This window comes from Falco punctatus (assembly GCF_963210335.1).
Source record: "Falco punctatus genome assembly, chromosome: 3".
Taxonomy (NCBI): domain Eukaryota; kingdom Metazoa; phylum Chordata; class Aves; order Falconiformes; family Falconidae; genus Falco; species Falco punctatus.
Window position 1 is genome coordinate 58057151 of NC_137582.1, and position 144179 is coordinate 58201329.

Below are 144179 nucleotides of genomic sequence, written 5' to 3' on the forward strand. Positions count from 1 at the left end.
AAGTAAATAGATATCTCCTTTTTTGTTCTGATCCTGCTACCTTCTTCTTTTATCCATCTTCCTCTTTCCTACAGAGGAGCTACAGCTCCAGGAGTTTGGCAGAAGAGAAAAGCAGCGTCAGATCTAAAATGAGGTGGGTCTGTCTGTTTTCTTATGCTGAACTAACCTACACAGAGGCACTATTTCTCTTTTTATGCCACTTTTTCATATAAAAATTTCCATTGGCCACTTCCTTACAAATAGGTGCATTTCTTACATGGTAAGATATGATTTGGGGATATATGACTGGGATATTTGGATTCTTCCTCTTAAAAACAGAAAGATAACATCTATGGTATCTTCCTCCTTGATGGCAGTGTAAGTCACGACTTGATAGTTCGGAAAGGCAAGAGTGTATCTGAGAGCCTCATGGCCTTGGAGTGAGCCTTTTAAGCCTGTTATGTCATGACATTGCTGCAATCCATGCCCATAGTTTGTGGACACTGGCATGTGAAGCTATACTTGCAGACCAGAAGGGGTAGAACTAAGACTGTAGATCATGCTGCTGTGATTAATGGATGGACAAAGTTGTGACTGGACCCCTCACAACTTGGCCCAAGAAGGGTCTCAAGAAATAACAGTTTTAGACTGCATCATGATTCATTGACTAGGAAGTCAGTAAGACATGTCTAAATACAAAGGAATAAGTTCTGTCTATTAGACTGCCAGGGCATGGTGGAAAACTGCCTGTACATCCAAGTTCACCACTGACTCCATCACCGAAGGGTTATTGCCAGACACCCAGATATCTTGCTCTTGGTGATAGCAGCAGCTGAATGGTAGCGATCACACAAAACAGGACTTGGATGTGCATCTAAAACAGTGTAAGCTTTGCTCTTTCTGTTTGCAGAAGAAAACAAGTTTTTTGTATTCTCTTTTGGCTGCAAACTCATTGGAAGCCTGAACTCCTGAGTAATTTAAAATTAAAACTGCATCTCCTTTACTGTAAGTCTTTCTCTTTGTGTACTTTATGACCCCACCCAGGATTAAGCCTGCTACATTCAAGAAATAAAATGAAACATAATAAAATAATGTAATTATCTCAAAAGCTTTAAAAATTAGAGTAACACGTAGTTACAGATTGCTTATAATTCCCTTGAAATTTTCTATAATCATTAAAAATTCACAGGTCTAACTTTATGGGTTTGAATTCTTCTTGAAACACAAGACTATTACAGTACGCATTGTTATCTATCATTAAACAATGCTCTCATGTTAAATAACACTTTCCTACTGCAATATATACAGAGCACGCTCCACTACTTCTGCTCCAAGGCACAAGCACGTACATAACCTTACCTTGTGGAGTTGTTGTGCTACTTTCAAGCTTTTCAAAATTAGAGTTATACCATAAAACATGTTTAAGTGTATCAGTCATCTTCTGTGACATCATGAAAAAGATCAGTTTCCGGACTATAAAAGACTTTCTGAAAAAAACATCCCACATATCTCATTAATTTTGAAGGGAATTAAGCACCTTTTTTTTTTTTTTTTTTTTAAATCCAGCTATGAGTCAGTCTTTCTTGAAAGTCATTGCTGAATACTTTCTGCAAATTGAAGTTGTTCTCAGATTCTTCACTTAGCTCATTTGCTCCTCATAGCCTCTGAGTGTTCATTTAAATCACAATAAGTTAATATATCAGAGAAATAATTACAAGCTTTCCAAGATCTGCAAACATCTTTGAGACCAAGATAGCGAGAAAGTGACCAATTGCAACTGCAAATACCGGGACTGTATATTTATCAGCAAAACAATTTATTTCATGAGCTGTTTTGACTGTCCCTTTTTTAAATAAACAAACATGGATACATAAGTGTATATTTACCCAAGATGTATACATACTAATAGAAATTCACACTTACTCTAGAATTCAAATTCACATTTAGATCAGTGAAGTTCTTCTCTTCTGTAAGGAAAATTCCACTGCTGTGAAAGTGATATTTAATATCTGTATTTGCTCTTGGGTTACCAACAGAATACAAAGTCACTGCTTCAAAATCATGGTTGAGGAGTCTTTTCTGAAAATGCTTTTCATTTTTTTCAGTAAAAAATGTCTTTCTTCCCACTGCCATCAATATAAGGCAATCTACTAGAAAGTAATTTTGACCATCCCAGACAGAAACCAGTTCAGGAGAGTCTTGGGTGAATAAGAAGAACAGAAAAGGCTGAAAATATATCTGATAGCTGAACACTGCTTGGATAATTGTTATTCTGATAGAATGTATATCCTTGGGGTACGTATTTTCATACAAATGAGGAATGTTAGTTTGCAGTGTTTACAGTATCAATGGATTACTCTTTCTCCTGATGCTTGGGTCATTTAATAGTTCAAATATTTTTGCTGATCATTAAGCCTAGTACTCCTGTGAGAATACTTTCCTGACAATTCAAAGTTATTAAAAAAATGCAAATACTGGGCCTCTTGATTTCATGTTCTGAGAAACCTGAGAAACTAACAAATCCAGTGGCGTCCCCCATTTTAAATGCAGAAGATAGGACAGACCAATGTATTCTCAAAGGAAAGATTTCAAAGAGTAACCATAGTGTAACTGAGGAGGTAGTAGTACACACTCTGTAACACTTTCTTGTTGTCAATATGGAGAGTATTTCTTGTACCCAGGACTGGTATTACGGATGGGAAGCAGGAAGGGTTATTCCACAGGATAAGCACAGAAATGAGAGCTCGCGTGGTTTCTTGTTTGAGGTTGCTCTCGTACAAGGAGAAGCTGTAAATGTTGCTGTGATATATTACTATTGCCACTACTGCCCAGGGGAAGAAGGTGGAGAATAATGAAAACTATTTAAAACTGCAGACTTTCTTCTCTCAAATAAAAAAGGGAAAAGGGGAGAGAATCTGAAACAAGTGAGCATCAGCAGGTCTCATCACCCCTTTCTCTGTTACAATCAAAACCTTGGATCTGGGGATCCTGACATTTCTGATGCACAACTGTCCTTAGAGCTGGTGAGGGGGGAAAACAGGTTGCCTCCACTTGAACTCATTGTCACGCAAAGGAATTGCTCCGTGCATGACACCACCACTGCTGTTTAATGCAGGTTGTAACTCTGTACTCTTAATGTGGTGGGTTTGAGCCTTTAAAGTAATAGGAGCAAATCTGATGTAAGGAAAACACTGCCACAGGCAAGGAGGGCAGTTTTCTGCAATGAGACATTCTGCATTCCTCTAACTACTGTGATTCCACATGGCCCCCTGAACACATAAATCAGGGGTCTTCCCCTCACTGTCAGGGGCAGAGTAGCAAGGGGAGGATTCACACAATACTCCAGTGCCTCCAGTGTGTGTGTGCGTGTGTCTGTGTGTGTATGCGTGTGGATGGGGTGGTTTCCTTTGCTGTCTCGAGAGAGAGCACAATTCTGCCAGCAGTGTGTTATGACATCTGTTTTTACAAACTCAATAATGTTCAGCATGCTGAGAAGCTGAGGCAGTTTTGATGGATGAACCCACTACAACAGCACGATAACATTCTGTGAGCATGCACAAGGGATTAAGCAAGACACCAGCCCACTTCAGCGAGGTCAGGCTGTGCTCAGAATCTGCAAGGATGTAATATTAATGCCTATCTAATTGGTGAATTTGTCAATGCAGTGTTGCCATTAAACAGCCAGCCATCTGGACCCCAAGGTTTATGTGATCACAGATGATTGTCAAAACAATGGCATTTCACTGACCTTAAGAAATTTAATTAAAATGTTGTATTGCTTTCCATGCAGTAAAGGTACACAAACTGTTAGCTAAGAATGAGGTTGCTGCTGGGGCTGCTCCTTCTCTTTTCCAAGTCTACAGTGTAAAATCGTTTTTGCATAGACATATATTCCTGGTAAATCTAAAATAACATGTGTAACTGCAGTGACACTTTGAGCAAGTCACATTTCCTTGCTGTGTATTCTAATGATTCAGCACAACCAGAAAAGATTTTTCCAGAAAATAGTACTCTGCAATTCCATTCATCTCTTTTTGACTTAATAGCTTATTTACTACGTTCACTGTTCAATTTACAGCTCAGAAGCTGTTGTAGTAGCCCTCTGTTTTGGAAGTAACCATTTCCAAGGGTAAAAGGAAATCTGAATACTGATATTGATTTGATGTATCGTCAGTTAATTAGTGAGAACCCTGACTATTCAGAGTGGCACAGTCTCAGAAGAACACCTCCACACAAAGACAAACTGGTAGTAGTGTGGGGGTTTATTGCTTGCTATGCCAATATTTCTTCCCATGTTCCTGGCCTCCAGCACAGCCATTACACCTTTCCCTAAATGGAGGGAAGAGTTACAAAGAGAAAAGTCTGTTGAAGACCTGCCACAGTACCCACCCCTGAGCTCAGAGCAGCCGCACTCCTCTGTAATAAGAACGTATTCCCAGTAGGGTAGGAAGAAATAGGAGATGCAGCAATGGTGTCTCCTCTCCTGGGTGCAAAGGGAGGGCTCTTCCAGCAACACCTGTATGCACAACTGAAATCAATGGCACCTTCTTGCCAGCCCTGTGGATATGTGTCTTGGGCTTCTCAGCCCCATGCCATGCTCTGTCCAGGTCAGTAACTTTTGCCCTTCTGTTATTTAAACCAGTATTTTAGAGGCCATGGTAAAAGCTGGAAGAAAAAGAGCTCTCCTTTTTCAGTCACAGACCTCTAGGAACATGGAAATATGGGACATAAAGGATTTCCTGGGTGATTGAGGTTCCCCCTCCATATTGCATCGCTCTTTTCATAAATGTGTCAAAACATCATTTTAAAACAAGTTAGTATTTCTCCTAGCCAGATTGAGTGGTTATTTGAGAACTGCACTGTTCTTGTGGTTATGATCCCCCCTCTAATTTCCATCTTAAATTTATTCATGGCCAGCTCATACCCATTTGTTCTTGTGCCAACATTGCCTTTTAGTTTAAACAGCTCTTCCCTAGTGTTTACCCTCCCCATGAATTTATAGAAAGCAATCACATTCTCTCTCAGCTTTCGTTGTGTTAGAATGAAACCCACTTTTTCAAATCTCTCATAAAATACACTCACTGTTCCCCTGAACACGTTTTCTCATCTGCTCCTTTTATACTGTGAGTTGCCTTTCTTGAATGGGGTAAGTAGGGATGCAAGCAGTATTCCAGACTATGTCTAGCAGATGCCCTAAAAAATGACAATGACACTACCTTTTTCTGCTAGAAATCTTCCACATAAGATGCTGTTTTCCTTCCTCATAGCAGCTTCACACAGGCATTTCCTCATCGTGCTGTGGGCAGCTGGAACACAAACACCTTCTGTGGTCCAGTTTGTTTCTATGGAGGAGCCTGAAGCTCTTAGCAGCTCTTAGCAGATCTCCAGTGCTTCACCTTGTTCTTTTTACAGTTGGATTTTCTTTATTCTAACCACGTAGACCCTTCTACACGATATACTGGTTTTCCTTTCTTTTTGCCAGTGACTTTCAGGTGTGGTCCTCACAAATTATATGAGCACATTCCCTCATTTTTGTGAAGGGCACTAATGGATAACGAGGAGCTCCTGTAGCCTTGTTACATCATGTCTCCATGCTACCTGTCCCCTCTTCCCCTCAAGAACTCTTCTTACACAACTAATAATTTTGCACACAATACCACATCAGTTGTTTTACTGAAGTTCAGATAAATAAGATATACTATGTCTTACATATAGAAAGTCAGGTTTTCAGTAAATGAAAGGGTTTGTTTATTAAGTTACAATTACAATTTATCTTTGTTAGTCTTTTTATTTGATTTTACCCCTAATTCTTCCATAATTATTTATTTCAAAATGTGTTTAAAAGCCTTATACAATACCGAAGTCAGAAGAGCAGATCACAGTGTCTCAGATCTTTTTTGGTTTGTTTTTTGGGGCTTTTGAGATAAAAATGATACAGGTACTATTCTGCTGTTACTGCAGTGTTACTGCTACAAACTTGATTATTATTTTTTTTAATATTGCATTATCTGGAATTTATTTCCTTCACATTGCTCTCTAATCTTTCAGAAGGCTTATAAGCTATTTCTTTTGAACTTACTCTATGCAATGAGTGCATACCAATGGGAAATGTTCATCCTATACAAGAACAAATACGTTGCATTGCTTCATCATTTTCTATTGTGCCAAGATAAGGTTAAATTAAGCTATAAGCAAGAGGTTGCTAAAGTAATTCAACTATAGACCACATCAAGATTTAATACAACAGCACTTAGGAACATGGAGGCGATACAGGAGTTTATAAAGTGTGTCATAAACATAACCTGCACTAACGTGTTGCTTTTGCTGTAGTGTATAAGATGGAGAGAATCATAGAATCATTTAGGTTGGAAAGGACCTTTAAGATCATTGAGTCCAACTGTTAACCCAGGAACTCCAAGCCTTTCAAACACTCACTGGGCATAGCCTGCATGGCACCTTATTGTTCTGTCACTTCTGAATAAAACACCAACTTCAACTTCTGGTGACATGTTTGTTTCACTGAAGTTGAACAAAATGCTTCTATTTTTAGAAGTAGAAGATGCCTCTGTAAAATGAAACTCCTATTCTGTAGTTGCTACTATATTACCACAATATCAGTTCTTGAATCTACTGCATGTACATGACCATATCTTTCTTCAAACTGTACCATGGGAAGTTGCTAAATGTATATACCCTGTTTGATGTGGCTAAATCATCTGCTAATTGCAAAGGACTGGCATTGTTTCAGTCTAGTGGATCAGTCCTGCACATTCGTAATGTCTCATAGGTAAAGTGTGACAAAACGATTTGAAATCAGGCACTGATTAAGATGCTTGATCACATACTGGGAATACTCTTAGCTAGAACAAAGTTTTTTCTACTGTGAATCCTTCCATAAAACTGACTGTCTTGAGGGTTAGTTGTAGTACATTTTTTTTACCTAGAGCCCACCAAAAATGAACTGCAGACACATTTCTCATCTGTGAATTAATTATCCTGTGGAGATCAGTCAGTGAGTGCTAGAACATGCTATTTAACAGCCTTTAGGGAATTGGATCCTTTTTCAAATTTACATTGGCTCTTTATTAACATAGAGCTTGGGGGTGGGAAGGGGGTTTGTGATAAAGGTCAGAGCTGCTCATTAGAAACCTAAATGAAATGTGGTAACACAGTTGATTACAGCTTATAAAAGTGAAAAAATATATATCTACATGGTAGTGGAAAAGGATGGCAGTTGTACAGCGTTGTAATTTTATGCTGCTCTCAAGTGAATATGTATCAAAATGGTCTGAAACAGGCCTTCTAGTAATACCTAATTACTTTATACCACAGGTAGAATCTATCCCTGTTTTTCTATTTTTCTCCCCCAAAGAAAGAGGATTCAGTCTAGGTGCTTAAGTCTGTGTAAACAGAAGGGAAGTTATACTTTCTGCTCACAGTGCCAGAAGCAGGAGATCATTTGCTCTGAAACTTGAGTGCAGGGCAAGAACAAGGCTGTAAAGAGTTGACAGGGGGTTATGTCACACAAACACTGGATTTCTCAGCCTCTGGGCTGTTGTAGCCCTGGAGGAAAGGCAGATGACAGCTGTCAGTGTCTTTAGCATTCGCAAAAATTAATATTCTTCTGTATTAAGTCAGTAGTCCATGAGGATCCAGGCCGAGCTGCTCTGTTTGCTTGCTGACTGACGATCTAGATACAAGTATCAGGTCTCTAATAAAGGCTTGACATGTACGGTGGAGCCTGGATGGCTGGCACAAGGGGGCTCAGACACTGCTCAGAAAAACCTAGTTTTGACACTAGATCTAATCTTCTCCTGATAAATATTGATGAAGAACACTTTTTGAAGCAGGAGACTTGATGGAGCACCATGCAAATGCTGCTGGGGAGTTGCCACCACTATGTTATTGCCATCTCATCCCTCCTCTATCAGAAGTACAAATACTCTAAGTAAATAAGAGTGAAGAAATATTAAAATGCTACATACATGGAAGATGGGCACACAGAAAGGCAAGGGATTTTCTACTTCATACGAGACAAAAACCCTGGAAACCCTAATGATGTGAGTAGGTCCTACCCAGAGGACTGATAGGGGAGAGTGCAGTAGAACTACTCTCTGAGGAAGATAATTTATGTGAGCTGTGAGAAGGAGTCCATTTTACAGGGCTAGTTCTAGCGCTATATACCAAGCCTTCACTGTCTACCCTCTCTAATTTGTATCAGCATTTGACAGCTTGTTGACAGCTCATTAGGAAAAAAAACCCCACATGTGACCAAAGCACTCGGTGCAAGCAGAGAGATCTCTCTAATTGTGAACTATGTTGAAATCTGAACCAGATGTGGAACTGCAGGTCAGAAACCAGCCCAATTAGCATGTTTATTAAAATATTTTTAAATGTATCTAAATTATTTACTAGTACAAAACATAACAGCGGTAGTTGATATTGTGGGAGTCTAAGTTGTCACAAGTGGCAAACCAGAGGAAACAGGACAGGCTTTTGGATTTACGTTTTCCTGAAAGAAGACAAGGTGCAATACCAATGACTTTAAACCATGTCAGCTGTGTCATTGGACAGGATCCATTTGAAGGCAGATGTCTCTGTTCTTATTCCAGACTGCCATCAGCACTGGATGTGAACGTAAGAGACTTATTGCACCTTCTCAGCAGCAAAGGCAGAGCTGTGGTAAGAACTGTAACATTCAACTACATTTGGCTTTTGGGATTTATTTTTTTTTACACTGGTTAAATTTAAATTAATATTTTGGGGTTATATTTCTGAGTTTCGATTGACAATTCTGTTCATTAATCTCTGTTCTCAAAGAGAATTCTTGAATTAAGGGTGTCATAGGTTTTCCTAATATAATGCAGAGACTGCAAATCAAATGTGTGGATTTGAAACTTCTCTGAGGAATTGCTGCATCCTTAATCTGAAGGATGTTTTTCTGAATTTCTTCGTGATATCTGATAACCAGGAAGCCAGGCAGCTCTTTATGCAAAGAAAACCTCTTCTTTTTGGTTATTGTACATTATTTTTGAACTCTTGACACACTTACTGAAGCATCAAAGCAAACATTCAGGCTGGGAGTGATTCAATACACACATGCAAATAAAGACATGTATCTTAGACTCATTAGGAAATATTTGTAACTTGTGCGGTGCAAAGATGACTGACTGAATGTTTAATGGACCCTTCTAGATGCTGTGTTTATGTCATGGAAACAGTAGTCACCCGGGCAAGCTGCAGCTACTCTTTTTCCAGCCCTGTACCCAACTTGCACAGGGATGAACTAAGTTACAACCTGTGCAGACCATGGTGTAGATGCATCTATGTATCTCCCTCACAAGCTTTCCCCAGAGTCCCAGTAATGGGTTGACCACTTATTTTTTAAAGTCTGTCTTTTAATTGCTGATTCAAATAGTTGGTGGAAGGCATGAGGATCCAGAATTTTCCATTTGAATAAACCTGGAAGAAAAAAGACTCCTGAGCATAACAGGTAGTGCTCCATCACAGTACAGTGAGCAAGGCCTTTAGGACCATAAAAGTGGGGAGTGAACAGTGTAGAAAGCAAGCTGTGCAGAACAAGATGAGAATAGAAGAACGGCTTTCACTATTAGGTTCATGAGAGTGATAACCTGAATAAGGTCACTCAGAACAGGTATGTCTAAATGAGATGCCATCAGGAGAAACACCTCACAATAAAATACAACATTTTTAACAAAACAGCTAACAGCTCTGTGCATGTACTATTAGTTCCCTGAACCCAAAATAGTAAATTTGAAATTGATATTAATGTCCTTCACACTTCATTCCTTCAATCTTATTACTAGTGCTTCAGCATTGTTTTCTTCTTGCTTATAGAATGACTGTAAATATTCTCATTTTGAGTTCTACAGCTAAACGTGCTATAAAAGCATAGTTGCTTCCTGAGTAATTGATTTGTATGATGCACCTATCATAGAATATTTACGTTTTTAAAAAATCCTGCAGCAAATGCATTTATGTGGCAGCCCATGCTGGTACTTCAGCTTCAGCTTTTTGTTCTGTAAATCTGTCCCTGACAGTCTGCCTGCAATGAGATTCAGTGTGTTTTTTCCCAGCAGCACACACTCAGAAGGTGTTTGAGCGTCTGGTACTCTGAAGCTGCTGGACTACTTGGGGGAAAAAAAAAACAAAAACAAAAAAAACCAAAGAAAGCAAATCTTCAGTACCCCTGGGTGATGAAAGGGAAACACGCATTACATTTCCCTGTCATAGAAATGCTTTCTCTTTGGACCCCTTGGAAACATGCCAAAGCCAAAAATTTAGGAATGACTCTGACACTCCTGCCATCACGAGAAGTTTTTGGAGTCTTTTGGTAAGCTTTGCAGGTTTCCTCATTCTCATTTCAGGACTGCCTGAGCTTTTTCTAGCCTTTGGAAAGACTTTTCTTTCCTTCAGGTACCACCTGCCTTTGATGACAGGTACACCTAGATGACATTGAAGTGTCTCTACTGTTAGCTGTGTGCAAATGCAAATGTGTAGCGGCATTTGTCTCATGCCTGCACATGATATGTCATCATTGCAACCTCAGAGGCAGCCACATCAGAAGTGATGAATTGCAAAAATTTGTCTAATTTAATTATTTTTTTTAAAAAAAATAAACAAACTGGTAAAAGACAGATTTCTGTTCCTTAAGAAGGATAGCTGAGGGAGGAATGTGGTGTCCTTTCTTGCTTTTAGGGATTCTCAGTTGCCAGATGATTGTGGTCAGTACCAGCTAGCTTTTTAAACAGAGCTCTTCATTGCTTTATTTCATCAGTTGTAATAACTGCCTCACTGTTGCTACCCAATTACTTTCTGTCGCTATGACATTGTTAGTTTTATATAAAGTTCTTAATTTAATGGCACCTTTGAGATGTGCTAAAATCATGTTTTTATCCAGATAGATCCTGTAAGTATTAGACATCTTCAGGAAGTTGACTTAATCTCCCGAGTTGAGCGCTTTTGGAAATGTGTTAAATGCTGTCAGCTCCATTTTATCAATTCCCATCTTTAGAACTGTATTTCTGGTTTTTTAACAAGATTCTGTTCATTTTACTATGATAAATTAATGGTCTTTTCCCACTATTTTGAATCTTAGCTTTCTAAAGTTTGTTGTATTATTTCTTGTGCACAGGTTTGCCCCCAAATCAACATGAAACATTTGAACAGTTCACTGTTTTGTAATCATACACATTAAGATAAGATGGATTAGTATGTAGTGGAATTTTAAGATTTCCAGGAATCACCCAAAGATTTGATGATTTTTCTGCTTGGCACCATAACATGACGGTCCTCTTAGGCTGTGACTAGCGCTCATGAGATGATGTCATAGCCCTGTGTCATTGCTCCTTTACTTCTTTTACACATCCATAACATTTTATGAAGGAATTTATACAGTGGTCCAGAGAAACAATATCACAATAATATTATGAAATATTTGTATTCACAAAGATGTTTGTATTCACAAGCAATATCATACATATATGTCCAAACATTGTCTTGATGAGCAACAGAATTAAGAAAAACTTAACTCAGCATGCTAAAAGCCACATGTAATATCTCCAGATGCACTAAATTAGAGGCCTGAAATATTCCTTGTAAAGAAAACTCTGCTAAGCTTTGGAAAAAACATGAATTCCCAAGGACTCTCTCTGCATATCCCAAACAGAAAGTAGAGCTGCAAGGAAGTTGCTTGAATTTACATTACGTGTGTTTCATAGCATCCTCAAAACATACCTCCTTCCAGCCAGACTGTTGAGGTTGCGCTGAGTTTTCTCCCTTTGAAGATCAGTGCTCCCACAGCTTTTTGGGATTTTCGTCTTTGCTGTATTCAATATCTTTTAACTAAATTGTGGTTGGTTTGTTATTTGGAGTTTTTTTCTTATCAGTAATGATAAATCAAACCACTCTATTTAGATTTTACCTAGGAGAAAAATAATACAAGAAATGGGATCTTCTGGGACTTGAACAAGCATGTTTGGAGCAAAGAGTGGAGGTGGAGCTGCTTGCAGCCAGCATCTTCTCTTTGAAATGTTCATGTTCAGGAACCACGTTCCAGACCATTTTAGCGACAGCGGGGGCGCTTTCACATTTCAGCATGTTCAAAAGTTCAATCAAGAACAGTTTTGAAATTTTAATTGAAACTGAAAATAGAAAGGAGCCCAACTGCCCTCTGTTGATCACAGCAACAGGGAGGATAAAAGAGAAGAATTGACACTATAAAACAAAAACAAGCAGTGCAGGAATTTTCACTGAGCATCTTGGTGGTGCTGCTGCTAAGTAATTTTTTTCAGTGATCTGTTGATATGGTCTAAAGTGGAGTTCTACACTGAAATTTCCCAGTACATCTTAGGGTTCCTCCCCCACCTTCAGACTGCAGTGCATGGATTTTTATTCAGTAAATAATATCTGGAGGTGAGCTTGCCCATGTGACCAGGATACTCAGAATGCTGTTGGAACCAGAAGGGTTGAAAACTAAATCCCGTGGAGTCATAAAGGGATACAACACTACCAGACTTCAGGGGCTACAGGGAAGGCAAATGCCACTTTATGAGTGCAGCCAGGCTTTGAGCTTGTAAATGACATTTTCATCTCTCATTACTCATTACAAGTTTTAGCTTTTTCTTTGCAAAGTAGTTTTGAAACTGCTGCTGGCAATCATAAAAATTAAAGGCCACTTGACTGGACTCCACTTCTGGAAAAGGATGCTATGGCCACAAACAGATGATCCACCACAAGCATGTACTTTTAAGTAAAGTAAGTCCATTAAGATGTATTTATACAAAAAAATCTGACTAGCTGCCCCCAAACTCTGTGTTGGATATGGTATTTTTGGCTCCTGTAAACATATTACTAAGAAATGACAATTATAAAGGGTTGGAAAGGAAGAGTCTTGTTTTTAACAGAATTTGTAAACTGAATGCAATGATTAAGAACATATGAAGTTTAATAAGTGGTGGAATATCATGTGTCAAAGATAAGTGTATATCAAAATGAGTGTTGATTGACAATATCAAGTTAGATATTTAATATAAATATATGCACATTGACTAACAGAAATAAACACCTTACTTGAGACTAATGCTAAGTTTAAATACAACACAGTCATCTCAATGCTCTGATCCCATCTGTTCCCAACAGCGAAATATAAATTATGAATGGCATTTTTTTCCCTTTTATTCACTGCTTTGGAAACCCAGCAGAAGTTTCATTGAAGACTTTTGTGCCTTTGGCAGGTAGGATCCCTGTGCATAACAATTATTTCACTTGTTTTTCTTCCATCTTGGAGAAGCAAAGCAAACTAAAGGCAAAACCCCTCTCATTCTTACTTAAAAAAATCAACAGATGTCACATAATACTTGTAAGTATGATGCTTCACTCTCTGGAGTAAAGAACAGATAATGTATTATACTTCCATTATGAAAGGCCACAATTCAACATAATCCGAGCACCACAAATAGGGAGGACAGAGACCAGTTTTGAATTTCCTTAATTTCTTTGCGTTCATAAGAAATCATGCCTGCAGCTCAATCCCCTTCCCCACAGGGATGTGACAGCAGCTTAACTAAGCCACATTCAAGCAAAAGAGAGGTCATCCGACTGAGGGGAGCACTAGCTGCCTGAATTGCTGTTTCCTCTCAGAGGGAAAAAAAAGGCAAAAGCTTGACAGAATTTGACATTCATCAAATAACAGCTGGTCATTCAACATTAAATGATGGATTGAGCAAAAAATACTGAAATATCTTAATACACGTCACTGCCTGCTGTACAGGGAGCAACTTCTTGATCACATTCACTGAAAGGGTGGTCAAGCACTGGAACAGGCTTCCCAGGAGGGTGGTGGAATCACCTTCCCTGAAAGTGTTTAAAAAACATGTAGATGTGGCACTTAGGGACGTGGTTTAGTGGTGGACTTGGCAGTGCTGGGTGAACAGTTGGACTTGACGGTCTCAAAGGTATGTTCCACTCCAATTGATTCTATGTTTAGCTGAAAAAGATATGCTTAGACCGGATTTGTTTTGAGAATACAGCTGCTTAGTTGTCACGTAAGTGATCTGGCCTTTTCTCAATTACCAGGTTACATTCATTTTCACGAATAGGCTAACACCCAAAACAAAACAATTTGCATGCGCCCTAATACATATCAACAAATCAAGAGGATTTCAGTATACCAGTTGCGTCATTCAGTGTTCTGTGCTGTTTGCCACCCAGTGAAAAAAAAAACAAAGTAGTATTTTTTTCCTTCTGACAGCTCATTTTACCAGTTCAGCCTCTTGGCTTTACTGGAAGAACAGCCCAAAACTTTCACATTCCATGGTTTTAAATTACTTTGGCTTTTCTCTCTCTTTGATTATTTTCACTGTGTGGGATCAATTTCTGACTGTGCCTTCTGTGCTGATGTGAGGTGTGCTGAAACAGTTTTCTGTCCCTTTCATCAGATCTGTTTGAGAAGAATGACAGCTGTAAACTGGCAGCCTCATTTTGTGGCAATTGAAAAACTTGTCATTCAACACGTCTTTACAGTCAACTCAATACCAGAAGTTTTTCTAGTCATTTATAGTTGCTATTAATTAACACATGTATAGTGTAATTGAAAAGGAGTATTTGTCTACCAGTGCAGAATCCAGCCCTGCCTACTGTATATCTGCCTTACCACATATACCTGAAAAGAAACAAAGATTTATTCCATACAGGAGACTTTGATAAAGTTTTATGACTCAGCCAAAACTGGAGGTGAAAGTTTTCCTGAACGACCCCTGAGGTAACAGGGAAGCTTCCAAACCCTGATCCATCAGCAACACAAAGCCTGACCCAAACACCTTTAGAATGAATAGAGGCTTTCCAGAACTTTCAACTCACTGAGAGTTAAGCCTGCAAACTGCAAGCTGTGCTCCAGGGGCATAGATACAAACTAAGGCAAGGCAGTGTAAATACAATGAGCCCATTTTCATATTTATTGAAACTCTACAATTTTAGCAATGTGCTTCACAATTTGAAGCCAAAGGAAAGTTTTGAACTATTTCTGCACAGTTTTTCTTTACAAAAACCAACAAATTCCCTTCCTGGTAATAAGACTAAGTAGTTCCACTGAGAATATTTACGAATGTTTCAACGTCTTTAAGCTTCATGAAGATAAAAAGCCAACACTGAATTATTTGGTGAAATATATTCTATGCTGTGGTTTTAATGGTTTTGTTATACAAATCTAGATGCCATGAAATGTCACTCATGGTGAATTTCTGAGACCAGGCAGCACTAGAAATAGCAGGATGCAGGACATGTTCCAGTAAATGTAATAACCTATGCTCTACAGATTACATATATGCAAGACACATAGTTCAGCTTAACTCATAAAAAAGAATTTCATAGTCTGATTTTGAACATGTAATTAGATAAGTCAACATTTCAATTTCTAACTGTTATCATGTTAAATTAAGTGAATAATTTTATTTTAAATAAAATGGATCAGAAACACTGTTTTCATAGGATACATTTTCAATATTTTGTATTTAATTTGTCCAAGGGAAAATTTAAATACTATTTCAAAAATCACAGGGATGTCTTCTTATGTTTAAATCTGTATTTCCTTTTAACAAATGTTGACGGTAAAGCTCAGGAATAAAAGGCCAAGTTACTGTTTTAATTCACACTGAAGATAGCAAAGGAATCTTGTTTTAGCTGTGGCAGTTTCTGTTACAGTGATTCATAAGAGACACCAGATCGGAGCAATTCAATTCGGGAGAGCATTACGCAGAAACATTATTATTAGCTTTTTTCATTTCTTTCTTTTTTTTCTTCTTCTCTGTGTATATAATCTATGTATCACATTTATCTACTTAATGTATGTTTTCTCTTCCACATTACCCGCTCATCCCGAATGTTTATTACGTTGCTTTGTGCTTCTGAAAGTGTTAGTCATATGAAATGGCATTAAAATAATTTTGCTTTTCCTGTCAAAGGAAATGAAAGCAAAAAGACAATTACTTTTCCAAGTTGTAAAATAGTATTGTTATTGACATGAAGCAAGCTAAAGCAATAACTCCTGATGATGTGCTAATAAATAATATATAAGTTTATATATATTGGGCCTCTCTTTTTATACCACTTCAAACCTGGAGTAACTTCACTATAGTCTCCATCTTTATAAATAAGCGAAGAATTTGAGCCGCTATATGGCTATGTATAATGTATTATTGGCAAGCAGAATTTTAAATTTTTGCATACATGTCTGCACTGATGGGTGTAAATGAATAATGATGAAATGTGAGAAGATGAGTAGATCTTTCTCTTAAAATAATGATAGGATATTGTCTGTGGCAGTCTGAAGTCTGATACAGTCAGATCCTCCGTTGTCCTGGACAGCGCTGAAGCCAGCAAAGTTTTAGCAGGTGTGCCAACCAAGGTTTCTCACTCATTTAAGGGATCTGCACAGCCTGGAAAAGTCTCTGAATATTATCTTTCCCCCAGTCCTTTCTCAAGCCAGGAAATTTATGACACAAGCATAGTTAAGGGTAGTATTATGACCAGATTCAAATCCTTTTAATTCCCTAGCCTGATGAAAAACATACCTAGATGTGTTGCCTAGGTTCACATTCAGAGTCAGGCTCAGACTTCCACTTCCAGATTCATGGAAAACACCTGAATTGTTCTGCAGGAGGAGCAAGTGCCTGACTCCTCAAATAGCTCTGGTTTTGATCATTCTTCCCTGGTCCCTCAAGAGAAATGGACCTGCTCCAAACTTCTTAGCAGGTAGACCTAAGTCTTGCCAACTATTATTGCTATCTAGAGAGAAACGATGCAAGACCATCACTGCAGGATGAGTCAGAGATGGTAGCTGCTGAAGGAAACGAGAAGAATGCTAGAGCTGAGGGCTGGTAATCCTGAGAACAGAATAGAACATGCCAAACTTGGAAAAAGCCTTGGCATGAGTACCAAAGTACTACCAGGTATGGTACTTGCCCCAGAGGGGCAGTGGGGGCAGTGATAACTTGATAAAATGATGAACTACAAATTTAGCTGCTCCTTCCTGGAGACAATCTATATCTCCAGGTAGATCTTTCAGGGTTTTTGTTTAATCTCAGATAATTAAAAACAGTAAGGAAGCATTGTATGAATCACAGTGCAAAAGAGCTATCTTTTCTTTAGACCAAATGGATTTGTAAGCAGAGTGGTAATGCAATGAATACAGTAATATTACGTAGTTCAAGTTCTGTACTTAAAATTTGTTTACATAAAAAAGTAATTTCTACTAAGGTAAAGTATGAATTGAAAATAGAGCTGCTGTTGCTGAGGCTCCCTTAAGAATATCTATACATGGGTTTATGGATAGATGGATAACTCCAGAGATACAAGTCAGAGTAGAGGGAAATCAAATGGAAAGAAAATTACTTTTTGTTTACTTGCCTTTTCAGTTTTGATCTTAAATAAATTAAATGTTATGTAATTACTTGAAAGTCAGACCTCTGATTAACTTTCTTGGTAGTGGAGCATAGCAAAGAATGTACCTGGCAGCCCATTATAAAATAGAAAGATTGCAGAATATTTTTAACTCTTAAATTTCCCAGTTGCTCAAGAGAGCTAACACATAACCTGATACTGTTTGAAATGTACCTATGACCACTGCAAGCTTATTCGTTGAACTAACATATTTTTGCAAGGAGACAGTTTTATCAGATTCCAGCTTGAGTTATGTGAACGTCAACCTGGGCTTACTCTACCATTTTGGAGGTACTCTAGATTTACGTACATTTACATGCATTTAGATTGCTGCTTCCCTGGTACAGATAATATGGGTAACATGGAAATGAGTGCAGACCCCCCCATGAATCTGCAGCAATATGTGGTGTTTTCTGTTGCTTGGATCAACAAGGTTTATGTTCATCTTGCCTCTGCTGCAGGCTACTTTTAAGACCTGCATTTTGGGGCTTGCTTCAACACTTCCTTCCTGTTTATGTACACTAGCTCACCCTGTGTGCCCCCTCAACAACACTGAACAATTTTTGTGGATTGCTATAAGAGGAAATGTGCCCTGGTAGTTAGGATGCTCATTGATTTACTTCTATATAACATGTAATTTTCCATAAGTTCCAGGATAACTGATTTGTTCCCCACATACAAATAAGTCTATTCAGAGCTGGTTTTATTACTACGAACTGGCACAAGAAAAAACTTTCCAAAGTACACAATGAGCATTTCATCAGTTTGGCATTTGCAATTCCTCACCAGCTTCTGTGAAACTCCACTTCCTGAATCCAATTAGGCAAATAAATATCGGGGGTGGGGGTGGGGGGGGAGAGGAACTTTATTTGTAACACGAAACATAAAACAGAATAGGCACTAGGTAATGCAGCATTTCCTCCTCTCAGATCTTGCTGAATATGAACTTGCAAGAATCAGTGTGGAAAAATGTGTTTGTTATGCATATAAATTTCACATTATTGATGTAAAGGGTTAGAAAAAATGTATAACTAGATTTTGGAGGTTTCCTAAGGGCAAGGTTGGAGAATCACTATGCGGCTGTTAATCCAACACAAGTCTTTACATAGCAGAGGCAGGATTTTATGTGTCTACTTAGGATCCAACACTATGATATCACTTAGTAAATACTAAGGAAAAGCTGTTTTTAGAATTTGGATTGAATTTTTAATCATGCCATAAGGCATGTTCAAGCAGCAATAAATAGCTCAGACAGACTGTTTTATACATATAAATCTCATGTGCCACAGACCATTTGACATACCTACCTGTCGACAGACAGAGGGTTTTACAGAGCTACAGGTAGGACTGTAATACAAATGCAGGGTCAATAGTAGTGCCCAAACAAGGATGTAAAACAGGTAAGATCCTGTGGTATGTTCATATAAACTTCCAGGCATGTGTTTTCCCTGACATACATTTTGAGACATGAAAAAATTTAGCACATGCTGTGACTGTTAGCTCTTGTGATATTGTAGCTGACACTCTTTGGTGCTTTTTCTTAAAGCCCACGCTCCTTGAATTATTTGATTATATGAAAGCTTCTGCTTATATCTCACAAAAAAACCAAACAGCTCTCTGTGGCTCTCTAGATCCTCTGTTGTAATGATAAATTTGCAAATATACTGGAATCAAATGCGTTTTACAGTCCTGGAAGCCAGAAAACAAAGGGAGGAGTAGCAGCAGTAGCAGAGGCAAAACTTTAAACTGAGAAACAAGAGGCAAGTTGAAAACAGTTTCTGACGCATGCAGATCCCGTTGCTTCCTCTGGCTTGAATCATGACTTCTGAAAGCTAGGAGCTGATGGCTTTGGGTGTTTTTTCTTTCATTTTTAAATGTGATCTGAGCTTGTGGGGTCTAAAAGCAACGTAACAGCTACACATGCTGTCACCAAGCAGGTGGAAAAGCATCATGAACTTCCCTGAGCCATGGGCAGGGCTGCTGCCCACTGTCGTGGGGACGGTCCCTGCATGGCAGGCGTGCAGGGGCACACGGGACCCTGCCCGGGACAAGGGCTGGCACCAAGGAGGCATTGCAGTGTCTGAGGAGGTAAAAAGAGAAAAGGGGGGTGTGTATGGGTGTGTGCCAATCCCTCTTCCCTAACCGCTAAAGCCGCTCCTACTTCATGTACAGAACAGTCATTTGTGCATGTGGTTTGGTTTTGTTTCTGTTTGATATCTCAAAAACTGCGGATAGAAAACACGCTCACCTTTCAGAATAAGGGAAGAAAAGCCCTCATGGGGATTTTGGCAGCCCCTTGCCCTTTAGGGCTGCCTCACAGGCTCAGAGTCACCCCAGGCAAGAGGTTTCAGAGATAAGCGAACTCCACAGAAACACCCAGACAGAAATTTCCTCCCAACTAATTTGGCCGGGAGGTCCCTGCTCACACCCAACCTGCACAGCAGCCCACCACCCACACCCTCTGCCCACCACCCTGAGCCCACCACCGGCCCCGGGTAAAGCCAAAAAGCCTTATTAAGTCTCCTTCTGCATTTTCCTCGGGCAGAGTTCGTTATCCCTCATGACTTAAAGAAACAGACTGCTGCAAGGGAGCTTGCAGGGTGGGCAATGAGGAATAATAGGTGAGGTGAGGTGAGGCTGCGAAGTTGCTACCAAAGGAGAGGCTTTTCCTTCTCCTCTTTTTCTAGCTTAGCATGTGAGAGCCACTCTCACCATGTTAGCGACCGGTGGGTTTGTTAGTAACCTTTTCCTGGTGGCTAACAGGAATCCTTCCCGATGTAATCAGAATTCAGAATCTGTAATTCAGAATATTCCTCTGGTGCTTCTTCAGCCACAGGCACACCCTGCCTCCACCAGATCAAACGGATCCTTAGAACAAATTGGGAGGGGGTGGGGGGTGGAGGGGTGTTTAAGGTAGGGCACAACTGTCAGGTTGACCTGATTTTTAATACAATGACAGTTTCAAGGATGCCTCATGTGATGCTTGAAAATCTTTAACTAGAGCTGATTGAGATTTTTCCGTTAAATGATTTTTTGAGCAAAAGTACAGATATTCATAAAAAATACTGACTTTCTGCTGGTAAACAATCTAGAAGGATTTTTGTTTAGCTGCTTTTCTTGTTGCTTTGTTAAGAATGGGACTGTTTCATTTTGTTGAATTTAAGTCAAACCATTTGAAGTTAAGTTTAATAATATATTGAAATATTTTATTTTGCCAGAGTAAAGCCTTGTAGGAATTCACTACCACCTCTGTTTGTAGCCAGTCTCTGCTGAGGGAGATATCTCCTAACACATCCCCGCTTTTCATCTGGTCAGACTATAATAGTGCAGCATAAAACATGCAGTTCAGTCAGGACACCTGACCACAGTGAGGAAAATAAGCCTCAGATCTCCGAGACGTGTGCTGATGCTTTTGATTAAGCTGTTACTGTTACCATGAGTCAATGTGTCATTTATGGAATGCAACAGTTCAACATTCAATACTCAATGATACTGAAATAAAATTTTTCATAATTCCAAAAGATTTATATATTCCTTTAAAGTAACATTTGATTTATTTATTTTTAATTACCCTTAGGAAATTAAAAGCACCCTGAGGTGAAAGGTATTTTGAGAAATACTCTATCCTGACTAGAGATCCTGTCTGGTACTATCCTAATATTCAGATCCTGGTTATCAGAAAAATATAAATTTCATATAGTTATTATTAATTACTGGCTCTATAAATTACAGGACACAGAATGGAGATAGTGTGTTTCTGATCTAAGTTCAGGTGTGACGACTCTTTGTGCATTTGAGCTGGCTAAGTTTGGTTTCTATGAGAATCATGGCTGCAGATGTGCTAAAAACATCCTGTTAAGATATGACATACCCTGAAATAAAAAGGTTCTTGCACTTTGCAGGATGCAATTAGCATGGATCAGTAAAGAAAGCAGTAATTGCTCAAAGCTTACTGTCATTTTCTAAGTTACTCATGGCTGAATGTCAGATACAGAGCAGAATGAAAGCAGAGCAATTCATTAAAAGAATTCTACTCTGGCTGCTAAAAACAAAATGCTCAAAACCTTTTGTTGATACAGAACTGTGAAAATATGGAAGAAAATTAGATGTAGCTGCTTCTGAAGCAGCAAAATTATACTATAGTGTTATCCAAAGCCATTCATATAAAGACTTGTTTATGATAGCAAATTAAATACTACTGTTTTCCAACATTTCCCCATAGCTAAAATGATACGTCTTGATAGGATTAAATAACCTTGTATTGCCAAAAGCATACTAGAACTTCTTTCAGCTGAGAAAACAATTAAAGGCTTGTTTGAAATGAGGATTTTTTCAAGCCATACAAACAGCAAAATATTTCTCACTGTTCTTAGTTGCTGTGCAGCTGAAGAGAGAATCATCTGTCATGTCCTTGAATTATTTTCAAGAAAGCAATGAAGTTGCTTTAGGAATATTTAAAAGTAAGCTACAGTGAAATTGTTTGAACTTTGAGAACATATCACCATTCCCTGCTAGCAGTAATGCTGTTAACATGAGTAAACAGTACAATATCCACATAGATATTTGCTTTATTAGTTAGCAAGTTCATATTCTTCACAATGTAGCAATATACACTAAAAGTTACCGGTTTATTCTGAAGACTGCAATATGAAAGTTTTCAATCCTTTTCTTCATCTACTGCAGAATTACAGGGGATATTTTGTCAGCTTCAAACAAATGGGAATGCCAAGGCATACTTGACACAACCATACTGCCCAGACTGACCCAGAAGGAATCTTTGACCATTCTTTAGCTATTAACAGATCCTTTGTATATTACGAATGGACTATCTAGATAAAAAGTTTTAAGTTCTTTAAGGCTGAGAATGGTGAAGACAACCATCTTTCAGTGACTGAATAGTATACCTATTTCACAATATGCTAAAAGACATTTATGACAGTTTTAAAATAGCAACTCATTTTGTATGAGGGGAAGTGTATGACATAAAGCCTTCACTGATGAATAAACTACAACAATGAATTGATCACAAATCATTTAGTCATAAATATGACTCTTATCTGAAAGCACACCTTGGCAAAGCAGAACAAACAGCGCTGTCATTCAGTGTGGTGTGCTTTGGTTCTCAGATACTGAAGTTTGCATTTCACGTCAGCGAACAATGTTTTAGCTTGATTCAGCCACTTCCCAATTAAAAGAAAAAAGAGAAACCTTTTCAGGAGTTCGTATGCCTTTCTAAAGAGAGGGAATTTGAGGAAAAAAATCTGAATATGGGCTACATAATATTGCACTTGGGGAATGATAGATTGAGCAGTGACTAAGCAGATATTTAAGAAGTTTGGTAAAGGGAATGATTTAATATTTTACTTCCAAACCCTAGGTTTTTTTCAGTATTTAGTTTTTGAAAATCAGTGCCCTATCTTGCATTCAAAACAACACTAAAAATAATGCTTTCTCTGTTCATGCAGGACACCTCTACAGTTTGGCAGGAATGTGCTAATTGCTGGTTCTGCTAGGGTTGGAACCCAAGTTAAAGTCAATTCCAGTTGTACATTTCAGGTTTTTTATGTGCTGAGCTAAAAACACTAAAGATACATGGAAATGTATGGAACCTGAACCATAAAAAGCACTTTTTTGAACAATAAATGTGAGCTAATGGCTTTTAATACTGTATTTGAGGGCAGAAAAAAAAATAAAGTTAAGTTTAAAATTGTTTTCTTTTCCTGTGGTGTTCTTTCTTCACAGACCATCCCCAGGCCAAAGTAGGTGGCTGTCAGAGACAGCAGCCTGCTAGGGCTCACAAAAGCCCTAACCTACTGCAATGTGCCCATAGCAAAGACAGGTAAGCCAGGTGTCTGATGTTTCTGATCAGGATAGGGTGAGGCAGAGTATCTTCCGGAAGCATTAGACCTGGATCTATCTCAGATCTATTCTTTTCTTCTCTCCCTTTCCTTCTTCTGATAGCAGTGGAGTCAGAGTTCAATTGTGCCCATTTTGTAGAGAAACCACTCCTTGCTTTTATACTTTCACTCCTTCATTCAAAGACTTCATAAGAACCATGGGTTATAATCTTATACCTTCCATGAAGTGGTATGGATCATGCAATGAACCACCCACCAATCTGAAGAGTCCATTCTGATGGCCTTACACTAGGAAGCAGAGAACTTAACAGTCCTTTTCTTTTACAAGCAGGGTAACTGGGAGTTTCAAAAATTCACTTAGGCAAAACCATTAATACAACTGTCTCTGATACTATCAGAGCTAGTGCCATGTGCAGAGCCACCATCTTTCAGATTGCATAACCCAAATGGGCTTGACACCATCAGGTCTTCTCCCCTCCAGAGTCAGTGAGGCTTGGGAATTCAGATTTCTAACCTTCTGCAGATAGTAAGGCTGTAAACTGGCAAAAGTGTTTCACTTTTCAGCAAATGGTTCACAGAGATGGTGTCTAACATTCTAGGTGTTAGAGTGCCCTCAGTCCCCTGTGTTTGGCAGCATCCTGAGTCCATGTAACAGACATACCGGGATCTGGACATGTATTTTCCCCCCTTCTACATTTAGTTTCTGCAGGAAGGCAAGGAGTATGTCCCCAGTCCACTCACAGCCCTCATCTGGATAGCTGGAAGCCTCCAGGAAGCACTGTAGTGCTAACATTTACACGCTGACATAGAACAGTTTCTGCTTTCTACCACATTAATTGTATAAAACTAGTACAAAACCTGTGCTCCGACCCTAGATATTATCATTAGTTTCTAATGTTAAGTTATTTTTCCCCCCCTACTTAGACTTTTGTATTTAAGTCTCTGGCTTAATCATTGTGAGAAGAAAGCTAGGGTTTCAAAGAAAAGCACTCCAGTGGTTGGAAACATAAAATTTAATGCTGTCTGCCTTGTGCATGTGCATTCTGATACAGTCTTTAATTATATAATCATTTGCCTCATGCAGTGCTCTAAATGAACAGCGAGAAGAAAGGAAGGACTGCAGGTAGGCTTGTTAAGTTGGTACTCAGGAGGTTTGAGGCTAAGAATCATTACACACTATTGTATAAACTCTGTATTAATTCATTCACCTTAAAAACCAAGTCTGGGTGGCAGGGGACATCTTCATGTAACATTTCCTAACTTTTATATCTTTGGTTTTGCCCAAGATTTAGGGGGTGTGGAGGTGGGGTGGAACAACGTATAATAAAAGTCTTTATTATATCTATTATGGTAGTGTGCAGGAGATCCATTGACCTGAGAAGTATACTAATCAAGTTTGTAGCAATCGGTTACCTTTATCTATTACACACAATGACAGAACTATAAAGTTAATACTTAATACTTTTCTTTTTAATTTTTTTCCCCTTTCCTTTTTTGTCACTATGTGCTTCCCTTAAAGCTTTATCACTTTTTTTTATTATTATTATTTTTTTATTTTACCAGATGCTTGGCTTTCATAGCAGATGACAAAGTTTCTTTGTAACTGGAATTACATTTCTTGTATGATCACAGCTATGTCTCTTAGCACTGGGGTACACTCTTTTAAAGTGAAACTACCTGTCTTATGTCCCCCTCGAGTGAAATTTATGACTGCAGCTATTGCATTTCTTGCCTGTCTCTATTTTAATCACTAGTCTGACTTCAAAGGATCATGCAGCTGGTTTGGTGGGGGGTTTTTTCTACAAGTCTCAATTTTCTACACTTTCTCAATTTTACTCTTTTACAACTAGCTAAAAGTGATCGTGTAATGTAAAGTCCAGAGTTCAAGATCATGCATAGGCCTTCCAAATATATCCCAATACTTCAACTACACCCATCACGTGCAACCCCACAAGCAGATTTAGGGTTAATTGCCTTGCCATTTTCCTTCTGAAAACATTTGGTCAAGGACACTTTTCGAGCAGGGGCTCTGGCTTACAAGGCCATGGCAGTCTCAGGACTCTAGTAATAAGTGGGCATCGATTTTATATTTGGGGACAGAAAAGAGGTAGAGAAATGACTGAATCTGTAAAGGGTCAATGATAATGTCCATGGTAATTGGTATCAGAGGGATAGCTTTGCAGCGGGGTAGGTGTCCCATGACACCTTTGCCTCATGCTTACTCCAGTCTCTGCTGATGGTCCCAGTCTCGGCATTTGAAAATGAGGGGTGGACTGCCTGCACTTAACCTGCTGCCATTTGGTTAGCTGGCACTTACAGACCTGAACTGCCTCCTATGGTCTGTAGGGCAAAGCATGAAAGAAGGAAAGCTGTCGCTGCACTTCAGCACAGCTGGTTCTACTGAACCTTTGATGAACTTGACTCTATTTTCAAAATGGGAATTTAGAGAATTTTATTATACACCATATTCATATTGTGGGATTACCAGTTATTTACAGACTGGAAAGGATGTACTGGGTAGTATTTAGTGTGAACCATTGCACATAGTAAATGGTACAGTAAATCCTTTACAGTCTTTAAAATAGCTGTCATTTGACATCATCCTCCTGGGTGCAGCAGTCCCAGCACTCTGCAGACCTCTCTCATGCCTGCTTTGCAGGGACAGCAACAGGGACAAGCCATCTTGTGTGTGCAGGAAGTGGCAAATGTCTTTAAAAGGCCGGACTCAGGACATCTGCTGCTTGTGTCAGTGAACCAAGAACGTCAAACAAACCATGGCATGCCCATATGGGCCCACACTCCTAAGACACACTCCCTGGCATCCTCTGATATAGCAAAGTTTATTACAGCAGTAACTTGGTCTCTTTTATATTACATTCAATGTATTGGTCAAGTTGGCACTGGGAAGGGAGCAATAATTTGACTCTAAATGGTGGGCTGAAGATCATTCATCCTGTACTTTTTCCATTGTCGAGACAGGAGACAGTCAAGTATGAGTAGAGTCATTGTTTTGCAGTAGAAGCCATTTCCCTGAGGGTTTTCAGTGTCAGGCTTTAATCCCCTGTTGGCACTCTATGAGATAATAGAAACCTCTTACATGACTACGTGATATACTTGAAAACCACAGAGAACGGCACGTTCTCCAATCAACAGGGTTTTAGCTTCACTCTTCTTGTCAGTTATAATGGGGTCCGTGCAGTCAAAAAATCCCATGCAATGAATGAGAATACTTCCCCACCTATTACCCTGTTCATGATAACTTCCAAGCTTAAGAAATAAGATGATACTGGTCACTGAGAATAACACAAAGGAAAAAGCAGTGATGGAAAATCTCTTCTACTCAATCTGATTTATCCAGCATGCATTCCATGTGGAAAATGTTGCTACGTTAACCTACACAGACAGCACATCAGCTCCACTATAATCTTAATATCAGCATAAAGTAATTCTGCACAAGCTCAGCATTGTTTTTCTTCCTATTTTAAAGTTTTATTAATTGTTCTAAAGGATGTAGCAAGCTCTGAAGCATGCTTTAAGCTTTACACAGTAATTTTCCTTGCAAATGCCTTGGTTTTGATGCACTACCCTTTAAACTGAGGTGTGGTAAAATGTAGTAGTGAGCAATTCGATGTCACAGAAAGCAGGAGGGTCGAGATGTCAGTGTGAAGTGGACTTTTGTGAGGTGGGAGGTGAGAAGCTCTGAACCACCAGATTTCCACTGTGAAAGCCGTGGCAAAAGGCTTTTTTGGACTCAATGGTCCTCATGGGCCTTCTGACTTCAGATATTCTCTATTCTTTGATTTTTAAAATCTTAACGGATATTTGCTGTCATTCATTGGCTTTGATTGCCATTGCTGGATTAGTTGCTGATAAAATCTTCTGCAGAAACAAGAGTTCAGGCATTTTACTCTCTATCCTGTACAGCCTCATGTGCTATTGGTTAATGTGAGGCAATAGTAAGCACATCTTTCTCAAAAATCACCCTGGTACACCAATTTCTTTAACTGCCCTACATAGCTTAAAGGAGCATCCTATTGTATTTTGAGCTGTTGGACACTGCTAGAATGATCCAATTCCAAGGTTTTAAGGTTATGTCACATCAGTAGAAATAAAATGTCATTATTTGACAATGATCTGTAACACCAGGGTAAGGTAGAAATAGACAGAAACACATGTCTTCACCTCAGGGAGCCATAAGCCCACATTATGAAGTTTTTCTTGGGAAGGTATACCTGTATGTTTACTTCTTTTCCCCATAGCCTTCCCTAGTCTTCTGGTTTTGATCTCTGTTCCTATCTGACTCTTCAGAAAGGATGGACAAAGAGACTTATTTTGGAGAAAAAATGCAAATAAATTACAAACATACCCCAGGATAGGGTGTAAGTTTGTGGAAACTTGTTTCAAAAACTGAGAAAAGATGAGGATCAAAAGGATCAAACATTTAAAATTACTATTTTAAAAATTTAAATGACGATGAAGAAGAACATCTTCTTAGATGTTTAATTTCTTTGAAGGTATGTACAGAGCGGACAGACTCTGCTCAGTGGTACTTTGCATTCACATGTGAATGTACAAAAGGCTGGGAAAAGCTGTCCTTGGAAAAATGCCTTTACAAAGCTTGCTCCTGCTATGGCTGTGAACAGCTAAATTCAGTAGGGCCAGAAAGATGAGGAGCAAGATGTCTCAACTACCCTATGGCCTTGGGTATAGACAAAAAGACATGAAGAGAAGTGCAGCCTGTGAGCTGATCTGGAAAAGCAGCATCAGCTGGAGCTTTTAGTGCACACCACTCCTGTTGCAGAAAGGACATACATCGGGGGAGCATATGCCGTAACACTCCATACCCACATCTCCCTGTGGGCTCTTCTTATCGTTAACGCAAATGGCCCACACCACTATGGCAGAATGGGGCTTGGCCCATTAGGATACCTTGCCCTGATGGGTTGGAAAGAGGTCCAGGATTATTTTGGCTAGACAAGAAAAAAGGTGCATTGTGCATGTCATTCAGAAAAGACTGTGGAGCAGAGATCTGGAAGAGGAGCACCATAAAATCCAGAAAGGGAACAGTACTGCCTTCCTACGGGCACTGCCTATGGGCCACTGTCAGTGCCAGGATACACACTAGGTGGGATACTTCCTCTGACCCAGTACAATGATTCTTAAGTTCTTATCCTAGGAAAATGGTGATACCCACACATACCTCCAAACATAAAGTCACAACAGCTTTAGAGACAATTCTGTGCAGAAATAAAATAAAATCAGTTATAACAACCCATGCTTACATCATGGGTTACATCAAGAACTCATGCTCCAAGAGGTTTCTCAGTTTCTGAATCAGTCGGTTCTCAGGCTGTCAGTCCTGTTCCCCAAGGGTGGGGACAAATTTCTGGTTCAAAGTCCTCAGGTTTGCCATCATGGAGGAAAATCTGGATTTATGTTCCCTTTCACAGCCAAGCTTCCCTGGTTGACTCTGTTCACACTTCTCCCTGCTCCTCTCTCCAAGATTTTCTTGACAATTACAGTAATCAGATTAGGCCACTGAATGTTGTCTTTCTCAGGTAATGTCAGCATTTTAGGTGCTGACTGAATAAAGTAATTTCCTACTCAAACTGAAAAATGATCCTGTTACAGACTGTGTCACAAGTTGAATAACTCCAAATAAATATAATCATATAATCACATACTTTGTAAGTGACTTCTGGAGGTCACTCATCTCACCTCCCCACTCAAAATGGAGATAATTTTGAAGTAAAATCCGACTTCAGTTAGACTACAGCCTTGTCTAATTGAACTTTAAATAACTCAACCTTTACATCACCTGTCTGAGCAACTTGTTGCAGTGTTTGACCACCCTAACTGTGACTTCTTTCCTGACAACTAATTTACAGTTTCTACCCAACGATTGGTATCTTCTGTCTCTTGTCTTTTTACTCCATTTTCTTTAGACTCTACGATTAAGTAGATGAGGACAGTTCAAGACAGTTCAAGACCCTCAGGTAGATTTTTTTCAGATTGCATAAACTTATTTCTCTCAGCCTTTCCTCATACATCCTGTTTTCTAGTCCCCTTAGCATCTTGGTGGCCCTCTGTTGGACTTGCTTCAACCTATCAGTATCTTTCCTACCAGGGTACCCAAAAATGGATACAGTACTCCAGAGGAGGTCTGATGGGTGCTGAACTGAGGTGAACAATAATTTCATTCAACCTGCCAGCTACACTCCTGATTCATATCCAGCCAATTGAGTATTAGGACTCCCAGGCTTCCTAGCCATCATGTCCTCTACCTGTCCTGTTGCATGAGGTTGTTCCACTCCTATTGGAAAACTTTGCATTTGTTTTTGCTGAATTTCTAGCTGCTCATTTCTCCAGCCTTTGGGAGGTAAAAGCTTCCTATTAAATGTATTTTCAGGTGCCATCATCCCCAGTACCAAGCCTGCTGTTATGAGACATGCTAATATCCAATCTCACACAGGTTTTTGGACTGGGATGATTTATAAACACCATAGAATATGTTTCTGGACATCAAAAGTATAACACCTACACTACAACGATCAAGCAGCTGGGTATGAAAAAGAGTGGACGTGACATTTAATATCTTAGAGCTTCTAGATACTGTGAGGACAAAAAACACATACTGGTCCCCTGTTTCTCACTAAAACTTCCCATGTACATGAGAAGGCACCATGTATATTATTTTAGTAGTTAAACTACAATGGAAAAAACAGCTGTTCTTTTCCCCTTCAGGTTCTCCAAATGGAAAAGGTCAGTATTGACTGCACACAAAATGATGATTGCTCTAAGTCGATATTTGAATCACCTCAGGATTTCCCTCTCTTCTTTTTGTTTGAATAGATGTCAAACAGAGCTTAAATTACAGAGATTTGGAGAATACAGTAAAACTAAACAATTATTTGAATAAATACAGCCAGTAACCCTTGAAACATTTGTTTAACAGCAACGTAAGAAGTGCACAGTAAGAAGTGAGGTCTTTTTCTGAGGCAGCTCATAGGGTAACACAACAGAAACAGCTAGTGGTTTCAACTTTTCTGCAGAGCACCAAAATGTATCTACACTGTTAGAAGCGATGGAACACCCAGCTCTGAGACTAAAAGCCTGTGAAACTTTTCCAGGTTGTATCCTTTTCTTCTCCCTCTCCCTTTCCCTTTCCCTTTCGTTCTAGAAAATAATAAAAAAAAAAGTCAATACATTGTAGTCAACAAAGACCCCACTTTTGCAATCCATGAATGACCAAGGGTCTTCATACTTCCTCAGAATACCTACAATATAGTCAGGAAGCATGATCACAGCACAGGGAGGAACACTAAATTAGATATAATCTGTCTGCTTTACACTTGTTTTTCGCTTTCCTAGGCATGCTACAAAGTCACATTTCTGACTGTTGTAAGCCTGTATCTTTTCATTCCTCAGTTCATTTATGTCTAGCTTCATATCTTTCCTTTTGCCTGAAACATTTCCTGTCCCAATTACCTTTTTTGCATCTCTTACTTTGTCTTTTCTTCTCCTTTATCTGCTGTGTCTTTCTTTCCCTTCATCTTTTCTCTCTCTCTCTCCTTTACCTCTGCTTACCAAACAGCATCATTATCTGCTGTCTGATATGACAATAACATTTCATTTAGTAGGAAAGACTGTATAGAAATAATTCTATGTACCACTCTGCAAAAAAGAAAAAAAAAATCACTTTCTTGGTAAAGTATTTTGTCTATCAAGTTTGTGATCTCAACTTTAAAAAAAAAAATCAGAATCAGTTCTGTTTTGCAAAATGTTTTTCCTCAAAAATCGAAGTAGTTCATTCTTTTTACATGCAGATTTTCAAAAGCCTGGACTGAAGTCATGTCTTGCGTTTGCAATTACCTGAATACTTAATGGGTCAAGTTCACTTCTGTCAAAAGATGTGTATCAGCCCACACACCCTAAAAAAAAAGACAGTCTTGAAGAATCTTCAAATTTAATGAGTCAGGTTTGGTTCTTGGTTTGTTATTTTTTTAATGGATTCTGTCGCATAAGCGACACATAGAAAGTCAGTTCTGGAGTCAGTTCTTCCCACAGAAGTCTGGTTCAAATGAACTTGGATCAGAGGAACCTGGAAGGCAACAGTGAATAAAATACCTTCATGTGGCCACTTCACACAAGCCACTGTGCTTTTCAGTGACATCTGAAATGAACTGCAGCACTGTAGATTAGCATAGCAAAAGGAAGAATAAGGTCAGCATCTGAGTGTGACAACAGGTCCCATGAGGCAAAGGCAGAAAGGGCATATTTGGGCACTGCTATAATGTAGGCTTCCTAGAATAATACCTGTGACCAAGACTTTGAGGTAAAGCAACTCTTTGAAACTCAACAGGCAAACACTTTCCACTGAGACCCAATCATGACTTGTCAAGCTCTCAGTCCCCACAGATTGTCTCAGCATTTCTGACAGCATGTGATAAGAAAGGCAGTTTGTATTTTTATATTAAATGTGAGATCAGGTTTTGTGGCGTTTCTCACTCTGGAATGCACCCTACACGTATTTTTTCATAGATGTTCTCCAAATCCTCAGTCACAAACTCATCCGGTTTAACAGCCACACGATCCCACACTGGCTTACAAATGCGTTCATGTGCAGAGGTGTGCAAAAAGTTACTGCTGCATCAAAAAAGGAAAAAACAGTCATGTCACAGGTTACAGAAGGTGGAAATGATTTCTAGCTTTCACAAAGCAAAAGGCAGTTTTCAAAGGTGGGAAAATATGATCTTCACATTCGAATAGTTTCAAAAAAGACCTTAAATTCTGGCATATTCCTGTTTCATACAGTTGATAACACTTTGCTACAATTACTGCAGTATCTGTGGATCCAGCATTCACACAATCTACCTACCACTGACTGAGTTTCACAAAGGTCTGAGTGTCTCCTGTGGTCTTCTGACATTATTATTGCTGATGTTGTTATGGCAGCTGTGGCAGCATCCTATAGCATTGTTCATGGTCCAGAGTCCTGAGGTGCACTGTGGTATATTTTGACACACAAAGCCAGCCACCTGCACTGTAACAAAGTTGTAATAGTGACTTTCCATCACTAAAATAATGTAATGCAATATTTAAGTACTTTGACCTAGAGCTGTTTGGGTCATTCCTTCTTCAAGATTATAACATTGGGATGACAACCTTGGCTATAACTCCTGACTTGTTTTCTCTCCCTTTACTTTCACCTCTGACATGGGTCTGCACATGAGGAGTAGACTTTCTCTTCTGAGATCTGATTAGAAATGGGCAGGACGCAGGCACAGTATTTTCATCTGTGCAAAATTAGTTTTGCTGTGGGTGTTCAAAGGCACTGTACTTCAGCTATGAGAAAAGGGAGGGTTCATGACACACACGCTTTGGTATCAGCTGGAACATAAAGGTTAAGTGCCATGGCATAGCCACTCCTCTGCTCCAGCCTGGAGTTACGACACCATGATCAGGTTCACAGGTGAACAAGGGTCAGCACCCTCTGCATGAGCAAGCTGTTGCGTTAGAATGTGAAGGAAAGAGTAGCAGCATAGGTGAGGAAGGGGTTGGATGGGGTGTCTGATCTTGTAAAATGCCCTGCTACCAGAACCATTTGAACAGGCCAAGAAGCCGTAGACATTCTCAGCCTCCCTGTCACACACAAACTTTTCATCAAGGCTGGAGAACCAAGGACTAACAGTAATGAAAAAACTCCAGTTAGAAAGTTTCTACACAACGGGATCAAAGACTGAGAAGTAGATTAATCTGCCTTCAGAATAAAATTAAAGCTGAAAAGTTGGCATTGTAGGAGCAAAATAAATTTTAATTAGGATTCACTAAAAAGATATTGATAGAAATTAATTCTGTGAATTATCAAATACAGAGTAAGACTTCAGCAAAATCTCAGGCAAAATGACACAGATGACATCTTTGTTGGCAATGTTTGCCACCCATAATCACCGTAAAGGGGAAAAGGATGAAAGATAAATGCAAAGCATAAATAATGTCTTTCAAATACATACCTTGTTTTACCAGCTGTATTTTCATCTGTACAAAGAAATGGCATTGACTTGCCAGCCTGCTGCTCCAATGCTGCTACTGGCAGAGTCTCAGCTGGTGTTTTTCCACAGAATGTCTGAATGAAAATCTGGGCTTCCTTTGTGCCAAGGAGAGCTCAATGTTCACAGCTGGCCGTGTGTGCTATGAGACAACTTCAGCCGACTTTGAGCTTCTTCCTACTGTACAGATATCCTGACAAAGACCAAAGGACTTGTTAGTCTCTTTGGTGGTTGTTAGGGCTGAGGTGAGGAAAGGTGAAAGAATGAAACTCAAAAGGAAAGACTTCCTAAGTCATCCCAAGTAGGCAATCCAGTTTCTATGTTGGGATCATTATATTACCTACAGTCTCCCTATGGAATATAACATTTCTGAATGACAACGCATCTGAGAAATTTGTTCTACCCAACAGTAATTTGGATTTTAACACCGCTGTGAACTAATTATCCAGACGAAGTAGTATTATATGCAACAAGAAGGTGGCTCTTTATCTTGCTGATAACTTCCAAGAAGAGAAAGATTACTTTTGGACTCCATATTTTCATCTGTGGGTTCACTTATAATCTTCATTTATGAACTTATGCTGAGGTATTCTTCAGAAAATGAGAGAAGATAACATACACTGGTCTTTTTAGTTTTCTCCTTTTATGTTTATGGATATAACTGAGAACCAATGAATCAGTTTGGAGGAGCAGTGGGACTTTTTCCTTTATTTGATCTTTTGGTAATGAAACAACTTATTAGACACCTTTATCACTGAAAATTATTGTTGAGTTTACTTTTTAACTGATCTGTGGTCTTGGATTTATTTTCCAGTATTTTTTTGAGATTTGTGCTATTTGTTATGTGGTAGTCATTGATTCAGTTGTATTTTTTATGTATCCCAGCCAACTTAATGACAAATCTTCCAGCTAAATCTTTCCTTTTGAATATTTGAACCTTAGATTTTAAAATCCTGCTCAAAGCTTGGGGGAAAATGAATGCAAAAAATTTGTGAAAACAGTTTGTAGTATGTTTACACCATTTGCTTAATTCTGTGCTTGGAATCACTATCTCTGTTCAAGAGAAACTGGCAAAATTAAGTCTTAAATGAAATGAAAATGTGTCTGTTAAATGAAATTTGTATAAAATAGTAAAAGGAAGTAAAATTTCTCTTCATGTATAACAGCAACCCCATCATCTTCTGCAGGTGCAGACACATCCTCATTGTGCCTCACCTTTCTTCAGGGGTATGCTTGTGAGATGTTTGTTGGGTAGCTATTCCCTAAGAGCATTGTGATAGACATATTACTCTGACCTGTGTTGATCCCCTTAGTCAAACACTGTTTAAGCCCTTCTCGGTACATCATAAAATGAAAATTACTGTGTTATTTTGAACAATTACCATTTGACATATGCTGAGGATCTTCCATGGGCAGTACTAAAACATTTCCTGGATTTCTTCAAGTTTCTGGATGAAAACTTTCAGCTTCAAAAGTTGTATTTGATGTTGTGGACTTTGTTATGACAGAGAAAAAGGAATTCATCAGAGATCTGAATAAATTATTGGTTACATTTATTACACCACAAACAGAATAAAGTGTCAACCAGCAACATACATGCTTAGTTCTTTAAGAATGGGGTTCACAACATTAAAAATAGTTATACTCTTAATCAGCTGGTATAAATAATGTAAGTAAACAAACAAAAAAGAAATGTGTCAGGAAAAACTGAAGAATGTTTTATTTAATGTTCAGAACAGTCTATTAATCCATGATCTAAATCAAGAAGCCAGAGGTGATGTTACACTGGTTGAAAACAAAAAACAAAACCAAAACTTCTTTTAGAGGAAAAGTGAAAGCAACTATGAAAATATATGTATACAGGATGTGGAACCAAAGACAAAGTTTTTAATATACTATAATTTAGATGCCAGGAAACTCTTAGAAACCAAGGAACACGTGGAAACCTACCTAACTGTCATAACGAAGACCATTCAAGGAGATCTTAGACATTTGGGACATTTCTTAGTTGTATTTTCTTGATCTTTCAAAGGTCAAGAAAGAAAAAAAATCTAGGATTGCAGTTCTTTGCACAGCTGAGCTCATTGCCCCTGGGAGATGGTACAGGTCCATTAGTACAAGAAAATTATAAAAGCAATCAATAATCATGCAGAAAAGACAGGAGTGTTCAGCAAATATTTCTCTTCTATATGTATGAAGGGCAAAGGTGATGACTTTAATGTCCCGGATCATAATGAGGAAATAAATTCCTTTTTAACAGTAACACATTAAAATGTGTCCTAGTTTCAGCTGGAATAGACTTATTTTTATTTCTTAATGTCTGATACAATGTTGTGTTTTGGGTTTAAGATGAGAATAATGTTGATAGCACATTGATGCTTTTAGCTGTTGTACCAAGTCATGGATTTTTCAGTTTCTCAGGCCCTGCCAGCAAGAAGGCTGGAGGGACACCAGAAATTGGGAGGGGACACAGCCAGGACAGCTGACACCAACTGGCCAAAGGGATATTCCATACCATAGAATAGCATGCTGAGTATACAAACTGGGGGGAATTGGCCAGGGGCTGCCGATCACTGCTCATGGACTGGCTGGGCATCAACCAGCAAGTGGTGAGCCACTGTACTGTGCATCACTTGTTTTTTCCCTTCCCTTTGGATTTTTATTCCTCTCCCCTTCTCTCTTTTCTTCTTCTTCTATTATTATTATTATTGTTGTTGTTGTTGTTAATCTTGCTATTGTTACTGTTATTTCTATTATTATTTCTACTATTTCTATTATTAAACCGTTCTTATCTCAACCCTCAAGTTTTAGACATTTTCCCAGTTCCCCTCCCCATCCTGCTGGGGGCAGGGAGGTGGGGGATTGGGTGAGTAAGCTGCTGTGTGGTATTCAGTTGCCAGCTGGGGTTAAACCACCACAAAATGTTAAATATGTTGTAAAACTACAATATTCTGAAGAGTTCTTGAATAGATGGGCAAAGTTAACTTGGAATCCTCTCTTTAAAATGTTGATCAAGCTCTCTGCTTGATTGGTCAATAATGTCAGTTTTCAAGGAGTCTTGGAAATCAGTGCAGAGTTCCAGAAAACTGCAAGAAAGAAAACATGAAAACATTTTCAAAAGGACAAATGGGATGATCTGTCCTGATGTTGATCACCAACTAATAATGCAACAACTGATTGAGGAGAGTTAATGGATGGTAATATAATTAATATCAATCAACATGGCTTATGGAAAATAAATCTTGTCATATTCACTTCTTTATTTTTAAATGAAATTAGGCAGTTGACCTAGCACTAGCTGACATTTGATGGGGAATAGAACACTCTGAATGGATTAAAATCTGTCTAACCACTCAGTCACAAAACATCTTTATAAACAAGCAATTATCCCTGAATGGCCATGTTGCCATTGGAGTCCAACAAGGATTCATCTAATCTAAATATGATTTACACTCTGGCATAGAAATTTTGTTCCTCCACTGCCTGGGTAGCACAGGCAAAACCCTACAGTCTCTCCTTACACTACTCCAGCAACCCACACATAGCAATTTGTTACTGTCCACAGGCTATACTATGTATATGCACCATGCACTAGACCGTGTGGCGATAGCAGTGTGTACCAGACCTAGCGGTGTCAGAAAGGGAGAACATGGAGACACACTTTTTTCAGCATTTCCAGAAGTGTATTCCAGCTTATAAATAAAATAAAACAAAACACTGTTTTATTTGACTAAAGAAAAAGGCCTGCACAGATAAAAAACATGGACTAGACAGTAATCAAGAAAGGAATAAACATCTGTTTGTTGCTTAGGTATATATGAACCATTTTAGAAGACAGTATACAAGCAAAGGCACAAGTAATATGGAAGAGAGACATTTGGATGTATGATATATGTAGCAGTTCAAGGCCATTGAACAGAGAATACATTATTCCCATCTATATGTGTGATTTTAGAGTATGTTGTAGGACTGCTATTCAAGCTTTCCCTCATGAACAGAGATTTCAGTCCTGAAAAGCTGGTTAGCCAGTGAGCACAGCATTTAGGCAGAACTGGAAAATACCATCCAAAAGGGCTTGTCTGCTAATTCTAAAACATTGAAGCATAGTGTAAAACTATTTTGAAAAAGCATTTTATAAATGAATGTTAAACTCCAAGGGGTTATCCGGGGAACTTTATATTACACTGACATTAACACCAAATGGGTTCATCTTGGTTAATGTTCTTACAGTGAATGCCAAAGCAATTCATCACGAGTGGCTACATATGGTAAAGTATTAACACATTTCATCAGGAAAACATCCTTTGAATGTCATCGTTCCAGCACTTGGGACCTGAAAGGAGTTCAAGATGTATGACACAAAGAACTATTACATTTTCAAATGCAATCTTACAAGTGAAAGATTAATCTGGTGTCTGTTAAGTAGATGCGCAAATAGTTGATTACTTGACAGAAGTTCCCAGTGTACTGAAAGTGATCAGTCATGTGAAAATTAAAGGTGAGAAAATTTTAATAAAAGACTTTTCTAAAACTGAAAAGACCATCTTTCCCCCAGAATTCACGTTTGGGAAGAAGTTTATTTACTCTCCACCCGATATTCTCAGACTGCGCAGATTTTAGCACTGTTGCCAAAAGTGAGAAGTAAACTCATTTCAGGAACAATAAATACAAAACTAAAACGGCCAGCTGCTGCTGTCTGACGCAGAAGCAAGGGGAAGATCGTTCCAATGCTGTTGAGGAGTTATTCACATACCTTCTGGAGCTGAGAGTAAGCACTGAACTCCAGGGTAGGCCACTGGAGGATGCAGGAGGTGAATCTGAGAGTCACCACTGACAGTGCAAGCCTGTTAGCCTTCCTGTGAAGGTAGTGGATTGACCTCACGTTGGACCTCTGGCACAAATTATGGGCTTCTTATTGCACAGAATCATATATATCAATATATATGTCAGGGCTGAGTGATGGAGGCAGTGGAAAGAAGCCAGGTTTGAAGCGCATGGAGAAAGGATGGAGGAACTATCAACCATCCTGTTTGCTCAGAGTTTTCACTCTTCTGTGTTGTCAGTGTATATGGAAATTTTCTGCGAATTATCTTTTCCCATAAACAATTGTGTGGATGGAGCTGTGGTAGCTGGGGAGACCCTGAATTTCAGAAAGGAAAATAACCTCTTCAGCTCAGATCTCAGAAACTGGCAGTCGTGACTCAAGAGCTCAGGATGGCAGAAAGGTATTATAGATGTTGCAGGTGTACCGTTCTGTGACTTTTCTCTTTACCTACTGTACTCGAGCAGCTATTTCACAGGGTTTGCCCCAAACCAACGCACAGGTGGTGTAAGTACTCTTTTCCCTGACAGGGAGTCCAGGTCAAGAGAGACACATGTCACAGCAAGTACTATTGGGTACACCTTTAAATAGTCAAGCTGTTGTTAACAGTATCAGGCTGCTGTTATTAACAGTAGAAAAAAAATTCTCATGGTGCTTATTCCCTCACGTAGTTCACAGGCAGGCTCCCGCTCTCGCTCACAGCTGCCCAGCTGGAGCAGCAGCTCAGGGGCCAGACCCAGCTGTTGATTCAGAAGCAGAGGGACAGAAAATCCCTCAAGGGGTCCCTTGTTTCATCAGGCATATTTATAATCCTGTAGTCTTTCTCTGAATCAAGCACATAAAATCCTTCTTGGATGAGGTCAGATTTCAACAAGCCACTGTTGATGGTGGTGTGTGCTGGTGGCCTTGTGCAGATCTGGACAGCTTGTGGTGTGATGAATCCAACAGGACAGCTAGCTTCCAAAGCTTATGAGCTCTTGGGAGACTTTCATACACTACCCCCCAGCATGCATTTTTTTCTCTTTTTGACCTTTAATTTTTCAGTAATTATTTCTCTACGTATACCTTACACCTGTAGAGCTCAGTTACACAAATTCACAGAGGCTTTTATGACACAAACTTCTTATTTCAGACACATAAAAAGCTTACAATTATCAGAGTGCCTAACAAGTCATAGCAAGCACTCTCAAGCAACACCTTGTTGAATTATTTTTACTGATAAATTACTATTTCTACATACTTAAAGGCACAGAAGCCAACTGGTGTAAGCAATGAGTAAATAAAATGCATCCTGGCAGATTGAACCCATGCTGAAGGTGAAAACATTTCATTTTATATTCTCTTGCCTTCATTACAGAGGTCATCTACCATGTTTACTTTGGGCCTATCATGGTAATGTTACCTGCATAAAGGGAAGGGAGGGTGGGCAGGAGGTTAGAAGAGTAGAAGGAACTGATGACTAGAGAAAGGAAGGAAAGAAATCTCTTCAAGATTTTCTGGCCCTTCTTGAGCTCAACTTATTGTTGTTATTATTCCTTGTTTGTAGAACACTTGAACTAGCTTTTTCTACCCCAGACAGGGAAAATCTAAACCTTTACCCTTCCAAGTCCTAAATCTACCCAAACAAGAAAATCTAGCCTCCTTTCAGAACTTCCTAGGGCAGTGTGCTGACCTTGGTAATGCAGCAACTCACATGCTTTTGAAGGAATCCCTGAGCCTTCTCTTCCAGCTTAGGGGCTTCATGAAATCTGTGTTGTGAGCTAGGACTGGGGCAAAGTCACACTATATGCTTCATGAAGGTTACCTGAAGCCAGTGCTTCAACAATATGTGTTAAACTAACATCTTAGAAATGCATCTCGGAACACCTCTTTCTCTCTACAGAATCTCATATTCCTGTGGTCATGACCACAGGTCGTGGCCATGGTGCTGACAAAAGAGAAGCAGAATAGAGGAAGCTGTCCTTTGTCATCCATATCTCTGAAAGAATGAGCTGACACTGAAGGGCTCCTCCATATGCATAACTTTCTAAATGCAAAATGCCTTACTTTTGTCTGTCCTTGGATAATAAAGCATTGGTGAGAAGTTAGATATAAGATGTGCATTTTGTCTAACAGTCAAGCAACTGATATACAACTTTTCCTGTCACGTCAGTTTTGGAGGAACAATGACAGGCTCAAAAAACTCCAAAATTTTCCTACTACCTTTTAGCTGAAACAGCTTTGATTTCATGGCTTTGTAAATTATGCAAAAGACAAGATACTGACTTGCCCCTAGTGTAGCCCTTGATAAAACTACTCTCACCAGAGTTTGGCAGCACCCTCTGCAAAACATGTCATATGCACTCTGCTCACACATCTTCATCTGACTGCAATGCATATTCATTAGCACCAATAGTTTGGAAGGCTGCTGTTCTCCATTTTGGCTTAAATCTCTTTATGAACAGGTTATTAGGAAAACTTGAATGATTCTCTTTTCTTTTCCTACAGCATAACAAAATGCCCATAGCCTTGTTGGAAGCAGAAATTCTTCCAGAAGTCTCCTTAGGACCTAGCACCTTTGTAATGGAAGCACAACAGTAAAGAAAATCATAAACAGCACAATCAGCATAAATTCAGTATTTAGAAAGAGTCTCAGCTATCTCCACCTGTGGACAAACAGTCCCAGTGATTTTTCTGGTGGGAAAATTCGAGCCAGAACCAGGCATTCATTCCCTTTGCATTTAGTTTAAGCTGTAGTAGAGAAAAACTGGAAGGTTTCATGATGCTCTTTCCCAAACTTGACCTCTCATCCCAGGGCCTTGTAGCTATACCTGGGAAAAATAGCCATAAGGGAACAGCAGTCATCACAGCCATGCTGGGAAAGGATGCACATTTCTGGAAACAGCTAATATAGCAATCTCATCTCCTTATTTTGTGACAGCTTACTGCATTGCAAATGCTCTATATTTTAGCTAACAGGAGCCGAGTGTTTACGTCATGGGGAGGTACCAGAATCAGCTCTGTCCAGGCTGGCGTCTCCAGACAGTGCTGTGTCATGCCGGCGAGTTAGCTCAGGACACAGAAGTGTTACAACTGCTTCAGCCTGGTGCTGTGCCTAAGGCAATCAATCTTGCTTTGTAGCAGGACAAGTTAGTCCAGGGGAAGTACTAGGCTGACCATTAGTGTCAATACCAGAGCTAGCTGATTGAAGGCTTTTGTAGGTGTCTCTGTATGGTGCAGTGTTATGCAGCACAACCACACCTACAGTAAATGCATGGCAAGTCCTTAAGGCATGAGGCTGTGGGCCTGAATTTCATGTCCATTAAGATCCTGGAATAAAGCAGACTTAGTTTAGGCAGGAATGTAATTGTCTTTGGAAGAGGAAGAGGGTACCAGCCAGGATGAGAAGGAGCCTTGAAGCTGTGCCTAAGGCCCTGGGATCTTTGCATGTAACATTTACAGAGCTGAGCTCAGCTGAAGGTTTTGGACAATATGGAGATAATGAACAGCAAACCAGATAATTAGCTGTGCTTTTCTGATATTGGGCATTTTGCAAAAGCTCATCTGGATGAAAATTCATCCCACATTAAAGAAAGAGTAAAAACCCAATATTACTTGATTAGCCAGATATACAATCTGACCCAGGTGACTCTCTGACCCCAGGACTGAGACAGGCAGGAAAGAGACAAGGAGGCAGAGCTGCCCTTTGGAGGCAGCCTACAGTGAAACTGAGCAGTGTGATTGACAGTCAAGGTGGTCTGCAAGGGATAGAAACAAACAAAAGTGAACAAACTGTGGATGAACAACTTCATTTATAAGCCTCCTACAAGCTGGAAGGCAAGCAAGACTTTCTGATAGAAAACACCATCTCAACATAAAACAGTGATACTTAGGACTTTTCTGCTTTCCCATTTGACTTTTATTTCCCTGTAACTAACTATTGATGATTTTATTTCAAACAGTGACCCCAGAGTCTTTTCCATCTAGACTTCCACCATGACTTTGACTTTTTGTTTTAAGTGAAGAAAGAGTTGGAGTTGGGTTTGGTTGTTTGTCTGGTTGGTTGTTTTTTTTTTAAAAAAAAAAGGAGCAGAGATGTACAAAGGATCAAGGAGGGCCACTGCATGTTAGCTGAAAATAATGGATTCAGTTAATCCTGCTGAGGTAAATGAAAGCTGACTGCTAAAGAGAGCTCCTGCGTCATAATAAAGTGAATGAGCCTGGGTTTCAAGTCCTGCAGAGATTTTGAAGTAAAACTGTGAGAGCCAAGAGGATTTTATTTGGAATATAGGAGCTGCAAAATAAGCCTACATATAAATTATAATCCTTTCTCTTTTAGGAATCATGCTTTAACTCATTTCTAGAAAAATAATGGACTAGAGGTGGCAGAGAAACATGAAATTTCCCAGATGCTAAATAACAGACAATGAAAACTTTTATAGAGTTGTCATCACATCATTATATTATTTGCATGCAGATAAGATAAATCTAAGAAATAGGGCAGAGAAAATAAGCACACTGTGTGATCTGCAGATAATATTTTCCAGTGGAGGTCTATCAGTGTCTAGGGTCCTCACTCTATGGGTCACTATTTGTAGCAGTGAGCTTAATTATGTTTCTTCTTACCCTTCATGTAAATTTTAGCAGATTTCTAGGTTTTTTCTTTACTTTGCTTAAAAATAATGGAGAAAGACCACAGCCAAGATAGTAAGTCATAGATGTAACATGTGTTTCTAAGGTCATTAACTTCTACCAGGTGCCTGGGTGGTCCACATAGTCAGGGCTAAGCTGATTGTCAGATTTGGGAGCAGCAATATCAGAACAGCAGAAATAGCTGGCATTTCCTTATCTTCCTTGGTAGCACAAGGGAATATCCATTTTCTTTCACCACCTGGCAATTCTACCTCATAAATAAATCTTTTTCAGTTACAGGGACCTATGACTTTAGCAGTGATAGACACTCCCACCTCTCTGTCTTGCATCATAGTTATGGCCTTCTGGGCTTTTTACAAAGTTGTAGTTTGTTACAGTGTGTTTTATCCTGTTGTGAATAAGGATTTGGTATTTTGATGGTAATTCTGGATCAAACATCTTTCACATGATAGCCAGAGAGGAGCAGACTCACTCTTCATTTGTCCATGCAGATTCTGTGTTCACACAAAATGCAAAGATAACAAAATAGTTTTTATGTTGTCAAGTTCCTGTGCCACCCTGTAGTTTCACAAGTTTTTGAAGAAGAATCACAAGCAAGGAGTTTAATAATCAAAATCCATGCCACAGGAGTGTCTGTCCTGCAAAGGTGTACCATAATAATCTCTGCCACCCCGCCAGCCTTGCTGTTCTGCTCGGATCTTCATGGACTCCCAGGGATGGTGCTGGACACAAAATGAACTAGGCTTCCTCATCGTTGAAGGTTAAGTGTTTGAAACTGTCATTGTAGGATATGGTAAGATCCAGAGCCTGTTCCAAGTAAATGTTATGGATGAGATCACAATATTTCTGGGGGGAGAGGGGGAGGGTTTATTCCTGAAAATGGATGTTGTTTCATGCCACTTGCCTGTAAGGGCAGAGAACAACACCACCCCTTTCAGTTACTAGCAAAAATGAAGCTAATGTTTACTCTGCTGTCTACAAGGTCTCAGAGGGGACTCCGAGCTCACCCATTCCTCAAACTCTCGGAGTACATTGGAAGTGCCTTAGCCTGCCTGCATGTATGTAGACTACCATAGCTGCTTTCAGACTCTTCAACTGTATTGCTGCCTCCTCTAGGAAGGAGGACTTGGATGGCCTTTCACTGCAGAAGAGAGGGGCAGGCTCACCAGTACTTCTTATGAAACTACAGCAGTAATGTTCTTACAGATGTTCTCTTGGCAATTCAGGGACTATGCATGTTGGTTGCACCTTCAGAACTGCAGAACTTCTAAAAAGTAGCATCACAGGATTAAAGAGTGAGTTGCAATGGCAAGTGTGACCCGTGAGGGCATTTTCTCTATGCACACGAATTCCCACACAGCACCAAGGAAGATTTATCTGTCATCTGAGTAGTTGCAGAGTGACTGCTGGAAGATTTAGAAGACTCGGATTGTGCAGCATGAATAGGTTGGGTGTCAGCAAACCAGTATTAATTGTGTTGTCACTTGCTACACTTTGATTATTTGTGAAATAAAAAGAGAAGCATTACAGTCAAGGAGCTAGAACACCAGAGAATGATGCTGGGTTTGTAACAGCAGACTTAGTGGTAATTACAGCAAAACACGTTGGTACTGTATGACTAAGGCAAGCCATTAAGAGCACACTGTGACTGCACTATTGTCAGAGAGTGCGCTGCTTTGTGTCAGCCCATGAGTAAAATGCACTTGGCTTCAGTATGAGTTTTAAATGAGTTGCTAATGTCCTTTTCTAATCTTAGGAAAGTAGTTTGATTTGGGAGGTACATGCCTGTTTTGCAAAACAAAATAAATAATAAATAATGATTTTTCATAAGATAGAATGGCACTGAGTAGTCATAAGGAACAAAAGTAATCTGGGTTTGCAAGTCCTATCAACTGTTTTCTGCTGAAGCGGTATTATAACATGGTATATTAATATCTTGCCACAGAACCAGGTAAACAGCCTAGAAATATCCACATAGCAAGGCAGTTTGCTCCTGAACTACTTCTAGCATATTTAGTTGTTTTCTGGCAGCACAGTTATCTGGTGTTCTTTCCAACACAGCTGTTGGCACTTCTACTTCTTTCAAGCACTTGTTCCTTCCCTTCAGCAGTTTCTCATCTTTGGGGAGCTGGGAAGACCTGAACACATACTCTCCCTTGTCCACTTACCCTCTTCATCAGCTCTGTAACAGTTATGAAGAAGTTGCCTGCCAAATGCTCAGGTTACCACTGAAATTACTGAAGAAGCATTATTAGACTTAAAGGATTAGAAAAAAATGTAAGAAAGCCCTTAATATATTGAAGGATTCATCATAACCTGGGCATGGGTTCATAAGGCCAGATTTGCCTTTCAAATGACACTCTGGGAAATCTATCAGCTCCCCGCATAGTGAGGTGGTGAGCGCATTTATCTAAAGTATGTTCTTCTGATGACTGTGCCAACAGAGGGAAAGAGAAATGAATATTCAGGCAGTATCAAATTAAACCATCCAGCCACATCTGCTAAATCTGTTACAGGAACAGGTCATTTTATCTCACGTAACATTTCTGAAGGGCCTGGATGCTTAAGGAAAACAATTGCCATAGGGAGGATCCTATTTGTCTGTGAGCCCACATGCTGTTGCCTTCTCCAGAACAGCAGTGAAGCTGTTAGGGGAAGATGTCCTTCCCGTACCAAAGGAAACAGACACCTTTCTAAAAAAAAGAATGGTATCTCCTAGAGTTGCCAAGCAAGTGTTGTATATGAAGATCGTGTCTGGCACCAGAAGGGTCTTTTATGTTAATGTCAATCTTATGGTTTACAAATGGGAAAGTGTGTTATCACTGCAGACTTCTGCAAAAGCAGTTCAGAGAGAAGATTCCTCTTTCTAAAGACTTTGCTTAAGACTGGTAAAATACCAATTTTGTTTATTTTTATTTTGGAGTAAAAAGATATTATCTACATGACCACCCACTGCTTGTTTGTAAAGTTCTTTTTAAGTTCTGTGGATTTCATTCAAATGTTGCGTGACCTATTTCAGTGGAGGTCTCTTTCTACTCATGTTGTATTGGTTCATTCCTGTAAAAAAAATGCTTACTGGCTTGTCAAGAACATGTCTGGGGTATGTTTCCATTGTTTAAACTCTTCACTTATTTCATCTGACTTCCAGAGAGCACTTTTAACATAAATAATGCAGTGTCTACATGAGAGTTGTAACCATGTAAAATGAGTGGCAAAGACTTAGGCCTTTGAGCAGCCGGCTAATCTGAGTGGCACTCACTCAAAATTACACCTATCTGGACAGAAAAATGAGTGCAAATGCATGCAAGGACATGTGAACCTAGGTCAGCCTTACGGGTAGAAGTGTGTAGCCTAGCTGAAATGTAAGCAGTTCTGAAGACAGGTGATTTTAATATACTGCAAGACCTCTCATGCTTTCCCAGTGGCAAACATAACATGACTGCAAGTACAGTTCAGTCTTAAAGATCAGATTTTTAAAAAAAGAAAACTGCTGCTCTGCATATGTCATGTTCCTGTCCATCTCTATGCTCTAGTAGGCTGAACAGTTGTTATGTGCTCTCCATGGAACCAGCTTGTAACCACTTCAAAAATTAGGCAAATCAGAAACAAATAATAGAGTAATTTGTCAGTGATTGAAATTGTTGGCATGGAATGAAGGCATTAGTAGGATCCAAGAATAATTATTTTGTAAGCATATTATCTACACTGGACAGCTGATTTTACATAGTAAGCATGACTTTATCCATCATTTCCATCTCTTGCTTATGGGGATGATCTTACATAAAGAAACTATTCTTAAATTGGCATTATTCTTGTATTGTATTTTAAATCCTCCAATCAATATTCAGCCTTTGCTCTTTTTCTCTTTTCCCCATGCTTTTTCCTTTAGGACAAGCTCGTCTGTTTTAGCCCATTATAAATTTAACATTGCATCACAGTTGCAAATCTGATTCAGATCAATGGCTTGTAAGTTACAAACCCTAATGATTTAATCTGCTGTTAAATATTCATGAAAGAAGCTTGGAGAATACACACTCCCCTCCTTTCTAATGGATGTAAAAGAGCAAAATGCTTTTTACTGATTGATCATGTGCATTTTCTTATTGATGAAGAGTATTGCAAAAGCTTCTACATTGTGAAACCCTTATTCCAGTGTACAGCATTTATTCACCATTAAGGAAAATAGAAATGTAATTTTTTTTATATATATATATATATATATCACAAGTATATTAACGCTAAACATACCTACTCTTTATAGCAGCTTTTCAGGTGGAGTCCCCTGTGGGATACAAGCCATAGCAGACACAAGGATTCACAGACATAAACCTCTGCCAGCCATGAACTCTGAAGCTTATGATGATTTCTGGGTAAAGGGTCAAGGGCAGCATATACATACAGAAATAATGCAGGTCCCTACCATACCCAAATGCTACAAGAAATATACAAACGTATAAGAAACTTCAGCTATTTGTTGATCTGAGTTAGGATTTTGTAAGGAAAGGGTACATACTGCATATACACATGCACTTCTGTGCACATAATTTTCTTTCCTCAGATAAATACATGTCCTTTTAGATTTTAAGCTGAAAGAAAATATTCAGCAATGCAAAGAGTGAATAATCATCATCTTCTGCCTTACTTTCCTAATTTTTTTACTTATTTAAATTTAACACTCATCAGGCTGGTCAGAGGGAACCATCAAAACCCACAAAATCTACAAGCAATAAGAATATTTTCCCACACTTTCCAAACTAACTGCTTGATAAAATAACTAGATTTGTGAAGCTTAGGCTGACTCAGCACTCAAAATGGGCCTGATCTGGCCCTGATCTGGTCTTGTTATGCAAGCAATGATCTCCACTGAGATCAATGGAAGTATTGCCTGTGCACATCCTCCAAGATCAGGACTCATCTATGACTCAGAGTCATTCTCACTCCCCACTTTCTTCCCTTACCTCGAAAGATCATAAGTCTGTTCCAGCCATAATGTCATTAGATTTAATCTATTTTGGAACATGCAACCAAAATTTAACAGCTCTCCATGTATACTGCTGTGCTCTCCTGACTAAAAATGTTTTATTACTGCACCTACCCTTATATTTGCTCTACCATATTTTTGTAGGACAGAACAACAAAAAAGGCTCACTCCGGAATTCCAGCCAAAGGGTAGTTCCTAACAATGTGATAAAAGATTGCGTCATTTGCTTTCCTGCAACCCACCAGCCGTCTGAATTGTGACGCCTTCAGAAAATGGAGCAGGCATCTGGAGTGTTTTGCAGAGTGTGCTTTGACCTTCTTGCCCCTTTTGATTTGCAAATGTCAGGCAGTTTAAGATTATGAAGCACAGCCGGTGAGATTTCACAGGAAGGAATTTTTCTCAATATATGAAGGTAGAGTCTTTTTTCTGGATGTATTGGTGGTGAAGAAGATGCTGTTTTATAATCTAATAACATTGATATGCAATGATTTTATGAACAGCGAACGCAACCTAGTCAGGGAAGTGAGGTTACTGCATGAGAAGTTATTAGTCCTGCCTTCGAAAGCATGGACTAGCTAAATAGAGGATACCCAGAAAAAATAAGTAAGGATAACTCCTTTCACCTTGGCAATAGCATAAATGTCATCAAAATAAACAGGAAGGGAAAGGGCGTTTGCATCAGAACAACCTACTTTGAGCTGTGACACAGATGTTTTGCCACTGCAGAGAGCGGTGCTGGTGTCACTGAACAGCTCAGAAGTGACTCGCAAGCCTGGAGGGGAGGAAAGGTTATAAAATGTCCCGCACAGCTGACAGACCTTTGCCTTGACACCAGTCAAGACAGAAATGGTTGGTGAATATGAGACTGCCACCTGCATCCCAGCTGCTGTGCAAGTGCTTTAGGACACTGAGAACAAGGGGGGTCACCATATGGAAGACAGACGTATGCTATACAGCCTAGACATAATTACAGATGATTAACTGAATCCTTTCTTCTTAAAGGCTTTCTCTCAAAATAAATTACATTTTGCTTGTAGCAGGCTGTTTGTTCACATAGGGTCTGTGAACATCTCTGGTACCTCGTATCTCCTGCTCATTTAAAAAGGGCTAGGCTTGTTTCAAACTCACCTGGAATGAGTAGACTTACATGGAGCTAAATGAAGGCTAGAAAGTCTACCCGAAAAAGCAGACAGGTTTGGAGGCTGTTAGCCCTCTGTGGGGTCCATGCTACTGGAAACACCCTGCTACCTTTGACTCCAGTGCAGACCCATTCCCCACTAGCCCCTCTGCTCAGACTGAATATTGCTCCAGGCTCTACACTCACTAAGTGCCAGGGACAACCCCCAGACCAGTCTGAAAGTGCAGTGATAACTGGCGTTAGGCAGTGCCCTGGCTTAGGTAGCCCTGCTGAGGAAGAGGTTAATTTGATGAAGGAGGTATTACAAACCCTTTTTGTGGTCAGCTTGTTATGGCACCTTTAGCCAGGCACAAGTTTAACCAGGATACACACAACTTAAAAGTAGGAAGCAATAATCCCTTGGTTAGCTTACACAAAAGACAGCTAGGACTCACCAAGCTGTTGAGCTGAGCTTTAGTGTGGTCACCATCCCTGAAAAGGCATTAAAGTCTTTGCCAGGCAGGCAGAAGGGGAAGGGGCAGCCACCACAGCCCCCAGGGACAGATCCTCAGCATTGCTGAGTTACCATCTTCACTAACTCCATTGGTGCAGATGGTACAAGTGGCTTAACCTGACAACCTGATGATTGTCTTTCTTTTTTCTCTTTAGGATTTCATACCTTTTCATATCAATGCTATCGCTTTTGAATCCTTAAATTACTAATAATCCCATCCTGAAATCCTAATTTTTACCTTCCTTCTCTCTATACAGACCTTCTCACAGCTCGTTTGGGTGTTCCTTCTCAGTAGTCTCATGCCATGTCATACCTGAATCCTGGACACTTAGTCATTCAGACAGCTAAAGCTTTTGGGTCAGGTCAAGGCTTTTACAGCAGGTGTTGCAGACAGAGGTTGCAGGGGCTGAAGACCTGAAAGCAGATGTGCATCACTGAAAGCAGCAAAGTTGTTACCCCAGTGATGACAGCAGCATCCCCTGCAGCTTTGGCAGAAACATTTACCAATGCACAGAGCTCTGCATTCTGCACCGTCTGGGCAGGGATATCTGTTTCTGCATCACTGGCATCTATTAATACTTTAACCATTCCTTGCAATGAGTTGCACAGCTGGTGAGTGGGAGTGCACATACGTGTTAGCATTCTTGCTAAGGTGTCATTTTCCAAGGTGTTCTTGCCTTCAGGCTTCCAGTCTGCAGCTGAATCTCAGGGATAATAAGGAAGTGGGGAAAGCAGAGCAGAAAGTCAGTGGTCACAGCACTCATTCCTGAACAGTTTGGGGTTTTATAATGCCACTAGTAATTTACTAGATATTTGATTTTATTATAATTGCTATTGCTTTTGTAACAGAAGTTCCTGATGTTGCTACATTACCATTTCAAGAAGAGTCACATCAGCCGTCCACGTTGTCAAATAGATAAAAATAGCATAAAGGTTTCTATGAGTCTTTTCCACAACTTCTACCACTGGACAATCTTCTCTGAATTTCCCAAGAATTGAAGAACACCTAAGAATTTATTTATCAGTTTTTATTAACTCCCCTCCTTTACCTTGCTGAAGTCATCACTGAGGTCAACAAAATGGACCAAAAAAAGGACTTAACTGACTGTTTCATCATTTCTACTGTTCTAATTTTAGCTAAAAAAGAACCATTCAGTAAAATAAGCAGTGAAGACCATGATAGTGAGTCATAAATAGGATGGATAATTTAATGAGAAGTTGTCAAAACTCCTTACTTGAAGAAAAATCATATTTCTGATACTTGAAATATGTGAAATATTCAAGTGTCTCATATGTGAGTAGAAAATCCCAAATAGCAATCTTGGGTTGCATAGACACAGATATTGTCAATACCTGAGCAGACAAGATCTGTCTACACCTATACACGTACAGACAAGAGCTTGTCATTATCTATTTTGTCTTATATTGCAAAATCCTACATATTTAACCATGCCAGTACAGATGAATTGGTAAAACTTCTCCAATCACCTTCAGTATGGACACAGATGTTTCACTCTAAATCTCCCTTCATCAATTAAAGTGATTCTCATTTAGAGACAAGGAATAAGCTACTTTAGAATATCTAGTACTGCTTTCTCACTTGAAAAAAATGACTTGTAATAAACAGGCATACAAATTTATGTGTGAAATGGGCTCAAAATCCCAAATTTTACTCATTTACCTCTTTCATGCAGAACCAAGGTGATAATATATTTTGTTCAGGTCAAATTAGAATATATTTGGGGTTATCATTTTATAGAAAACAGAAAGCTTAAGTCAGAGAGTATTTAATAAGTCAAACACTTATATTAATCAGAGCACTGAAAAGACAACCCAGATAAAGTATAAATTTAATTACACTTACCTATTCACTTTTAAAATATGACTGTACATTAGAAGTTCTTTTATGTGCGAAGGAATTAAAAAAGAATAAGCCCCAGAGTAACTAATACAATTCTAACAATAGACATTGTCATGAAAAGATCATCTCAAATTTAAATATATATATTTAAGAACTACACTTTTTGCTTGTAGGAATTTTTCTTGTTATCCGTGTTAATATAACTATTGAACAGTCAGAACCAAAATAAAAGCAAAAGGTTCAATTAAACTTCCTTGGCCTCCCAGACTGGAATCAGTGAAGAGTCCCATTGCTCTAGGGAAAGGTGTGCGAGAAGTCTCCAGCACCACATTTCACCATGGAGCATCCCAGGCCTCAAGAACTTCTCCATGCCCATTTGTAGCTGGGTTAATGGAGAGACATCTTGGTCTGATATTGATTTGAGGTGTTCTTTGGACCTGTGAGATTTCTCAGCTTTCCCACATACCCTTTAGAAGAAGAGTGCATACTTTGGCTCAACAGAACATTTTTAGGAAAAGATCTTCAACTGATACAAATATATATATATGTATGTCTCTATTGAAGACCGTGAGAAATTCTTTGGTTTACATGAGCTAATAAAATGTCTTCAATATGAGAAATGTGCTTATAATAAGCAAAAAGGAATAAGCTTGATAGTATGGCTATAACATATTAAAATATTTCCTTGCATACCTTTCCTTAAATCTAATGGAAGTTATGATGACTGGAAAAAGCTACAAGCTGTAAGTCAAAATGTAGAGGCAGACTTGACTCAGTACTGGCAATACCATAGTCCAACTAGTTTCCATAAGATATTGTTGGACATTGGGCATAAATATAAAAGGTGACATCATCTGTGTTATTTGTTTTTCCTTCATCTGTTTGTTTCATAAGTGGGTTAAATGAATTACTGGCTTAGAAACCAATGTAAATCTTTATTTGTGCTAAAATTGTTTAACAGCGTATTTTAAAATTTATCTGTAGGCTTGGAGTCATCCAGTCAGGTGAAGCAAACGACAGAAAAGCTTTTAAGCAACCAACTGTCCAGTACAAGCAACAAATGAGGAATATGAATAGTCAAAGAGATAATGCCTTTCCAACCCTAGTGAACAATTTAAAAGTTGAAACAACTCAGATAGATAAACCATTTTTTGGAGTAATTTAAAATAAGAACCTGATTTACAAAGTACTGAAACGTAGGCAAATACAGTTAATGAATACAGAAGATAATTCTGCATATGAAGTGTTCGCTGCAAAACCTAGTCTATTAACATTAACATAATTTTTAGTTCAGGACTGCACCGTTATTAAAGGAATAGAAAGGCTGTGAAACTCAGAGAGAGTTAAACATTGAAATAATTGTCAGTGAGACCGCCTAACGGGAAAGAGAGTATCTAAAATGGCTGAGGCATCTAGAGTGGAGTTAAAGCAGCCATTAGACAGACTCTCAAGAGATTTTGACTAACAGTCTGGAGTGAGTGAACTGTTAATAACTAACTAACTTTGATATGCTCGTTTCTTTTAATCCCATTGCTTTGGCTTGACACAGGTACAAATCACGTAATTAGAAGCCTTGTTCCACTAAGAAACCAGTGTCAAGTGACGCCGGGCTTATTTATTGTGTCAGAGTCAGTAGGTCATGCAGGTTTTTTTAATCATCTTTATCCTTGTAAGGGTTAAGGCACAGCAAAGTAACTGGCATTTGATATTCAGAATGCTTGGAGGTTTTCAATGTAATTTCTAAATAAAGTCCATATAGGAATATATGGTTTAAAACCCATGTATTAAAAAAACATTTCCAAACAACAATAAAAAGTTGGGGGCTTTGCATCACAGCAGCCATTGCTAAAACTTTCAGTTTTACTTACATGCAGGTTCCTACACACATCTGCCACAGGGAATAAGTATGTGGGAGCTCAAAGTTCTGTTTCTTTCTGAAATGAGACTTTTCTTCATCATTTTTTACGTGTTTGGGGTCAGTAGTTCAAGTAATTAAATTTCTTTTTTCAGCCACCATTTCAGAGTGACTGTAGGAGAGAAAAGGAATGCTTTTTGAATAAAATGACATTGACATTTCATCTGCACATTCTTCTGATTGACTGTTAAATAAATATTCCATCTGCTGTCTTTCAGTGATATGAAGGATGTAATCCATTTTTTGATATGGGGAAGTAACTCTGGGAAGGTCTCATGTTTTCTTACCTTGTATGCGCAGGCTTCATCCTGTTATCTCAAAGGCAAAGACAAAACTTCTGTCGAGCTGTAATAGTGCATGATCAGAGCCTAGAATTATAAATCTTTAGGAAATCATGAATTTGTCATACATATGGTTAATCCCAGCAACTAGCCAGTAGGTTTTGCTCTTAGTAAATAATAAACATGGCAAAAAATTTGCTGAATTGACTTTAAAAGCATATAGGGAATAAAAGACAGTTTGTCTTTCACAGAAGGTTATGCAAACTATTTGCTCTTTTATCTCATTATATTTATTTTATATATATATGTGATAATTTTTATTTACCACACTGTTAAAGACTTTCCTAGTTCTTCATGTATTAGTCTGAAAGAATACTTAACATCATGTCACACTATCCTTAGAGGCAATAACTAATATCACAATGTAGATGGAAGAAGCTACAAAATTTAAATTAACTTCTGTCCTCTTTGCCATAGTGATCAATTGTCTTTCTGTTTTCAAGTGCAAAACTCATGTCATTGAGTTTACAATTCAGACACTTCCTATTTTTCCTAACTATAATGAACAAGTTAAATATGAATTTCATAACTCAGCAGCTGTTGATGAATACACAAGCAATCTAGCTTGTGATATTTTCATAAAGATTTTGAGATAAAGTCAAGAGAAGTTGTAACCAGATAGGCTACAAATACGTTGAGGTCCTCTACTTTGCTGACGACCAATATAAGAAACATTGATTACAAAATAATAAGATTTTGAAACTCAAAGAATTCCCAAAACTTATAAGACTACTAAAAATTATCATGACTAACAGACTTATAATGTACTCATCTTTCTGTGAAACTTTGGTTCTCAAGCAAAAAGAATCTATAAAATAAAAATAGAATTTTTATTATGAAGGTAAAACCACTATGTTAACAATCAAGTAACATGCAACAAGAGCATTAGGAAATTCCTAGTAGGAAGCTATCGTAGCTTATTGCTTTAAGGCTGGCTTTTTTTCCTAGAGAAAGGTAAAGTAAAACTGAACAGAAATGGAGAAAAGGCCACAAGAATGCCCAAAGCACAGCAGAATAAAATAGAAATCTCAAAGATTAAGTCTGACAGGTTCTTTTAAGAGCTTGAGTGTGCTGAAACTGAGCATAATTGTAGTTCAGAAAAATGAATGATCCCCTCAAAAGTGCATGTCTATTGTCAGAGCAAAAATACTTAGTAAGGGTTCTAGCTCTCACAGCTTTGGAGGAGAAAGAAAATAATAAGAAAAAATAACCAGGATTCAAAAAGAATAAATTGCTATTGCTGATAAAGAAAGATTAATTAGAGGTAAAGGCCCTTAAATAGAACCTGAAGGATAGAAGGTATTTAAAAAATTAAAAAATTTACAGAGGGTCCCGGTGATCATTAGGTCTGAAAATTATCAGCTTTAAATCACAGACTAAAGAAGGACTTGCTGTTGCTAGTTTATCCTAAATCTCATTCTAAAGAAAACTGTCTTTAGGAGACAGAAAGGTCTCAGGCTTAAAGACCTGCAGTCTTCAATAAAATAATAATGATTTCAGTTAACTTGCAACTCTGATTTCTGAAGTGTTTATGCCTAGACACAGTGGGAAGGAAAGTGGTGAGTTAGATATTCACATATGTAGAAGATTCTCCTGCATTTCCAATATACCTGTAAATTTGCACTGACTTCTGAACTTAACTCAGCTTATTGGTTTTTTAATTAATCCAGATTTCCTTTTCTTTCTCATAAATTTACATAATGATTAAAAACTTTGTCATGAGTTTAGCAAATTCCTCTTCATTTTATGTTATCTTATATGTACCAAAATAGAAATTTCTGTTTGTTCCTTTAAATTCTGTATTTTAAGAGAACATATAGATTTTTTTATTTGGGTATTGAGTTACTGACCTGGCATTAGCCAAACACTTTTTTTTTGTTAAGACAGTATTTGGATTTATTTTATTAACAATTGACATATTTTATCATACAAATTTTGAAAGCAAAGATCACTATTCAAAACACAAGGGTATTGATAAACAGAGTTTATTCTTAGTAAATCCTAATAAACACAAGAGGTGATTTAACTGAACAGTCCTGCCACCAGAAACAGATCAAATCTGATCAGTATCAGCTACTTGTCATCAGTTCTTTTTTCCTGTTTTGTTTCTGAAGCTGCATTGTGTGGAAAAAAAGTTTCAGGCACAGTATTTTCCCATTTTGCACCATCAAGGTCACAGGAAATCTTTCTTGCTTGGGTCATCTGTCTCTACCTGGCTCCAGCTAATATTAGGACTCCAAGTATGCATACATAGCTTTCCCAAACAGAGATATCTCCATTAGTTATAAAGACTATGAAAACAGGAATATTTTACAAGGAGTCTGAGCCTAGTCTCCTCTGGCCCCTTGAGGCTATCTGCTCTGATGATCTCCTCATGCCTGCGCGCATCTGCATCCTCAAGACTGAGATTGGTGGTCTGCGAAGAGGAGGCTGATTGGCATCTCACTAGTAAATAACAACCATTTTGCTACTGGAGGCAGATGAAACTGGGAGCCTGTTAAATAAGCAACAAGATACAGCTAGGCCACACAACCTGACAGGAGGCCACAAGTAGGACTTGAGAAAGCTAGATGGAGTAAAAGCTGGTCAGTAGTCAGAAACAGGCAGATGGGATGTGGGAGGCTAGAGGAATAGAAACAACTATGTCCATGAGCAAGTTTAAAGTTACATGAGTCTACTCAATGTGTGATATTTATATGAAAGATGACTTGGGTTATAAGAAAACAGGTGAGTGGCAATGTATTGTGGTGTGAGTGGACTGGACATGTTCCGAGCAGCATCAGAAAACCAAGCAAGGAGTCAAGGAAACCCACTATAGCCACCTCAGCCTCCATTTCAAAACAGAGAGCTAGCAGAGGAAGACCACAGCTTGATGTTTCTAGCAAAGTGTCAGTCCAAGCTTCCCCTTCAGTGCTTACAGGCACAGTTTAACAAGTAAAGGTAGTGTTTGGGTGGTGGCTATTCCCCTTCCTTAAAACCATAGCAATAAAGGGCAGCCTGCTGAAAATGGATTCAGAACCAGTCATAGAGCAGTTCACACAGAAAGTCCCACGCAGGAGTGTCTAACTGAGTAAGATTTTAAAGTTCAGTGTTGGAAATCATGGGAGGAAAACCCCTACTTTTTAAATGTGTAACTAGGCATGCCCCCCTCTGCAAGATTCAAGTTCTATATTTTCAGGAAACTTTATGATCTAGGACAATATTATACTACATGTTTTACCATAACGATGTTTTTTCAATCAATGTGAAGAGAAGAAAGCCACACAAGACTTACCCTACAGACAGTTGTGTTTAGTGCTACACATAATTTTGAACAATTTTTGACACCTTTGCATCTGTAGCCCAGCTAATATAGACCTATACTTTTTCTCTTCTGCTTGTACTTAGAATACAAGCATGATCAATACCGTTTAATCACGCATACAATTGTTTACAAATTGTTACAGAGTTGATTTCCTGGATAAAAGCTTCTTAAGTTGGACATTGCTGCTCTGACCCTTCAAAAACTAAAAAAAAATTGCAATGTGTGTGACTCTACCAACCACAACTTCTACTCTGACAGGAAATATGAAAAATCCCTCCAAACATCACTTAGTCTTCTACAGCCATATAATTCACTCACTGCACCCATTTTGGATGACAGGAACCTTACTTGCAACAAGCAATAATGTTTTTGATACAAAAGCAGATATTTAGCCCATAACCTGAATCTACATGGCATGCTTAGCTTTCATGGCACAGCTTGCTCCAATCATTTAAAGGGTTTACAATATAAATCAAGATTTCTCCCAAGCCTTTCCTGCAGAAGAGAATTCATAGATTTTCTCAGCTGGTGGGAGCAGGGCTTATACAGAACCAGGCACCATGCAGCTTAAGGAATGACAGTGCTTGTCCCCACAGCATATTGCAATGAGCTGCAAACCATGTGAGATGATAGAAAAGAAGCAATACAGGCAGGAAAGCGTAAAATCCTACATGCACCAAGGAACAGCTAAACCTAGTGCCAGCTCCACTACTTACCCTTTCCAGAAGGTAACACTCCCAGCTTTGAGACCCCACTTTCACTTGATCTACGCTGCAACACCTTCAGTGACTGAAAAGTCTTCCTCATTTAAAACATGGACCCATTTCAAGCAGTCAGGGACAGAGGAATCAAGCTGTAAAGTTGCATTGTGTTTTCTAATCATCTGTTACTAATATAATAAGATAAAAGGTCTGGAATTTTAACTGTAGTGCACTAAAAACCTATTTCACTGCAAACACTTTTTAAAAGAACATCACCACAGTACTCTGATGCATATTGAGGTGAACATTTTGAGAACACAAAATATTCCTTTGAAGTGAATCGGCACTTGTTCAGGGAGACTGGAAAAAAAAAAACCAATCACCAAACAACAAAGCATGTCATCCAAAGCACTGTCTTCAGTTCAGATGAGCTACTCCCACCTCACATTTGCCTTAGGTACAGGTAGGAAAGGACAAGCTGACTCTACCTCAGCGGTTTTGCTTTTGCTTTTGCTTTTTTCCCCCCAACTTGTTTTCATTTGATTTACTAATTGTCAAACACAAACACATGGGATAAGGATATAGGTAACAGCCAAAATCCTGGCATACATTTTGGCAGCACTATTTTCTATTTTACATATGGGCTCACACAATATCTTAACTAAAGCCTGAAGAAACTCGTTAAGTGCCACAGTCAGCTGGGATTAAATATTTTTCCTCTGTATGTATGTTAAGCACACAATGCAGTTAGAGCCAAAAGTGGCAAAAGATCCAATTGCCAAACACATTCCAAAAATCCCTCCAAACACAATGAGATCCAGACAAGTGGGCAATTTCCAATTATGCAATCAAGAAGTATTCATGAAGGAGTAGCTTCATTTGTAGATGGCAAATCCATAAATCTAAAAAAAGTGCACGTTTGTTTTGTAAGTAAAAGGGGAGATTTTCCCCATTGCTACAAACTGTTTCCTAACTGGAAAAAAAAAAAAAACAGTAAAAAATATGGTGGGGAAAGACACTTTCCCACATTTAAAATATCTCTCATGGAAAACCTGCTCTTTCAGATCAAAATATTTGGAAGATCTTTTGCTCAGGAAACTGTTGGCTAGTCAGCTCTGTCTTTAACCTCCAACTTGGTTGCACAACAGGAGTTTAATCAGGAGTGCTAATGTACTTTATTTATGTCAGCAGCTGATTATAAGTTTGTGTGGTGTTTGTTTTCTTGCTTGCAGTGACCCGTGAAGACTGCAGCCCCACTGGAAACCGCTTCTCACTGAGAAAGCCATGTCACAAGGTCAGCCCAGCTCGGAGTCATCTGGTCAGAGAGCCCAACAGTTAAGACTGCTTCTTTAAATGCTTTCAGGGAAGTCCTAATATATAAAAGAGTAACAAGACAAGAAAATATGTGCCTATTGTCTGGTGTTTCCTAAAGGATACCGGGATAAGTTAAATGGAGATGAAGAAATACAACTCTGGAAATAGGCCACTCTTAGAAAATGACCTGCTTGTTTCAGGATGTTAAAAGGCTTCAAAAGGTGCTCAGACTGGCACATTGTGTTGCTCTTATCCTAAACAACCCTGGAGATTTTCAAGGTTCCCTTGGGACTTGATAGTAAACAGATGGTCGAATTATCTCCTTTGCACCCTGTTGAATGGAATTCCTCAGTGATCACAGTTAGGGATATGCAGGTACCATCGAAAGTGAAATTGGGCCATACATAGCATGATAAGGCATTTCAGGAATGCATGACAGACAAAAGAGCAACTGGCAAGGCAGATTTTTATTTCTGCTCTGTTAGTAAAGCATAAGCAGCGGCTGTTCTAACATTATTTGCTTCTTTGCTCCCAGCCAGTGTTTCCCAGAAGTGGGAGTAGCAGTAGTTCCAAGACTTAGGACTTCACAGCCATCAGCCTTAGGAGAAATCTTGCTTAGGTAACTTCAATGCCAATTGATCCATAGGCTTGATTTGCAATTCCTGTCACAGTGCTTCTCTTTTTAGTAAATATCTCCCAGAAACAACTTTTTTTTTTATTTTTTCACCAAATAGAGGGGAAAGAAAGATCCTACTGTCTTGAATTTGCCAGTTTATCGTTTGCACTGCTTAGGTGCCTCAGCAGCAATTTTTTATTCAGAGTGGAGTTAATTCAAGGAAATTCCATGGCTAACCAATAATTAAGGCCGCAATTAAAGATGGCAGAATGTATGTCATTTGTAGAAGTGAGCCTCCCAGGAATTAATTATCCATGCAAGGGGAATCTTTATGAAACTATTGACATTTTGAGTCTCACTGCCAATATAAGTGAAATCTCAGCTTGTTGCACATGGTCCCTTGGGTTTGTTCCACTTCAGAGAGCTTCTTTAGGGTCACCTTTATGGTTTATTTGCTAGTTTCTATCCTTGTTGCTGGCATTGTGTCATGAAAAAGGAGTTAGGAGCAGAAAAAACCTTTTCCCTAGCACCTCAAGAAACCTAGAGCAGCCTTTAGGTGGCCATCTCTAGCTGACACAAAGAAACTGGACAAATTCTGACCTGTGCAACTACAAAGGTAGTTTGCAAGGCAGATTTGTGCTTTGTTTTTTAACATGGGTTTGTATTCTTACTACCTTCACCCTAAGAGTAAAGGAGTAGAGTAATATGGCAGGCAATATGATCCTGGGTGTCCTTGATGACCTTGGTTCATACTCCTAATTTCGAGACTCATGTTTTCTCTCTGACTGTTTTACAGAACAAAACAGGTTCTTGCCTTGAGTTTGACAGTAGCACATACCAGCAAGTTATATAGGGTACATAAGGGCTTGCTTACTCCCGTTCCCATCATGCTATACATCAGTTCTCTCATTACAAAGAGCTAAACCACCAGGAATATTTGGGGTATATGTATATGGCAGTGTTGGCCCAAACTCACACTTGGGACTTTGGCTGCCCACTGTCTCCATTAGCTTGTTAGTGTTATAAACGATAACAATTAAAACAATTTTATTTTGGGTTCGATCAATTTAGGCTGAGAAACAATAAGCAAAAACAGCGCTGGGTGCGCGGAGAACTCAATTAGTTCCACCACACGCACACCTGAGCCCTCAAAGCAGCGTCTTTCATCCCCGGATCTTGACCAATCTCCTCTCGCCGGATGTTAGTCCTGCTCTTTCCCCATTGGGTCATTAGGGTACACCTTCTCCTCTTATTGGCTCTCCTTTGGTGCGCTTTTTCAAATCTCAAGGTTTTTGTCTCCTTCGAGGGCCTTCTCTGGTTTGGTTTCGCTTCCCTTATCTCCTTTGGCGGCGATTGCCTCAGGGGAAGGGGAAGCCATCACATTGTCTTAAAGGAGAACCACACGTGTCCAATCACCATAACTGCAATACAGGTCCCAGATTTACACAGGGTACAACAATTACACTTATCACAGTATATTCTATTTTTGACATGAATCATGACTGCGTTTATCACAATAGGAAAGCTATGTCCTCAAGATGAGTCCTAAATCTTGCTTTGGGGCGTCCCTAGGTCTGTCGGTACAGGGCCCAGCAGCTGGGTCCCATCCCACCACCCCAGCCAGGAGCAGGGCAGCTGCTCCAGCCCCAGGCATCAAGCACCTCCTTTGGGATGGGGATGGGATGAATCGGCTGGGTCATGGGCCACAGGTCCTGCTCAGCAAGGACCATGTCTGGATACCGCAATGTGGCGGGAGCTGTAGCTTTGGCTTGGACCAAACCGCACAGGTGCATGTGTAAGCCACTCCTGCAGACCCTGGTGGTGGTCCCCCCAGGGCACCTCAGGGAGCTGCTCTCCACAGGGATTGGGGCTGCCCTCACTTCCATGACCACTAAGCTGGCCCTGAATCCCAGCAGCCAGCCTTCTGATGGTATGGATGGGATGCTGTCCAGGCCCTTGGAGTGGTTTGGAGGGTCTTTGCAAGGAAAAGCATCCAGGGCAGAACATCTGGCTTCTCATAAGAGATGTGGGGAAAACTGTTGATATCAGACAGACAGGATGCATGATGGAGACAGATCTGCAACCATTTGCTGGAAATGCTGCAAAGGACAGAGATCATTTCCACAGCTGTGTGAGGCAACCCAGCTGGCTGCCTGAGGCCACCACAGCCTCGGCAACACGTGACCTCAGCTGCTACAACTCCTTGCAGCATGGGCATATGTCCACAGCCACCTTTACTATGCACAATATACTTCAAGCCTCAGAGGACAAAAATAATCTCCCTGTATCCAAGCCGAATGAGCTAACCTTGAAGCAGATCACAGTATATTTCAACAACAGCACAGTGAAGGCCAGTGCATTCAGCCTACCACTCAATTTTTTTACAGCAGGTCACTATTCGGGTTGTTTTATTTTTTTCTGAGTAGAAAAAACAGCAGAATAAATGATACACATGGGTTTCTCAACTCTTTGCATAACTCAATGTTTACACATTGAAAAAGACCATTTTCACTGAATCCTCCTTGACAATGTATCAGCAAGCAGTCATCCACACAGCTCCACTGATTTCATTTTCAAAGATCTGGTCCCTTTTATTTCATTTATGAAATTAAAAGTATCATGAGGCTCCAGGTGTCTTGTAAATTTGCCAAGTGCTTTTGAAGCTCACAGAACTTTAAACTCCTCTGGATTTCCTAACTTACTGATGTTTGTTTCAGATGTGAAGAAAAATCATTGCTATTTTGTTTGGCTTATGCAAGCCTAGTTTTGTGCAATACTAAAAAAAAAAAGGAAAATATCCAGAGAGTGAATTGCTGTTTGAGATTTTAATATAAACTGGATTAGTTATGGGACTAATAAATATAAGTATTTTGCGGCTGTATTGAAATTTAAGTCAGTGATTCTATGTCCTCTGAGAATTATTCTGAAAATACAGAATTATTTGTTAATATTTTTGTCAAGGTTGGAGAGGTTTGGGGTTAAAATTAATTTAGAGATTGATTATGCCAGCCATCACTGCTACGAAACTTTAATCTTGATGGCAGTGCCAGCAAGTCTTATTAAACTGTCTTCCCCCATTTCCAATGCTTCATGCTTTTCTTGAATTCCACTCATATCCAGTATCACAGAACTTCATCAGGACCTGACATAGTATTTTAGAAATGGTAAATTTTAGAATCCCAGAAGTATCAGAAATTCACCAGAAACACATGAACTAAAGAGAACCTAGTCTTTATTGGTAATCAGAATACAGAGTTAAACAGAATATAAACAAAACATATTATGAGTTAGTAAGCTTGGTGGTGTCTGAATAAATTGATAATTCTTCATGTTTTAAGGAAAATCTTCACCCTGAACTTGGTTTAGAGAAATAGTCTGGTATGTGGGAGAGAAGCAGGGTGAAGAAAACTTCAGCTTTTCTTTACTTTGGCAGTGAACTTGCTTCACAGAAGACACAAGGCTTAATTAGATTTTCAGCCCTGTGGCTTTGTACATTTTGAGCTGTATTGCTTCTATCTGTGCATGCTTTCAAGGTGATACTCATACTGTGTGATACCCTGAGCTTATCCCTGAAGATTCAGTACCTTTCTTTGTGAACAGATCACCACAGCTCTGTTCCATTCAAAACTGCTGCTGCTCTGGAGTGGGGTTTGAAAATGTGCCTTGACAGATATGGGAAAAGTCGCCATACTGGAGATATGCAGAGCTAGAATCTCCTCTCTAGTTGAAATTGCAATTTGCCCTTCTAGCATTCAACAGGAATTCTGGCCATATATGCAAATATTTCAAAATGTTTGTGTGTGGTTAAAGAAAAAGGAGGCCTGAAATTGAAGCAGCACTTCTGCCATCACCTGAGAACAGCTGCTACCATTGTCATGGACCAGACCTGCTCATCGCTTCCATCTCTTGCAAATGGTGAATTAATGTTTCTTTGGGTTCTCTTGACCCTCACACACCACTTTTCACTCAGGCGTGGGATGAGATGGTTATTTGTGTTGCTACACAGAGAAAAATGCAGAAATATGGTCAATTTACTGCTGGATATGCTGTCTGTTCAGAGAATAAAAATTCTAAATTCTTACATAGGTAACTTAGTTTTGCAGCAGCAGATCTGATTCTTCATCCCATCTGCCAGTCTCTAGTCTCGCATGATCTGCTAAGACAAAACGAATTACATTTATGGAGCATGGGTAGGGAAGACCAGATTTCTGGCCAACACTCAAGGGTACTCTGCATGCAGCTCCTGTTCCCGAAGCATCATATAGCTCCTCACTGTACAATAGCTTTTAAACTTTGTGGTGAAGTAAATGCACCTTGTCCATAACTGTCATGTGAAACTCCCTTCTCAAAGTAAACTAACAAGTAGTATTCTGTCTGTTTTCCTCTGATGAAAAGTGCACACACAGAGAGAAGATATTTGAAACAAATGATCTGACTTCTGTAAGAGCTACTCAGCATGAGCAAGAGTGGTGAAATCTGCTACATTCAATGTCCAAATGAGCAAGCCTGTACGCATTATATTATATTAAGATCCCTGGATGTATGTTAATTTTTTTCCAGAAGTTTTATAGTTTCACATGGAACTGGGCAGAACATTCAAGTGCTCTACAGTTTGCATCCCCCATTGTAATGCCATTTGGCTCTTCTACCTGCAAGATTTCACATTTAACCAAAAAATCCATACTTTGAGGCAGAAAACAATGGAAGAGGGGCATGTCTCCTCTCTTTCAGCAGCAATCCAAGCTAATATCCTCAACTGTCTCCACTGGACAATGCACTGGGTCATTGCATGCATGCACGCAGATCTCTGTGCAATTAATATGCCCAGATGCATAGAGGACTCAAGGTTAATGTAAGTTAAAAATGGAACCTGTGATATAAAATCATCTTGTAACAAAACGAAAAGAAAGGCCAGAATTGTTTTGGTGGCATTTTACAGTGATAAAAGCAGCAAACTGCTCAGACCATGAGGAACACAGGTAAACGATCAGAGTGCTCACAAGCAGAGCTAAGCCTCTAGTGTTTTCCCATGGTTCAGATATCAGCATTATCAGTTATAAAATAGCCATGAGTTGGAAGAGAATCAGTATTCAGGGGAGTTCAGTAAAAGCACACCTTGAAAGACCATATGCAGTTCATTTCTTTAAGCCAAGCAGCAGTGTGAAGTGAATTAAAGTAACTACCTTTTAAATATTTAATTATGACAACAATGAAAGTGTTAAAGCAAAAGCAATGCTCAAGATAAGCTTAAGCCCATAATGAAGAATGATTGAAGCTGATTTAAATCTGATAAGGAAAGTCAAAGTCCATCTGAAGCAAAATCCACTGAGGAATATGAAGGGCACCAGGAAAGGCTTCTATAGGTATATCATCAGCAAAAGAAAGACTACAGGAAATGTGGGTTTGCTGCTGAATGAGTCAGGGACCTGGAAAAAATGGACCAAGACCAAAGTACTCAGTGCCTTTTTACCTTGGTCTTTGTAAGACCAGTTTTCAGGAATCACAGGCTCCTAAGACTAGTGAAAAAGTCTAAGGCAAGGTAGACTTACCCTCAGTGGAAGAGGATCAGCTTAGGGAACACTTAAACAAACTGGACACACGCAAGTACATTTGATCTGATGAGGTGCCAGCATGGGTGCTGAGGGAGCCGACTGATGTCATCGTGAGCCATTCTCTACTATCTTTGAAAGGTCATGGTGTTGAAGGTAGGCTCCTGAGGACTAGAAGAAAGTAACACTAATCTTTTTTTCAAGGGCAAGGATGAAAATCCCAGGATCTACAAACTGGTTGGCTTTACCTCCACCTTTGAGAAAGTGGTGGACCAAATAATCCTGAAAGACATTTCCAAACATATGAAGGACAGGAAGTTTATTGGGAGTAATCAGCATGGATTTACAAAAGTGAGATCATACCTGACCAACCTCATACCTTTCTGCACTGGGTAGATGAGAAGGGAGCAGTGGATATTGTTTATCTTGATTTTAGGTAAGGCATTCAACATTGTCTCCTATAACATGCTCATAGAGAAACTGATGAAGTATGGGTTAGATAGGTAGAGACAGAGGTGGACTGAAAACTGGTTTATCTGCTGGGCTGAGAGGGCTGTGATCAGCAGCACAGAGTCTAGCTGGAGGAGAGTTACTAGCAGTGTATCCCAGGGCTCAGTACTGGGGCCAGTACTGTTCAACCACTTCATTAATGACCTACATAATGGGACAGAGGTGCACCCTCTGCAGACTTGCAGACAAAATAAAACTGAGAGGAGCTGATGATACACCAGATGGTTGTGCTGCCATTCAGAAGGACTTCAACAGGATGGAAAAATGGACAAAAAGTCATCTTGTCAAATGTAACAAAGGGAAATACTAAGTCCTTGCCCTGGGGAGAAATAAGCCCAGGCACCAGTATAGGCTGGGGGTCAACCAGCTGAAGAGCAGCTATGCAATAAAGGACCTGGGGGTGTCGGTGGACGACAAGGTGGGCAATATGTGCCAACAGCATACTCCTGTGGCAAGGAAGGCCAGCATCATCCTGGGCTGCATTAGGAGGAGTGTTGCCAGCAGGTCAGGGGAGGTTGTCCTTCCTCTCTACTCAGCACTGGTGAGACACACCTAGAGTGCCGGGCCCAGTTCTGGGCTCCAGTTCAAGAGAAGCATGGACTTATTGTTGTGAGTCCAGTGAAGGGCTGTGAAGATGATTAACAGACTGAAGCATCTTGCATATGAGGAAAGACTAATAAAGCTGGGATCGTTCAGCCTGAAGAAGAAAAGGCTCAGAAGGATCTTAATGTGTATAAATACTTGATGGGGAGGCAAAGAAGAGCCAGGGTCTTCTCAGCCCTACCCAGCAACAGGACAGAAGAGAGAACAAGTATGAACTGAAATACAGGAAATTCCATTCAAATGTAATTTTTTTTTTTTTTTTTTGGTGTAGGAGTAGTTGAGCATTGGCACAGGTTGTCCTCAGAGGTTGTGGAGTGTCCATCCTTGGAGATGGACAAACCCTACCTGAACACAGCCCCGAGCAACCTGCTCTAACTGACTCTGCTTTGAGCAAAGAAATCAGTCCCCAGAGGTATCTTCTAACTTCAACCATTCTGTGATTCCATGGTATGTGGACAGAAAAAATAATGCTTCAGGGATTAATCAGGCTCCAAAAATGTGAAACCAAGTAAGGATGTTAAACAAGTACAGAAAAAAAGAAGTTCACTATGTGGCAATATTCTGCTTCACATTCAGACAAGAACTGTAAGTTGATAAAGCTTCCGTGAGGCTGAAGTTGCACATTTCTCTTGTTTACAGGTGAGTGAGAAAATGGGCACTGGCATGTATGAGTGCAAGGCTTCCAAAAGTCAAATTTGGCCTAGTAAGAGATCAAAACCAAAATGCCAGTGAGGGTCAAGGAAGAAGAGAATAAGATTCAAAGTGCAAGAAAAAATGAAGTGCAGTAAAAGGAGTTTAAGACCATATAATTTAGCCTGCAACTGCATAATTTTCTGCTGGTAAATACTCATACTCACATATTGCCTGTTTGAAATTTCTTTGGCGCTTCAGCACAGCGTTACGCTTATTTTATTTACATTATTGCTATATTGCTAATTTTCACATAATTTGTTTTCTGCTTCCCTCAACAGAGATTATGTCTATCTACTGCCAGCTGAGGTGCCTCAGGGAAGTAAACTCACTACAGATTTAATATTTCACATTTGTGGCAGACTACTTCATGATTTAAGATATTTATTTCTGGTAGAAAAAGGATTTTCAGTTTCTAAGAGTACTGTAATATTGAAGGAATTCAGGTACAACAAAACCCCTAAACATTAAGCACCTTTGCCATAATAATTACATTTATTTCTATCTTTCACTCTTCTACCAAAATAGAATCAACCATAAAAAACTCTCTGTACACCGGTAAATAACCAGACTCATTATCTCTTCAAGTAACCAATATATATATGTAACCACATACTTATAGCAGTGTAAGAAAACCTCAAAAGACTTTATACAATGCACTGCTTAACATTGTTTAGGATCTCGCAGGAAAAGGAGCCACTCTGATTGTTGACAGACTCCAGCCAAAGAAGGAAGCTAGTCTCAAGAGGATGTTAGTATGAGTTTGCTGTAGTACTAAGCCATTGACTGATCAGCTAGAATGCAAATGAAGATGAAGCAGAATAATTACTTCTGCTAAAGATGATGCATTATTTAAATTACTTATCAGCATTTTAAGATTGAAATCACTAAGTGCTCAAAATTAAAAAAGGACCCTTCTGAACCCATAATCCACATTGAGGTAAAACAATACTTGAATTTTGCCAAGTCACTGACCCAAGTTTTTATTTAAGAAAACATTGATATATTTTTGTGTACCTAACAGCCTCTGATATGTACACAATTTCAAAGCTACAAACATTTCAAATGATGGCTTGAGGGGACAAATCCTACATTTCCTTGTAGAACAAAGTTCTCTCCTCTCCCCACTCTAAACTTTGTAATTTCCTTTATTGTTAATGAAAGCAGCTGCACACACCAGAGAATATAGCTATGAAAGCCAACCAAAGCCTCTTGGAAATATTTTTTTTGCCAACGTCATAATTGCTGAAAGGAAGAAATGCTTTCCCCATTTTTAAAAATCTGTTTTCATCAGAAACACTTGCGTGTAAACAGGATCTTAGTTTCTTGAAAGATTATCTGTTCCTACTACTGGTACTTGATGCTCACAATCCTTTCTCTGTGATCTCCAGCTCATAGCTACAGTCAGAGCTCATAGTTACAGCTAAGTTATTTTAATGTCAACAGCAAATAGCTACTTCACTGAAGGAAGAAGCAGCAAGAGGGAGGCTGCCTTTAGAAAAAAGACATATTTGCTTATCGATGGTCTTTAATTCCTGGTATACTGTAGACATACTCATTGAGAAGCTGACCTCATTGAGCCTTGAAATGTCCAAACTTGTAAGCTTCATCAGTGCTTTATATGGTCACATTTGAAAAGCAATGTGTGATAACATTTCAGCCACCAGCATCCTGTTGGATCCTGTGAGTCCTTTCCCACCATTGCCATCCCTTTTGGCCCTTCCCATCTGCCTAGCCACAGGGTGACTTGGGCTTTGACCCAGAGATGAGAACATGGCACTGCACCAACTGGTGCCACATCAATGTCTGAAATGGGTTGTTTCAGTTTGAAAGAACCAGACTATGTGGAACAAAAGTGGAGATATAAGGCTGTTCTAGAGGGGCTTTTCAAGAAGCACACTGTAGTCACAGCTAGAGAACTGAATATTTAACATTTTTACATTTTAAGTACCTCTTGATGATTTTGATTATATGTTTAGGGGTTGCCAATGGCTAATTTTACAGTATTTATTCTAATTTTTTTAAGTATTTGCACATTTAGAAAGGTGCTTCTTGCTTTATACTTTTAGAGAAATAAGGGCACTCAAGATTTATATTACCTGTCATCTCATTATAAACCCACAAATTCTTCAAAAAACTGACCTATCACAAACATTCTATTCACCATTACATTTTTATCTGGCTGTCGACACAATTGCATCCTCTTCTTCCTCCTTATATTCTACTTTCATGGTGCTCCACACTTTTTTTCCATGTGAACTGCAGCAATAACCTCCTTCCTTTGCATCTTAATAGAGAAATAAATCCAAAGCATAAAAAAGCAGTTTTGAGGTCTGGCCTAGTCCAGACAATTTAATCAAACTAATGAATTAGCATTTTCTAGTTGCTAGGAAATGGCACCTCGGAACATCTGACAGGCAGATGCACTTAGGCTTGCTCTCCATGACAGGAGAGGTTAATTTGATTCCAACCACTTTCCAATAAAAGGTGAATCTATTTGTACTCCTATGACCAGCAAAAGCAACACAGACTTTTCTCATGACATTTCTTCTCAGACACAAAGGCTTTATTTTCATGAATTGTCTATTAAATTTATGTATTAGTTGGTATCCAAAATGCACAGCCACCATCTTCAAAATTAAGAGAGAAGCACCCTCAAACTGGATTACCATTAATCTGTTTGTCAAAGGGAATAACACTTCAATACCTGCAAGCACTGATCGGCTTTCCTCAGTACTTACTTAAAATGAATTTTTTTAGAATGCCTTAAAAATAATCACCAGGCTGATCAGGGTAAATTTCTCCTGTTAAATTGTATTTAATAATTGTTAGTCTGTTATGAAACTGCTTTGGAATATATCTTTCTTTTTATTAGAGTATTAGAGAAAATAAAGTCTGAGGCTTTAGAGAAATGAAAGTCTGTCTAGGACCAACTAATGAATTTACCTGAGGCAGTACAACTTCCCAAGGAATTATTAATCTTAGTTTTAAAAAATGAGTCTAGGTGTTATTAAATCAAGAATTGATGTAATAAAGTCACCTGCTATATTTCCTCTAGGGGAAAAGTGTATATAACCTGTGTGAAAAATATTCTAAGAGTTGGTGAGATGTGTGCTGAATATGTTTGTTGAAATCCAAAAAATTCCAATACTTTCCTATACAAGATGATCTAACCATAGAGGGCTAGCACTAAAAACATCTTGAAAAAATAATTAAAATTTCAAGAAGCCAATTGTTCAGAACTCAAGCTAACAGGCTGACTAGGGAAAAAAGGTGTATTTCAGGATAAAATGCAGATTCCCAAGTATCAGATGGAAAGCTTTTGGGGTAAAGATTTATTGGTAGAACAATTGGATTTTGTCTTTCTACATCTCCACTTGAAAATAACCTTTTTTACAAGTAGGGGGTGACCTATAAATAAGGTCCTTTGGCTGCATGTTTGTGTCTTTTTCATGGTTTAATTATACCGTCTGTCCTTTACCAATTACACATCAGTACCAAAACACTGCTTTCTCATAAAGTACAATGTCACAGGTGTGACTTCAGATGCAAAAAACAACTCAAACTTCAGCTATCTTTTGCCAATGAGTTAGTTTATTATTTAAAACTCAGGAGCAGGGAGTCCAGTCCTACTGTAGTCAGCCAGTACCTTTCTTTGACTGTTGATTTTAATAAATGCTGATTTTGCCCATTAATTAATTTTTCAGTGTCTGGGGATAAAATGCCAGGGTTTGTTTCCATTGAGAAGAAGGAAACAGAGAAAAAGATAGGGGGCAAAAGAAAGTGAGAGGAGAAGGGGTGGGGGAAGGAGAAATAGGTTGGAATAGATTTCTGGTGGTATCTAAAGTATCCTCCTGCTGCAGAGAGTGTCAGCTGCAAATCCAGACCAGGTTGCTCATGGCCTTGTCCTGCTGAGTTTTGACTGTCTCTCTAGCAATGTGGATCCTGCAGCTTGGCACATGCCACAGTGCTCAACCACTCTTAACCACACCCAAGGAGAATCACCTCATGGCTCCCCAAATGGGGAGACCATATGCAGGGTGAATGTGAGTTTCTCCAGGTGTTCTCTCCTAGGCAGGCTCTTCAGGTGTCAGAGCATGCACTAGTGCCCCACGCATTCACAGCAGCCTGTACCACCTGGTAAATGTAGGTGCAAGTGCAAGGAACTGCCTTGGGAAAAGGTTAGCGATTGCTTTAGAGGTAATAAAGAATACAGAATAGAATGAACTTACATTTAATGGGAAAACTAAAACATATCCAGAGGAAATCAATGTGGCAGGGTTTATGCCAGTAGCTAAGCAGCAGAGCACAGCCTCATCCAGCACTGGCTGATTCACTAGTAGAGGGAAAAGGGAGCTCATTCGGCTGCCGTGGTCAAACCATCCCAGGTCCTGGGATCTCTTTTAACTCAGAGGTTAATTTTAAAGCATCGGTTGACCAGGATTCATGACTAAAATCCTGTCAAACTACAAGGGCATGGTCTTCAATCAATATAACTTAGTGTAATTCCACTAAGGTCAGAGAACAGGTGAAGAAGCAGAACCAAAGTCAAAAATGACCTGGTGGAGATCATCCAAACCCAGTGTAAATAACTCTTCGTATATTTCACTAATAGAAAATGACATGAGCCAAAAAGGCTCCTGAAGAAGATAACACTTTGCACCTGCTGGTCTGTCCCATTCAGAAAAACATGTTTCATAGGAGACTGTAAAGATTTTGATTAGTTTTAAATGTCAGTTTTTTCTGTCCAGGATAGTTGCTCAATAGGGACAAAAAAGTGCCTGATATGAATATTTTTTGCCATCCAGGGGAAATTTCATTTTATATTTTAATATGGCAATCTGATTATAACCAAGATGTTTGGGAGAAAGATATTAATTTTGCATATTTTCCCAAGGAATGGCTGGTTTACAGTCCTGTGAAATAGTTTCCTGCTGTCTGTCAACCTAGTGAAGTCTTTCTGAGACTATTAAGGCAGGTGGTGAATGGTTACCCTGAATGTCTATTACAAATAATTAAAGCCATTTTTTAAAATACCTGCAGGTTCTTTAGCATTAATCATTTGCAGTGCCAATCCATTCCTCTGAAAAAAATTATTCCTAAAGTAATTGTCTGCCATAAATCAACACTCTTTAACAGATGTCACAAAAGCCTAATGGTCACATACAAGCAAAGAGATGCTAACACAAGAGGGACCAGGCCAAATAAGAACAGAAAAAGTAATGCCCTGCTTTCCTACAGCTCCTACAGACTCTTCAAAAGTCCAAATTTAATGTTAATAACAGTGGGCTTTTTCCAATCTGCAAAGCGTAACTGGACAAGATTTAAAATTTTGATGGGAAGACAAATCAAACACATCATCTAATGCTGCAATAAACAGGTGATGAACAAAGGACAAAATGTAAAATAGAAGTGTTAATTCCAAAGCAAAGTTTACAAAAGGCAAATGGAGTGACTTTGCCCCATGCATATGGTCTGGAAATAAACTGAGAAGTAAGCAGCGTTTAGCCTTTGTTTCTCACTGTATTTTCAGGAAACAGAATGGTCTTACGAAAACAAAGATGAAAAAATAAAGCTGTAAAGGAGAAAAACTTTTATACTCATCTGTAGATAATATTGCAGCAGCAAGGAAGAGAATTTTAGCAACTTATCTATCAGGAAAAAAATTCAAATTATATCCAGACACTGGAACAGCAGGCTGAACTCTGAAGCACTTACTAATTTTCAGCTGAACATGGACCAGGTAACTGTGAAAGCCAAAGTTACAGTGAGAAAGAGAAAAGCTGGAATGAAAAAAGCTCAAAGAGAAAAGCTGGAATGCAATGAGCTAAACTTTAAATGAGGCACTGAAAAAGCATTTATGCTGGGTATGTGTGGATGAGAGGCAGAGGTCAAGCAGAATCTGAAATGATACATTTTGCCATTGTTACAAGGAACTGAGTATCTAGCAAAGCAATTAAAACATGCCATGCAGAGTGAGCAAAAGTAAACTATAGAAAGAGCAAGGGCGGGGGTAATAGAAATTTCAGCAATTAATAATTAGTAGCAATCCAGAACCTAGTGTTGTTGATGTGAATATTCTTGAGAAAACTTAAGATACCTAATAAAAATTCATCAGTTGTTGTTTATTCTTGGGGAAAAAGCATATTGGTTCTGGACTGTTACAGAAACAACATTGTTAGAGAGTATAACTGCCTTCAAATTCCTTATTTTTATGTATATATACATAAGTTCCAGCACAGAACCAAGAAATAAGCATTTACAAGTAATACAATAATCTTTCTGACATTCTCCATTTGTAGAACAAAATATTATGGTAACTCTAAACTTCTTTTTTGAAAGAACACACAAATTTTCTACTATTGCCGGTTGATGAAAACAATAAAAAGGTGAAAAAGTATAATGAGAAAAATTATTCTTTTCATATATTCTTGGGGGAAGGATATCCATATCTGATATATCTATCTTTCAAGGAGGCACTGGTAGTTTAGCTCACATAGTCACCGCTCAGCCTATTCGTGTGTTTTGGTTAGCTGCTGGCAGTCCTCCATTCACTGGTGTGAGAGCGGTATGGCTGTAGTCACCAGGGCATGGTGATTGTCTCAGTACATCACTTGCAGACCAGACCTCCACGCAGAGCTGCTAAGCGCTGTGTTGGCACTGTCTATGACACACTTTTTCTTTATTAATTAGATGAAGTGATTTCATAATGCAATTAATTGCACCACAAATGAGGTCATAACAAGCAGAAATCTTTACAATAGAAAGACTTTTTTTTTTCTGGCATACAGCCCTTGAAGGTACCTTGGTTTGATTTTTTTGAGCTACACCCCTATTTGCTTACTACCTAGATTCAGCCATACTCAGAGATGCTGATAGGAGTTTTGTATTTTGATAATTTATTGATACGTGGAAAGCAGCAGACTCACGTGCTGGGATGTCCTGCCTCAGCACACTTTCCAAGATCCAGACAGAAAGCACTGACATCTTAAAGAGACTTTTATCATTGTTTTTACTAACACACTAAAGACCATGGGGCATCTGCAGACAGTTGTGTTGGAGCGTCCTAAACTAAAAGTCAAGACACAGCGGTTTTTTTCATTCAGTGCACTGAAACACAATGAACTGTCAGATCTGTGTGCCTGTTCTTCCCTCTCTTACGAACCTGAAATATTGTAATTGCTTACAAAAACACCTTTTGTAATTTCTTCTTTTTCTAGTGAGGAAATTGAAGCTTTTCTTTTTATATCTGTCTAACTTTTGCAGCTCATATTCCATGATCCCATTCAATCTCCCTCATTGACTTCTTTTGCAATTACTTTAACTTGCTATGTAGAGTATAGATTACTAGCTTGTCTCTGTCTAACATTACTATTTCTATAGGTTACTATATCTATAGATTATTAACTTCAGTACTATCAAACTAAGTGGATCAAAAACTCCATGACCTTACCCCTCTGTCCCTCTCTCTGCTATCCCTCTGCAATTCTTCTGATGCCTCTGATATGCCAACGACACCACCAAGTTTTCACAACAGCTGTCAACCAGAGTGGCGTCCCTCCCCTATAAAGCCAATTGAAAACGTCTATCACAGAGGCACCTCAATAATAATTGAGAGGTTAATTTACATATGCAACCAAAACTGTGTGCAGCCCTATATTCACTTGTCATGGAGGCAGCGCAAGCTCAGGAAACATGTTTGTTTCTTAGTGAGGTTTGCTCATCTAGGCATTGACATTCAGGAGATCCAAATGCCAATGTTGTCACGTCAGATTCCAATGGCTTTCCTCATTTCCCATTCCCTCCAAGCTTATCAGTCCAACTTGAGACAAAGTGAGGACCTGTAGTGAAGCCAACTAAAACCTAACTTGATTTACCACACTAAAGCCACCTCAGATCTCCTGCCTTGCAGCGTTTGGGCTAAGCTCTGGAAAGCAGATGAGCAAAGAAAACAGGAAAGGAAGGCACAATACTTATCCTTAAAAATAGAACCCGAGAGGTTTGCCCCCACAAGAGTGTTTTCCTCTGCACTGTGCTCCTTCTTCTGCCATTCCTCATTAACAGTTACTAGGGGACAGAGTCCTGCTGGTAAAAGCAAGGGCTTCTGCTCAGTGGCCTAGAGGAGCCCACCAGGAGGTAAGGCATCAAAATCAATGTTCACTCAGACATATACAGCAGCGGAAAGTCCTGTTGGGTCAATATATGCTGGGGGAGGCAAGGTTCCCAGAGTTTAACTTCTGGTTTTTCTTATTTGTGTTTTCCCCTGAATGTCTGGGATTTAAGAGATATATGTGGAAGCACAGCACTGACATATAGAAAAAGAAAACAATCAATACTGTGCTTAACCTGATCTGAAGAATATATGGCTTGTTCACTTTTAGTCTCTTGGTTTAGCTCACACTGTAGGAAAAAATAGTATTTTATACTAATCTAACACCAGGTCAACCGTGTTGAGAATTGAAACAGTTTTAATCAGAGCTTTTGGAGGTACAGTAGATGGAGTATTACCTCTGTTACAGATGAAAAGCATATGTTTTCCCCTGTTGTAATAGGAAGAAAATGCCAGAAAGCTAACAATGTGTTTGTAACATGTATCTTGCTACATTAGTAAGAGTTAAATCCATGGCTTAGAGAGACTTTTAATTAAATGGAACTCTATTTGCACATAAGACTATGGGAGAATTGGACCCCTTTATGTGTATCTGTATCCTTTACGGTCTAACAACAAGAAAGTCAACAGTATTAACAATACTTCCAAGAATGGAAATATCTAGATCAACAGCAAACTTCTCTGTTACATCTGGAATACTGTGTACTATCAATGAGGGAATGGGCAGGCTTAGAGGAAGCTTCCCAAGTCAGTAACAACCCAGCTACATTAATACATATTTCTTCTGTTTTTAAGCAAATTCTGACTGTTTTTATTGCATATTATTGCAAAGTGTCAGTGCAATAACCATACCTTTTGGAGTACAAAGTGACCTGGCTGTATTCAACTGAAATGTAGGATTTAAAGTTGGTGATAAAAAGCCTTAGATAAAGACTAAAACCCATCTGTGCTACCAACCAATAGAGCGGTCCAAAATTACAGAGCAAAATGTTTGCCCTCCTAAAACAAGCTTTAATTTTTAAATTAGGAGGGAAATTTGGCTTTTCCCATACTTTTGCCCATTGATGTGGAATGGGATAAAAGAGAAGCAAACTGAAAATAAAAAGTTCTTCTAACTAGAATGGAATTAAAATTTTCAAACAGAAACATGTTTAAACTCATTCAAAACATCTAAAAAATTTGGAAAATCAGATTAACAATATATGAAACATTTTTCCTCCCAGTTCCCTGAGAGAAATAATTGTATTTGGACAATTTCATAAAAAGATTGTTTCATATAATAAGGATTTTACCATAACTGAATACCCGCATTTTCAATAAAATGGTGTTATTACAGGTAATTTTCACTCAGCACCATTTATTAGGTGTTAAAGTGTTGCATTAATTTTGAAGTCAGCAGAGCTAACCTCGAGTATTTTAACTACATGTATACTTGTGCAAATACTATGTTAAAATTCTATAGGAATATAATGACCTACTGATGAAAGAGTCCACGTTTTATTAATGACTGCAGCCCCAAGAGTGTGTCCGATCACTTTTCTAAGTATTTCAAAGCTATATATTTTTTTGGTTTCTTCATTACTTTTCAAGGTCCCTGACTGCTACTGATCACTCCAGGTATTTCCTAAGATTTCAACTGGACATTTTCCACAAAACCAAAGCCATGAAAAGTCAGCAATGACAGAGGTTTTTAAAATTATTTAAATCCTTCCGCATTCCATCATGTCAGAAGGGAAATCTTATTTACATAGCATCCTTTAAAGAAATGCAATTATGTCATTAATCAAAAGCAGACCTTGAAGGCAAAACAGCTCAGTAAAATATCCTTTTTTATCCTTCATATTTATAGCTCTCAAGAGACCATGTTGCCTAGGAATATAGTGGACTGATTAAAAAAAAAAGTCAAGGAGCAAGTTATCATATTGTCATGGGACTGTGGTTCATTTTAACATATAGGACATTCCCTTTACAATATATGTCCATGCAATGAATCTGTTCTCCTCCTTTTCTTTGTGCAGTAATGGTGCCTGACAAACAATGAGTAATTTGAGGACTGTTCCACTGTTGGGTTGTAGGGTATGCTTCTGTTATTAATGTCGCAATTAAAGAGGCCATATGATAATTTAGTGATAATGTAACATAATTCTGCTTCAGTCATTTTTGGGTTTAACTGGTGTTAGAAAACAAATACCATGGATTTGCTCTTATTTGTAACATTCACATGATAAAGGGTCCTCAAATCTTCATATACCTCCTTCTGTTGATTATTTAGAAACAGTTCTGTAACAAAGACTCCAGATGTATAAAGCCTGTTCCTGCAGAAAAACAAGAACAAAAGGTAACAAAAGGTTTCTCATCGGTACTGTACACTAAATAAAAACACTTGGATTGTATTTTAGGAACCGAAGGATATGAAAGATACACTTGTACTCATTACTATGGTAACTAATTTTGGTAAAGCTGCTTTATTTTTGCTTTCTTCATCAAACCAGCAAAAGTAAAATTTTGCACTAAAGTTAACATAGTCTTCAGAAACATTATTTTTATTGAATACTCCAGGAGCAGCAAGAACAGTTTTAGGGAAGTTTGCCTAGAACAGATACATAAAGTCTACAGAAATTCCAGTTCTTCTCAAAGATGTCCCCCACAGTCCCTCTCTTTTCCTGCTTTTAAATGGATTTGTAACAATGAAGTAATACAAAATATAGTATAAGAATCATATTATACAGTCAACATAGATTCACCAAGGGGAAATCATGCCTGACCAACCTGATGGCCTTCCATGATGGAACAACTGGCTGGGTAGATGAGGGCAGAGCGGTGGACATTGCCCACCTTGACCGCAGCAAGGCTTCTGACACTGTCTCCCACAACAGCCCTGGAGGTCAGCTCAGGCCGTGCGGGCTGGATGAGGGGACAGTGAGGCGGATGGAGAGCTGGCTGATGGCAGAGCTCAGGGGCTGTGACCAGCAGCGCAGAGCCCAGCTGGAGGCCTGTAGCTGGCGGGTTCCCCAGGGCTCAGCGCTGGGCCCAGCCCTGTCCAACGGGCTCACCAGCGCCCTGGGTGAAGGGGCAGAGCCCTCAGCAAGGCTGGCGGTGACACAGCCCTGGCAGGAGCGGCTGGTACCCCAGCGGCTGCGCTGCCCTTCAGCGAGGCCTGGGCAGGCTGGAGAGCTGGGCGGGGGGGACCGAATGCAGTTCAGCAAAGGGGGTGCCATGGGGGCCTGGGGGGCATCGGGAGGAACGTGGCCAGCAGGTGGAGGGAGGTGATCCTGCCCCTCTGCTCTGCCCTGCTGAGGCCGCACCTGGAGCGCTGTGTCCAGTGCTGGGCTCCCCAGTTCAGGAGAGACAGGGAACCGCTGGGGAGCGCCCAGCGGAGGCCTACGGGGATGATGAGGGGACTGGAGCATCTCCCTTGTGAGGGAGATGTCTGAACTCCATTCCCTGGCAATAGTTCCAAGGAAAAGGAAATATCGAAGTTGTCCTAGACTAATTTTTTGTGATCCTAATGTTTGCTTAGAGCCATTTCTTGGAGATTTCAAGAAGCAGCTGCAAGCAAAAGCAATTATCTGCTGTGCTTCTTGAGACCCTGAGAGTAGTACAAAGTAAAAAACTGATATGAGTATATAGTTATTGAAAAGACCAACTTTGGACCATTTCCATAAGAATGTCAGTCCCTCTATACCCACTACACACTACAAAGTGACTGGCAAGAAAGGTTGATAAAGTTCTCCATATCTATTAGTCTGGCTGAGCACACAGCTCCTCCTCTCTCCACAGCTGCAAATGCGGGTGAATGTGAGTGTGTGATGATGATGATGATGAAGATGAAGATGACCATAGCTCCCCAATACCGACTGCCTCGATGGAAAAGCTTACTTGGGTTTAGGCTCCCTATTGAGTACACAGTAGTAATTTGCAGTGCTTCAGGACTTCTGCATTGTGGGTAATTCAATTTCTCATAATATAACTCTGCCAGCTCAATGTGTCCCCTGTAGAGTGATAATGAGACCTGATAGTGTCCAAGACTGCACAAGACTTTCAGCTGTATCATCAGAGCTGAATGCCGACATTTTGACCAGAACAGCTAGTCCTGGCCTCTCATACAGTTGCTGCTCCCTGCTGTGCTGGCTTTCAGCAGGGCACAACAAAAAGAGGCAACTGAGGGCTATTAGCCTTCTCAATCTCTTTTTTAATATCAGGCTACATTTACAGATAGCTGCTAGGTCTTCTTGAGTAGATATTATGTTCTCCACTGACATACCCAGTATTTGACAGAGCTGTTGAAATTGAAACTACACCGCTGGCATTTTGTTTTTCAGGTCTGAAGCACATTTGTAATACACGGTCCACTTCTGTTAAGGTAACAGCTTGGAAAGGCAATAAAAATGCATGATTCTTCCAGACTGTGTTTCTGTGGATTTCTGTCTCTCATGGATGCCTGCAAGTAGCATTTCAATAGACTGAGGTGACAAAAGAGTGCAGCATCTTTCACAAAATCGAAATGACAAGTATGCACTTTGAACTCAGCCACTGTGGAACAGCTGTTGCTAATCAAAAATGCTGTTCTGAAGCTTGACTATCATGAGAGCATGTTCACCACCCAGTTTCTTCTTGCAGTGATGTTTCAAGACCTCATTTTCATACCATTCAAAGTAGTGTGGAGTTGCACAGCACTACCATGTCCTCAGGCATCCTACACTCCCACCTCACTCTGTGTGCTAGGAAGTCAAATCGCTGTGAGACACCAAAAGGAAAACCAGAAGACCAGGCTTATAATGTGCTGAGACCACTTTGATGCTAAACAATGTTCAGATGCTCTTCTAGCAATACTTTTTTTTTTTTTTTTTTTTCTGACAGCGATGCTTTGCTTTGAACTGGAGTTGATTGGCCATAACTGTGCTCTCTGTTTCTCAGGTAGTGCCATCAGCCAAGGTACCCAACATTCATATCCTAAGTTAACACTGGATGTTCCTGTAAGATAACCTTTAGGTTGAGGGGAATTTTTAAATTTGGTTTTACCAGACTCTCATCCCCCACATGAAACCTATTCATCACTTTTAGATGTATAACAGAATCCAGCTCTTTTCACCAAACCCACATTTTGGTTTTGCCTCTTTCCTCTTACTTTTTTTTTTTTTCCTTTTTTTCCTCATCTGTTTTTGACAGTGGTGTTGCCAATTGCTTAGCAAAAATCCTTGGGCACCGTTTGAGGCCATACTGCATGATACAGGCAGAAGTGATGATCTCACTCTCAGCTGCAGCTATGAGGAAGCTTTGCAGCTTGGATAAGACTGCCTGTACGTATATGTATCTTCCTTGGTGAAGTTCAGACACAGTTTTTTCAATGCTAAACTCAACTGACTATTTTATCTTCTTCTGGTATTGCATGAACCTAAAGCTACATTCTTTGTTCTTCAGACATTTCACTTTTAATTTGCTCGGAACCTGTGATGTCCAAGCCCAGTGCAGGCCACCAGGCAGAACAGACCAGTACTTCCAGCTTGTTCATTCTTTAGTCTGACACAAGGGAAGCAAACAAAGTGGGAGAGCTCTGATATGTACACTCATTGTATCTTCAAAGGACTCTTCCTGGCAAGCAGTGCTGTATCTAAAAGAAGGGAAATGGAATGTGGGAAGACACTGGTAGCCTTCATTAAAATGTAGCAGAAAAAAGTCCTCCTTGTTAGCAAATCACCAATGTTTGCATGGCTGAACTGCATGGAAGATATTTCGCCTACAGGTCTTACGCATCAAGAAACAGAGAACAGCATAGGTAGTGCAAGAGAGTTGTGTTCAGCTTAAGTGCTTTGGAAGCACATTTATCATGAACACTTGTCTGTTTGACAATAGAAACGCTCCAGTGAATAAAGAACCACCCAAAACAAAACAAGAAGCAGATGAGAAACCTAAAGTAACTAATAACATTACTGAGGTGTTTAAGGAATGAACAATGACTATGTTTCAAACTGGGGTAACTGCTAATGCCCCTCTGGTCCAATGAGAAATACACACATGATGTTAGAAAATTTTTGTATGAGTGAGTACTACCAGATTAAAAAAATTTCTTCCAGAAAGCAAAGTACCGTGTGAATAAACATATAATTATATCACTGAGTGAGGAAAAAACACAATGTAGAGTAAAATAAGCACCACTGCCCTAACTCTTAAAATTACGTATTCATACGCTATCTTCATACCTTTCCTTCTGAAAATAATTTTGAATTATATTGCGCCCCTTGCAAGAATCTGTTATGAAAACACATTTTGAGAACTGAATGTGTAATTTTATCCAAAAAATAACTGCAGTGACGCTTTTGTCAAAGAAGGCAATTTTCCTGAAAAGCACATTGACCTGCTTTCATCAGACTGCTGTCCTTTAGTTACCTACTACTGCTTTGGCCACATCTGTATGTCTTCCTTATGCTTTCACATGAGATCTGTGTGAGCCTGCCTTCTATTTGATATCTACTAGCTTTGACTACACTGGCTACGGGGAGAAATTCTGGTAAAAGACAGCTTATCCTGCAAAATTCACGGGCCCAAGTAGAGAGACACTACACTCAGAACAGGAATCATCTTGCTTCCTTTACTATCCCCATGCTAGTGCAAGTAATCATCAGCGCAAGCTGCATAAAGAATGATAGGAAAAAATTATCAGTGCACCAGCAAGGTCATTTTGACAAGTGTATTATAGGGTTGCTTGGTATCCTAGAGCTATGTTTGGACTCAGGTGTGAACCTGAATTTGTTCTTTCCAGGGAGCAGCATTTACTCCAGAAGCAAATCCACATGGCAGGAGGAACAAAGTATTAGGCAGTCACTAGGATGTTTCTTCATCTGATTTGCAAAGTAACCCAAGAAAGTAGGTGCTGATCATACTATATAGTTTCAGATGTAATTTGTGTGGTGAAAGGACTCTTTTTCAGAATTAGCTGTTCTTGGTACTAAGGTATGAAACTCAGAATAACAGATGGTACTAATTACTATGGATAAAATTCTGAATGTGCTGGAGGCAGGTGAAAAAGAAAAAAGCTCTTGACTTTCATGAATCTGGATTTCTGCACCAACTTCACAATACTGCAGGGAAAAAAGGATGTTCCACTGAATGGTATTAGTCTTGGTCCTTGAAAATGTCTCTGTTTAACTAAGATGTCCCACCAAGCACTGTGAAGCGTGGAATTCAATCAACTGCTTTAAAAGGGAATAAAATGGAGCATGAAACAACCATGTAGAGCTAGATGGTGATTTCAGCTTGGAAGAAAATGACAGAAGCAGTAATTTGTGTAAAGAAATCTGCTGCTACAGCTGGAATTTAGCAGTCAGTCAGGAGCCACAGGCAACCCAAGCAGCCCGAGGGCATGCAGGTTTAGGGAACACATTCCTTGGAGCTAAAATTATCACTTTGTAATTATTGTCTGGGCTCTACTCTCAGATAGCTGTGTTCTCAGATATCTAGTAAATAAGCAATATTCAAATCCATGCTTGTCTTTGTACCTGTTTATAGGTACATGTGGGTTACAGCAGCTAAAACAGTTCCTGAATATTGCATTAGCCTTTTGCCTGGGAATGTAAACTGTCTTGTTTTCCTTAAATTCAACTTACCTTTCATTGAGTTTGTATATTACATTTAAAGTTGTTGTTATGGTGTTGTGTATTTTATTGTGGTACCAAGTACAATGAAATATCAAAGATATGTGACTGTGTATTGATCTGTCTATTGTTCAGGTCTCAGATAGGATTAAGTCCCATGGCATTTCTAAATATTAGGCAAACTATCTAATTTAGACTTCCAGAACATTCTTAAAATACTGTAATATGTTTATCAGCTCAAAGATCTCAATTCTTTTGGTAAGGTCACTTCAACATAATAATAAATTCTGAAGAAAAGAGAAAGAATATATTTTTCATGCTGATAAAATATAAAAGTGATAAATGTAACCATTTCCAGGCAAAGATTACCCTGAAAAATTATCATTGAAAGAAAAATGATCTATAGATTTTAAGCATTCACATTTTGGAACAATGCACTTTCTTACAAAAATGCTGCTTATACCATTATAGGAAGAAGCCATCATTGATCAACCTTATCCTAAGCTGTTATGTTAACAGTATCACTGAGTAGTGACATCATAATTCATCTTCACACTTTTTAGTTCATTTTTTACTGAATATGAATGTGGAGGAATACAATGTTGTATGAAGACAGCAGTAGAAATAGCCAAGCTAAACCAAAGGAAGGCCAAAATCAATGCCCAGGAGGGAAATGAATGAAATCCATTTACTTTTTTGAAACCTGGAACAAGTCTGTAACATAGCAATATATTTATTTTCTTTAGGGTGGGGGAAGAGAAAGAGATACAAAGAAAATATTCATGAGCTCAATCACCCAGAGACACATTCAGATTGAAATTGTAGACTTCTGGGGTTTTAATTAACAAGGGACTGACATTTTACCTCCAGATCAACAAGCTTAGGCTTTCATACTGGAGCCTGACAAGCCTTTTATATTTTCTCCCTGCTACATTCATCTGAAGGACCTACCCTTTCTTCAGATAGTTCATGGACAGGGAGAAAAAGGACTAAAATGTAAAGGGGGAAAGCACCTTATTAAACTTCTTACTTTGCAAGCTAGGCTGATAAATATCCCACAAAATGAGAAATCTGTTCTGGATTTTGGATTAGACAGTTCTACAGTGTCAGATTTTTTAAATGGAGTCAGCCAATGTAGGGGCCACACCAGGTCATTGCACTAGCACGTTCACAGCTAGAAGGATGCTTCAATCAAGCACAAGTCCAAATGACTAAAGGGAAAAACCTAAATTGATAGTTCTAAAGGTCATGAGAAATAAATTCAGGTTGGGAAGGAAAGTAATCAAAAAGGCTCAGTACGGAAACATTGTCATTCCTCAGTTTAATGAGTCCTTTACAAGAGTAAATAAGGGGAGAATTATAAAAGTAATTGCTAGTTATGTTCTGAGCTAGCTGTGTTTTTGGTGCCTCCTAGGATGGCACTTGGTAGAATGGCTAGCTGCGATTTGGAGGAAGTTGTTATTGGTGATTTTCATTTTCAGTAATCCTTCCCTGGCTTCAGCTACAGACATGGCCTCTTTGGGGATGTATAACATCAATATAAATAATTCCAGTTGAGTCAAAAAGAGGAACAGTGCCCTTTTTTCTTCCCCCTGCCCCGCCCTTTCTCTTTTTGCTTGGATATTCATGTGTCTTAAAGAGTGTAGAAAATATAAAAAAGATTGGAAATAACCCGATGATAACCTCATTCAGATAAGTAGCAATGATGTTATATTCCTTGGCTTTAACCCCATTCTCTTTAGAAAAAAAGAGATTGTTTGTCTCTACATATAAATAAATACCCTCTGGCCCTTCTCATTTGGTTTGACATTATCCTTTCCTTACTCTGTCAGACAGTCCGTTGAAGACTGGGAATAAAATGAGCCAAGAAAACCACAAATAATTTTAGCTTCCTGAGAAAAGCGGAGATATCAAACACTGAGGTGCACAGGTATTTCTTTTTCTCATGCTTCCATTGACAGATTAAATTTACCTGGTTTAGCTATTTTCATTTATTCATAGGAATAGCTATTGTGGAAAGTGACTACTGAGAAATGCTTGACAGCATTGAAGTGTTTGGTTAGAGGTAAAAGTTCAGGTGGTATAAACTGGCAAAGTATTAACAAGATAATGGAGCAAGACCTGCTTTTGCCAGCAGAAAGGCCATCATTTCTATAGATAGGAAAGCTTTAAAGTCAGTTGACTCAGGTTTTCCTGCCTGAAGGTGGTACCACCTCTCTATACTCTGTAGTACTTCGTACTATATGTTGTGGATTCATGATTTGAGAGTGCTGCAGCTTCATCTGCAGAGTACAGAAAAGTTGCCTTGAGGCAACTGCAAGTCCTGAACTGTTTTGAGTGGACACTATATTATCTGTCCAATCTAAGGGACAAAAATGACAATTTAAATAACAAAAAGTGCTTACAATGAGCAGATCTGCCCTGTTTCTGCATTAAACTGGTGAAGAGAAAACAGTATTTCTTCTGCATCTATTACAAGTTGCACCATCTTCTTTCTAAGCAGGTACACACAGATGAACCCTCTCCAATGGCATCATAAATTTTTTGACATGCAACAATGACCTTTAAAAGTGAAAAAAAGAGAAACCTGACAAGCCCTGCAAGCTGCACACCATTTACACAAGAACTCTGTAGAATTTACTCTAGCTGTGCCATCTGCTTATACTAGTATCTAGAGAGCCATGTTCATTGGAGAAAGGGCAGAGTTGACAGAAAATGGTTTTCTTCATTTCGGAAGAAGATTCATAGAAAATAGGTGGGATATTTTCAGTCTAGTATCACAGACCTTCTCTTCTTGAATAAGGTCAGAATGAGACCTAATGGAAAAAAGATGTGACATTTCATGAGATTCCAATACTTCAAAAGTCCCTCTCCATGTCAATTTAGAATGAAAATTCAAACACTACTGTGAAGCCTGATTTCTGAGACATTTCCCTACAAGCCCATCAAAAGAAATGTAGTTGGCAACATTTTTACTTATTGTCCTGAACTTCACAAAAAAATACTGAGACATGCTTGATTAACATGACATTGCTATGATAAAGTCCAAATGGAAAAGGGACAAAACAACAATTCGGGGTATTACCAATTCAGATATTTTGACTGTGTTGAAAAAATGGTTTGATAATCCCACATCACTAATGCACAAAATTGGTATGATCTTCCCAAATGGATCTGTTTCCTGAAATGCACTCTCCAGCAGAAATCTGCACCCTCACAAATGTTTCTAACCTAAATCTCCCATGGGATATCTGTAGTGTACAGCACAGTGGTAGGTAGGCACAACTCATGCGCTCCAGAAGCACGTAAGAATTATGGCCATGAGAGCAGAGTACTCTGACTGGGTTTATTAGCTTGAAGACCGGGTTGGTCAACCCAGGTAAAGCATCAGACCAGCCCATTGGCTTGCTGGCTGTGTGTCAGACAGCTAAACCAGCTGACCCAGCACAGGTGTGGATCTGTAGTAGGTCATTCCCCTGCACTAGTCAGACCTGCACAGTATGCTCTGTTTCCTAGTTCTTGTTTATTCTGGGATCCAAAAAGCCATCTGACTACCCAGCAGAAAAGAGTTTCTTCACCTCGACTGTATTAATATCCCTACCACATTAATTTCCTTCCTTCACTTCCTTGCCCAAGTTGTTTGTCTATTACCTATCTTGTTTTCATTTTCAGAGACAAAACAATCTTTTTATTCATATCCTTTCTGAAACTCACTGTTTTCCATTACTGTTTTTTCCATGACATCACAAATCACGCCTCAGTATCAACATGCTTCTGTTGATCAACAGTCAAAATTGTTGATCAAAAAATCGATCAACAATCCCACTTCTGAGAGTGGGATTAAGAAAATGGAGAAGAGAAAAGGCAAAATAAAGCTACAGAAACCTTTGTATTAATTCCTTCCACAAGATTTCCCAAGGCATCTTATTTCATCTGTGTGGTTTTTCACACTTAATTCTCCCCATGGCAAGAAATGTCTTTACTCATGTTGAATGCATTTCTGAATATCTCACTCAAGCTTAACAATCTATAATAGTAAGTCTGTAAACAGAGACAGCAGGAATTTCAAAATACCAGCAAGCTCACTGACTCCCAAGATTTAGTTGTTGTCCTCAGATATGCCAAGACTGGAATAATATTGTTAAACTAAAAAAGAAGAAAAAAGTTATAATCAGGGTTTGCTGCTTTAGTTGTTTCTTGTTCCTTATCTTAAAAAAAATCTTACTTTTTTTTTTTTAAAAGATGATAAGGAAAGATGAAAGATGTAACTTTGGAAGGCCAATGTCAAGTAAATTTAATGAGAAAATATTTGAAACTTTTTGTCCAAGGAGTTCCTAGGGTATATCAGTAACAATTTCCTAAGACAAATGTCAGCAGAGTCATCAGCATTAAGGCTGTACTTGACCTGCTGCTCATAGACAAGGAAGAACTGATGGCAGATGCAGCTATAGACAACAGTTTGGAGTCTGAACTTGTAACATTTGAATTTGTCGGAGATTTTCTAAGCAGAATTCCCTGGAAAGTAGCCATGAAGGACATAGATGCCTCAGAGAATTGGGTTGATTTTATAAAGAAAACTTACTGAGCGCACTGGAAAAAAAATCCTATTGGACAAAAATATTGGGAATTTCACTGAAAAGTCTGCTTGCCTAAGTACAGAACGCCTCCATGAATTAAGATGCAAAAAAGGAGCATACAGGCCACGGAAATGAGGACAAACAACAAAGGAAGATGTAAAAGCATTGTTCCAGCACTTAGGGACAACATCAGAAAAGCTAGCATGCAGTTGAAGCTAAAAATAGGTAGGGACATATTGGGTAACAGGAAGAGATTCCAATGGAGTGCTCACAACAAAAATTTAGAGAAGATATTGGTCCATTGAGAAACACGGAAAACCAACTTAATGATGGCCGATACAGAAATGAATAGATGTCTGATGTCTTTTTTGCCTTAGTGTTCACAGCCAAAGCCTGTTGTCAAACATCTTATTTCCCAGTCCAGTCTGGGAAGCAGAGGGGCAGCTGGTAGTGGAGGGCAACATGGTTAGTGACAGTGAAAGGAAGCTGGATGTGTTCAAATCCATGGGGCCAAGATGGATCCAGCCAAGGGTGCTGAAAGATGACTGGTGTACTGTCCACCATCTCTGAAAAAAATGGCTATTGGGTGAGGTCTCTGATGTTTGGAAAAAGGTAAACAATACACCCATCTTTAAGAAAAATGAGAATCCAGAAAACTGTAGACTGATCAGCCTTATCCTAGCCCTTTAAACACAAAAGGACAAAAAGGCAATCAGAAACAGTCAGGGTGGGTTTACCAAAGGCAAATCATGGTTGGTCAGCCTGAGGGCACAGGGAGAGTGACGCATGTCATATGGCTTAACTTTCAACCACTTTTGACCTGGTCTTCAGCAGTTTCATGAGCAGGCAGCCAAGCAATCCTGGGCTGGACAGACTGCTAGATGGGCTGCAAATTTTGCCAGACCACCAGGCACAAAGATGGCAACATGCATTTGGTGGCTGGAGATGAGCAATCTTTTTTTCAGACATCAAAACCTGGGCCAGTATCATTCAATATATTCATTGATGAGGTACATGATGAGACGGAAAGGAGGTCCCAGAAAATGCCTTCCTTCATTACAGGGAGTAGCTGAGACCCCAAAGCACAGAGCTTCAGTCCAGACGGACCTTGCAAGGTAACAGAACCTCACAAAACTGTACTGTCATTTTGTGATTGGACTCATACATTGACTTTTATAATGTTAGGAATCTGATTTACTGTTGGTATTACTTGAATTCTGCTGGAGTATGTTACCAGTTTTAATATAAGTGATAATTTCTTTTTTTTTCTCTTTCCATTTTAGCTTGTAATTTGGCTTTATCAAAAATTTGTCCCCCTTTAACCATTTTTTGACCAAAATTAGATAGTCCTTTCTGAGTTTTCATGTATTTGATTTTGCACCAATATGGTTTTGTGTTTTTTCTTAGTTGTAGTACCATCGTGAAGAACAGCATTTTTATATTCTACACATCATGCTTGCTCTTTTCAGAAACACCCAGTTTGGTCTGTCTCTTCATGTAGCTGTCTATTGCCACACATCTAATTGGCTCCCAGTTTGTCAAGGTGAACTTTTACAATGTCAAACTAATTTCTGAAAATATGTGTTGTTTCCTTTAACAGTCTCAGCAGCCTGAAGAGACTAGAGTGAATTCTGTACCAACTGCCAGTGTTTTTCTGCATAAAAGAATAATCAACAAGTCCAATAGTTTGAATGGATTGGTTTCCTGACCACATTAACTTGCCTTGTGGATTGAAGCCCGCAAAGCATTTAAGCGTCTACATAAAGTTAAGCGTATAAGACTCATTAAGCAAGAGCTCTAATCACGTACTTGTATGTTTTGCCTTTATGCCTTTAAAAATGCTCCGTGAGCAAAGAAACAAGTTTAGGATTAGAAGTAACCAAATATATAGGAGATAAAAACATTATCAAACAAACACTGTACAGAGTTTTAAAGTGTTCATTATCAGATGTAGACAGAGTTCCCTTATTTTCTTCCAGAACATCTCTAAGAAGACTGAATTTTCCTCTTCAAGTAGCATACCATGCTTAAAGCATTAATTTCGTTGTCAACATCAATTACAGGATGTTAGCTAAAGTGTTTTGCTATCACTATTATGCTCTAATTAGTTCTCTCAATCTCCTTCTTGGTTTTGTGTTATAAATTGTAACAACTGACTCTTAATGGATTTTCAACGGTTTTATCACAGATTTCTTGGAAAACAATACCAATCGAACCGTTAAGGAATTTCTTTCATGTCAATTTCAATCAATTCCTTTTCACCCTTGTTACAGGATCAAACCCACCCTGCCTGTACCTTATTTTACAACAGCTGTAACTGATGACATTTTTAGACTTCTGAGACAAGCAGTCATTATTCCTCAGAACTTCCTTTGTACTTTCAAAAAAGTTTTCTCAGTTATGGTTTTTGTTATAAATGCCATTTCTACTTCCTCCCAATGCTGGTTCAAATATTGTGAAATAAAGTTGCTCAAGAGGAGCCCAGCTTAACATTTGCAGTCAAGAGGAATTAATCAGATCATGACATAAACTGGTACAAGGAAAAAAAATGCCATTATGCTCCTGCAATGATATTATGTACTCCAGTAGAGGCACTAGCCTTTCTTTTTCATGTTTGAAATGTATAAATCTTGTGTGTATTTGTGCATGTGCAAACACAGAGAAAGACTGAGATTTAAAGATGTAACATACTTTTCTCACAACATAAGCATTTATGTCTTCATTGAAAGCCTTTTACTATTCCAAAATTTTAAGAAAACACTCCAAGGAAAATCTTCACAGAAGCCAAAACTTTCTGCGGGTCTAAATAGCACCAGAATCTTATCTGAAGCATAAAATCGTATTTTACATAAAATATACAGACAGCACATCAACAGTAGCATTGACTCACTGGAACTACATACAGCTCAAAGATTTCAGAAAGGTCAAAGAAGATCAAAAGAGAACATGGACAGCCTTGTAGGGCAAGCACTTTTATCCCTTTCTGAACAGAAAAAGAAAACCAGGGATTTTTCCCTAAAATAATCTTTCACTGCTCCTAGCAGCAACTTTGGCAGCAACCCTCAAAAAATTATGAGCTGTTATCAAAATGGTATCTGTCTCTTTAGAAGTTTGTATTTATAATGTTCAAAAAATGTGTAGATGTGGTGCTTAGAAGCATGGTTTAGTTGTGGGCTTGGCAGTCCTGGGTTAACAGTTGGGCTTGATGGTCTTAAAGGTCTTTTCTAACTTAAATGATTCTATGAAAATCCTTGTTAAGAACAAGAAGCAATATATTAAATATTCAGGAATATTGACTAACCATGAAAATGAATTTGGTTACCTCCAGGAGAATCTGGGCTGTTCAATGTAGTAACGTTTCTTCAGTGGGAGTTTAGTCATATCTAGCAAATAGAGCTAGATCTCTGCCATACACCTTCTTTCCAGTACTCTGCCTTAGCATAAGCAGCATAATGTATATTAAACGTATCTTTCTTGTGCCTGCAAGACAAAACTGAACTCTGCTTTTGCTGTTGCAGAAGTATGACACTGAGATATAAAAAGTGAATTTGGGGCGGGTGTGTGTGTGTGTCTCTCTCTCAAAAATACCTGCCTAGGAAGTTTATTTCTTAGACACTACTAGGCAGTATTATTAGGTACTTGAAGCAGTACAAAAATCAAGGGAGGTATCTCTCCTGCCTTACACACCAAATAATCTCAGAAAGGCCCAGGCCTCTACACATATCAAGATGCTGTCACATCAGGATGACTTGATTTACCTCTAGCTGCAAAATAGAGGAGGCTGGGAAGACAGAGGGTGCCCTCCTGAGCCACAGTCTGTGCCTCTGGGGAATTCTTGGGGGTTATATAGCTGATACTCAGGTGTGAGAAGCTCCCAGGAAGACTCTTTGGTCAAAAGAATTCAATAAGCATTGGAATATAAAACATACTTAGAGATTATATAAACTCTAGCGCATGCATATGACATTCCTGCAGCACTTGCTGGAAAACAGTTGTTCCCACACTTCCAGAAGCATGCTGAAAGAAATAGATAGCACTCAGACAACATACCTGCCACTCAGTAACACAAAAGTCCAAAATCCCGCTTTATTCATCTTTTGAAAGGAGGATTAGGTTATGCTTCAGACTCACCAAAAATGGCACATTCAAAAGCAGAAGTTTCAGGGTAGAAGGCCCACAGCAGGATGTGTCATGTTGTTACCAGAGGTCTAGCTGCTGGGTATCAGGTAATCTGGTAGATTTCCACCACTCAGAGGGGTGGGTGACACACTTTTATAGATAAGCCAAATGGTAGTATTAATCACAGTGTTAAGGTGGAGCCTTTCCTACCAAGCCAGTTTTCAGAATAGTACTGTGCTGGATATCACATTCATCAGTGGTTACAGCGTGCGTGCACTGCACCTGTCAGTTGAACTAACAGGGTGTGAACATAAAGTTCTTTCCCCTTATGTGCTCACAGCATGGATGACATGTCAATAGCAGGACCACAAAAGCACTGGGAGGTGCTCATGATTTCTCCTGCCGGAGCATACTTGTGTTTTCAGCAGCAGCTGTATCTCAGCTTCTGGAAGTCCTGACACCTATGTTTAGCAGTTAGTGGTGCAGCCTTACTTCTGTAATTGTTGAACATGTGTTTGTGAACTCTCTGTTAGCTCTGTAGGCAGTTAAGTAAGACTAGGACCTGAAAAATATTTCTAATATAATCACAAGCAGCTAGAGAGAGGCTAGAGATCAGTGATAGCAGAATGTGGCAGAAGATCTATTTAAGTTTTGCAGACACCTCAGTGGAAAAGGATGTACACATGGGTGTTCACTTCAAGGCGTGGATTGATCTGTTTTGTGGCAGCATAACAAACCAGCACCTCTCTCAAGCTGTTATCTTGTTCTCTGATTTCTCAGCTTTTGATATTTTTTCTTTCTTCTATTTTTTTCACTTTTATTTTCCCAGTTGATATCCATAGTAGTTATGGTTGTTAAAAAATAAGGTTCCAAATTTTGCCTTTTTTTTTTTTTTTTTTTTGGCCATTGTAAAGATTTCTATGTGATTTTTCAGACATCTCAGAACACTGACAAGCAGAGCTTAAAGGGCCCAGGGGAAGCAAAGGAGCCCATACCACCGTTCCTTCACAGTTAGTCCCATCTGTTTCAAGGGATGCCTCACTGGAATAAAAACCAGAATGTATTCTTATTTAAGGTTGAGGCCATATCTCTGTTTACTCTTCCTCGATTTCGCTTCTGCTTCACTGTGGATCATACTCAACCCTGACTGAAGCCAAAGATAAAACTGTGTTCACCACTGAGCTGGGGTCTTATTACCTGGAAACAGGATAAATCCTTTGCACCCTGGTGGTTACTGATTTCTTTTCTCTGTGAACCTCTCCATAAACCTTTTTGAGCAGCATACCGGAGTGTATGCAGATGTATTCATAACTCTTACTTACAAGATGCTATAGTATTAGATACACAAGTACTCTCCGGGTTCCCTGTTACAGGGCCAAGCATTGGAGAGCAGCTGTATTTGGATGTCAGAGACACTCCAGACCCCAGGAAACTCCAGAGTTGTCAGACCTGGGACCGTTGTGCTGACAAAAGCAACATCAGAGCCACAGAAATGTTCAGACACCCAGGACATAACCAACCACAATTCTCACCAGGTTTGTCAAAACAGGTGAACTTTGAAACAGTTCAGCTTTGATGAATCAGCACTTCCTAGGGAAAATTCCTGACAAGCTCTGACCTGTCTTTGTTAGTGCTTTCCGGATCGGTTTTAATGCCAAAAATACTGCTAAAAAAGGAATTTTCTCATGCTTATTCTAGCAGATTGTCTACTCCCATTGAAATTATAATTTCACAAACCTAACAAAACACACATCAGGCATGCATGAATCAAGCCAGTAGGCCCTTTTCTGATTGAAAACAACATTAGTTCCCACTGTGAACTTATGTAGGATATAGAATTTGAATGGATGATATATAAAAAGTCTCATCTGTTCCTCTTGCCCAGAATTTGAGATGTTAAAGAAACTAACTGTACTCTAACTTCACTCTAGCTGTAAATCATATTTGCCCATTCCTAAGCATGTGTTTGTTTGAGACACAGATGATGCACAGAAACACATCTTTTCTTTTATAATGCACATTGTGCTGAAGCACAGTTGCATAGTATGTTTTAATTAATGTTTTAATTCTCTTTTTTTAACCCTTCATGACATGCTGAGTTCCAGCACCTGAGTAAACCAATTAAACTGAAGCTGAATTAATTTCCTCTGACTAAAGTTTGTCTTATTAAACTGTAGTCACGCAGTTGTTGAATAGGTGCCTGAATTTCCACATTGCAAGTCAAGGATTAATTATTATTCTGTTCAGCAAATCAAGTGCATTCGGTGCATTGGTAACCAAGGTCAACAGTTTGTGCTTAGGATAATAAAGTCATAAGACATAGACATGAAAATTTCAGTACTGTCATGCCAAGGAGAATTTAAAAGAGATTGTTATTTTCCTGTGCCTGTTGTGTTTTTCCTTGAATGTTTGGGAAAACATGGAAATAACCAGAAAGAATAACTTCTGATTTGAATGGAAATTGGAAGAGCAAAATCCTAGCTAAATCTCTTCTCAGTCAGGCTTTTGCTGTCCCTGACCTACAGGTGAAAGATGGAAAGTATTTGATATAGATTTTCAAAATATACCTGATATATATATATAACCTGACTTCCAGTGCAAACCAAAACTGGATGTCCACTGAGATTTTTTTCCTTTCTCACAATGTAACAGTATGAAGCCGTTCCCTAAAGTGAAAGGTAATAAATGTATATGTATCACAAAGAACCTCCCCCATTAAAATGTGTGACTGGACTGTCAAACTCATTTACCACAAAATTTTACTTAGCTCAGGTGCAGCAGCCTTCTTAAAGATTTAGAAGGCTCAGGCTATTTTGGTGATGTATGCACACGTTGTTACAGTGAAAAAAATAACAAAAAAAAAATATGGAGGAAACATTTTTACTTCAGTGCATAAAATAAGGAGTTTTAGGAAACTCCCCCGAACAGCATTCCCGTATGATTCATTTGACATTGTCTTCTGAAAATCTTGCCAGTTATCACAGGTAGGAGGAAGCCATTGAATTAAAGATCACCCACTCTGATCAGGCTGGTGTTTCCTTGTTGCTGATGCCTGCATTTTTGTCTTTCTTATTAATTCATTGCCATGGTTAGTCCTATTTGCTTTGTGGTTTTCAGCTTGTGGTAAGGTGGACTCCTGGAGTCCATGTACTGTTTCTGGTGGACCTCAGCAGTTACGCAGTTATGCTTGTTGTGCCTCCTGCAGCAAGTTCTGAGGAGGCTGCAGGTAATCACAAAGCTTAAAATTACCAATTGAAAATAACAGATAGCTATGATATGGTTTAAAATTCCCCTATCTGTGGGGATCAGCCAAGGGAGCAGCAATTCTATTTTATCATCTGTGAAATAGTATAGCTTACATAGTGGCTAAGACATTAAACATCCTTATTGTATTAAACATATTACAGTGTGGTTAAATTTTGTAGGTTTTATTCCTGTAAAATTCCTGCGCCTGAATCAGCTCTATACACACATTTCTAGCAACACAGGTATTAACTGCACATTAGCCAATTTAATTATCTCACTTTCAAAAATACCTAGGATAAATGTTTAAGGATGTTCTACGAGCAAGAAAAAAGAATTGCTATTTCCTTTTTTCCCCCTTGCTTGTTGCTTTTTGATTTATTTATATTACTGCTGAAATGTACACATTTGACTGCTTGACAGATGGCAACCGATTCAACTGCTGAGGAAGCCAGGAAACTGAAAGCACTCTGTATTGGAAATAATATAGTAACAAGAAGCCTGACAGCCTTGGAATGGCGTAACTTGGAGAGGAAGGCCCTGGAGAGATAAAATAGGCCTAAACAAGTGTCTTTAGTAATAGAGAGGGAGTTTGGTGGGAAGCCTTGTGCATTTGGCTCTTGCCATTTGCTGTGTCTGGAAAAAACTGCTACACTCTACAGTCTTTGGATGGAGGAATATAATTCATGTGAGGAAAATAAATAACTATTGTCAATGAATAATGGGTGCAAGTGGACTAGAAATACACTTCATCTGAATAATGACAGAATTGTAATTTTCAACCCAGCCACATCAAAGGCAGAATATATATCTACATCATTTTTGTGCAGGAGACAGCCTTAGCTAGACTGGTGGCAGCTTTATCAGAGATTCAGAGCCTGTACTCCCTTCAACATGGGTGTTTTAATTTAGGTACTAGTGGCAGGTTAGGACTCAGAAATAGACACACAGCCAGACGAGAAAGGAGACAGATCAGGTTGGAGTTCAGCTGACCAGCTCAAGGATTCAAAAAGTATCCCTTTGCCTTTTTCCAGCACTCAGAATTTTATTCTTTTTTTTTTTTTTTTTTTTTTTGGGGGGGGGAGGCCTTTTCTATATTCTTCCTCTGATTTCGCTATGGGAAAAAGGTCATAAATCTGCAAGTAATCACAGTTATTAAAAAGGGAAAATATGGTTGATTTTTCCTGAAAACATGCAAAGCTATCAGTAAGCATGCCAAACTGATTTTCACTCCCTTTCACCATTACTCCTGATTGATATTTCTCATTTGCACCATGTGGCTGTGAAAGTATAGTCAGGGCTACATGGTTCTGATGCCCTAAATTATTTCAGTGGATCTGATAGTCTTATGAAAAATAACAACAATTGGAATAAAAGAATTCAGAGCTCTACTCCGTATAAGTCAACAAGGCTCAAATGAAATCATTGCAAATACATGTATTTACTCCAGGGGACTGTGTGCAAGATTATAGTTCTAACATGCTAGTACAAAGGTTTTAGAGCTTTTTCTCTCTAATCTGATCTTTACTCTAAACTGAATAAGGAAATTGTACACAGATTAAATGGCACTGTGCACTGCATTGCTGTCTCTAATGATTCTCAGTACTACCCTCTGCTGCAGAGAATCCATTCCTTTGCAATTAAGGAGATAATGTGGTGAAAGTCCAAACTTCAGGGGACTTTCTCCTGTTTACCAGTAGTGAGATGCAACTCTTGAAAATGAATGGCAATTAAATATATCTGTCTTTCCAGACAGTGATGACGTTAGGAAGAAGAAAATGAGACTTTACACAGAATTTTGAGAGTTAATTTTTTTTTTCCATTTGGAAGAGAAATTATATGGCTATGTTGCCCAAGATGACTGGATTTAGTGAAAAAGCCAGAGAAATTCTGCTTTTCTGAAGCACACTTTTTTCTTAGGCAATGTGTCTATGTATATTTTACAGACATGTCCATTAGCATGAGAAATGCTTGAGACCTATACTTGTTTCTACTTCCTTCACTTTTGATGGATCTTCAGTGACTATAATAAGAAGGTATTGATGAATATGTATCATATGCATATAAACATAAGATGAAAAATGTTACAGTCTCAGAAAAGCTTATCATATTCACTCTGCTGTCAGAAAGGAAAGAAGTGCACACAAATATAAATATTTTATTCTTCTGGTGCACCTGTAATTAAAATAAAATACAGAATCCCATGTATGCTTTAAATCAGCATCATTATGAAAACGTGAGCTGGGGTTTTGGGGAGGTTTTTTTGTTTGGTTTTCTTTTGTTTATTTTTGGTATTTTCATGAAGGTATTCAATTTGTTGGACTAAAAAGGAAGAAATTAGATTGTTAAGTAAATGAGATACTTTCCTACCAGCCTGTGACTTCAAGTGCAAAGGATCATGAACTCATAGAAGCAGCTCTAAACACAGGGAACAATCACTGGGCTGGGGGGGAGAGAGAAAATAAGCTTGTTAACTTAGGGATCTCACTAATGAGGTTCTCACATGAAGCTAATGATGAGAAACGCAGGTTCAAGTGGCTGGTCTGAATCAGGTCCAGTGATGGACTAGCTGCTTTACCTGAGAGGTTTTTTCCCTGAAAGAAAAATGTTGTGTCAAGGTGATATCAGTGGACTTCTACTCACTACTAATGAGGTCTTCCCAGGTGATACAAGTTACTGCAGCGTCACAGGCCTTACCGAGGGCTCTGGGCAGGATGCTTGGAGCATTGTATCAGGATCTGCAGGAGAGATTCACAGGATTCATGCCTCACGTTGTGAGGATGTGCTGATGTTTTACCTAAAACATAAGTTAACTGTGCCTACACTGTGCAGTGGGGAGGTCATGATTTGTTCTTCTTCAAAAGGATCTTTAGCTCGCTTTCCAGCCAGTTCCCTCTAGACACTCAGAGAACTTTTGTGAAAGAAATGCCCCTAAGGTTTTGTTCCTAAGCTGCTTCAGAGGAAGGTTTCTGAGGCTACCGTGGTTCAGTATGACAACCTGAGGAGCTGAGGCTCTGGGCAGGCATGTACTAAATAGAGTCAAACCAGCCAGTTGCCAAGCAAACAAATCCTCCGTGCAGCGTGCTGCAAGGAGCAGGACCAGCATCTCGGGCAGTGAAAATGACTTTGCCATGCTCATGCCTGCACAAGTTTCTCCCTCCCTGCCCCACAGAAGTAAATGTTCTCACAGCATTCAGGCTATGAGCCAAGTAAGACCACTGCAAGCCAGAGAAGAGCTGTGACACTCCTGGGCATGGGAGCAGGGGGCGGATGGAGTGCTCACCCTCAGACTCCCCACACAGAAGCCTCCTCCCTGACATCCAGTGCGGAGGAGTGACAGCGTGACTATCTGTCATACCTGTCCCAGTGGGGACAAAACTAGTGGTAAACCTTCTAGAGAGCCACCCAGGATGCAGTTTGGTATGCTTTCCCTGCTAGCAACCAGATTCAGCAGAAACTTCGGTCACATATGATTCTTCTGCTCATGCACCCTGTTGAGCTACACAGTTCCTTCAGTCCACCCTTATTCAGAAATTTCTGTGTCTTAAACCTCCAGGAAGAATCAGCTGCAGAAGGCTGTGCCAAAATTACAAAAGCAGAGGTAAAATACCTATTTTCAGTAACTGCTATACCAGCTGTGACACATTCATATTTCTTTCCTTCACAAGAGAAAAGCCATCGAGCTCCATCCCTTATGGCAGGACAGATGTGTAGAAACCGTTCAGAAATGCCACTTAGGCAGTGGCTGTTGATGTCATAGCCTGGAATAAGCCTAGGACTCAGTGCGAGCTCTTGCTGCTCACATATTCATCATCTTGTCTTACGTAAGTGCCCAGACTGGCCTCTCCAAATGCCCCAAGACTGACCCTTCAACAGTTCCTTATTTAGCATTGCTGAAGTCTTTGATGGCTGTAAAATGTTATAGTATGATTCATTAATGCCCACGAGATGCATTTTGATGGATGGGATAATGGAACTATGTAAGGGCTCTTGTCCTTTATTAGTTGCTTTTACTCTTAGTCTTCAGCAAACCAATCCTCCCCATTGTCAGAAGTTAACCTGCAGTGAGGATTATTTTTTTTTCCCAGTTGCTGTATCAAAAGATGTCAATGTGGTCAGATAGACAGTTTCCTTGCTATCTCAGTCTCCATGGCTTTCAGGTTCATAGACAAATGGCTTGTACTATGGTCCATCTTAAGTGAGAGTAGGAAAGGGAAAGATCTGCTGCAACACAAAATCTTGCCACACAGGCAAGGCTGGCCGTACCCTATATATGACTGAATGGCTTCATCCATTTAGGCTGCAGGAGGGTCTGCTATTGAGCAGACTGCTCAACAGCAGACTCGGATGCAGCAAGGAGATGCATTTCAGGTTCAGTCAAAACCAGACAGTTTTTATCGGCTTGTGCAATAATGTTTTACGGTGCCTGTTCTTACCCCACCCTGTCTAGTGGCTTTTTAGCAGTGTTTGCTCCTGGACATGCTGGAGACAAGGCTGGAGCAGCCATCAATTCCTGCTTGGCCTCAGACTCACTTTGATATCAGCAGTGCTGAGGTAGTGGCTGTCATGCCTTGTGAGTTAAATTCAGATTTCCCACCACATCACCCTTCTTGACAAAAAGGATGACCCTCATCCCCGCAAAGCAATTATAAAAATTCATTGCAGCCTCATAGCGTGTTTGAACTCTGAGCTAAATTAGCAGAGCAAAAGCATGGACAAGAAGCAAGACCACAGTGATAATTTCTCCAAAACATAAGGTAAACTCACCAGGCCATGGAGATTGCTGGCCCCACTGCAACAACATCAAAAGATGGAGATGTTTCCAGGTATGACAAAAGTCCTGAATGGCATACAGAAGACCCCTGGGCCTTATGCCTTGCCCTCGAAGCACTCACCAGAGTGATTCCAAGACAGGTAGGAACTGCTTCCACACAGCAACTTCGGTCCTCACAGCTCTCTGCCACCGTAAATAGACAGTCCAAAGTGGAAGAGGCCTGATACCTATCAAGGAACAAAAGCTAATGTATGTCAGATATAGGAGATCAGGCACAAGATATATTCATGCACTTCCATGTTTTCCACAGTGTTTCAAGAAGGGGTAACGATCCCAGGCTAGATCTCATCAGGAAGTCCCAGAAGAACACATGTGCTCCCCACTGCAAAGCCTCCTTGGTGAGTATCTGCACTGCCTGTGTAATGGGCCAGTGGGTCTGGTCAACACAAGATATGAGCCCTCTCTGCAATTTGAATGCTTGTCACCCAAAACCTTGATTAAGACCATCACATTAATTCCAGATGAACCATCAAACTGTTTTTCAGCCTTGCCAGACATTAGCTTCTGCCTTGCCACGGATTTCAGCAGGCTTTGGAACTGGACAAAGAAGAGTAATTATAGGTTGGACTGGCTTTAAATTAACAGCCCAGCAGCGAAACAAATCTCCAGAGAAGTTTTTTCTCTGTTTTTGTATGTCAGGCTACCAAGGGATGTATTTTCCTTTGGTTTATTTTTTTGTACTGAAATTTTAGACTTACAGCACCAAGGAAATAGTGTTAAAGAGCACATGAAATTAGTCTGGATGAAAGCAGCATAAGGAGGAAAAAACTTCCAGAGAGTAACACAAGACTGCTTTAGTCCTTTTTCGTCAGAGTTTTTATGAACCTATAATTTCATGATCTAATATATATTATAGAGTGACATTTTATGCTAGCATGTTGTGTCCTTTTAATGGCCTCAGTATGACTTGCTGTGACTTTTGCACAGAGATTTTGCTGTTAGGAATTTGTTATTCACAACTTGACAACAGTGACTTTAGTTATCTGCTGTAATGTGTTCTGATTCACAGCTACATGATTCTAAAAGGAGGACTAAGACAGATGCGTCCACCCTGCGCAGCAACGCTTGAGATGGAAAGGTGAAAGACCACAGCAGCCCAAGTGACTTTGCTGCAGCTGTGCAGCACAATGCCCCAGACAGAAGCCACGCTGGGAGAACCCCATCAGCACACTGCAACGTGCTCAGGTACAAGCCAGCACTTCTATGGGGTGCTGCAGTGTGCCATGGGGCGCTACAGCCTGGATGAACAGGGGTAGTGCTGACCGGGACAGCAGCTGTTATTGCATGACCAAGCCATGCCCAGTGGTTGCTGGAACCTGCTTCCAGCTGTTGTAGAAACCCCTCCAGGAGCTGCCTTCCCAAAACCACTTTGACCAAAAGGTGCACTCCTCATGGAACTGTTACTTTTAATAAAGGCTTCTACATTAATATTGACTTTAACACTGCAAAACATGCTCATTTCTTACTCCAACAAACTTTTTGGAGCACTCACAGGAACAGCACAGAAAGCTGTGCAGAAAAGTGGCTGTCAGCCTTTTTCACAATGTAAATCCAAGTTTCATCAGAAAGCTGTTGATAAGGTCATATTTAGCTATATTGACAGGTAGCTGCCACTTTCCTGGACAGCAGTTGTAACCCACCATGTTGTCATACCTGTGACACAGAACAACACAAAATATGTACATAACAACCACAGCACACACCACCCGCATCAGCTCTGCCTCTCAGGGTCTGAGTGCCATCTCAGCAGGATGAGACTCACTGTTTATTACAATAAAAAAAAGAAGTGTAGGCATGCTACCTTTGTTATTAAGCCTTGTAAGTAAGTAGTAAAGCCTTGAAAGGATACCAAACTCTCTGTATAAATCCCAGCAGCAGGAGGTGCTTTTCTTGCAGTGGCAATAAATACTGATAATGCCAAAGGACAGACCAGCCAAGCAGATCCTGGAGAGGAGCCACGGTCCCCCAGCACCTCGTTCCTCAAAACACTTCACTTTTTGCCTGTGTCTTTTGGGAGTTGAGTCTTTTAAGGCTCAAGTCTCCCAGGCTAACCTGGAGTGTCATAGGAAATGATATTTTAATATTACAGTACAGACTAGCCTTAGGAAGAGGAAATGTGGCATCCTTTTCTCCAGGCCTTCATATACGAATTAGCTAAAGGCAAAGTCTCCCTTTCTCACCTTTATTGCTTGTGGCTGACTGAATTTGACATTATTTCGTTGTTAACAAAGTTAGATATATTTTATGTGAGCAGAAAGGCCAAGATGATCGAAAATATGGGATTTACAGTATTTGTAGTATGATAGCACATAGGCATCCAAACATGAGTCATAAAACACAGTTGCCCAAGGCAAGCTCCTGTACCACTTAAGCTCTTTCCATTTCCATTTCTCTTTTTTAAACAGGAATACTAAACCTCTTTTCCAAGGTGCTAGCCGTGTTACTGTCATTAATTAGCGGTAACCAAGAAGACACTTAAAAAAGACCTGTGTTCAAAAAAGAAAAATACTTTTTTTCCTAGTCTGCTTCTTCGTTCAATGTGACATACAGCAAATACAGAGGAGACAGTAAGTTCATTCCATTTCTTCTCAGTCCCAGACAGTATCACTCGCTCATCCCTACTCTCTTGAGTCTATGGCACCATGTGGTCTTTTCCAGCGAACACAGTTTTATGTCAATAGAATAAATACCAGCCTTAAAAACTTTACATCAGAGGTATTTTGCATCCTGTTTGATTCAAAGAGCACAGGCATATGAAACATTCAGGCACAAGCTTGGCCTCATCAGTAGGGGTAAAACTGAACCAGCACTGAGCTCCAAAAACATTGATATTTGAGTCACATCCATATAGCCATACAAACCTGCTCTTAATCAGAGGCTTCCTGACCTTACGTTTGTCCCCTTGTACTTCATAATGCAGCAGCAGGAATATTTTAAACAGCTGCACCTCTCTCTTTTATTTGCATTTTGGGGATCATTAAGTGCTACCAGAAGAAGAAATGTGGTTGTCTCCCTAATTAACTCTTCAAGTAAGAGCTGGAAATGGAAAAGACTTTTAAGGAAACCTGCAACAACACATAGAGGGAACCTGCCTGTCCCTACTGGGAGGGGAGCAGCCCGGTCCCCAGCTGGCTCACTGATGGCTTGCCCTTCATTAGAGGCAGCCAGCAAGCAAAAAATGCCTCTCCTGGTTTCACTTCATCCTCCTCAGGGATGAATGCAGACCCCACTTCCAGGACCACAGCTTTCTGCGGTGACCTGAAAGAGCCTGCCCAAACTGGACATGCCACCCCTCTCTCTCCATCCCACCTTGCACTTGCGGTGAGAAATAACTCAGGCCATCACCGCTGTCAGAGCAGGTCCCACTGATTCCAGGAGCTGAACCTCGATGCAGACAGAGCTCGGGAGCCATCTGCAATTTGTGTGTATTTGTCACTGAAATTGGTTCCACAAGGTCTTGTCTTTTCTTGTGCATTGCTTTGCATTTTCATATTGATGATGGCTTAAAAATCCCTAGCAGAGAAAACCATAAAACATCAAACAAAAAAATAAAAGGAACCCCCTTAAATTGTCAGAGTTACTTTTAAATTTGTATAACACAGCATACATGAAGGCCTTTCCCCTCAACAATGACAAACACAAAGCCTCTGGACTTGTAAAAGATTGATTCATTACTTATGGTTTACTTCATTGCTGGAGTTTTTTTGGCGAGGATTGTGTTATAGCCTTTATATTAGCATAGAAGCAACCCTTAAGAATTACTTCACTACCACTTTTCTTCTTCGTATTTCTTCACCTCCTCTGTAACTGCAACATCTGCTGTTAGAAGAGGAAAAATTTGCTGCAGCTTACTTTTGAGATGAGGTCAAATTGTTTTGGGTTGTTTTTTGTGTCTGTGGGACTGTTTGGGTTTTTTTTTTTTTCTTTTTCTTTTTTAAGTAGGCTACCTACCTGGCTCAGTATCTACGTTAACAAATCGCTGGTTAATGATTCTCTAGAAATTCACTGCAGACAGTTTATTAGTTTTATTAGCCTTTCCAAGAACTTGTGAAAGAAACTTCCTTAAAATAAAAAAGATCCACCCTAAACTTACCCCAAGGAAAGCTTACAACTATACTTTTTGAAGTGGAGGTTCAGTGATGTTTGGTTTGGGCTTTGTTTCCAGAAACAAAGTACACAAAACTGATGTCAAAAAAAGAAATATCAATACTCACTGGAATTGGATTAGAATTTGACCAGATGGTAGAAAATAAAGAGTAAGAAAAAGTAGACAACTCATCATAAGAGGAGAGTGTGTTAAAATTTTGCATTGATTTTTTAAAAATTTAATATATTTACAGTGTTCCAGAAAAATAAAAGCAGAGTTGTCACAGCAGTATTACAATTTTACAAGATATTTTAGGTTAACCATGCCAAAGTAGCTCTATCTATATTTTCACCCCAGCACAGGCCCAAGGGAGCAGAAGGGCTGGGCTCCAAGTACACCAGTCTGGTCTCCACAACAATTAGTATTCACATCTTTACCCTCAAAAAGCTACAGTTTGTCCAAAACTGAGCAACACCTGACCAAGAAGAACCCCCCACTGAGACAAGTTGTAATTACTGGTGCTAAAGCATTGGGTTTCCAGAATTTTACAGGAATGAGGATGCTAAAAATCAGAGAAAGGAGATATTTCTTCCTCAACTCTTCTCTCAGCAAAAAACATTACAGCTCAAACCTTCCAGTAAGCTGTTGCCTCAGGCAGATAACTAGCATGAAGAAATTCAGTTCAGACAGGTAGAGTTTAGCTAAGATAAAAGCAGCTGTACATAGTTTGATAATTGAAAGCATGATAGTTGCAAATATTGCAAGTAATTACAAGACAGGTATAATAAATTTCCCCAATGTAACAGGGATATGATGCAATTATACCAGGGGAGGGGCTGATACAAGTTGCTTCTCTTCTGGTTAGTGCTGTCTGTATAACCATTGCTTCAGTTTTTCCTCAAAAGTCCACTTAAATTCAGCAGCTTAGTAGAGGTAGTTAATCCAGCAGGAAAACTTTACATCTCACCTTATGCATCATTAGTGTCTTTAATGATCTGTTATGAAAGCCTTTGGCCAAGGATTTTTGAAAGCTTAATTCTCTGTTCTTCATTATTTGCTGAGCAGTCCAAAGAATTAAAAGACATTACCCAGGCATAAATTTCTACCATGGAAATCCTACCAATATCCTCCAAGATATCATGCTCTTTAGTTGTTTTATTCTTAATCATCATTTCTCCTTATTTACTTGGTGCTAACCTAAGACTCACCAACATATTATTCCTAATATATTTTGAAAGGAAATATGACATTTGATTCCCTTGCCCTTTCTGCTAGTATTAGCTCATTTAATGACCATTTCCTTGGTCACTAAGACAGCTGCACAGTCTGACATAGCTCAACCTTCACAAAATAAATAATCCTTTGCATTTAAGTCAGAATTTCAACTGTGGCTTATTCCAGATTTAATTACTCCTTCAGTACCAGAAGCTGGGGAGATATTGTTCTATGTTTATTATAATTCATTAGAAGTAATTATAGAAGCCTGTTTTCCCCCATCACCAAACTAACCCTCAGTCTGGATTTCCCTCTGCTCACTTTCAAAGCCGTTTTCTTGCAGAGCCTCTCTCAGCTCCATTGCCACAAACCCCATTGTGCCTCTATCGCCGCTGGAGTTTATGCCACTCATACCTGGGGCAGGTGAAGAACGAACACCAGCATGATAGGCACTGGTCTAACGGGACCAAACACACTGGTGCTCAGCCAGCTTAAAACTGATACAGGCTTGATAGACACAGGATGGGTGAAAAGCAAAGCGTGGCCTATCTGATGGCAGCACATAGGGGTAATGCGCCCTGCCCGCCGCCGGCACACATGGGTAAAGTGAGCTGGACGAGGCCACCTGCTCTTGTGGGTCAGGTTTAAGCACTTACCACCTCCTGCTGCTGGCTGCAGCTCCTCCTGGAAGCTGTTTCTCCACAATGACATGTGAGTACTCATAGGTCAGTTCAGTGCAGGGGAGTTTAAACCACGGCTGGATAAAACTGTTCTCATTATTCATAGCAGTACATCTCCAGTTCAGACCTCTTTCTGGTTTTGTTTTTTAAATCTTGTTTACTGTGAATTGAAGTGAGATGTTAGGAGCTTTGTTTTCATATCTACATGACATTCTTCTTGTCAGTGCTCTTTAGGTGTGCTCACACTTTGATTATATTTTCTTTCTTGGCAACCACAAGCCTTGCACAGATGCCTACAAATTAAAAATTAGTTTGACTATATTTTCTGTTACAATAACATGCATATTCAAGACAGTGTGAACTTGTTTTCTCCCTGATTCTGGTTTTAGTACTACACCTTTCACCTCTACTGAGTATATTGCTATGTTCTGTAAAGAAGCTGAAAGCAGTAAACAAACCATTTCCCTGAGATTTTTGTTTGTGCCATGAATGCTACCTAGCTCGTAATTGCTTTACTTCATGCAATCGGCCAACTGAAGAAGCTGTTAAAAAAATTGCCATTAGTGTCTGAAGGGATAATAAAGGCTATCACTATCAGTTTACACTTTTAGAGTTCATAGTTTTCTCTCTTACTTGAATGCCGTGTTTCTACAGCTGCTTGACGCAGTGAAAAGCCTTTCTGCTATTCAGCAAGGATCACTGTAACAGCCATTATTCACTTATCAGAAAAGCCAGACATATATTGCGTGGTAAAGGGAATAAAGCAGCCCAAAAGGCCTGGCCAGACATCCAGACCCAGGCAGACCATCTCACTCCGAGGCTGTCAAAGGAATAAAAATCTTGGGTGTTTGATGAGATGCAAACAGCCCCGAGGAGACGGAGGTGTTTGCTTCCCAGCACTGTCATAGCTCCATGGACTCACTGCTAGATCTGAGAACACAGGAGGATGACAAAGACAGCTCTTCTATGCTTAAACTTCCCGCGCCTCTGGTTTGGCACAGGGAAGTTGCAGTACCCTCCATATCATGCTGGGACGCAATGTATGTTCATAACCAGGGAGCAATCAATGTTAGCTCAAGGCTGCCGGAAAATTCTGATGGCTCCACATTTCCAGTGATTTGTTAGTATAAGATATTAAAATAACACACATTTCTTTAGATAGCTTTTTCAGCAGCAGAACCCAGGTGTCTACTTCTCTACCTATAAAACACAGGTTCTCTTTGAGACAGAATACATCTGTGCAACTCAGAGCAGTTTCATCACCTACAGCCATGTCCATAGCTGACTTTAGACCACTTGGGCCAGAGCAGAGCTAATATAATTTCTCTGGACTTGGATGGAAAACACCACTGGCCTGACCAGTAGCAATTTCCACGCTGGTGGCCCAGCCACGGGTGGCTTCTCCAGGCAGGACACAACAAGAATCCACAAGCTTTGCCTTCTGCCCACATCATGACCAGATCCCTCCAGCTGGAAGCCAATATTGTCAAAGAAATATGAGCCAGTGAAGTTTTCAGCTTGCCTTTCAAAACACTGCTGATTCAGCAATACTATTGCTTTACGAAGTAGTAGGAACTGGGATGTTGTGAACAAAATAATTCGCACTGAGTGCAGATAACTGAGCTTCATTTGAAATGATGTCATTTCTAGACAATCAGGTTTTTGATTGTAGCTATGCCTGAAGCTGTCTATTCTCTTTTCTCTGGATGCTTGGCCACCCAAAACAATCATTTACTCTTGATCATGTTTCAATTGCTAGACAAACACCAGTCTGGTGTTTAATTTATGAGCAAAATTTATTGCCACTGCAGGATGTGAAAATGCATGAAACAGAAACATGACAACCAACAAGGTATAATCTCCTACGATAATCTGTAGTGCTACAGGTAAAAAATTGCATCAGTTAGGCCCAAAATTCAGCTGCATCAGCTTGTCTCTCAGCACAGTTTCATAACCCTGCACAACAAAAAATTACAGCAAAACTGGTTTTGCTGGTGTCTCCTGTTCCACAATTAAAGCATATTTTTCCATCCTGTGTTCCAGAACATTAACAGTCTTTCAGCAGGTTATACAAAAATTTTCTGCAAGTCCTTGGGGAAAAAAAATTAGATCTTCTGAAACATTACTAAATCGTAGCTCCTCCACTCTTCCTATAAAACCCCTACACATCCTCTAGTCAAGCCCTTAGTAAAACATGCAATCATTATTGAACACGCATAAGGAGAAGTAATCAAAATCTTTAAAAAGTAGCAAAAGGAAAACTCTCTGGGAATTCATAACGTTGAAAGGAAGACCCCAAGTGTAATAAAATTTGAGGGGTATGTTGGATTTTCATCCTAAAGTTTGCATCTGTATATTAAAAGTCGAAGTAATGGATAACAAAGGAAGTTAAAATAAGTTGAGGGCCCCAGGGTATATGTTGTTCCATTTGCAGCCCAGCTCTAGGAGCTCCATTGCATGATAAGGTTTCTCCTGCAAAAGGAAAGGTTAAAACAAAAGGCACAGGCTTTGTCTCTTCATTTCCCAAATGCCAATTCCTGACTTTAAGCAAACAATATCTCTTCCTCCCGGTGCTCTTCCTCCTTGTGCAGCTCTCTAACATTAGATGTGGTGGCTACGGTTTCTTCATACTACAGCTGGAAATACTGGCTTGCCAAAAGCACACACCCTAGACCCTCCTTAGAAATACAGTGTGAAAAACAAAAGACTGAAGTTTCAGAAGGGAAATAGGATTTCAGACAAATTTCCAGGGCCAGACCTGGGCACGGTGGGTCTGGAATTGAAGCATCTGATTTTAATTTCACATCTTAAGAATAAAAAGGAAGTGCTAATAAGTTAGGTCAAGATGTAGCCAAAAATCTGTGTCAGTTATTGTCCTCTATGAACTGTTCATCCTGCCTCCAGTCAACATACATGCTTTCTTTGTCTCCCACCATTGTAATTTAAAATAATATACTGTAAGAATTTGTTTCTTGTGCTTCATTACATCTAGTATCAAATGACCTGGTCTAAGCAGTTCTTTTAAAATCTTTTCCTCCTGCACTGAGATTTCCTTCTTTTTCTTTCTTTTAAGATATTATCCTACGTGCAGTTTCAATTTTGCATTCAGGCCTCCTTCTATGTACATTTCATCAGATCGTTCAAACAGATTTGCCTCTTAAACCAAATAGGAAAATATATTAATACTTGGGCAATACAGTGCCATTTTATCTGATATGTAAACTTGCTCAGACTGATTTCCCAAGTTAAAAATTTAATAATAGCGTAGACTCAGAGTCACCCAGGCACAAGCACAGCAGAAAAGATGCGGCAGCCAGGGACCCCACAGCAAGTGGCACATCAGTGAGATGCTAAAGCAATGTATGAAGCTGCTCCATGCAGCCCAAGCTGCAGGGAAAGGCAGCCCCACTGCAGCACAGCAAAGTTTGGAGTGGGACAGGGCAAGGGCTGGGAGAGAGAAGTGATGTGGATGACAAGCAAGGGCAAGTCCATGGAAGATTTTAAACTTGGGGGCTGTGTTGGATTTGCACTGCTAATAAGCAGCATAAGAAGCATTTGTGACAGTGGCTATTAAATATTTATCTGAAGTCCTCAGGTTAGTTTCCTCAATGTCTTTCTGGGAAAGGAGAAAAGGCTTCCCCAGAGAAGCAGGGATCCCAGGTAGGTACACAAGTCTCTGGGCCGCTTTAAAGGAGAGACTGTTTCCCTCCCTCTATTGCCTTCAGTGCCCATAGACACTCACCTCCAAACTGGGACACCCATGTGAGAGGCTCAAAGTTAGTACAGATGTATAGTCCCCAAAACAACCACATCTGTAAGATGATATTGGAAGTCTCCTTTCTTGTGATCAAGTCAGAAAAATTAACCTTTGGGGTGTCCCTTTTGTTTTCATCTTTGTCTCTTTAGAAAGCTCTGAAAATCCAGATCTTCAATCAGGTCTCTTATTTTAAACCATGCAAAATAACTTAGAAGCATAAGTATAAAAAACCACTACATACAGATTATGTTGGTCACTTTGTAAAATCTCTCCAACCTGCTCCATCCCTTTACACCAGCTACTACAGCTTAAATGAATGGATGTGATGTGTGTGAACCACAAAAGCAGTTGTGAACAACAACTCATTTCCAGTAGCATTTACAATATCTATACAGGTGCAGAAACAACTACTCATACTGGCAATGCCCCTTTGTGATAATTACACTTTCAAAATACATTTAAATATATTTGAGAAGACTTTGGTGTAAAACTCATACAATAAGCCATACTTTAAGCTGATATAATACCAGCCACGTGCTATGGCAAGACTGTGACCTACAGGAACAAACACAGCTAAATAAAAGCCCTGGGCTTTGCTGTAAGAAATACTGTGGCTACATCTGAACTGGTAAAGAAAGGCAGATGAGGACTGGTGAGGGCTGTCCCAAGAGGCAGCCACCAGCAGCCAGATTGCTGTGGATGCTGAGGGTTTTCAAGTATGGGTCAACACCTTTTCTTGATGGTTTGGCTTCAGACAACAGAGCAATTCTCAGCAAATTTAATTTCCAAACAGGCTTAGCCAAAGAGAAATTCCCTGTCCTGAAAAACTCAATGTCTAAAAAGCTGGTCTCACAGACTGCTGCAGGGGCGGGGGGTTCTTAAACACAAAGCTTGAACAGTGTCACAATGTGGAAATGTCACGTTGGCTCCAAATCTATCTTGTTTTGAATCTACTTACTTTAATAGTCTCCAGTCTGTGGCTCACAAGATAATGTCCATACCCAGACCACCCGGCTTGGCTCAGACCTAAGAGTCCACACAGCTGCAATCCAAGTGGACAGGTGTCCAGAAGTATGACACCACCACAAGCAGAGTACCCCAGGGGACAGTAAAGCTTAAGAACTGCTTAACAGGGTACGTAGGTGACTGCAATTGCTCTAATAGATAAATGGCTCATGGCAATAATACTGCATGAATAATGGTAACAGTGTAAAACTGATTCCATTGAGAAAAATACATATTAAAAAATATATATCCCAGATTCAAATGACTTAGCCTGCAGAACCGTGCGCAAAGAACTCTAGAAGACACTGTTTTGTGGATTGCTTCCTTCATCCTTAAACAGATCCAACTCTGACAAAAAGATAAGAAGCCTTTCTTTCTCTTTCAGCTTTCTACAGGAACTTTCACTTTCCTTCACTAACCCTTCTTGTTGCACAGACTTAATTTTCTTTAAAACTGCAGGACAATTAACTAGCCTGTTCTTGCTTCCAGGTTTTTTCCACAAGAGGTGTTTTCTAGTTTTGGCTGAATTTCATGATGAAAAGTAATTTTTTTCTGAAACCTTGAGATTACAAACCATCTTGTTAAAAAAGTCCATTTCAAATTTCTGAATGTTAATTGATTTCCTTCACTGAACATTTCAGGAGTTTCTTTCTACTTTTTGGGGGTTTTGCAAACATGGGAGCAAAGATAAGGAAATGTAGTTTGGCATCGTTTCACACAGACACACAGACACAGACACACACACACACAGAGACACACACACTCTCTCTCTCTTTCTTTCTCTTACGGTTTGTAGGCTTTGCAAGGGAAGTAAATGAGAAACAATCCTGCTTTTACTCATCCTCCATGTTACATATCGTCTGAGTTTGTACCATTATTATTCCCCCTCTGGAGCTAACACTGGGTGACCTGCACGAGGAACTTCCAGACAAACCCCTCTTGTCATAACACTGCACATGTCTGATTGAAAGCTCATTGAGAACTATAATACTCCTTCAAATCAAGTCAATAGCCTTTGCATCAGGCTCAGACTGTTGTTCTAGTCCAAAAAGTGACTGACGATAACCACAGAAGCTTCTATGTTTATGGCCTCTCAATGATTCCCACATGAAATATGCTCAAATTGTAAGTAAAACAATATACCTCTTCCATCCTTCCTGACTTAAAATCTCTGCCAGGTGTCTGAAGCCATTTTATGTATTTTCTATAACCATTCTGAAAGTTCAGGAGGTCAAATTGAGTCACGCTGATAAAAAATGTGAAGTTTCATCATCAGCATGGTATTTCTGCAACATTTGGCTCAGGAAGGAGGGAGGGAGGGAAAGAGGGAAGGAAGGAATTCTCATACATCTTCTTTGTCATCTGTTGTCATGAAGTCTCCACACAAATGACTGAACAGACAATTCTGAGTGTCTCACATGCCATGAAGAGACCTGGAAACGGTGTTACCAGAAGAGCTGAGCAGGTCTCTGGCAGGTACAGCAAGAAGTACCAGTCAAACCATGCCCTCTCTCCTAGCCCAGGAGCAATGGCATATGATACACAGTGACCCATTCGATCACCATGATTGTGCTTGCAAAATGCAGGCCCTGCAGACTGCAGCAGGAATCTGAGGCACTGTGAATACACTCATTTCAGCAAAGATTTATTGAAATGCCATAAATCAAGTGACTTGGGAAAATTAGAAGAGGTGACGGTAAAGGAAAATTAAAGAAAGGGGATGGAAAGAAATATGATAAAAGACAGGTGGAGTTCAAGGAAGAAACTAATTTTTGTAAGTACCGCTGGTATTCGCTACCTGGGCATACTGCACAAAAATCTCTCCTTAGCAAAGAATTATGAGCAACTTGAACTGAAGTAATGTTGTCTTTGACAGGCTAACGACCTTGGTTCAATGGTCCCCTAGGCAATAGCATATATTAGCAAAGATATTTTTTTGAAAGATCCTCAAAAGTAACTTCTTTTTCCCATCCTATGTTTCAGTTAGATACCACCAAAGCTTCCTGCAGGGTTATAAATTTTATCCTAACAGAGCTATATAAAGAATCTGTGCCAGCCCACTTCCATGTGTGACCAGTCTTTGTTGTCTAGAGGTTACACAGAAAACACCAGTGAAAGATCTGTGTAAAGATAGTGTCAATCAATTACATTGCCACAATCAATTTTCACTTACCTTTGATCCCATGTATAAGCAGCTTATGCTTATTCATGTGGGTTTCTGTGGGAAAAAAAAAAAAAAAAAAAAAAAAAAGCCAGGTGCTACTATGTCTTCCTTCGTATGATTATTGTTATACTAGAGATTTGATATTGCGCGTAGTCAGCGTTACTAACGTTCCTCGTTTTGCCAAGCAGAGAGCTGGTGCATTTACCTCTTCCAGGGCTGAGCAGCAGGTTCCTAACCTGGTGCTGCTGAAGGATATACTGAAACAAAAGACGTTTATGTCTTTACTGACTTCATTGTATTGCAGGTAAGTCACTGGAGGAAAGAAAAGTGATGTGAAATTAAGCATACAGGCTGAACAGACAGCGTTTTTGGTATCTGATAAACCTTGATCTTTGATAAATGCAGATATTTTTAATCCTGGAGCTCAAAAATGGCCTAGAACTCCCATAGATTAAAGCATTCAATTGAAATAAATGTGCAGCACGTAATGTATTTCTTTTTGCCTCAGATGAAAGGTCTTAGTCTATCCTTTGTACAATGCTCAGGATACTTCAGGGTCTTTGAAAGTTCTCTATCAATCTTCTCTGACAGGTCCCACAGTTGCTGGTGAATCATCCCTGTTAGATAAGACCAGAATCTTTATATGAATTTTAATTACTGCTTTTGGCATTTAGGCACTGCACAAATATCTAAAACAGGAATACAATCAGGCTACCTACATGCTGGAGTGCCAAACTCATTCTGTTAGGTCACAGAAATTTTCATTGAACCTTCAAGAAATCTGAGGGTTTCCATTTAAATTATATTTCTATACTGGAAAGAGCTCCAGATACTTCCTGATCATTCACCTGTCCCTCCTCTCTACTCTCTGCCTCAATGTCAAGGCTTCACTGAAGTTCTCCCAGGCAGAAGTAGAGTGGCATGTGATACAGTGGTAAGAAAGGTAGTTTTCTCAGTAGTTTACACTGTGATCACACAGAGCAAAGGTATAATTTGTGGCAACTCAAAGCCAACTCATCAACTTCATTGTAAATGAATGTACTGTTCTGGCTTGAAATATCTGTTTCTTTAGCATAAAAAGAGACAGGTTTTCATAGTTATTCATTTTTATGTAATATCTTTGGGAGGGGGAAAAGGAATCATTTATCTCACTTTGTACTACTTTCAGACTGACTTCCTACAAAAGAGAGGCTTAAGCAGTGACACTTACCGTCCATCTGCCCGTTCATCTGTTGAGCTGCCTCTCAGTCCCTCCTCCTCAACTGTTTTTTGAGCCCACTAGCCTCTTTCAGTCAAATTTGACAAACGGCATCATAAAACCAGTAGTGGGTACCAAATTAGAGCACCCACTGAGGGGATGGCAGCAGCCAGCTGACCAAGCAGCATGTGAATGCTGCCTGGCCAGTCACAGTGCTCCAAACTAGCCAGAAAGCAAGGCACCCCTTGCACAGGCCACCAGGCAGGAGAGGCTGGAGACATTGCACAGGTGATGTGTAAGACATCTGTGCCTCTTCATCCACTAGCAGAATACTTGTTAGTGTGACATATCAAGTCTGTAACTGACTGTTTATTTGGTACATAGCTGTACATCAACATCTGTCTTGCTGTGAGCACAAGATATTTGCTGCTGGATAAGGTGGACAATGTCTGCTCTATGTCCTACACCCTGTTAAGCTTAGGAGAGCATTTGCTCTGCATCCTTTCTGCCAAAATGCCATCCATGGGCAGAAGGGAGGAAAGCTGCCTTTGCCTTGCCGGACAGGAGCGATTCCTCTTTTCCTCCCTTTGGTGGAGAAACACACCCACCCAAGCCCCTCTCAAGCAAGGGTGAGGCAGGCAGGGAGAGGGAGCAGGGGAGGCAGAGGCAGGGACTGGAAGCCTGCTAGGCAGAGCAGGGAGACAGCACACATGCAGATCCTGGGTATGGGAGGAAAGCCTTGTCCTTGTGACCCAGAGTATGAGCTCTGTAGCATTTGTAGCAACAAACAGCTGCTGCATTGCAGACACTCATGCAGTCACCAGCCTGGGAACCACCTGGAGTTGTGGATCTATCTCACAAAGGCATAGCGGTTGTTTTCTGTGCAGCCCCCTCCTATTCAAATTCTGTTTCAGCCAGATCTTTCTCTGGATTAAAGTGCTCAGTGTTCCAGTGTGTGCTCCAGTAAAACCCTCTTCCTGTTGTTCAAAGGCCATCTGGTGCTGCTAACATGTTGCTTTAAATTAATTGTTCAGAGTCACCTCAAGGGTCTGGCTGGCTCTGGGTCCCATGACATTGCCCAGACGCTGATGCTAGTTCCTACCTTCCACGTGCATCATCTTACCTGCTGGTCAGGGCTTGAAATATCAGATCAGGTCCTTGATTGCTATTGGACGTAGTGGGAGATACGGAGAGAGGAATGAGCAGCAGAAGTAACGCTCAAGGATTGCTGGCATTAATTTCTCTCATTTTTTATGTCATCTTCCCCTTTGCATCCCTCTTGAGTCCCAACTGCCTTCCAAGTCCAAAACTCCAAATCAAAATATCAGTCTGCACAAAGATTCCAGGTATTCAAACCTGGTCATCAAAACTCCCAGAAATGTCTGGAAGCATCTACAAAATACATGTAGATTGTTAGCAGAGACCCTTGCACCACACAGAATTTGGAAGATAAAAGGAAGTAAAATTTTAGGGCAGAAATGACTAGGGGCAAAACCACACATAGACTTCTAGGTGGGTTGTTTTTTTTAATTAGGCTAGTACTGTTCTTGTTTGAGAAATAAGAACCTGGTTTTGTTGTTGCTACTCTTTTGACAAGGATTATTGATAAACTGTCTCAAGCAGCCGTGGTGGGGGCTGGGGGCTGCTTTCTGTCAAAAGGCTAAATATGGGAAGAAGCCAGAATAGACAACTAAAATAATGGGCTTCCAAGAAAGCAGACTTCAACAACTGAGGGAGCAGGAAGAGATGGAAAGATAACCTGAGAGATGTGACAGAAAAAGGGGGGGATGGGGGGGTGGGGGGAGGGGGAAGGACCCAGAAATAGACTATAAGACAATTATAAGGCTAAATCATTCCAATGCGGAGATAAGATGGAAGTCATCATAGGAGAGCAAAATGACTGTATTAGGAACTTCCTAAGCACCTGCAGATGTTAAGGGACTCATACAAAAGAGAAAATGAGAGTAAATAACTTGCTAAAGAGCTTAAAGCAGCATAGACCATGTCTTCTTTTCTTCTATATTCACTATATATACAGATTGTGAGTGCACTTAATTTTAATGTCGTACAGACTAAAACAGGTTTTGAAATGGGTTTGAAAGTATTAAAAAAACCCCAACAACAAGAACCCCAGATGTGTTCAGCATGGCATGGGCTGTTCAAATACACTCCTGCTTAAAATGCTACCAAAGCTGATGTTAGCAAATACCATTAAGGGCTTGATTATTACAGGCACTGATCAGAGAACACTTAAATATTAAACACTAAAATCAGAGCACAGTGAAATAGAGAGGAAAATAAGTAATATGCTAGTCAGTCTAACTCCAGGTTTCTAGATACAAGTTACTAGAAACCATGAGGCCTGAAAGCCTCTAGACAATAATAAAGTTACAGAAATTCACCCATCAGGGGTTCTCAAGAACCAAACAGATCTGGCTGACTCAGTTTCATTCAGATTCCAAATGCCCAAGCATAGAGCATGGTATGGCCAGGTGGGCAGCAGATCTGCAGAAGATGTGGGAGCTGCAGAAAGCAACAACGTTGTCTCTTCTTCCACAGCACAAGAGTCAAAGCATCAAATGCTCTGCTGTATTAACAGAGCTGGCACACCCGAAACACAGTGGAAGTCATCATTTTGCTCTACTTGGTGCTATTTAGGACCCACCTCTAGGACCTGTTATCTAGGAGGAAAGGAAGAATGATAACAGACTTCAAAAGCACAGCTCAGGAGAAAAGGCCGAAGGAGCTGGACTTGCTCAGCCTCGGAAAGAGAAGGGGAAGGAAAGAACACTAATTTCATTCCAACGTTTGAAAAGCCTCTGTGAAAAAAAATGTTAGAGGGGTTTTTTTTTCGGATTTACTGGGGATGTGACAGGAAGAAACTAATTGGATTTAAAACAAAGGAGGTTTAGATTAGCTGCTGCAAAACATTTTTTAATGATAAATACAATTATATACTGCAACACATACACATGCACACACAGATACATATATATGCATGCAACAGGATTGAGGAATTTTCTCCTTTGGAGATTTTAAGAATGATTAGGCTGACATTTGTTAGGGACATTCTTTATAATTTTTATCATCTTTTTACAGGGTATGGACTAAGTGACCTGTTGAAACCTTCCATTCTCACACTTTTCATTTTTATTTCCATGCTATGATTAGTCATAGAATTTTTCTTGATAATAAAATCGTGGCATTTTCGCTGAATGTATTTAAACTGGGATTGGTTTATACATTGTATGACAACCACACTTCAAGGACTCTTTCAACAGGCGAAATTATGCAGGTTATGCTAACAAAGCACCCATCTGAATCACTGAGACTTTTTCTTTTAACAGAGAATCAGCCTTGCGAGGACTTGACATCTGTCAAGAAGGGAAAAGGGAGGGAAAAGGGGAAAGGGGAAAGGGGAAAGGGGAGGGGGAAAGGGGAGGGGGAAAGGGGAGGGGGAAAGGGGAGGGGGAGGGGGAAGGGGGGGTGGGGAGAGGGGAGGGAAGGGCAGGGAAGGGAGAAGGCTAGCTTTAGGTGAAGTTCAACTATTGGTAAGTATTTTGTGCCTTGCTTTATGCCTATATCCCCTTGGAAATGAGTCTTTGAACTCAATTCACAAATTGCAAATTTTATAGTAAGAGAAGACCTACGGCAGTGTTTTATAGCATTGCTGCGACTATTGCTTCTCTGAGGGAGTTCATTTATTCATTATTCTTTATATGGTTATGCTGGCCAGGTAAAGATAATTTAAAGCTGATTGTTCTTGAGGCAAAACCAAAAAAATGCCTTGGATACAGAGAATTCTATCTAATGCTTTCTCTACTAACTGTTAAATAGAGTAACTAGTTCTTCACATTCGGGGCTCTTAATTTCCTAGGCTGCAGCGCACCACATCTAAATGTACTAGTCATGATTGTAGGAGGTTCCCTGGTAGAATGTAACTCAATGTGACTGATGTAATAAGCAACTTTGATGTGGGCATGCCTCTCTCAGACATGCATCACTATTACGCACATCAACCATTTTCAGACCAAAGCTTCCTTCTGTCCTACGCAGTTCCGGTATCATTGTCTGGTCAGCACTAGGAATTGAATTAGTGATCGCTGGAGGCTCCGGTTACAACAATGCTTGTACTCACAAAAGGAGCAAAACCCATAACCCTGGGATTCCTCTTCTGCTGTTTTTGGTTGCATCTCCTCTCTAATGTTCCCTACCAAACTTTTGGGCTTGTCATAGTTCGATGGTCACACAATACAGATCATATTAGTGCCAGAAATAAACCTGAAGTACAATGCTTATTTTTCTTCCTCAAACAAGGAATCTGGTGGGAAAAGGAATTTAATTTAACAAAAAGTGAACAGTACAGTTGGGATCTGGGCTTCCTAAAATATTGAAGTAGTTCTTAAAAATTGCTCTGGCACAATTTCCAAATGCCATAAAATACTGAAGAACTCAGAGACAGATTAAATTAAAAAGATTATGTTCTCAAAAGTATACAGTCTATTCATTTCAGTGTGCCAGCACAAACTAATGAGCAGAGCACATTTCTACACTGAAAGACATGTTCCACTTTATCTCACTTTCTTGTGTATTTTTTCATTGTCTTAAATTACTTAAGTTGTTGGCTCTTCACATTTTGCTTTCCTAGAAAACCATAAATTAGACTAGAAAATGCATTTCCTTCAACTTTAGTTTTGGTACATTAACCAGTGCAACTCTTTGAATGTTTTCTAGTCTTCACAGTTAAATACAGTAAAGCCATGCATAGTGCTCCATAAAACATTGGTTTGTGTTGTCAACAGAGAAGCATAAACCACAGCCCCCCAACTGGATGGTATGAGTAAAACAAGCAAGACAAAAATAGTCCCTTATAAAACACAAACTTCATATTGCACTAGTGGAAACTATGCAACATGCTTCCATCATCAGCATCACTGCGTCTTCAGTCAGCCATGTCTTTTGTGGGCTCAGTGTTCACTGAATGTTTTAAAGTTATGTTAAAACATTTAATAAATAATGCACTAAACATCTGATGATCTGTCAACTCCAACTACCCCAGAAAATGTTAAAAAAATGCAAGTGCTTTTATCACAGATTGTGCTCTCCACCAGTTTATTTGCACTGTATGAATAATTTATGATTCTAAAAGTAATATTAAAATCCATTTCCCAATGGTATCTACATATATTGCACTGTCCTACTAGGCCCTACAACATGAAATATTTAAATAATTTGAATATTTTCTGTGAGGCAGTAGAAGAGGCATTAGCAGTGGGGGAGAGGAAAGTAAAGGATGTGTAAAATATTTCGTAGTACTAGCTTTCTCAGACTGGACAAAGTACAGCAAATAAAACTATGTAATATTAATAGGGAAGGAGAAAGGAAACTTACTGAAAGGCCATTTCCTTGTGGATCTCAGTGGATTTGGGTTTGGATTTTTTTCTTTCTCAAATTTTGTTCTGGTTTTGTTCTTCTAGATTCTTTCTGTCTACAGATCAAATTCTTTCAGATAATAGGCTGCACTGTGGGCTGGCTTCAAGGGGGGGGTGGGGTGGGTGCTGTACTGTTAAGTGGTTGGGCAGCCAATGAAGAGAGAGCAGCCAAGGAAGAGATGAGGAAGAAGCAGAGAGAATGTGTGCCCTGGGTGAGGAGAAGGCAGCAGAGGGACTGGCATGAAGAGTATGTTGGTATGAGATGGTAAAAGGCCTTGTTGCAGCTTGACAGTTTGGAGAGTGCTGCAACAAGCCACCACTGGTTTCGGTGGAGACATCATGTCTCACCTACTCCGTACAAAGATTTACAAGGCTAATTATCTTCCAGCAGCACTGACTTTCCTTAAACAGCCAGCACTGAGGAAGGACATTGCTGCATGGAAGAGGATCTCGTAAAATGATGGTGACATTTCCTGACCTCCTACTTGGAAAACAAATGTCTTTTGCATGCTTCTGTGTGAAAATTCCCATAGATTTCAAAACATCTTTTCCTTAAATACTTTGGATCTAATAAAGGCCCTGAACTACCGTAAATCTTGGCCTGGTCAACAAAATCTGGCAATGTCACAAGGTCCCTTTAGCAGTTTGGATTGCTTTATACTGGCAGCTCCCTGTGAAGTGATGAAACATTTAGACAAACCAATGGCCCCAAAATAGCCTCTCCATTAGAATTCCAAGAGATTATTACAAAATTTACAGAACTACAAGGTGTTACTGTGCATGACCTAGGTACATTTTCCCAGATGCTTCTCAGTCACCAAAATCTGGTTTGGTCCAGTGAAGGAGTTCTGTCTTCCGATGACCAGAAGCCACCTTACCGACCAGTCTTTCCAATCATTCATTACATGTCATAAGTTCACCACATTGTAACAGGACATTTGCTCACATTTCTGAAAGAATTCATGTGGGAAATGTGAAAGACTGAAGAATTCATTAGCAACTCAGATAAAAGGCTTAGATGGAGAAATTCTGAAATACGGCTGTTGCCAAAGTCCTGTAATGGGAGTAGGATTCTAAGATATCTCTCTTTGCCTCAGTTTGCATTTCTGCTTTCCTTTTTGAACCTTGCATTTCCCTTCTGCAGCCCTTTGTTCATCTCTGTAGGCAGCAAAGGCCTCAGGGCAGAGCAGAAATTGCCTTTTATGATACATGTTTACAGTGCTTCACACAGTGGGACCTTAATCTCCTAATAAATGACACTCAAATAGTAAATCTGTCACCTTTCTAAAAATACTTTGTTCATTAAAAATAATAGAGAAAAAAAAAACATTACACACATTGTACGTGCTTGACAGCTGAATTGAGCTGGTGCTTAGGTCTATTCCTAATGTTTGCATGAGATGAGGGTTCTTCTATTTCTCCCTTCTGTTCCCTCCCTTATGAAAACAGACATATATTCTCATTATGGGCATTGTTTCTCTCCTAGCTCTGTATTTGCTGCTTTACCACATATTCTTTTGTCATATTATTAATAAGCTCTTGGGGGATACTTACAAAAACTGTAAGTATCTGTGTGTATGCATACAGTGGATCTGCTGAGTGATTTGTTCCGACAGCTGAGTTGTCAAGATACTGCAGAAATGAGAAAGAAAGATGTAAGCTGCACTGAATGAATGAGGTCCTGCTGTAAAACATCCCCAGCAGCTTTTAAAGAACACAGCTGACAGAATACTTCAAAAGGTCTGATGAGCTAGAAAAAAGGCAGACCAAGTCTACACAAAGCAGCAGCAATCCCCAAGGATGAAGGCCCACCTGAGGGGCACTTGTCACCCAGTTTAGACAGGGAAACCCCCAGAAATGCTGCTTTGCCCATGGGGCTGTATATTCAAGGCCAGGTCTTTCTCTTCTGCCCAGTGAGCTTTCCCATTGAAATTTTATTGATCCGGTGAGCATCTCTTACCCTGTGTAAGGTCACACACAGAGCCTTGTAGTCCTCTTACATTTTTCAGCCTGAGTTTCTCTCCTTGTGTAACATTATGAGTGACAGTGGTAACAGGACAAAAGATACTCAAAATCAAAGAGTGGAGAATGGAAGGAAAGCAGGAGATTAACTCTTCCTGTAATGTACAAACATTTCTGGAGAAAAATCTGGGGTCGTTATAAGACAAACAAGAGCTTGAGTCTACATAGTTTAAGGTTTTTGAATGGACGTATATACAGCAGCTCTTAGGAAATGGAGAGGCGAAATGGCTGGCTGATAACACGGCACCCCAGGAAACTCATGAACATTTTAAAGAGCCAACAGGACCCAGGGAGGAGCCTCTGCCCCATGAGAGAGACGGATCTGACAGGAGAGGCAGCTGAAGCTCTGGGCCCATCAGTGCCCTTGACAGATGACCCGAGTCTGCTGCTACTGACAGGCAGCCATGAATTCCCAATGCAGATTGGCTTTGCCCAGTCCCTAGCCTAGCCATTTTCTTTTCTAGAAAAAGAGGGAGAGAAGTGGGAGCTTTGCAGCCAAAATTGCAGCAAATGGACTTTGGGGAAGCAACACCCCCAATACAGCCGAGAGAGCAAGGCATGTTTAGGACAGTGACATTTAAGAGTAGCAAAGAGACAGTGGCAGCAACAGCAAGTATAGGTAGACTATTAAAGGCACACTGACAGATTAAATATCATACTTTCTAACAAACTGGTCTGCCTATGTTTTAAGGAGATTATTAAAATTGAAAGTGTTTAAAGAATCTAATTTACTCTCCCCTGTCTAAGATGTTTACTTCCTCTATTATATTTAGCACTATTAAACTAGACTAGTCCATTTCACTTTTACAGATAGTTTCTGGTTGATTTTATTTTTTGAATCCAATTCTATCATATTACAAATTGCAATAAAGCCTTGAGGCTTCCCAACAGGTCATGGCAAGTCTTATGCAGAGCACTACACAGATGTAATAAGCAGCAGCCCACAAGTGCAGACAAAAACAGGCTTTTATGGATGAAACAAAGAGGTAAGAAAGAGATTGGGACTGCAAGAAGACAGTGGTGGTAACAACATATATATTATACTGTATATAACCATATATATTGTATTTACCTTATATTGTGAATATTGTATAATTACTTAAAATATATATCATGAGTATCACAGCTAGCCTACTATCAGTTATAATCACAATCCATGGTTTTCTTCATTCACCTGTCAGTCACAAGACTCTTGCCACCATCCAAGTTACATTTTGCTCTTAGACTGTAGGAACACATCAAGGAGAAGGCTGCCTTGCTCCTGGGGTAGCTCCATTACTACCAGGTGCTACTCCAGGGTAAATAACATGCTATAAATATGCTTTACAACTTGCACTGAATAGAGCTATTTCTTTTTGCTTGTCTTTTCAAAACAATTTATGTTTTACTTTTACAAGACCTACAGCTGGAGACTTAATGTACAAAAGCTCTTCTCTAGTGTTGAATCTGGTCCTCTCAGTGGTGCCTTCTTACCCAATACACAAACACTGCATTCTCCTCTTGACCACTGAAATTCAAGCATGTGCCTCCTATCACACACCTGAGAGCTGAAACTGGTGTGAGAGGACTCTCATTCAACTAACCTGTGCGTTCTTAGCTCCCCTCCCGTGGGGACCTACGCTGCTGCCCCTTGGCTTCAGCCATGGACAGCCTAGGAGCCAGGTGTTTCAGGGACCCAGTGACAGTCTCACCACTACATTGGGTGAAGAAAATTTTGCTTTTATACCTCAAATCATATTTGATCCCATCCAGGTTAAGACAAAGAAAACAAACATTTTCATACAATTTACAGGAGAGACTAATAAAAGTTTATAACAGACACAGAAGAAGAAATAGAAGAATTGTGCTGAATCTGCAGACCCTGACTAGGTAAGAAAGATTTCTTTCCCTCAACCAGCTGACTTCATGTTTCTTTTCTGACAAGGTGGGTTTCAGTTGCTGCACTGCCTCATCTCTCCTATAATCACATCTCCGATCAGTTTCCCCTTTTGAGACCTCTGGGAAGGCTTAGACCAGTTTAATTTTTATCCTGAAAATATGTTCTGTTCTTTCAAACAACAAAAAAAACCAAGAAATGGTTCGGCCATCATCTTAATTGAAAGTTTTTCTTTTACTTTTGAATGTGAAAGCCACGGCTGGACTTAGAGCCATTTTACATCCCTAACCTGTTCATAAATGATTGCTGTGTTTCATCAGTAAGATGTAAAAGTCTCCTGTCAGATTTTGATGACTACTTGGTATTCTTCAGCGTAGGAGGCACCTTTACTGGAGTTTATATCAACTTACAGATCAAAATAATACAGGTTAAAAACAGCAAAAAAGACTTACCTGTCACTTATTACTGGCTGTTGATTGAAGCCAGACATAACAGTGTTAACATTTTGGGATTACTGATCCCCAACTTCTACCTCCAAGGCACATTCCAAAATCATGTTTTTATAATATTAAGAATATGAATGTCTATATTTAGAAAGATAAAGGCAGAGACGTGAGTGGCAGGTAAAATAAGGAAGGATGAATACTAGAGATGAATACTTAAAGGAAAACTGGAACAAACCTGAAACAACTTGGGTATCATAAATTATGATACTGCTTTTACAGCAATACATTTAATGTAACACAAGAATAATTTTAGTAGCTATATGGGAAGGATTTCTGGTTTTATCAAAAACTGCACAAACCTGAACAAACTGGATGCCCAAACTCTTACAGCACTCGCATTTCATATGTCTGTAATCCAGAGCAGCACCAAGTTTTCACAGAGCTCACCATAGTAAAATTGATGAATTACCATCTCTGAAGTTGTCATATTGATGTGGTTCCCAATTTTTACCTTTTTTAACATCAGTAGATTATGCCTCAGTAATCTGGAAGTATTGACCAGGATTCAAATCTTCTCTTCTTCCCCTCCATACAGTTAAGAACAAGTTAGAAAACGGAAGTTTAATTATTCCACTGCATGAAAGAATAAACCTAGACACAATTTACTGAAAATATGAGCTCTAGAAATAGCTTCAAAGAAGAATAAAAAGCAACTAAATTTGATTACAAATAGCCTATTTTCCTAAGGGATCCACAAATTTTTGTATCTCCAGATTTCAACCATCAGCCTTAACTGAAGGTTCTCCCACCTTCTTTGTTCTCCATCTTCACCAATAGGTTAGCTTGACAGGGAACAGAAGAAGGGTTAACTAATTTCCATTCACCAAAGGTTAGAAGAAAGGTAGATGTTTCAGAGAACATATTTTAGCTGAGTGCCTAATACTGTAATGGTAATAAAGTGTTAACTAAAATAGCAAAGCTGAGGACTCTACTGAAGAAAGGAACAGAGAAGTGGGAAGTCCTTCAGCAGAACTCTGTTGAAAAACGAAGGTAAAAGAAAACAGACCAAGATGGGAGGCTTGGAAGAATTCACAGCTGTATAATCGATACAATTTGCTGCTTGCTACCCACCAAATAGAAGATATAATAATGTTGCTATGAGAAGGATAGCTCATAATATACATGGGTGTATGCAGTGACAGCACAGGAAAAACCTTCGGTGTGACATATTGCTAGGCTTAGTGAGTTTAACTAAAACTACAATGAGAAGAAATCATTTGATTATACATGAACTCCTTCCAATGTTGAGAAACACTGGAAAATGTTAAGTACTAATAAATAAAATGTTTAGTTACAAGCGAATATATTGCTGGCAATAGAAAAGTGAACTTACTCACTTAGGCCAATAGTGATGCATATGATTAGAGTGGGTTTGCTTGGCTAGGTCTACAAAGTCTGGCATAAAGTTATGATGTTACAGTTTTCTCACAAGTAGATGTTTAATAAACTATGCTGTGTAGGCAGTTTCAACCTACACACAAAAGCAAGATTAAAATAAAAAATAGCTGTTGTCAGCTACCAGTGTTTCAACTGCTATTAAAATTCACAGCACCTACTCTGACTGCAGGTGTAAAAACCACCTATTGTAATTTGTCAAAGTATTTGGCTAGAAGGAGAAAAATCCTGGAAAAAATGGAAACCTGAAGTATCTAATGCTGAAGCCACTTCATACTGAAGAGTTTTCAAATGCTTCTTTTTTTCCAGCTTCACTTCCATATGTTAGAGGAATGAATAAACTTCAGCAGCTGACTTTGTGTGGTGGATTAACTTTGGCTAAGAGCCAAATACCCACCCAGCTGCTCGCTCACCCCCTGCCTCAGTGGGCTAGGGAGGCACTAGGATGAGAAAATTTGGGGCCAAGACAGGGAAATTGCTTAGCAGTTACCAACAAAGATAAATGTTAAAATGACATCTTTCCTCCCCCCTTTCCCAGGCTGAACTTCACTCTTCCACTCCTAGCCCCTCTCTCCTGTCAAGCAGTGCAGAGGGATGGGGAATGGGGGGTTGTGATCAGTCCAAAGGTCAGTCCTCTCTGCTGCTCTTTCATTCTCACACTTTTACCCTGCTCCAGTATCAGCTCTCCACAAGCTGCAGCTTCCTTCAGGAAACATCTACCTGCTTCACCAATGGTCTTCCTCAAGAGCTGTGGGTCAATCTGTTCTAGCATTCCAACACCTGGAGCACTTCCTCTCCCTCCTTCTTCTCTGGCCTTGGTGCCTGCAGGGCTGTTTCTCACACTTTTTTTCCTCTCCTCTCCCTGTCCAGCATTTTTTGCCCTTTCTTAACTATGTTTTCTGAGAGGCACCACCACTTTGGTGAGGGGTGGAGCTATGCCCTGTGGTGGGTTGGTTGGAACCATCTAGAACCAGCTGTGTCCAGCACACAGCAGCCCCAGCCTCTCCTCACAGAGGCCACCTCTGCAGCCAGCACCTTGCCACAGACACTCAAATATGCTGTCGTATTGCAGTTTCTGTAGAAAGTATATCCGGGATCTCCAGTCTCTCCAACAATCAACAAAATCAAAACTATTAATAGTAACTGTTTTCCCAAAAATCTCAATTACATCCTAAATATTCATCATCTAAATACTACATGCAAGTCCTCTAAGATAGAAGCAAAGTTGGTTAGAGAGATCATCTCAGATTCTGTGGTTGTTACTAGCTCTTCTTCACCATAACAAGTATTTGTCTTTCCATAACTCACCATAACTCACTCCAGTTTAGGTAATTCCTCCTCTTTCTCAATGCTTTCAGGAAAACAAACTATCCTCCTCTAGTCCAAGATATTTAGAGGGAAAAGCATCACTTCCCCAGCCACACCTCTCCAAATATGCAAAGGATGAGACAGTGATTACTAGAATAATAATAGAAATAAAACCCATTCTCAAAAGTTCACCTCTTGAAAGTGTCATTTAAAGTAGATATCCCATGTTGATCTGTAACGTAATACAAGACAGTCTCCTGCTGCCCTTAACATCTTTTTTATTCTTTGCTATGTATCAGGAGTCACCTCTCCAAATACCAATCATGGTATTTGGCAGCTATTAGGAAGACACTGGAAGAGCTTTATTTTTATCAAGCCCATTCTAGACATCGTTCTTGCACCCATACAATCAAGTCAATGAAGGGATTGATTTCATTAATACTGGTATATCATCATCATTACTGGCGTGAAATGTGTCAATAATTGGTAGGTTGTATCCTGCAACTCTGTTTCTTAAAATTAAAGTTGAACAACTTTTGTGTGGACATATACACATACATGGTCACATATACACAGTCACACATACACAGGTGTGTGTTTGAGCTCACCCTTCATCTTTTCTTTGTCAGCACAGAGTGTTTGCATTGCTTTTTCCATGCTCAGCTTGTTAAATATCACAGGTAATACAGGGAGGTTGGAGATGTTGTTAAAGTGGTGGAGAGAAGAAAAAGAAGGGAGGAAAGAGGAAAGCAGATCTGCTAATGTCTTTTTAAATGTACATAAAGATGCAAGACTGAATTCCACTGATCTTAATCCTAGAATCCAGGCTGCATAGACACAAACTAAGGCAGCATGGCTGAATAGTTGGCAATTACCAGGCCACAGAAAACAAATGCATCAGATTTCATTGCAGCCTGTTGCTGCTGCAGTGATGCATATGGGGAAAGGAAGGAAGGATTACCTAGTTGCTGACCTTGTTACTCATTCAGTTACAGAGTGGGTTAGAAACTTCCCTCTTCCCTCTAAATATGAAATGTTTTTTCTTTTGAAAATTCAGATTGGTCAACCCATAGTTGCCTGGGGGAGATTGACATCTCTGGATTAAAAAAAAATAAAAATAGAAATAATAATACTTTAAAGTTATTTTTCATTCAAATTTGTAAGTAACATACTAAAATGTTCAGTTTCTATGCTTAACCCCAGGCAGCAACTAAACCCCATACGGCCCCTCACTCACTCCCCGCCAGTGGGATGGGGAAGAGAATCAGAAGACTGAAAGTGAGAAAACTCATGGGTTGAGATAAAGACAAGTTAATAGGTTAAGCACAAGCTGCATGTGCAAGCAAAGCAAAACAAGGAGTTCATCCACCACTTCCCATCATTAGGCAGGTGTTCAGCCACCTCCAGCAGAGCAGGGCTCCACCAGGCCTAACAGTTACTTGAGAAGACAAACACCGTCCTTCCAAACATCCCCCCTTCCTTCTTCCCCCAGCTCTATATGCTGCGCACGACGTCATATGGTATGGAATATCCCTTTGGTCAGTTGGGGTCGGCTGTCCCGGCTGTGTCCCCTCCCAGCTCCTTGTGCCCCCCCAGGCTGCTCACTGGTGGGGTGGGGTGAGAGGCAGAAAAGGCCCTGGTGCTGTGTAAGCTGCTCAGCAGTAACTAAAACATCTCTCTGATACCAACACCGTTTCCAGCACAAATGCAAACCATAGCCCCATACTAGCCACCATGAAAACAATTAGCTCTATCCCAGCCAAAACCAGCACAAATTGATGTAATTCCAGTTTATCAAATTAAATGTTTTCATTGACTGCTTTGCAAAACATAATTTTGTTCCACTTCTCAAGCAAGTCAGTTTTTTTCCACAGGATAAACGTTTTACTAAAAAAAAAATAAAATAAATATTATTTATTCAAGAAAAAGGGGGAATTATATTTTTAGAATTTGTCCTAAGTATACTTCTGTGTTTCTCTATTACTTTTTTAATTCTTAATGTACTTGCTAAAGTAAAATGCAGACAGATCTTCACTGGCATTGTTTTTCTCCAGTCTGGATCATTGTCAGAGCCTGCATGCTTATTTCTAAGCTGGTATTCTAGTTTTGTTGGAGGAAGGGAGGGCAGGACAAAATTTATAACAACATTCTCTTTGGGATGCTGTTCTCATAATGAACACAAATTGCTCTCATTTATCATCTTGTGATGTAATCATATAAAAGCCTTTCCCATCCTCATCCCTATAAGGTAACTGTTTTGCTGTATTGGATTATAATGACAAATGACAAAGTCTTTTGCATGACTTCAACCGTTAAAAAATTCTGAAGAGTTTTTTACTCTGTAATGCTACTAAGGCTATTTGATAGAGGTAGCCCATGCTGAAGGCTGCAGTTAGAAGTACTCAGTATACCAATAACTTAACTACGCAATGTTGGCTCTTGGGGGAAAAAACAAGCAAACAAACAAAAAACCCAGTTGTCTTTATGACAACACAAAACAGCACAGGGAGTAAATTGTGGTTAAATGTCACATCCAAAGAGGAAATAAATCCAGGGTTTCCACTTTTGGGATGTTCTACTCAATTAAAACACCCCAGTTGGACTCTTCAATATATCGGTGCTCACAGGCTACAAGAAACGTGGAGTTATCTGCAGGATTCATTTGCTTCCTGTCTTTTGGAAGCTGATAAATCCATTCCACTTATTTAGGACTGCTGAAATGTGAAGAGCTCCAGTTAAGAACTGATGAAAGAAAAGGGTTCTCAGCAATGCAGAGTGCTGTTCACCATTTCTCAGGAACAAACCGTGGTGCTACTTCAAGTAGAAGAGACAGAAATCTTCCCTAGGGTTCCAGGAGCAAACTTTACCATCTCCCGTTTCCCCAGAGTATCCTAACAATTTAAAATTCATTATGGACTATTTGTGAATAGGTAAGTACATAATTAATACATGCAGTGAATTTAGAACACTTAGTCTGTTGAGCACAAGATTTGCCACATAAATGAATTGTCCTTGTGGGAAAATCAAGTACAGCCATTTGCATAAGCTGACAAATAGCTGCATGAGTGCTTAGGTCAACAAGCACTCCCAAATAAGTTGAGGTCTGATTTCCTTATGTCTTCCACAAGTTTTTTGCTAGACATTTCCATTGAGTTCCATGGACTCTTGCCTCTGTATCAGTGTAAAAGAGATGAGTCAGCTTTCTGATATCATTGTTTTCTTCCTTTATACCCTCCTTTCTGTAAATGATGAACTACTAATGACTAAATGACTAAGAGACTGTTCTGTTTTCTTTATTAAAATGAATAGTGATACATTTTTAAAAAACTTAATCTAAATCGCATTGGAACACATAGCTTCTGTTGAAATATATTGCAAATATATATACTTTTCTACTCCGCATTTCATTAAAGAATTTTGCAGGCCTAATCAGCCTTGGATATACATTTGCTTCAGCTCTTCACAAGATTAAAATAAAATTATAACATAAGGCTGTTCTTTAATTATGACATTGGCCTGAAAGGAGCCATTGGCTCTGATGAGTTCAGTGAATCTAACAGTGAAAGTAATGTGGAATTTTTCATATTGTTAGATGGGGAGAGAATTAGTTGTCACAAACCAAGCTGATCTCTTACCACTGAAGGAAGAAAACCTATGTCCATATATTCTCTTCTTGAGTAAACATAACAGCAAAACCCTTGATTCTAACTTACACATTTCTCTTTCTATAAAAATGATTGAACATATTTGTTCTCCTACAGCTTAAAGGCTCTGGTTTGTAAGGTGCCAAGTAGCAAAGCAATGGAAAATTGCAGGTCTTCCGTGAAATATCCCTTGTCCCATACTATTCTGCATTTTTCTTTAGTGCTTTTAATACCATGGTAAGCAGCCCATTGATGAGACTAACAGTTGAAGAGATTGAGAAGTTCTTATCTGATGTTGATCTGCTGCTACTTACAAGAAAGTATTCCCTGAATCCTTCAGTTCATTAATTAATATTGATAACACATAACCGCTCAGTGGACATCACAGAGGAAAATCACAGGCACATAAACTTTGGCTCAAAGTGAATCTGAGAAGTTACCTAGTTCAAATCATCTATGGAAGTCTTAGCAACACATCATCTAAACTGCTCCTTAAACTCCTCAAATGGAGGTTTTCCAGGTCTGCTAAGCATTTTATTGTTAGATTTAAATATACTTAATAAATGTAAGTCTTATCAATGCCTAAACTGAATCACCATAGAGTCGTGAAAGGGGTGATTTAGGTCAGGTCACTTCAAGAATTACCACCAAAGTGTTTGAGTGAAATAGTTCAATATGAATTTGTGGGAATGCAACTTCACAAGATTTGATGGCAAGGTTCACTCCATTACTTATTACATGGAGTAAATGCACAGAGATAAATCAGGTTGAAATGAGTCAGAATGGAGTTGGAGATAGTTTATGAAGATCAAAGGCGTAAGAGGATAAAGTCGATCCTCCTGTTGAGTCATGAGGTTTGGAATAGACCCCCTTACTTTCTAAACTCTCACAGTTTAGTTGTGGCCATATCCAATCTTAGGCGCAGACTTAGTCAATGGTTTATGTCTAATGGGAGAGAAATATAGAGTAAATAATAAGGGAGACCCTTCTGCGGAGTCACAAAGTTCAGAATAGACCCCCTCCTTTCTAAACTCTCAGAGTTTAGGTGCAGCTAGATCTATTTCTGGTTTCAGACTCAGACAACAGATTAGATCTAAAGGGGGGAGACAGAGACAGAGAGTTTGTTCACAATTCAAGATTACTCATAAGATTTTAGCAGCAAATCAATACAATTTGTTTTAAATCACAAAATTTACGTAATTAAACTAATTCAAGTTTGCAATGTATATTACAGCAAAGGTATACCTATTGAAAGTTCCTCTCAAGTTCAGTGAAATACTCACATCTAATGCCTTTGCATTCCTCAGTGGGTGAAGGGTTGAGCCTTGAGGAGCAGGGGTATCACCCCAGACCCCATCATCAACCTTCCATGACAGTCAATGTATCACAGATTTAGTGGTTTGTGAACTCTGAGTGGCATTCCGTTCAAACGGAGATGCTGGTCACAGCTCGCTGCAGTCCAGGAGAGCTCAAAAGGATCTCACTTTAGGACCACTGCTTATAAGGTGGTGAGATGATCGGCAAATTTCCATCCTGACTGCAACCTGAGTTGGCAATTTTCTCAAAAATTCCAGGAACAATGTATCATTAGGTTACCACTCAGGCTATGATTCAGCAGGAGCATTCTGGAGTTGTCAGGGAATAACTGTTTCCATTCTTCTTCCCTGTTTTGATCAGTCAACAGGAGTTTCAGTACGGACAGTGCCATTCTCTGCCTTAGCTGAGTAAGAGATGCTGGTACAGTTAAGGGGTGCATAACTGCCCGACTCATTACTCAAGGTGCTGAGGATTAGTCAATACTCCTGGGTTCATAGCAAAGTCCAGAGAAGGGGGAAAAGTGCATCACCACACATGGCTGTAGCTTAAATTCTGTACCAGAAAATGCTTATTTTCTTAGCAAGGACTCTTCATATACTTGAAGACCTTTACAATCTCCATCCAAGCCTTCCATGTAAACTAACCAAGTTTATTCAATCTTTCCACAGCAGTTACATTTTCTAGATCTCCAGTTTCCTTCCTTAGGTGCTCTTCTGCAGTTCCATGGGAAGTCAACAGGACCACAATGGCAACCTGTTACAAACTGTCAACAAATATTTGTCATATAACAAAAATACATCAAAAATTACTGTGGAAATAATATCTGGTCCAGCTGTTTCTTGCCCATAAGGGACAGATTTAAAAGCCTGCATAGAGGAGTATGTGAAGCACATCATCAACATTATTTTTTAACTTCCTTTTACAAATTCACTTTGTTGGCAAGTATTTAATTAGCTACTAGGAAGTAAAGGAGAGTTGGGATGCAGGAAGCATGGTTTTGCGTGACTTTCCATTTCAGGGAGTTCACATTTTGCCTGTTCCAGCTGTTGGCACTAGCAGGTATTTGTCAGGAATCGCAGGCTGTCCTCAGTACTGTACAGGACTCTCAGTACCCCCAGGGTATGAAGGGGTGGAAACAACCTAGACATAAACAGAATCCAAAAATCCAAGCTATCTGATGACTGAAAATTGTATCCCTTCAGATTTTCAGAACACCAGAGTACCTGTGGTGACAATGTCATGCTATTCTCTTGAGTCAATGCACTTCTGTAAAAAATAAAAATGTGTTTCAGCTATTACTTAAGGTCCTAATACTTGGAATCCAAAGCATTCTGAATTCATACATACATTCATCACTTTGATTTTGCTGCGTGAGTTATGAAGGTACACTCATCTATGGATAAGTTACCCTTTATCTTTGGCTGAGAGCTCTGTATAACAAATTATGCTAAAACTAATATTTTTTCTTAAAATATATCTACTTTTTCAACATCTGACTTTATGGCTGTCACACTTCTTTTCTAGTGAGTGATTATCTGACCTTTTTGTAGAGTTTTTCTTTTATCATAAGTAGTTTTTATGGTCACTTTTATGATTAAAACATACTCTTATCATGACATTCAAGCAAATCATTGTAATTTTGTACACAAGTGCCCAACATCAAAATGAACTGCAGGACAGCAAAATATGTATTTTTACGCATGGCCTGTGCAAAGCACCCTACTCATTTCCCAGGTTGTGGCCATTTTCCTTCTTGCTGCTGGTGGAAGGACGAGGAATGGAGCCCCATGATCCACTCCTGCCAGATAACAGAATTTTTGAGATGCAGCTGCCCCAGGGTTTGCAGCAAGGATCTTCGCAAGAGATCTGACACTAGCTCAGCCCTGGCCTATTCTTTCAGTGTCAGTTGTTATTCAGCCACCAGCCAGATTTGATGCAAAGCATAGTGCCAGTATCTTACAGAAAAGCCTTTCTTAAAACCTGATACTGCTAGTTTGTTCTCTTTGGTCCCCTAGGAGATATGGGCAGGCAAATCCTCATGTCTGCTTGGGTCAGGTGCTCTCACTCCTTACAGCTTTAATCCTTTTTGTCTTCTTAGCTTTCTGAAAAAGGTCAAAACAACCTGTATTGACCCCAGGCATTCAAACTTTCAAAATCTTATTAGCTGTATTGTTTCAGCACTTGGAGATTTTCATTAATTACCTTTCCATGCCTCTAATGTCACCAAGAAGTGTCCTTTGGGTTGCCCACAGCTTCAGTAGCTGACAAATCATCAAAGAAATGCTTAGAAAACTAATACCATAGCATAATCCCAGCTTCCATACCACAAGTCATGTCTCAGTACAGCAGTTTTCAAATGTTGCATTATTCCAGCACACTGGGACTACCACCACATTTTCAGTTTCAGAAAAAAAAGCTTCTTATGACAATTGATTTAGGTTAATATTTTATATTTTTAATTTCATGATTCCTCATCAGTGCCTGACTTTCAGCTACTCAGCACCTTTGAAAGTCAGTCCCTGTTTCTTGCACTAGAACATTTCTTTGTATCTAGATGTGGTTTTACAGTTGCAGCGGTGATGTGAGATGGCAGGTCTACTCAGGAAACTCAGAACATCCACACCGGACAATGAGAAGAGCAGCTGTTCTGTGGCTACCCGCAACCCTTCACCAATTTGATAACCACATGACAGTGGAGGACAGAGTGAAATGTCTACAGACTTACTGGCCAGAGTTTTGATGACTACTCTCCCTAAAAACCATTTCTCTGATATTGCCTATATGATCACCTTGAACAAGTCATCTGAAATTTTCATGATGTACCATGCATTGCACATCTCTACACACTGCTATATGTGATCAAAATGAAAATGAACACTGAATCTTCCAGGGATTGTGCCCCAGTATCATACTCAAGTCAACGGGTTTTATTATTTTGAAGAAGTTTTAAAACATCACCTCTTTTTTTATGCACAAACACAGCTGGAAAAAATAGGTACGTATGGACTTAAACTGCTAAGCAGGGCACACCAAGTATTTATGCAAACAGCAGTGGGCAACCGCATGTAAATGGCCTTTTGTCAACAGAGGTGTTTGGGAGGAACTGTTTATTGCTGGTGAGGTTTGCTTTGATTTTCTGGGAGAAGCTCAAGTCCAGAGATGGAACATGACAGTACGAAGTAAAAGTTGTGAGCCTAGTATTAAGGAGGACTTAACACACTCAGTTAGTAGACTTAACTTGATGCAGTGGTAGCTGGTAACAAAAAGAATTAAATGGAAGTCAGGATAATAATTTCCTAAACCCATGGATCATGTTACAAGAGCACATCTAACTACACCTTAACTGAAGCTGGTAGCTGCCACCAGCTCGGAAGAAACATTATCCACTAACCCAAGAAGGGGTTTACAAGTCAGGATTTACAAACATTCTTTCTCGCTTTGCTACAAACTCATTTTACAGTTTCATTCAAATTATAGTTTGCAGCACTTTAGCTTTTCTAAGTATCGTTACCGAAGTAGATCTGGTGCTTCACAGAGGAACATTCATGCTTCGTTCAATGAAGTTGATAGAATATTTGACGATCTTCCAAAGACAAATACTATATAAGAGCCAGAATTCAATAATTGTGGTAGAAGGTTTTATTCATGCAAGAGAAAAGATAGAAACTGATGTATTTCTAGGAAGAGAGCAGTCAAATCAAATCAAAACACTAAGAATTAAGAAAGAACTGCTGCCTCATCAGGTCAGTCCCAGGATCTTCAGTAAATATATATGGCAGGCAGAGGTTATTTCAAGTCATACGGAGAGACCTGGACTGGCTGGCAGGTGTAATGAACTCTCAGTAACCTGGTTACCTTAGGCTGAGGCTGCTGTGCCCATTGCATTACCGTGGCACAGTCCAGACAGGCCCACTAGAATAACCTGAAATAGTGCAAAAACTAGTGTCAAACTGAAGGTTAATGAAAAACTGACATCTTTCTTGAATCCCTCAACCAGAAAGAGGAAAACTAATATATGGTGGCTACAGTAATGAAAACACATATGCAGCCATCCTCAAAAAAAGAGCAGTTCAGATGTAGGCAGTAATGACTGGAGGACAATGTTTTGAGCAGACCCAGCAGCAGCCAAAGGTGTAACAGTACATAGATTATTTGCATGACCACTCATCTCATCCTTAGGGCTGTGGAAAACCTCAGGTGTACACACTGAATTCTAGTGTCTTCATGCACTTAGAGCTAAAATTCTTCACAAATGACACCACCCCGTTTGAGTTTTGAAAAGAGATTGGAGGTGTGTATGCCAAATGTATGGACATTTGCAAAAAATGACATTTACACATCGTAATATGTGGCTAAATACACACCTATTCTCCTAAATAAGTGTTTGTCTACTCACATTGGAACATTGACCCCCAACAGGCTGCAATCTGCTGTTTTGATACCTGTGTAACCCTAGGAAGTGGCATCCCTTATAAGCCACAGCAGTTTCTTAGTGTTACTCTTCATTATTCTCTTGTCATATTATGTAGGGTTAAAATATATGAAGACATCTTCCACCTTCAGAAGTCAAAGGCAGCAGTAAAAAACAAAACCTGAATGTAATTACAAGCAATGTAAAACATTATTGCAAGTTTTCTCATAGAAATTGATTATGTCTGGAGGTGGATTATCAAATCATTTGGCCTTGAATCTGTAAGTGGTTAATTGCAGTCGTTAAGGAAATGTGTATAAAAACTAAAGTAAATACTGAATGTTTTGTCCTCTGATATGCTCTTAACCATTGGCAATCAGAGCTTTAAGGTCTTCCTGAAAAACTCTTTGCACCTAGGCCATGTGGCTTAATAGACACCTTCAGAAAATTATTCACAGCAGCTCAAAGATTTTTTTCCTGAGTGGTAGCAACTAATATATGCATCACTGCCAATGATAGCTCAGATTAATTTTCCCAGAGGCATTACTTCTTGACTATCAGATTGGATTTTAGTCTTCCTTTTCCTCAGCCAGTCATTTGTAACTGCAGTCGCCTCATGGGCTTACAGATGAAAATCTCCCTTTTGTTTATACGTCTGCAAATACTAGTGACCAGGAGCCTACAAGCACAAAGCTCTTTCAAGCAGAAAGAGCTTTTTAAATAAGAAGTTTCTACAAAACATGTTAGCTATGCAGGTAAAACAGATGTTAGAAACAGTACAAATTGCAAGTTGTAGGTCCTAGGCAGCAGTACACAGAACTTTACTTTTTAATCATTTGCCTGCGGGCTAAAAAATGAGAGCGATAAATTATACAATTTGAAAAGAACATTGTGGTTTTGCTGTTTTTCAGGAACATGAAACTTTTTTTGAGATTTTCAGTTCAGTGTGCGTGAGAAATCATGTGCCGTTGGCTGACTCATTATTTTGTAGCTACTTTGAAAAAATGTTCCCTGGTAGGAGGAAAATACTTAAGAAGCTGGATTGACATCGGAACTTTTAGGACTATAGAAATGTTTTCCAGGCTTTTGAGAAAAGTTGTTTTCAGATAGCATCTTTATTTTACTAATGAAAGAAGATTTTTGAGAGATTCTGAATTCTGTTACATATGGTTTCAAAAAAGATAAACCTAAACCCAAGACATTATTGACTATTAAATGCTGGGAGTAATGAACAAGTCAGTTTTGATCCCTTTTGACACATAACTTGATAAGAAGAAACCTCTGTACACACTTTTTATCAGGTAGCAGTATGAGCTGGATTTCCTGATCACTATAGGAGAACAGATATGTATCACCATCTGTAAACAGTCTCTTACTAATATTTTCACAGTGAGAAACATTTGTTTTAATCTTTTCCACATTACCTTCATTGAGATGAACCAGTATTTTCATAAACCCATGCATTTATATCATTACCACTGACAAAAAAACATTGAAAAACATTTATATTAAGCTAGGAACAAAAGTTTTGCCATAAAAAATGAAAGTTATGGTCTGAATTTCCCAGGATCTTATTAAATACTAGGAGGTAACTGGAAAAAGAACAGAAAAGTGAAAGGATAAAAATTATAAACAATATCTGCTATAGAGATACAAATCAAAGCAGATTTTTTTTGCAGGAAAATACAAACACCAAGGTGGAGTAAAGTACCTCTATAAATAATCAGAAAGATGGAGAGGAAAAACAGATGACAGATAAATACAAAATAGGTGAAGAAAAAAAAGCCAGCTATGGCCAGACACAGGCACACCTATGGCCACACTGCCCTCCAAGAAGGGGCCGATTGCCATCACACTCCCACTACATTTGAGCAAACCTTTGCACTTGGGAGTCTGTGGAAACTGCCACTTGATGCTATTCCCACCTGGCAGATACCCAAAAGATTTTCACTTCCAGTCCAGGAAATCAGCAACCAGATGCTCCTGTACAGCCTTCTGCCATCCTCTACAGTCATCTGTATAGTGTGCAAATGTGGGACTGATGTCAAGCCAGCAAGCCAACACCTTAGTCTTGTGCAGAGACCTACACCTGTTAGGGTGGACGCACAGTTATCTCAGGGCATCAGCCTGTGCCCTGGCTCCAAAATGTGAAGATCAACTCACTGATTTTGCAGCGTGCCTGGTTTCACAGATTCCAAGGAGGATGGTGATGAAGGAAAGCGTGTGTTCTGCTGGAAAAAGGTATCAGCATCTGGCCCTCCAGGTGCTGCAGGAGCCAGATTTTTAATATCTGCCCAAATCATTGAAGAGCTACTTGACAAAGTAGTGCTACTAAAATAAATGGTGTGGAATTGATTAACTGGTCGCCAAAGAGAGTGAGTGAAAGGTTCACGAAATCATACAGAGCACTGGCCCTATCTGACAGGCACTATAGATAAAATTGAAATAAGGTATTTCCACTCACCTTAAGGACTTTTCACATCACATCTTCAGCACTCTAGAGAAACCCTTATTGCAAATTATTGCATTCCAACTGTGGGATGGGAGCTTGCATGTTTACGCATGCCTGGATGCTAAGAAATGTGGAGTCTTGAAATCAGCCAAAAAATGCCTAACTAATGCCCTCCATGGAGTAGCCAAGGTGCTACAGTTTAAAGCTAATATACCTGTATACTGGAATATTTTATTGTAGTTATATTGCATCACCACATTGCAAAACTCTTAGTGTGATTTAATGAGTACAATTTTTTCTAACAGTGTTTTGTTGAAAGTTTGCTTACCCAGTCTTTTGAAATACCAGCTACAGAGTGTACTAGCTGTTTTGGAACACTCACACGAAAGGAGAGTGGAAGAATATCAAAACACACAAACTTCTTAGCTTTATACAGGCAATGAATGGCATTGTGTTATAGGTCAAAACAGCATCCTGCACATCCTGGTTCCAGCTGGGACAGGATTAATGTTCTTCTTAGCAGCTGGTGCAGTGCTGGGTTTTGGATTTGGTGTGAGAACAATGCTGATAGGACACTGATGTTTTTAGTCATTGCTGGGTAATGTTTATACTAAATCAAGGACTTTAAGTTTAGGACTTAAAATTTAGTTTAGCGAGAGGGCTGGAGGGGCACAAAAAACTGGGAGGGGACACAGCCAGGACAGCCGACCTGAACTGGCCAAAGGGATATTCCATACCATGGCACGTCATGCAGGGTACATAAACCGGGGGGCTGGCTGGGGCGGGCCGATCGCTGCTCAGGGCCTGGCTGGGCATCGGTCAGTGGGTGGTGAGTAGTTGTATTGTGCATCACTTGGTTTCTTTCCTCCCTTCCCTTTGGATTGCATTCCTCTCTTCCTCTCTCTCCTTTACATTATAATTTTGTTATTATTATTATTGCCTTTTCATTTTTCTTTGATTAAAATTATGAAGTTGCTCTTATCTCAACCCTCGAGTTTTACATTCCATTCCAATTCTTCTCCCATCTCTCTGGGTGAGTGTGAGTGAGCAAGCAGCTGCGTGGCACTTAATTATCAGCTAGAGTTAAACCACAACACTGCAAAACTCTGAGAGATCTATAAAACAGAGCTGAAGAGGTTATCTAGGTTATTTCTTCACCCTAAGGATCAACTGTCTTTTCTGACAGATATCCCAGCCTGTTCTTAAAGGCAACCTGACAGATTCCAGCATTTCTCCTGGCAATCTACTTTAGCACTTCACTGCTTTGTTAAAAGAATATTCCTCATCCTGAAGTCAAATCCTCAATTTAGTATTCCCCATCTTTGAAGAACAAGAGATGTAGAAAAGAATTCTAAGTTCCTCTTTGTAGCTACTTTTTGCAGTTTTGAAATGGTGACCTGTGGGAACATGAAAAAAATGAAGATTGCAAGAAAGGAGAGATATTAATTTTCATGTCTTTATCTGGTCAGTCTTACATCTGCCTGATTCTACAGTTTATATATATATATATATATATATGGCTTTTTAATTTGTTTGTCATTCATATTCTTATTAAATTCAACACTCATACAAGCCACAGCTCTGCAGCGGAGGCTGTGCCCATACACTATGGGATGGTATTACTGCATATATCTTAGGGGTAATGCATTAGTTTATATACATCATAATGTGCTGTTTGCTTTGCCACAACACCATGGCTCATGTTCAGCTTGTGAGCCACTGTAACCAAGGGCCTTCTCCACAGTACTTCTGCATAGCCATCACTCTCCATTCTGCGTCTGTACATGACTATCCCTAGTTATGTTTGCATCTCTTTGTTAAATTGAATTCTGGTTTCCTCTAAATCATTCCTTTAATTTGGAAAAAAATAAAAAAACCCTCTAATCCTATCCTTCAACAAGTCTGAAATCCTTAGGAACTCTAGATTTAGTAAACTCCTAAGTTTATGCAGTGCTCCTCCAAAGATAACCCTTTGCAGTCCTTCCAGATCTTAGTCTCGTGTTTTGAGCAGTCCTTCTTCAAAAATGTCTGGGAAGGAGAGAAAAATCCCAAACTGATGATGTTGCATGTGTGTATAATACGACATTTATATATCTACCAAATTAAATAATCAGGCATGCTAGAATGATATTTATTGATACCGTTCTGACAACTAATCTAAAACCAGAGCTATGTAGACAAAGACATATTTTGTTCCACCCCCAAACTGCATATAAAGAGAAGTCTTTCCTGATATTTTCCAGTCAGAAGGATAGTCTCTTGAAGTCAATGAGAAAACGGTTATTTTCAAGCAGTTTATGTGCTGCTGCAGTAGCTGTTCTAAAGTACAAGAAAAGAAGAACTTCCATAATAAAAACATGTAATGGATGTTTTTTCATTCATATGATGATTGATCTCATGTTGTAAAAGTAATCTTTCAGTCACCTCTCATTCAATTTAAGAGCAATTTTTTTCTTTAGATGCCAAGAGGGGGGTGAGTACAGAGGATGACCTCACTTTCAAATGGGGAAAAAAAAGAGAAAAGCTAATTATTAGCGCTGGACAAAGCACCATCTACTGATTGTCAAATTCTACATGAAAATGTCTTTTTTTTTGATTGAAAAGTATTCAAAGGACAGATGGGCAAGGGCTTTTTTAACATTTAAAATGGTCTCTTAGGTGTTTAGAAGCAATGATACATAGATGTTTGTCAGCAAATGGCCTAAGGCAGATGTCAGCAAGAAGGTAAAGAAGCTTGACAGTTACAGACGACCAAGTATTATTGCAAACACTTTCAGAAATAAACAAAATATTTTCTTAGACACACAAGACATGTACAGAAAGCAAATGATGCACTGTATTTTTTTACAATTTAGGCATGTGCCTTCCTTAACAGTGAGGGATGAATAAATTCTTCCTGGATCCCACTTCTGTTCTTTCTACAGTTCTACAGACAATCCACATTTGTGTTATTCATCCACAACCCTTTTTTCTGGTATACTGATAACATTAGTAGAAGAAGCACTAAGCTGAAACATTTGCTCCTCAAGCTGCAAGCAGAGGATTCATTCAGCATGCTCCTGCTTGTGAATGGAGTACACTCCAGAACAGATAATAATGTCTCAAAAATTGACTCCAGAAATATCCTAACCATGGTTAATTTGAAGCTACTACTCACAATTTCTCTTTAGTACAGTCTAGCTCATCCAAAGGCTGGTCAATAACAACAGCAGGATGGCCTGTTCAAACGGATGACTTCAATGTGTTAAGGACAACTGGGCCTGAAAGAAGCCTAAAGACTGAAATATCTTGATATTTCTAGTTAATGCATGAGCAGTGATAAATGCAACTTATGTGTGAATGTCATTCCTGTTCTCTCTCTGTTGAAGAGGACAAAAATCCTTCTTCTCTTAGAAAAAAAGTCTGTCTTTGCACTCCTGCAGTATCATCAGGACTTCTGGTGAGAGCAGTGGTCATGGTCAGGGCTGGAGTTCATGCACCACATGCTTGCAGGCTGCAGTGAGGAATACACCTCAGATCAGATCTTTCCAGCAGGGATATCTAGGAGAGTCACGAGGATCACTGAAGTCCAATGCTTCCTGAACTTCCCATAAGTATCCCAAAAAACTACTACCTTCAAGCTTAACTGAAAGTTACTGTAGCAGCAATATTAATTCTGGGAACACTTAGCAATCTTTCCAGCCCTTTGGCTACACTTAAAACTGTCACACTGCAAGTGAGAAATTTGCCTGTTTAGAAAAATAGTAAAAAGTAATCACATAGGGGATAAAAAAAAGGAATATTCATGCGGCACAATGAAAGTTGTTATTCATTTATTGAGATGTTATTTGCCCCTTATTAAAGCTCTTTATTTACATACTCAAGAAAAGTATACAGATGGTGCCACACGGTCATGAAAATATTTCAGTATTTTCAAGGGTTGCATGAAAGACAAAACAAAGCAGCTGTAACTTTAAATCCTGGTAATTTAAAAGATGTTGCTCTGTCATTATTATAACTCATAAAAAATGTATTGTTTCCATAACAACCACCTCATCACATGTGAGACTGCCTGAAAAACTCAAGCTTTCTTTAACCAGTCAGATACATGGGCCAAACCTGAAAATAATTCACCGATATATTCATGACACTTTCTGTCTTTCTTGTAAAATGAACTTTAATGCACATAATTCCTTTTCAGCAATCATTATCTTAAAAAATCTATAATCAAAAGAGTCTAATGGATTCTCTTTTTCCTCCTAGCATTAGAAAATGTCTGGGAATGACCACATTTCTTCAGATAGAATAGGGTAGATGAATGCATTCAATGTACGTTCTCTTCACTGCCGTTATTTTCCTGAAGCTCCACCGTGTACCATTTGAATAACACTCAACATAAATCCCAGATGGTGGCAGGAATTGCAAATGATCTAGTGTGGTAGCCCCTGCATGTATGCAAGGGTTCATTGAAAAGAATTGCATTTTAATGGAAATAGAAGGTATGCCACCTGGCTCCATGTGATTAAAAAGCCTACAGTAATGCAGCCGCATTTCCCAGTCCTAGGGGCTTGAGACAGATGGCTGAGCACAGGTCCTGCTACTGAAGTTGTATAGTCTAAGCAGAAAGACATAGTACAGCTGTTCACAAGGAAGGATGGGCAGCATGTCTCTGTACCCTATGGCAGGCTACACTACGCACTGTCGCAGGACACAGGTGCCTGGTGACGCAGGGAGCGGTGCAATCATACGGCTCTTGGCTGCCCAGAAGTCATCTCTGCAGCAGCGGCCACTTCATTCCTGCCCCAGACCTCCACAGAAAATGGTTTCCTCAGACTGTGACACTGAAGCCACCAGGCTGAAGCATCCAGCAGAGAGATTGACTCCTGAAGTCCCATTCCCAGGTAGCCTAATCACCAAGTTAATAGGTATCTGGGGATATCAGTTGAGTTTAGAACAAAAACTTCAGCTTTGATGAAGTGGAGGTTTAAGTTATGCCCTCCAAATTTTAGTTTTCACAAACTAAATTTTTGCATTTTCCAGCAAACTTTTGTTTTCTGGGATTTTGGTCTGCCAGCTCTCCTCTGCAACACAAACGATGTTTAATGTGCTCCATTTGATAATAAATGTAATATCTCCCTTCTTCCCATATGGGTATTCTCTTCAAATTTTGCTTGTTTTCAGTCTTAAGTCCTCTTAAGTGACATTCAACAAATAACTACATTTTTCTCTACCATATTTCCCTCTATTTAAATATGGTTAAATATGATTTTCAATTTTGGAAACATGCTTTGAGTTTTACAGGTCAGAGTGTTTGCCTCAAATCCCATAGTAATGTTGCTTTCCATGCTGCTTCCACTTTGTGTTTCCTGAATGACTTTGTGCTCACACACGCACCAGCAGTAAGTGCCCAAACTAGCTTTGTAAAGTGGAAGGAGTGTTGTGCACTATTCATTATACAGTTCAGGCTTCAGCAGATATCCCTTTTCATACATCTATTATGAAGATGGAACAGCCCAGAAATACGTTTCTCCTTCAACTGAAACCCTATTCTATTCTGCTACTATATCTTTGTTTTCGTACCCACAGACTATGCAAAATTGACCTCTATAAAGGGGGAGAAAACAGAAAACCAGTACAGAGAATTTATATGGTTCAGAGGAATATATATATGATGTCAGAGGACGGCAGATTAGAGAAATCACAGGTCTGATTCGTTCTGGCAATTCCTGTATTTCCTCTGTTATTCTACAGAAATGCACAGGCAATCGGTAAAACACCAGCCCTTGGCGTACAGCTGCCTTGCTGATACGTTCCTCCCGCAGGGGAGGCGGGGAATACAAATGACTTGGGGAAAGTTTTATGGAAAAGATGAAAAGAAAAAAAAGGAAGATAGGACAAAACCATGAGTGAATCCAACGCACAGGTTCAGGGAATAGATAAGGACAGTGTAAGGAAGAAGGATGCAAAAGATCATTTCTCTCACGAGTCACTGCTAGAAAACACATGCTGAGTCACAGGCACTATAAGCAGTAATTTTAGGAGAGATGATTATTAGCTAGTCGAACTGCTATGTGAAAGGTCCCTCAAAACATTAATTTGCTTTTGGAAGTATTTTAGGTCTTTCAAGAAATATACAAAAAAGTCTTCCCTAAAACCTACCTCTCTGTCCAGTGAGTTCTGAATTGCAAAGAATTAACTGTTTATTTTCCTCATATTCATATTCAAAGGTTATATGTTAAAGTCAGTACTAATAAGAGGAAAAATAATGGTGCTCAACTCCCACTCCCAAATGAATCCCTCCTAGAATTTTTTCATGTTAAATGTTGAGATTCTTATGCAACTGTATTTCAAATTCACACACAGACACACTGTGCTTACATATTTAACTGTGCTTTCTATCTTACAGACTGAATCACTAGCTGAAATGTCCCTTCTGGCCACAT

The 144179-nt window shown here is 39.5% G+C and overlaps 1 long non-coding RNA gene across 1 annotated transcript; it reads left to right on the forward strand.

The window, feature by feature from the left end:
- The first annotated feature begins 25117 nt into the window (after positions 1 to 25117).
- Positions 25118 to 115174, forward strand: LOC308061441. Its single transcript, XR_013927230.1, has 2 exons — positions 25118 to 97838; positions 97954 to 115174. It is a non-coding gene; the product is annotated as an uncharacterized lncRNA (long non-coding RNA).
- Positions 115175 to 144179: the final 29005 nt, after the last annotated feature.